Source organism: Toxotes jaculatrix, chromosome 14 (genome assembly GCF_017976425.1).
Source record: "Toxotes jaculatrix isolate fToxJac2 chromosome 14, fToxJac2.pri, whole genome shotgun sequence".
Taxonomy (NCBI): domain Eukaryota; kingdom Metazoa; phylum Chordata; class Actinopteri; family Toxotidae; genus Toxotes; species Toxotes jaculatrix.
In genome coordinates this window covers 15,270,590-15,387,664 of record NC_054407.1, presented here as the reverse complement: position 1 = coordinate 15,387,664, position 117,075 = coordinate 15,270,590, and the positions used below count along the sequence as shown (strand labels likewise).

General features: G+C 39.2%; 4 protein-coding genes across 7 annotated transcripts; 2 read left to right on the top strand and 2 right to left on the bottom strand.

Annotated features, from left to right (window-relative positions):
* Nucleotides 1-26,903: 26,903 nt before the first annotated feature.
* mep1bb (meprin A subunit beta b) lies at nucleotides 26,904-33,166 on the top strand. Its single transcript, XM_041055459.1, has 14 exons — nucleotides 26,904-26,978; nucleotides 27,088-27,106; nucleotides 27,196-27,246; nucleotides 27,350-27,393; nucleotides 27,512-27,590; nucleotides 28,489-28,606; nucleotides 28,760-28,938; nucleotides 29,550-29,768; nucleotides 30,036-30,188; nucleotides 30,849-31,064; nucleotides 31,164-31,631; nucleotides 31,756-31,935; nucleotides 32,325-32,469; nucleotides 32,944-33,166. Exons 1-14 carry the CDS (start codon nucleotides 26,904-26,906, stop codon nucleotides 33,164-33,166), a joined length of 2,169 nt encoding a protein of 722 aa, XP_040911393.1.
* A 337-nt stretch (nucleotides 33,167-33,503) lies between these two features.
* Nucleotides 33,504-75,408, bottom strand: phlpp1 (PH domain and leucine rich repeat protein phosphatase 1). Its single transcript, XM_041055455.1, has 17 exons — nucleotides 73,497-75,408; nucleotides 49,379-49,575; nucleotides 48,278-48,403; nucleotides 47,275-47,423; nucleotides 43,883-44,029; nucleotides 42,182-42,409; nucleotides 40,670-40,872; nucleotides 40,214-40,274; nucleotides 39,424-39,519; nucleotides 38,601-38,756; nucleotides 38,048-38,248; nucleotides 37,721-37,883; nucleotides 37,494-37,624; nucleotides 37,134-37,247; nucleotides 36,541-36,735; nucleotides 36,185-36,413; nucleotides 33,504-36,090 (listed from the first exon to the last, which is right to left on the bottom strand). Exons 1-17 carry the CDS (start codon nucleotides 75,127-75,129, stop codon nucleotides 34,768-34,770), a joined length of 5,352 nt encoding a protein of 1,783 aa, XP_040911389.1. The 5' UTR covers nucleotides 75,130-75,408; the 3' UTR covers nucleotides 33,504-34,767.
* A 2,217-nt stretch (nucleotides 75,409-77,625) lies between these two features.
* LOC121193638 (phosphatase and actin regulator 1-like) lies at nucleotides 77,626-102,053 on the bottom strand. Of its 2 annotated transcripts, none has more exons than XM_041056039.1 (12): nucleotides 101,549-102,053; nucleotides 98,714-98,878; nucleotides 92,325-92,405; nucleotides 90,363-90,566; nucleotides 89,487-89,832; nucleotides 88,175-88,374; nucleotides 87,067-87,223; nucleotides 84,366-84,421; nucleotides 83,143-83,204; nucleotides 81,683-81,823; nucleotides 80,260-80,336; nucleotides 77,626-80,073 (listed from the first exon to the last, which is right to left on the bottom strand). In XM_041056039.1, the coding sequence occupies exons 1-12, from the start codon at nucleotides 101,826-101,828 to the stop codon at nucleotides 80,058-80,060; spliced, it is 1,785 nt and encodes a 594-aa protein (XP_040911973.1). In that variant the 5' UTR covers nucleotides 101,829-102,053; the 3' UTR covers nucleotides 77,626-80,057. The 2 variants fall into 2 exon arrangements, with proteins under 2 accessions (XP_040911973.1, XP_040911974.1); XM_041056040.1 differs by having other exon boundaries at nucleotides 90,462-90,566.
* A 5,310-nt stretch (nucleotides 102,054-107,363) lies between these two features.
* LOC121193636 (zinc finger protein 665-like) lies at nucleotides 107,364-112,523 on the top strand. Of its 3 annotated transcripts, none has more exons than XM_041056036.1 (7): nucleotides 107,364-107,492; nucleotides 107,731-107,930; nucleotides 108,859-108,960; nucleotides 109,055-109,150; nucleotides 109,306-109,416; nucleotides 109,864-109,987; nucleotides 110,085-112,523. In XM_041056036.1, the coding sequence occupies exons 1-7, from the start codon at nucleotides 107,468-107,470 to the stop codon at nucleotides 112,340-112,342; spliced, it is 2,916 nt and encodes a 971-aa protein (XP_040911970.1). In that variant the 5' UTR covers nucleotides 107,364-107,467; the 3' UTR covers nucleotides 112,343-112,523. The 3 variants fall into 3 exon arrangements, with proteins under 3 accessions (XP_040911970.1, XP_040911969.1, XP_040911972.1); XM_041056035.1 differs by having other exon boundaries at nucleotides 107,366-107,492; nucleotides 107,710-107,930; XM_041056038.1 differs by having other exon boundaries at nucleotides 107,378-107,492; nucleotides 107,778-107,930.
* The last annotated feature ends 4,552 nt before the right edge of the window (nucleotides 112,524-117,075 follow it).

Here is a 117,075-nt window from a genome sequence, read left to right as displayed (position 1 = left end):
CATGTTTTCAGTAACCTGAATTCTAGATTTTTAGAGCCAAACCTTAATATGTACGTAGACTTTGTAACTGGTCCATTCTCCCCTTTGCCACTTTATGTTGTTGTATGTGTGTATTTGTGTGTGCGTGCTTCTGTGTCTCTCCTCTACTTTCTCACTCTCTCAGTTCAACGTTCTGATTGTCTGTCCACACTCTTGTCCTGGTAACGCGAGATAGACAAACTCTCCCTTACACAGATTTGTCTTGAGATCTTTTTGTAGTACAAGATTTTACTCAGCGTTTTCTTTATTTGTAGGATGTGTCTGTATGGCTCTACAAAGGTTACTCTTGGTGAGTCTTTTTTTTTATACCTCGGTATATTACATTACTTTTACTTTAGATTTTCACCCATGTGCATGCTCATTTGTGTTTGGTCTGAGAGTTTAAATAACCACCAACAACAATGTCTCTGTAAATTAATTTTTCTACTAATCAGAAAATTTGAAATGAGCAAAGGGCACAAATTATGTCTAAGAAAGGACTGTGTACCAATATAAAGGAAATGAGTGGAAATGTGAAGTGGATGTGTTTGCCTGTGGGACTCCAATTGTCCAGTTACATTGATTAAGCACCTGAGGAAAATGACGAAATAAAAACTCTCCAACACCGTAGATCTACCCAAGAAAGAACAGTCACAGCCCACAGCACTGTATGAGGCTTCTTAAGAACGGTTGCGCCGCCCTGTGCTTTGTCTTAGTTGTAATTTTGAGTAATTAAACTGACTGGCTCCGTGCGTAAAGACGCAAAAGTCATCCAGACACGCTTTGTTACGCACGCTTAAGTAGCTCCAAGAAAACGCTATAGTATGTGCTGCTCCTGGTTGAATGCTTGAGAGCTTTAGTATAATGCACGTAACACTACTGACTAATCTAAAGAAGGAAAAATGATCAATTGTAGCTTATACTGTAGATGCAAAGAGTTCGCCACATATGTCAAGTCGTGCCTTTGACACAATTTATGTGTAAATTGCTTAAAGACCTTTTAATGAAAGAAAAATACCTTACCTCAGCGAGTATGTCTTGAACTACCCAAATCCGCGTCTGCTAGTTTTTCTTGATCCAATTAAGGTCCCAGTAAGTTTCCAAAATTACCTTTCAACTTTCCCCCCCTTCACTGTTTCTGCCGCCAAATGAAGACCCAGAGATGTTCACTCCTCTCTCCGCAGCGGTCAGAGGGGATACACGGCATCTATCACACTGACCGGACACCACTGTACGTCAGCGTAGACAGAGAAGCAGGAGGCTTCACTATAACGAGCTGGAGCTTCACATCCCGCAAACTGTAAGCTGCTCTGATCAATTAATGACGTCAGGTACAAATGAATTCACACACACACACACGTACTCAGGTATTTGCAGATTTATTGTTACTTTGAACATTTATTTTCCTTGTTGTTATTGATCTTGAAGTGCACACGTTAGTGACAGTAAGCTATTAGTACACACGCCCCTCCAACCCCACCCCATTCACAAATATTCCAAATGCTTTGCCTTGCTGTTCACAACTGACACAATACAAACTCTGTTTAATGACCATTCCATTTGAATCATAATTTAGGAACTACTGTACATTTTTATGTCTCTAGCTAGAGCATCATGCACCTAATGGATGAAGAGAGAGTAGTTACATTTAAATAAGTATTTCTGAAAAATCAAAACATGAAAAACAAATTGATGGTATCATGATGGCGGATCCATTAATTTAGATTATCCATTATTGCCATTATTGTCTGCTTCTGGCAGATAATAATGGCAATAATGAACACAGCTTCACATTTCTAAGGATTCCTGTATTCATGTGTTTAAAATGTACTTTGTACATGTATGTCTCTGCACTTTGGTACATTGGGTTTGAAATGGAACTTTAACCCCAGTTAAAAGCCTGACTGAGTTGTTGGAGGGTGTACGCATCTGTATTTGTCACATCAAGTGTAGCCTTCATCCCCTTTATATACACAGTCCCTCAATTTTCAAAAAAATTCAGGGGCACAGTATAAGGGCTACTGTTCATCCAACACACAGCAAACTTTCTCAAATCAAAGCAGAAAATCAGCACCTTAACCTTCAGTCAGTGTTTCTTTACAGTGTATTGGAGCACAGAGCTACAAAATGCCCAAAAATCTACACTGTAAACAAGTGAAATTTTCAAATTCAAGTCTCCATTTTTATGGGTTTTTGTCATTTTCTGCACATCCCTCTATAATTCAGCGTGTGACTGCTATAATGTTCAGTCTTTGGAGACCTTGCAATCTTTACTGGAATTTAAATTGAAATTCTTTGAGTTTGTGATATTTTGTTCCACATGCGAGTTTGTAATAATGAACTTGTCAAAGGGTCCCTGGAGCTGAAGCAATTAAATCTGAATCTTTATTGTTTCAGAGGTGTGGCTCTTTATGGGATGACTGTCAGTTTCTTCCTTGTAAACATTCCTTTCAGCAGCACGAGTTTACTCATTGTGTCAGCAGTGATGTGCTGCTTTTAATTACAATTCGCCATTGTGAATCTCCCACATAAACATAAATTAAATCAGTCACAGGGGGTCAAAGGCGCATATGGTGGCACTTGAAAATTAATTTCGAATTTGTCTCAGAAAATGCAGAAAGGGAAACAATCCAGTCTGTCACACCTTGAAAGCAGGGATGAATTATCTTCAAAAGAGTTACACACAGTGAAAATACTGCCGTGCATGCCACTTGATCTCCTTTTTTTTTTTTTTTTTTTTTTTAACATGTGTGAATTCACACACACACTCGAACCAACACACAGAGACTGGAACAGATTGAGCCAAAGCTTGAGATGAAAGCAGCATTCAAGGTGTAATGATTTGTCAAAGAATTAATTATGATGGCCACAGAAGGTAGAAAGAAATGAATGTCCGCGATAAAATAAAACACAGCAGAGACATCAAAGTGGTCTGGTAGGAATACAGAATAAGCATTTAACACAATCTTTGCCTCGCGAGGAAATGCTGCAGCTGCCTGTAGATAGTCATTACTAGAGAGGATTGGGTAGAATATTAATTATGCTTTTTCTGAAAACATTTTTTTTCTTAGTAACAGTGTTTATGCACATGCAGTAGCTGTTTTATTTGTGTAATATAGGATATTTTCACTAGAAATTAATGGTAACTGACCACAGTATTATAGTTTAGATGTTTGTGCCACTGGATACTGTATGTTTGCATTTTGCCTGCATGGTGATCAGTTAACGCACCAGTGCATTTAAGCCAAATTCAAGATAGCAATCTCACCACTAGGTTCGTTTAGTAGATCTTCATCAGCAGAATTCAGCTGAATTTGGATACAGTCCCTCTTGCCTCTACATCATAAGGTCCCTTACCCCCCCCCCCCCCCCTCCAAAACAATATCTATATCTTTAGCAAGGCCCAGGGAAATGTGTTAAAACCAACTATTCCTCCAATGTAAATGACCATATAGGTTGCTTGTCCCTGCCCTTTGATACGACCCACAGGAGCATATCAGCAGTAGGCATAACGGACCTTTGTCGTCATGGTAACAGTTTGGTTGGGTTTAGGAAAAATTCATGATTTCGGTTAAAATAAGTAGTCCCTCAAGGTCAGATGACCTTCGTCATCATGGTCACAATAATAGTTGTGGAATGGTCATAGATAAAAGAAATAGTGTTGATAATCAGTATCAGATTAACAGGAAACAAACAGCAGTATCCTATGTGAAAGTGTTTCTAACACAGACTTTGTTGTTCCACATGCTACGCCACCTGACTTCCTCCTTTGTTCCCCAAGCAATAAGAGGAAACCAAATCATATCTATAACAGAACAGCAGAAACAACTCTGAGCATTAATAGCAACTGTCCTGCAGGTCGTCAACACCTTGCATGAATTGCTTTAGCAGCCATCACTGTTTCACAGTTCAGGTTCATGGAGCCAATGAGCCTCAGACTGTGAAGCTGTGGGACACTGATGGTCATTGACAGGCAGGTAAAATTTACTTTATTACATGGATGTGAAATTACTGTATTCATCTCACGATCCACGTTCTGAACCACGTTACTGTCAGTCTTTGAATTTGTTGTTTCTTTATGGCTGTTTTTTGTTCTGAGGTCTCACACAAAAAAAGAGGTGAGTAAAAGATAAACATCAAATTTAAAAAATGCTATCAAAGTCCACACTCCCTGAAATTGTGAGTATACATGAACATATTATTGGTCAAAAAGACACAAATTGTGCTTGATGTTAAGTTTGTTTTACTGACTGTTTTGTCTGTGCAGCTGTGAAATATTTATGTCTGAATATCAAAGACGATTCATTGTGAATGAACTTGGCCATCATCCCATTAGTGATGGCCAAAATCAAGCATTTATTCATGCACCCATCAGTTGTTGAGTCAGGGTTGTGGCAGTAGTCCCATCGTGTAGATCTACTCTCTCATGGGGTGACCTTCACAGACCTTAGAAGAACTCCCTGGACTGTGGGCATGGCCTGGATGCTGGTGGTGATGGAGAGGAGGAGGGTGGAAAAACCAATAAAGGACTGGTAAGAAATACATAATGGGAAAAGAGCACATACACTGTTTCTACAGAACAATTCTCATAGATCAGTTTACTTTAGTCATTTTAAAGTTAATATCTCTGCAACATTGCTGGAACATCCACTGAATGAAGCACTTTTATGTGATGACGTGATGAGGTGTTGAATTTAGTGACATTAAAGAGTTATTCCCACACATTACAAGTTTCCACAAACAGTAACCTGAGTGCTCAAACGTCTTATCCTTGATACTGCATGCTATGTGAGTTTTAATCTACATGTAAATTAGAAAATATGAATGTGGGAGAAACGTACAGATACATGCATCCTCTGATCATGAGATCAATGAAAAGAGTGAGCCTATTATTAATGTGCTGGTATGGAGGAAGGTTTGAAGCCTTGCTGTGCCGATACCACTGTCAGCAGGGCTGATCTGCTAGATAACAGCTGGTATTACTAAACATGAATTTGTGGCCTGTAAATACTGCTGATATTCACTATGTTTTTTCAAAAATTAAAACTAGTGTGTGTGTGTGTGTGTGCGTGTGTGCGTGTGTGCGTGCGCGCGGAGAACAGAGGCAAAAAGACTAGAAAAATTCTGTTCAATTTCTGCTTTATTTGGTAGCATGAAAACATGGAAAAGAACATGCTTTGTGTATTGCTTGCATGTGGTTTTGTTCAAATAAAAGCAATTGTGTGTGTGTGTCTGTGGCTTATTTCTTAATTTACCTGGCCCGTCCTTCTTGTTTTCTTTTGACAGTTTGATGACTGACTGAGCGGCTGAGCCAATCACATTTCAGTAGAAACAGGGATCATCTCAAATTGGGAGGGGCCGTTGGTATCCCCCCTTAATATGCAAAATATTAGTTTCACCCAGTCCAGCGGTGCGGAATCATCCCAGTCTAACGTTAGGTTCATAGAGTGTATAAAACATTTTGAGGTCTTACAAAAATATGACTTTTTTTGGCATTTTTTGACACCTTACGATAGTATGTTGTTTTTTATGACATTTTGAGGTCAAAAAAATTTTTGACTTTTTTTGGCCGATTTTGACGCCTTACTATACTATGACGTTTTTTATGACATTTTGAGGTCAAAATTTTTTGACATTTTTTGGCCGATTTTGACGCCTTACTATACTATGACGTTTTTTATGACATTTTGAGGTCAAAAAAAATTTGGACTTTTTTTGGCATTTTTTGACGCCTTACTATACTATGACGTTTTTTATGAAATTTTGAGGTCTTAAAAAAATATGACTTTTTTTGGCCGATTTTGACGCCTTACTATACTATGACGTTTTTTATGACATTTTGAGGTCAAAAAAAATTTTGACATTTTTTGACGCCTTACTATACTATGACGTTTTTTATGTCATTTTGAGGTCAAAAAAAATTTGGACTTTTTTTGGCCGATTTTGACGCCTTACTATAGTATGACTTTTTTTTATGACATTTTGAGGTCAAAAAAAATGTGGACTTTTTTTGGCCGATTTTGACGCCTTACTATACTATGACGTTTTTTATGACATTTTGAGGTCAAAAAATTTTTTGACATTTTTTGGCCGATTTTGACGCCTTACTATACTATGACGTTTTTTATGACATTTTGAGGTCTAAAAAAATGTTGACATTTTTTGACGCCTTACTAGAGTATGACGTTTTTTATGACATTTTGAGGTCAAAAAAAATTTTGACTTTTTTTGGCCGATTTTGACGCCTTACTATACTATGACGTTTTTTATGACATTTTGAGGTCAAAAAAATTTTTGACTTTTTTTGGTCGAAAAACACGCCTTACTATACTATGACGTTTTTTATGACATTTTGAGGTCAAAAAAATTTTTGACGTTTTTGGACGATTTTGACGCCTTACTATAGTATGACGTTTTTTATGACATTTTGAGGTCTAAAAAAATTTTGACTTTTTTTGGCCGATTTTGACGCCTTACTATACTATGACGTTTTTTATGACATTTTGAGGTCAAAAAAATTTTTAACTTTTTTTGGCATTTTTTGACGTCTTACTATACTATAACGTTTTTTATGACATTTTGAGGTAAAAAAAAATTTTGACATTTTTTGACGCCTTACTAGAGTATGACGTTTTTTATGACATTTTGAGGTCAAAAAATTTTTGACATTTTTTGACGCCTTACTAGAGTATGACGTTTTTTATGACATTTTGAGGTCAAAAAAAATTTTGACTTTTTTTGGCCAATTTTGACGCCTTACTATACTATGACGTTTTTTATGACATTTTGATGTCAAAAATTTTTTTGACTTTTTTGGCATTTTTTGACGCCTTACTATACTATGACGTTTTTTATGACATTTTGAGGTCAAAAAAAATTTGGACTTTTTTTGGCCGATTTTGATGCCATGCTATACTATGACGTTTTTTATGACATTTTGAGGTCAAAAAGATTTTTGACTTTTTTTGGCATTTTTTGACGCCTTACTATAGTATGACGTTTTTTATGACATTTTGAGGTCAAAAAAAATTTTGACATTTTTTGACGCCTTACTATACTATGACGTTTTTTATGTCATTTTGAGGTCAAAAAAAATTTGGACTTTTTTTGGCCGATTTTGACGCCTTACTATACTATGACGTTTTTTATGACATTTTGAGGTCAAAAAAAATGTGGACTTTTTTTGGTCGAAAAACACGCCTTACTATACTATGACGTTTTTTATGACATTTTGAGGTCAAAAAATTTTTGACGTTTTTGGACGATTTTGACGCCTTACTATAGTATGACGTTTTTTATGACATTTTGAGGTCTAAAAAAATTTTGACTTTTTTTGGCCGATTTTGACGCCTTACTATACTATGACGTTTTTTATGACATTTTGAGGTCAAAAAAATTTTTAACTTTTTTTGGCATTTTTTGACGTCTTACTATACTATAACGTTTTTTATGACATTTTGAGGTAAAAAAAAATTTTGACATTTTTTGACGCCTTACTAGAGTATGACGTTTTTTATGACATTTTGAGGTCAAAAAATTTTTGACATTTTTTGACGCCTTACTAGAGTATGACGTTTTTTATGACATTTTGAGGTCAAAAAAAATTTTGACTTTTTTTGGCCAATTTTGACGCCTTACTATACTATGACGTTTTTTATGACATTTTGATGTCAAAAATTTTTTTGACTTTTTTGGCATTTTTTGACGCCTTACTATACTATGACGTTTTTTATGACATTTTGAGGTCAAAAAAAATTTGGACTTTTTTTGGCCGATTTTGATGCCATGCTATACTATGACGTTTTTTATGACATTTTGAGGTCAAAAAGATTTTTGACTTTTTTTGGCATTTTTTGACGCCTTACTATAGTATGACGTTTTTTATGACATTTTGAGGTCAAAAAAATTTTTGACTTTTTTTGGCATTTTTTGACGCCATACTATACTATGACGTTTTTTATGACATTTTGAGGTCAAAAAAAATTTGGACTTTTTTTGGCCGATTTTGACGCCTTACTATACTATGACGTTTTTTATGACATTTTGAGGTCAAAAAAAATTTTGACTTTTTTTGGCCGATTTTGACGCCTTACTATACTATGACGTTTTTTATGACATTTTGAGGTCAAAAAAAATTTGGACTTTTTTTGGCCGATTTTGACGCCTTACTATACTATGACGTTTTTTATGACATTTTGAGGTCAAAAAATTTTTTGACTTTTTTTGGCATTTTTTGACGCCTTACTATACTATGACGTTTTTTATGACATTTTGAGGTCAAAAAAAATTTGGACTTTTTTTGGCCGATTTTGACACCTTACTATACTATGACGTTTTTTATGACATTTTGAGGACAAAAAATTTTTGACATTTTTTGGCCGATTTTGACGCCATACTATACTATGACGTTTTTTATGACATTTTGAGGTCAAAAAAATTTTTTGACTTTTTTTGGCCGATTTTGACGCCTTACTATACTATGACGTTTTTTATGACATTTTGAGGTCAAAAATTTTTTTGACTTTTTTGGCATTTTTTGACGCCATACTATACTATGACGTTTTTTATGACATTTTGAGGTAAAAAAAAATTTGGACTTTTTTTGGCCGATTTTGACGCCTTACTATACTATGACGTTTTTTATGACATTTTGAGGTCAAAAAAATTTTTGACTTTTTTTGGCATTTTTTGACGCCTTACTATACTATGACGTTTTTTATGACATTTTGAGGTCAAAAAAAATTTGGACTTTTTTTGGCCGATTTTGACACCTTACTATACTATGACGTTTTTTATGACATTTTGAGGACAAAAATTTTTTGACATTTTTTGGCCGATTTTGACGCCATACTATACTATGACGTTTTTTATGACATTTTGAGGTAAAAAAAAATTTTGACATTTTTTGGCATTTTTTGACGCCTTACTATACTATGACGTTTTTTATGACATTTTGAGGTCAAAAAAATTTTTTACTTTTTTTGGCCGATTTTGACGCCTTACTATACTATGACGTTTTTTATGACATTTTGAGGTCAAAAAATTTTTTGACATTTTTTGGCCGATTTTGACGCCTTAGTATACTATGACGTTTTTTATGACATTTTGAGGTCAAAAAATTTTTTAACTTTTTTTGGCCGATTTTGACGCCTTACTATCGTATGACGTTTTTTATGACATTTTGAGGTCAAAAAACTGTTTGACTTTTTTTGGTCGAAAAACACGCCTTACTATACTATGACGTTTTTTATGACATTTTGAGGTCAAAAAAAATTTTGACTTTTTTTGGCCGATTTTGACGCCTTACTATCGTATGACGTTTTTTATGACATTTCGAGGTCAAAAAAAATTTTGACATTTTTTGGCCGATTTTGACGCCTTACTATACTATGACGTTTTTTATGACAATTTGCGGTCAAAATTTTTTTTGACTTTTTTGGCATTTTTTGACGCCTTACTATACTATGACGTTTTTTATGACATTTTGAGGTCAAAAAATTTTTTGACTTTTTTTGGCATTTTTTGACGCCTTACTATACCATGACGTTTTTTATGACATTTTGAGGTCAAAAAAAATTTTGACTTTTTTTGGCATTTTTTTGATGCCTTACTATACTATGACGTTTTTTATGACATTTTGATGTCAAAAATTTTTTTGACTTTTTTGGCATTTTTTGACGCCTTACTATACTATGACGTTTTTTATGACATTTTGAGGTCAAAAAAATTTTTGATATTTTTTGGCATTTTTTGACGCCTTACTCTATGACGTTTTTTATGACATTTTGAGGTAAAAAATTTTTTTGACATTTTTTGACGCCTTACTAGAGTATGACGTTTTTTATGACATTTTGAGGTCAAAAAAATTTTTGACTTTTTTTGGCCGATTTTGACGCCTTACTATACTATGACGTTTTTTATGACAATTTGCGGTCAAAATTTTTTTTGACTTTTTTGGCATTTTTTGACGCCTTCCTATACTATGACGTTTTTTATGACATTTTGAGGTCAAAAAATTTTTTGACTTTTTTTGGCATTTTTTGACGCCTTACTATACCATGACGTTTTTTATGACATTTTGAGGTCAAAAAAAATTTTGACTTTTTTTGGCATTTTTTTGATGCCTTACTATACTATGACGTTTTTTATGACATTTTGATGTCAAAAAATTTTTTGACTTTTTTGGCATTTTTTGACGCCTTACTATACTATGACGTTTTTTATGACATTTTGAGGTCAAAAAAATTTTTGATATTTTTTGGCATTTTTTGACGCCTTACTCTATGACGTTTTTTATGACATTTTGAGGTAAAAAAATTTTTTGACATTTTTTGACGCCTTACTAGAGTATGACGTTTTTTATGACATTTTGAGGTCAAAAAAATTTTTGACTTTTTTTGGCCGATTTTGACGCCTTACTATACTATGACGTTTTTTATGACATTTTGAGGTCAAAAAAAATTTGGACTTTTTTTGGCCGATTTTGACGCCTTACTATACTATGACGTTTTTTATGACATTTTGAGGCCAAAAAAAATTTTGACATTTTTTGGCCGATTTTGACGCCATACTATACTATGACGTTTTTTATGACATTTTGAGGTCAAAAATTTTTTTGACATTTTTTGGCCGATTTTGACGCCTTACTATACTATGACGTTTTTTATGACATTTTGAGGTCAAAAATTTTTTTGACTTTTTTGGCATTTTTTGACGCCTTACTATACTATGACGTTTTTTATGACATTTTGAGGTCAAAAAAAATTTTGACGTTTTTTGGCATTTTTTGACGCCTTACTATACTATGACGTTTTTTATGACATTTTGAGGTCAAAAAATTTTTTGACTTTTTTTGGCATTTTTTGACGCCTTACTATACTATGACGTTTTTTATGACATTTTGAGGTCAAAAAAATGTTTGACTTTTTTTGGTCGAAAAACACGCCATACTATACTATGACGTTTTTTATGACATTTTGAGGTCAAAAAAAATTTTGACATTTTTTGGCATTTTTTGACGCCTTACTATACTATGATGTTTTTTATGACATTTTGAGGTCAAAAACATTTTTGACATTTTTTGGCCGATTTTGACGCCATACTATACTATGACGTTTTTTATGACATTTTGAGGTCAAAAAAATTTTTGACTTTTTTTGGCATTTTTTTGACGCCTTACTGTACTATGACGTTTTTTATGACATTTTGAGGTCAAAAAATTTTTTGACTTTTTTTGGCATTTTTTGACGCCTTACTATACTATGACGTTTTTTATGACATTTTGAGGTCAAAAAAATTTTTGATATTTTTTGGCATTTTTTGACGCCTTACTCTATGACGTTTTTTATGACATTTTGAGGTAAAAAAAATTTTTGACATTTTTTGACGCCTTACTAGAGTATGACGTTTTTTATGACATTTTGAGGTCAAAAAATTTTTTGACTTTTTTTGGCCGATTTTGACGCCTTACTATACTATGACGTTTTTTATGACATTTTGAGGTCAAAAAAAATTTTGACTTTTTTTGGCATTTTTTGACGCCTTACTATAGTATGACGTTTTTTATGACATTTCGAGGTCAAAAAAATTTTGAACTTTTTTTGGCATTTTTTGACGTCTTACTATACTATGACGTTTTTTATGACATTTTGAGGTAAAAAAAAATTTTGACATTTTTTGACGCCTTACTAGAGTATGACGTTTTTTATGACATTTTGAGGTCAAAAAATTTTTGACATTTTTTGACGCCTTACTAGAGTATGACGTTTTTTATGACATTTTGAGGTCAAAAAAAATTTTGACATTTTTTGGCATTTTTTGACGCCTTACTATACTATGACGTTTTTTATGACATTTTGAGGTCAAAAAAATTTTTAACTTTTTTTGGCCGATTTTGACGCCTTACTATACTATGACGTTTTTTATGACATTTTGAGGTCAAAAAATTTTTTGACTTTTTTTGGTCGAAAAACACGCCTTACTATACTATGACGTTTTTTATGACATTTTGAGGTCAAAAAAAATTTTGACTTTTTTTGGCCGATTTTGACGCCTTACTATACTATGACGTTTTTTATGACATTTTGAGGCCAAAAAAATTTTTGACTTTTTTTGGCATTTTTTGACGCCTTACTATAGTATGACGTTTTTTATGACATTTTGAGGTCAAAAAAAATTTTGACATTTTTTGGCATTTTTTGACGCCTTACTATACTATGATGTTTTTTATGACATTTTGAGGTCAAAAATATTTTTGACATTTTTTGGCATTTTTTGACGCCATACTATACTATGACGTTTTTTATGACATTTTGAGGTCAAAAAAAATTTGGACTTTTTTTGGCCGATTTTGACGCCATACTATACTAAGACGTTTTTTATGACATTTTGAGGTCAAAAAATTTTTTAACTTTTTTTGGCCGATTTTGACGCCTTACTATACTATGACGTTTTTTATGACATTTTGAGGTCAAAAAATTTTTTGACTTTTTTTGGTCGAAAAACACGCCTTACTATACTATGACGTTTTTTATGGCATTTTGAGGTCAAAAAATTTTTTGACTTTTTTTGGCATTTTTTGACGCCTTACTATACTATGACGTTTTTTATGACATTTTGAGGTCAAAAAAAATTTTGACATTTTTTGGCATTTTTTGACGCCTTACTATACTATGATGTTTTTTATGACATTTTGAGGTCAAAAACATTTTTGACATTTTTTGGCCGATTTTGACGCCATACTATACTATGACGTTTTTTATGACATTTTGAGGTCAAAAAATTTTTTGACATTTTTTGGCCGATTTTGACGCCTTAGTATACTATGACGTTTTTTATGACATTTTGAGGTCAAAAAAATTTTTAACTTTTTTTGGCCGATTTTGACGCCTTACTATACTATGACGTTTTTTATGACATTTTGAGGTCAAAAAATTTTTTGACTTTTTTTGGTCGAAAAACACGCCTTACTATACTATGACGTTTTTTATGACATTTTGAGGTCAAAAAATTTTTTGACTTTTTTTGGCCGATTTTGACGCCTTACTATACTATGACGTTTTTTATGACATTTTGAGGTCAAAAAAATTTTTGACTTTTTTTGGCATTTTTTGACGCCTTACTATACTATGACGTTTTTTATGACATTTTGAGGTCAAAAAAAAATTTGGACTTTTTTTGGCATTTTTTTGACGCCTTACTATACTATGACGTTTTTTATGACATTTTGATGTCAAAAAATTTTTTGACTTTTTTGGCATTTTTTGACGCCTTACTATACTATGACGTTTTTTATGACATTTTGAGGTCAAAAAATTTTTTGATATTTTTTGGCATTTTTTGACGCCTTACTCTATGACGTTTTTTATGACATTTTGAGGTAAAAAAATTTTTTGACATTTTTTGACGCCTTACTAGAGTATGACGTTTTTTATGACATTTTGAGGTCAAAAAAATTTTTGACTTTTTTTGGCCGATTTTGACGCCTTACTATACTATGACGTTTTTTATGACATTTTGAGGTCAAAAAAAATTTTGACATTTTTTTTGGCATTTTTTGACGCCTTACTATACTATGACGTTTTTTATGACATTTTGAGGTCAAAAAAAATTTGGACTTTTTTTGGCCGATTTTGACGCCTTACTATACTATGACGTTTTTTTATGACATTTTGAGGCCAAAAAAAATTTTGACATTTTTTGGCCGATTTTGACGCCATACTATACTATGACGTTTTTTATGACATTTTGAGGTCAAAAATTTTTTTGACATTTTTTGGCCGATTTTGACGCCTTACTATACTATGACGTTTTTTATGACATTTTGAGGTCAAAAATTTTTTTGACTTTTTTGGCATTTTTTGACGCCTTACTATACTATGACGTTTTTTATGACATTTTGAGGTCAAAAAAAATTTTGACGTTTTTTGGCATTTTTTGACGCCTTACTATACTATGACGTTTTTTATGACATTTTGAGGTCAAAAAATTTTTTGACTTTTTTTGGCATTTTTTGACGCCTTACTATACTATGACGTTTTTTATGACATTTTGAGGTCAAAAAAATGTTTGACTTTTTTTGGTCGAAAAACACGCCATACTATACTATGACGTTTTTTATGACATTTTGAGGTCAAAAAAAATTTTGACATTTTTTGGCATTTTTTGACGCCTTACTATACTATGATGTTTTTTATGACATTTTGAGGTCAAAAACATTTTTGACATTTTTTGGCCGATTTTGACGCCATACTATACTATGACGTTTTTTATGACATTTTGAGGTCAAAAAAATTTTTGACTTTTTTTGGCATTTTTTTGACGCCTTACTGTACTATGACGTTTTTTATGACATTTTGAGGTCAAAAAATTTTTTGACTTTTTTTGGCATTTTTTGACGCCTTACTATACTATGACGTTTTTTATGACATTTTGAGGTCAAAAAAATTTTTGATATTTTTTGGCATTTTTTGACGCCTTACTCTATGACGTTTTTTATGACATTTTGAGGTAAAAAAAATTTTTGACATTTTTTGACGCCTTACTAGAGTATGACGTTTTTTATGACATTTTGAGGTCAAAAAAATTTTTGACTTTTTTTGGCCGATTTTGACGCCTTACTATACTATGACGTTTTTTATGACATTTTGAGGTCAAAAAAAATTTTGACTTTTTTTGGCATTTTTTGACGCCTTACTATAGTATGACGTTTTTTATGACATTTCGAGGTCAAAAAAATTTTGAACTTTTTTTGGCATTTTTTGACGTCTTACTATACTATGACGTTTTTTATGACATTTTGAGGTAAAAAAAAATTTTGACATTTTTTGACGCCTTACTAGAGTATGACGTTTTTTATGACATTTTGAGGTCAAAAAATTTTTGACATTTTTTGACGCCTTACTAGAGTATGACGTTTTTTATGACATTTTGAGGTCAAAAAAAATTTTGACATTTTTTGGCATTTTTTGACGCCTTACTATACTATGACGTTTTTTATGACATTTTGAGGTCAAAAAAATTTTTAACTTTTTTTGGCCGATTTTGACGCCTTACTATACTATGACGTTTTTTATGACATTTTGAGGTCAAAAAATTTTTTGACTTTTTTTGGTCGAAAAACACGCCTTACTATACTATGACGTTTTTTATGACATTTTGAGGTCAAAAAAAATTTTGACTTTTTTTGGCCGATTTTGACGCCTTACTATACTATGACGTTTTTTATGACATTTTGAGGCCAAAAAAATTTTTGACTTTTTTTGGCATTTTTTGACGCCTTACTATAGTATGACGTTTTTTATGACATTTTGAGGTCAAAAAAAATTTTGACATTTTTTGGCATTTTTTGACGCCTTACTATACTATGATGTTTTTTATGACATTTTGAGGTCAAAAATATTTTTGACATTTTTTGGCATTTTTTGACGCCATACTATACTATGACGTTTTTTATGACATTTTGAGGTCAAAAAAAATTTGGACTTTTTTTGGCCGATTTTGACGCCATACTATACTAAGACGTTTTTTATGACATTTTGAGGTCAAAAAATTTTTTAACTTTTTTTGGCCGATTTTGACGCCTTACTATACTATGACGTTTTTTATGACATTTTGAGGTCAAAAAATTTTTTGACTTTTTTTGGTCGAAAAACACGCCTTACTATACTATGACGTTTTTTATGGCATTTTGAGGTCAAAAAATTTTTTGACTTTTTTTGGCATTTTTTGACGCCTTACTATACTATGACGTTTTTTATGACATTTTGAGGTCAAAAAAAATTTTGACATTTTTTGGCATTTTTTGACGCCTTACTATACTATGATGTTTTTTATGACATTTTGAGGTCAAAAACATTTTTGACATTTTTTGGCCGATTTTGACGCCATACTATACTATGACGTTTTTTATGACATTTTGAGGTCAAAAAATTTTTTGACATTTTTTGGCCGATTTTGACGCCTTAGTATACTATGACGTTTTTTATGACATTTTGAGGTCAAAAAAATTTTTAACTTTTTTTGGCCGATTTTGACGCCTTACTATACTATGACGTTTTTTATGACATTTTGAGGTCAAAAAATTTTTTGACTTTTTTTGGTCGAAAAACACGCCTTACTATACTATGACGTTTTTTATGACATTTTGAGGTCAAAAAAATTTTTGACTTTTTTTGGCCGATTTTGACGCCTTACTATACTATGACGTTTTTTATGACATTTTGAGGTCAAAAAAATTTTTGACTTTTTTTGGCATTTTTTGACGCCTTACTATACTATGACGTTTTTTATGACATTTTGAGGTCAAAAAAAAATTTGGACTTTTTTTGGCATTTTTTTGACGCCTTACTATACTATGACGTTTTTTATGACATTTTGAGGTCAAAAAATTTTTTGACTTTTTTTGGCATTTTTTGACGCCTTACTATACTATGACGTTTTTTATGACATTTTGAGGTCAAAAAAAATTTTGATATTTTTTGGCATTTTTTGACGCCTTACTCTATGACGTTTTTTATGACATTTTGAGGTCAAAAAAAATTTTGACATTTTTTGGCCGATTTTGACGCCTTACTATACTATGACGTTTTTTATGACATTTTGAGGCCAAAAAAATTTTTGACATTTTTTGGCCGATTTTGACGCCATACTATACTATGACGTTTTTTATGACATTTTGAGGTCAAAAATTTTTTTGACTTTTTTTGGTCGAAAAACACGCCTTACTATACTATGACGTTTTTTATGACATTTTGAGGTCAAAAAAAATTTTGACTTTTTTTGGCATTTTTTGATGCCATACTATACTATGACGTTTTTTATGACATTTTGAGGTCAAAAAAAATTTGGACTTTTTTTGGCCGATTTTGACGCCATACTATACTAAGACGTTTTTTATGACATTTTGAGGTCAAAAAAAATTTTGACTTTTTTTGGCATTTTTTGACACCTAACTATAGTATGACGTTTTTTATGACATTTTGAGGTCAAAAAAAATTTTGACTTTTTTTGGCATTTTTTGACGCCTTACTATACTATGACATTTTTTATGACATTTTGAGGTCAAAAAAATTTTTGACATTTTTTGGCCGATTTTGACGCCTTACTATACTATGACGTTTTTCATGACAATTTGCGGTCAAAAATTTTTTTGACTTTTTTTGGTCGAAAAACACGCCTTACTATACTATGACGTTTTTTATGACATTTTGAGGTCAAAAAAAATTTTGACTTTTTTTGGCATTTTTTGACGCCTTACTATACTATGACGTTTTTTATGACATTTTGAATTCAAAAAATTTTTTGACTTTTTTTGGCATTTTTTGACGCCATACTATACTATGACGTTTTTTATGACATTTTGAGGTCAAAAAAAATTTGGACTTTTTTTGGCCGATTTTGACGCCTTACTATACTATGACGTTTTTTATGACATTTTGAGGTCAAAAAAATTTTTGACTTTTTTTGGCATTTTTTGACGCCTTACTATACTATGACGTTTTTTATGACATTTTGAGGTCAAAAAAAATTTTGACGTTTTTTGGCATTTTTTGACGCCTTACTATAGTATGACGTTTTTTATGACATTTTGAGGTCAAAAAAAATTTGGACATTTTTTGGCATATTTTGACGCCTTACTATACTATGACGTTTTTTATGACATTTTGAGGCCAAAAAATTTTTTGACTTTTTTTGGTCGAAAAACACGCCTTACTATACTATGACGTTTTTTATGGCATTTTGAGGTCAAAAAAATTTTTGACTTTTTTTGGCATTTTTTGACGCCTTACTATAGTATGACGTTTTTTATGACATTTTGAGGTCAAAAAAAATTTTGACATTTTTTGGCATTTTTTGACGCCTTACTATACTATGATGTTTTTTATGACATTTTGAGGTCATAAATATTTTTGACATTTTTTGGCATTTTTTGACGCCATACTATACTATGACGTTTTTTATGACATTTTGAGGTCAAAAAAAATTTGGACTTTTTTTGGCCGATTTTGACGCCATACTATACTAAGATGTTTTTTATGACATTTTGAGGTCAAAAAATTTTTTAACTTTTTTTGGCCGATTTTGACGCCTTACTATACTATGACGTTTTTTATGACATTTTGAGGTCAAAAAATTTTTTGACTTTTTTTGGTCGAAAAACACACCTTACTATACTATGACGTTTTTTATGGCATTTTGAGGTCAAAAAATTTTTTGACTTTTTTTGGCATTTTTTGACGCCTTACTATACTATGACGTTTTTTATGACATTTTGAGGTCAAAAAAAATTTTGACATTTTTTGGCATTTTTTGACGCCTTACTATACTATGATGTTTTTTATGACATTTTGAGGTCAAAAACATTTTTGACATTTTTTGGCCGATTTTGACGCCTTACTATACTATGACGTTTTTTATGACATTTTGAGGCCAAAAAAATTTTTGACATTTTTTGGCCGATTTTGACGCCATACTATACTATGACGTTTTTTATGACATTTTGAGGTCAAAAAATTTTTTGACTTTTTTTGGTCGAAAAACACGCCTTACTATACTATGACGTTTTTTATGACATTTTGAGGTCAAAAAAAATTTTGACTTTTTTTGGCATTTTTTGACGCCATACTATACTATGACGTTTTTTATGACATTTTGAGGTCAAAAAAAATTTGGACTTTTTTTGGCCGATTTTGACGCCATACTATACTAAGACGTTTTTTATGACATTTTGAGGTCAAAAAAAATTTTGACTTTTTTTGGCATTTTTTGACACCTAACTATAGTATGACGTTTTTTATGACATTTTGAGGTCAAAAAAATTTTTGACTTTTTTTGGCATTTTTTGACGCCTTACTATACTATGACATTTTTTATGACATTTTGAGGTCAAAAAAATTTTTGACATTTTTTGGCCGATTTTGACGCCTTACTATACTATGACGTTTTTCATGACAATTTGCGGTCAAAAATTTTTTTGACTTTTTTTGGTCGAAAAACACGCCTTACTATACTATGACGTTTTTTATGACATTTTGAGGTCAAAAAAAATTTTGACTTTTTTGGCATTTTTTGACGCCTTACTATACTATGACGTTTTTTATGACATTTTGAATTCAAAAAATTTTTTGACTTTTTTTGGCATTTTTTGACGCCATACTATACTATGACGTTTTTTATGACATTTTGAGGCCAAAAAAATTTTTGACATTTTTTGGCCGATTTTGACGCCATACTATACTATGACGTTTTTTATGACATTTTGAGGTCAAAAAAAATTTTGACTTTTTTTGGCATTTTTTGACGCCATACTATACTATGACGTTTTTTATGACATTTTGAGATAAAAAAAAATTTGGACTTTTTTTGGCCGATTTTGACGCCATACTATACTAAGACGTTTTTTATGACATTTTGAGGTCAAAAAAATTTTTGACTTTTTTTGGCATTTTTTGACACCTAACTATAGTATGACGTTTTTTATGACATTTTGAGGTCAAAAAAAATTTGGACTTTTTTTGGCATTTTTTGACGCCTTACTATACTATGACGTTTTTTATGACATTTTGAGGTCAAAAAAATTTTTGACATTTTTTGGCCGATTTTGACGCCTTACTATACTATGACGTTTTTCATGACAATTTGCGGTCAAAAAATTTTTTGACTTTTTTGGCATTTTTTGACGCCTTACTATACTATGACGTTTTTTATGACATTTTGAGGTAAAAAAATTTTTTGACTTTTTTTGGCATTTTTTGACGCCTTACTATACTATGACGTTTTTTATGACATTTTGAGGTCAAAAAATTTTTTAACTTTTTTTGGCCGATTTTGACGCCTTACTATACTATGACGTTTTTTATGACATTTTGAGGTCAAAAAATTTTTTGACTTTTTTTGGTCGAAAAACACGCCTTACTATACTATGACGTTTTTTATGACATTTTGAGGTAAAAAAAAATTTGGACTTTTTTTGGCATTTTTTGACGCCTTACTATACTATGACGTTTTTTATGACATTTTGAGGTCAAAAAAAATTTGGACTTTTTTTGGCCGATTTTGACGCCATACTATACTAAGACGTTTTTTATGACATTTTGAGGTCAAAAAATTTTTTAACTTTTTTTGGCCGATTTTGACGCCTTACTATACTATGACGTTTTTTATGACATTTTGAGGTCAAAAAATTTTTTGACTTTTTTTGGTCGAAAAACACGCCTTACTATACTATGACGTTTTTTATGGCATTTTGAGGTCAAAAAATTTTTTGACTTTTTTTGGCATTTTTTGACGCCTTACTATACTATGACGTTTTTTATGACATTTTGAGGTCAAAAAAAATTTTGACATTTTTTGGCATTTTTTGACGCCTTACTATACTATGATGTTTTTTATGACATTTTGAGGTCAAAAACATTTTTGACATTTTTTGGCCGATTTTGACGCCATACTATACTATGACGTTTTTTATGACATTTTGAGGTCAAAAAATTTTTTGACATTTTTTGGCCGATTTTGACGCCTTAGTATACTATGACGTTTTTTATGACATTTTGAGGTCAAAAAAATTTTTAACTTTTTTTGGCCGATTTTGACGCCTTACTATACTATGACGTTTTTTATGACATTTTGAGGTCAAAAAATTTTTTGACTTTTTTTGGTCGAAAAACACGCCTTACTATACTATGACGTTTTTTATGACATTTTGAGGTCAAAAAAATTTTTGACTTTTTTTGGCCGATTTTGACGCCTTACTATACTATGACGTTTTTTATGACATTTTGAGGTCAAAAAAATTTTTGACTTTTTTTGGCATTTTTTGACGCCTTACTATACTATGACGTTTTTTATGACATTTTGAGGTCAAAAAAAAATTTGGACTTTTTTTGGCATTTTTTTGACGCCTTACTATACTATGACGTTTTTTATGACATTTTGAGGTCAAAAAATTTTTTGACTTTTTTTGGCATTTTTTGACGCCTTACTATACTATGACGTTTTTTATGACATTTTGAGGTCAAAAAAAATTTTGATATTTTTTGGCATTTTTTGACGCCTTACTCTATGACGTTTTTTATGACATTTTGAGGTCAAAAAAAATTTTGACATTTTTTGGCCGATTTTGACGCCTTACTATACTATGACGTTTTTTATGACATTTTGAGGCCAAAAAAATTTTTGACATTTTTTGGCCGATTTTGACGCCATACTATACTATGACGTTTTTTATGACATTTTGAGGTCAAAAATTTTTTTGACTTTTTTTGGTCGAAAAACACGCCTTACTATACTATGACGTTTTTTATGACATTTTGAGGTCAAAAAAAATTTTGACTTTTTTTGGCATTTTTTGATGCCATACTATACTATGACGTTTTTTATGACATTTTGAGGTCAAAAAAAATTTGGACTTTTTTTGGCCGATTTTGACGCCATACTATACTAAGACGTTTTTTATGACATTTTGAGGTCAAAAAAAATTTTGACTTTTTTTGGCATTTTTTGACACCTAACTATAGTATGACGTTTTTTATGACATTTTGAGGTCAAAAAAAATTTTGACTTTTTTTGGCATTTTTTGACGCCTTACTATACTATGACATTTTTTATGACATTTTGAGGTCAAAAAAATTTTTGACATTTTTTGGCCGATTTTGACGCCTTACTATACTATGACGTTTTTCATGACAATTTGCGGTCAAAAATTTTTTTGACTTTTTTTGGTCGAAAAACACGCCTTACTATACTATGACGTTTTTTATGACATTTTGAGGTCAAAAAAAATTTTGACTTTTTTTGGCATTTTTTGACGCCTTACTATACTATGACGTTTTTTATGACATTTTGAATTCAAAAAATTTTTTGACTTTTTTTGGCATTTTTTGACGCCATACTATACTATGACGTTTTTTATGACATTTTGAGGTCAAAAAAAATTTGGACTTTTTTTGGCCGATTTTGACGCCTTACTATACTATGACGTTTTTTATGACATTTTGAGGTCAAAAAAATTTTTGACTTTTTTTGGCATTTTTTGACGCCTTACTATACTATGACGTTTTTTATGACATTTTGAGGTCAAAAAAAATTTTGACGTTTTTTGGCATTTTTTGACGCCTTACTATAGTATGACGTTTTTTATGACATTTTGAGGTCAAAAAAAATTTGGACATTTTTTGGCATATTTTGACGCCTTACTATACTATGACGTTTTTTATGACATTTTGAGGCCAAAAAATTTTTTGACTTTTTTTGGTCGAAAAACACGCCTTACTATACTATGACGTTTTTTATGGCATTTTGAGGTCAAAAAAATTTTTGACTTTTTTTGGCATTTTTTGACGCCTTACTATAGTATGACGTTTTTTATGACATTTTGAGGTCAAAAAAAATTTTGACATTTTTTGGCATTTTTTGACGCCTTACTATACTATGATGTTTTTTATGACATTTTGAGGTCATAAATATTTTTGACATTTTTTGGCATTTTTTGACGCCATACTATACTATGACGTTTTTTATGACATTTTGAGGTCAAAAAAAATTTGGACTTTTTTTGGCCGATTTTGACGCCATACTATACTAAGATGTTTTTTATGACATTTTGAGGTCAAAAAATTTTTTAACTTTTTTTGGCCGATTTTGACGCCTTACTATACTATGACGTTTTTTATGACATTTTGAGGTCAAAAAATTTTTTGACTTTTTTTGGTCGAAAAACACACCTTACTATACTATGACGTTTTTTATGGCATTTTGAGGTCAAAAAATTTTTTGACTTTTTTTGGCATTTTTTGACGCCTTACTATACTATGACGTTTTTTATGACATTTTGAGGTCAAAAAAAATTTTGACATTTTTTGGCATTTTTTGACGCCTTACTATACTATGATGTTTTTTATGACATTTTGAGGTCAAAAACATTTTTGACATTTTTTGGCCGATTTTGACGCCTTACTATACTATGACGTTTTTTATGACATTTTGAGGCCAAAAAAATTTTTGACATTTTTTGGCCGATTTTGACGCCATACTATACTATGACGTTTTTTATGACATTTTGAGGTCAAAAAATTTTTTGACTTTTTTTGGTCGAAAAACACGCCTTACTATACTATGACGTTTTTTATGACATTTTGAGGTCAAAAAAAATTTTGACTTTTTTTGGCATTTTTTGACGCCATACTATACTATGACGTTTTTTATGACATTTTGAGGTCAAAAAAAATTTGGACTTTTTTTGGCCGATTTTGACGCCATACTATACTAAGACGTTTTTTATGACATTTTGAGGTCAAAAAAAATTTTGACTTTTTTTGGCATTTTTTGACACCTAACTATAGTATGACGTTTTTTATGACATTTTGAGGTCAAAAAAATTTTTGACTTTTTTTGGCATTTTTTGACGCCTTACTATACTATGACATTTTTTATGACATTTTGAGGTCAAAAAAATTTTTGACATTTTTTGGCCGATTTTGACGCCTTACTATACTATGACGTTTTTCATGACAATTTGCGGTCAAAAATTTTTTTGACTTTTTTTGGTCGAAAAACACGCCTTACTATACTATGACGTTTTTTATGACATTTTGAGGTCAAAAAAAATTTTGACTTTTTTGGCATTTTTTGACGCCTTACTATACTATGACGTTTTTTATGACATTTTGAATTCAAAAAATTTTTTGACTTTTTTTGGCATTTTTTGACGCCATACTATACTATGACGTTTTTTATGACATTTTGAGGCCAAAAAAATTTTTGACATTTTTTGGCCGATTTTGACGCCATACTATACTATGACGTTTTTTATGACATTTTGAGGTCAAAAAAAATTTTGACTTTTTTTGGCATTTTTTGACGCCATACTATACTATGACGTTTTTTATGACATTTTGAGATAAAAAAAAATTTGGACTTTTTTTGGCCGATTTTGACGCCATACTATACTAAGACGTTTTTTATGACATTTTGAGGTCAAAAAAATTTTTGACTTTTTTTGGCATTTTTTGACACCTAACTATAGTATGACGTTTTTTATGACATTTTGAGGTCAAAAAAAATTTGGACTTTTTTTGGCATTTTTTGACGCCTTACTATACTATGACGTTTTTTATGACATTTTGAGGTCAAAAAAATTTTTGACATTTTTTGGCCGATTTTGACGCCTTACTATACTATGACGTTTTTCATGACAATTTGCGGTCAAAAAATTTTTTGACTTTTTTGGCATTTTTTGACGCCTTACTATACTATGACGTTTTTTATGACATTTTGAGGTAAAAAAATTTTTTGACTTTTTTTGGCATTTTTTGACGCCTTACTATACTATGACGTTTTTTATGACATTTTGAGGTCAAAAAATTTTTTAACTTTTTTTGGCCGATTTTGACGCCTTACTATACTATGACGTTTTTTATGACATTTTGAGGTCAAAAAATTTTTTGACTTTTTTTGGTCGAAAAACACGCCTTACTATACTATGACGTTTTTTATGACATTTTGAGGTAAAAAAAAATTTGGACTTTTTTTGGCATTTTTTGACGCCTTACTATACTATGACGTTTTTTATGACATTTTGAGGTCAAAAAATTTTTTGACTTTTTTTGGCATTTTTTGACGCCATACTATACTATGACGTTTTTTATGACATTTTGAGGTCAAAAAAAATTTGGACTTTTTTTGGCCGATTTTGACGCCTTACTATACTATGACGTTTTTTATGACATTTTGAGGTCAAAAAAAATTTGGACTTTTTTTGGCATTTTTTGACGCCTTACTATACTATGACGTTTTTTATGACATTTTGAGGTCAAAAAAAATTTTGACTTTTTTTGGCATTTTTTGACGCCTTACTATACTATGACGTTTTTTATGACATTTTGAGGTCAAAAAAATTTTTGACTTTTTTGGCCGATTTTGACGTCTTACTATTGTATGACGTTTTTTATGACATTTTGAGGTCTTCAAAAAATATGACTTTTTTTGGCCGATTTTGACGCCTTACTATACTATGACGTTTTTTATGACATTTTGAGGTCTAAAAAAATTTTGACATTTTTTGACGCCGTACTATAGTTTGACGTTTTTTATGACATTTTGAGTTCTTACAAAAATATGACTTTTTTTTGGCATTTTTTGACGCCTTACGTCCGTTTGATGTTTTTTATGACGTCATACTATAGTAAGGTCATACTTTTCCACCCCTTTAAGGTAAAGCTGTTTCAGCACCTAAAGTAGGTAAGTTGTGAGGCTAGTATGTGTACTGTAAAATATAACTAGTTGTTTCAACTGAAAAAAAAATATCAGTGAGAGGAGAGCCTTAAAATGAAAAAATAAAAATAAAAGTCTAAAAATACAGTACTTTCATCATGGTCAGCAATGTGTTTATTGCTAGAGACCTAGTTTCCATGATGTCTGTTTTCCTGAAACTACCAGTCTGTGCAGTTTTAACTAACAATGCATGCTGGGAAGTCTGCTATTATGCTAATTTTGGTTCTTTAAAAAACTTTATTTGAGTTAAGCAGTCGTTGATTCCTTCCCCTCACCATTTCAGGTCAACAGACTTCATGTCAGAGCAACACGTGTTTGTAAGTTCTGAAGAGGTTCTTGAACTAGGAACTACAACTTTTTGGTGAATTGACTTGAAATTATAAATCCAATATATTTATGTTAAGCTAATCAGAAATTATAAGTTGGTTCCCCAAAATTCCTGCAAGATGTTTTACAGTGCATGGACTGGCTGCTTAAGTCGCCACACTTTCCCATGCTATGTATCATGACTCATCTCATCTGTAAGTATGATTTTCCACTGCTTATCCCAGCCCTACAGTATACATTCTTTAATATAAAATCTCATAGTTGCTTTTAAGTCACAGGAAAAATATGGCCAGATCCTGAACTGCATCAGTTCAGCTCCATTAGTCCCATCTATTCCATGAACCCATCTTTTAAGTAGTATAAAGCAGGCACCGGGAAATATCAATAAGTAATCACCAAAGCCTAAAATATGACAGCACCAAAGCACCCAAAGTCTGTATGAATGTGACAGCTGTGTTTGATTGTTTCCTCCGCTGCGTCCTAGTTCCACCATAATCAAGGGAACAATAAATTGAGGCCTTATAGATTCATTCATTCATTTATTCATGGTCAGAGACAAACATTCAGTGATTAATTGAAAAACAACTGGACAACTGAGGCTCATTGGTCTGATAGTCAAGTGCTGCAAAAGAATTGTATGCTTATTTGAGTATCAGTTAGGGATTAGTGTGACACAGTAATGCTACATTCTTACCAGAAATTGCACTTTCAAATATATAAGTTGTAGCTATAGAAAGAAAGAAAGAAAGATGCCAACAGGTGGCACAGGTGTACTTGACCTGTTGGTGGGCAAAACGAGGTATACATTTGTGGCTCTTACTTTCCTATAGGTGACAGCTCCCTCATGTGGAGAAGCTGCAGCCAGCTCTTGTCATTGAAGTACAAACCAGTTCCATAGTAGAAAATGGTTGATAAAAAAACCCCAAACCTTTACGTTAAACTTTGGAGGTAGTAGAACTGGTTGTTGCAGGACATCACTACCTCTAAATGCATTTGTCTTATTCTAGCAGGCCATTAAGCTGCATGACTGTTACGCTGCCCCCCCTCGGTTCACTGTTTCACTGCACCTAATCTGTAAATGTGTAAAGATTTGTTAGGAGATAGTGGAGTAGATTGAAGGTGTTGTGCAACTAAGACCCTTTACAGCTCTGTCAATTATCGACCTGTGATCACATGGGTGTTATTCGATTCCCTGCAAGGAACTTCTCTTTAATTTCTGTGACTGACATTTAGCCATTCTTTCTAAGTGTCTGTCACTTACTGTCCCACACAAAGGGACATTTTAGGACATGGCAGGAGGAAAACCTACAGGTGTACTTGTTCTTCACATTGCTTGCCTCCTTTGTGGCACTACCCTTTGTTTGGTGAGAAATTGGTTTAGTCTGTTAAGTTACTGTCGTGTGATAACTAGAAACTTGATTTTAATATTCTTGCAAATCAATAACATTTCTATTTCAATTCTCTTTTGTTTAGCCTGCAGCAAAAGTATTAGGTAAGTGATGTTTTGCAACAAACTCAAAAAAAGTTTAAGTTTCTTCAACTTTATTATTGTCAACTTTTCTACCACTTCTGCTTTCACAGACTATGATGTGGACGGTGGACGGGACCTTGACATTTTTGACATCAATGAAGGTATGCAAACAGGAGGAACAAAAGATACTTCAATCCCTCATGTCTCCAGATTATTATTCAGTAACCACTGTAAAGCAGCTTTCTTTGTGCATGGTCTTCACAGAGGCAGGGCTGAATCTTGTAGAGGGGGACATTGTGCTTGATGAGGTACGTTAATTAAGCTGTTCTTCATTTTCCACTGCACAACTGAATTTTGTAAAGACAGTTTAACCTTGATTCATTAAGTGGTTCCTAACTCTGTGACTGCTTATACTGACCGCTACAGAGGCAAACTCGAAATTCCATAATAGGGGATGAGTACAGGTGGCCAAAAATGATCCCTTACTACATGGAAGACGACTTAGGTAAGAGTCCCTGCTGGAACAAAAAAAGCAAGCTCCTAAATGCTGTTTAAGGAATATTTCTGTATGTACAGTGTAGTTTTAGAGGAATGTGCATTGATTTCTACAATATTTTCACATACAGTGATTCTGTGATACGAGACTGCAATCCTTCTGTAAGAAGTGCAGAGCTACATTTACCTCCTTAAAGTTGTAAACAAACAAAACTGAATTTTCACACAAAGGATTTCCTTCTTTCACTCATAATTACTATTATTATTGTTTTAATAATTTAATGAAAGCAATTGTTTTGTCTGGGGTCCTTAAAACCTCAGGCCCTCTTCAATAGCTCAGACAATCTAAATCTAAAAATATTCGTTATTGCATAGTCTATGAGATATAAAATATAAAATATTTCCTTTTTTGGTGTTAAAGCAGTGCTTCATTTCCATATAACGTCACATATTAAAGTTCGTTTTTTCCACTTGCGTGATTTTCTACACATTGAGCTCTAATGATGTCAGGAGAAAAGAAAAGCAATATTTAAAATGACAGACGGGTTATTTTGCTATTATTATTTTTTCTATACACATAAAACAGTGGGGCCTGTAGGACCCCAAACAATGAAGGAGCAAAAATCGATGCCAGCAAAACATTGTTTTATCAATCTAGCAACACCTCAAAAACAATCTCAGAGTTGCTATTGTCTTGAGCCGCTTCAGAGCATGTCCGTACATGTACTGTACGTTTGATGTTTGCACATTTACGACTGAGGCAGCGAGTGAGACATGACAGCCTTATGAGAGATGTAATCTTGAACTTTGACAGGCTTAAGTAATTTAGCAGAGTCCTTTTATGAATTTACACATGATTACATTTAACCTTAAGTGGGAATTTGTAATACATTTTTTTTTTACTGCAGAGATCAATGCAAAAGGTGTGATTCTGAAAGCTTTTGAGCAGTACCGGCTCAAGACCTGCATTGACTTCAAGCCTTGGAGTGGAGAAGAAAACTACATTTCCATTTTTAAAGGGGGCGGGTAAGACACAAAGAACTTTTATTTGTTTATGGTGTGTTTACCTGGATTAATACATTATATGTTCTCTATTTTATCATTACAACAAAAGTCCTTCAGATAAGACATTACAGATTTTGTGATGTTCATAAAGTAATTTTTTCCTTTCTCCAAAAGCTGTTTCTCCTCTGTGGGAAACCGTCGAGTTGGGAAGCAGAGATTGTCCATAGGGACAAACTGTGACCGCATCGCCACCATTGAACATGAGTTCCTTCATGCTCTGGGTTTCTGGCATGAGCAGTCCAGGGCAGACCGTGATGATTATGTCAAAATCATGTGGGACCGCATCTCAGAGGGTACTGATACTCCTCACAACTAAATCACAATCAGTTTGAACTCTGCCCAATCGTGCTCCCATATACCATTCTTGATTTCTGTTTGTCTGTGTATGATTATAATTTTGTCAGACTGAGGAGAGTAGAGCAAGTTTCATACATTACATTTATACAAACATAAAATTTACATTCTAATGAAACAGAAAAATCATCAAGAGGTTTCTCATGTAGAAACTTCAAGGAGAGCATTTCATACAGCATTTGATTTATTGCTTGTGTGATAAGCATGTGCATGTGTTGTTTTCCTGGCTGCATAATTTTAAAAAGATAAGCAAAAGTCGTTATCATCACATCAGGAAATATCACACTATGTATCTTAGTTGCATTGACCTCTGATCATCAGATTGTTAATCAATCAAATCCACTATAGTCTGCCATTAAAATACAGAGTACTTTGATTTGTCAGCAATTTTTTGTTAAGGCTTTAAACACGTCAGCTATTGATAAGCAACTTTTATGAGAGATCCTAATAAAATGTTTTGAAATCCACCCCTACATTTGGAGGATGGAATAAGACACAGTGACAATGAATTAATCTGCACTGACACCTTTATTTATGATTGATCTTCAAGGTAGAGAACACAACTTTAACACCTACAATGACACCACCTCCAGCTCACTGGGCGTACCGTATGACTACGGCTCCATGATGCACTACAGTAAAAACGCCTTTCGCAACGGCACTGAGCCCACCATCGTCACCAAGATCCCTGCTTTCAGTGATGTCATAGGCCAGCGTATGGAGTTCAGTGACAGTGACCTGCTCAAGCTGCACCGGCTCTATAACTGCAGTGAGTGACAGCTACCACCTGAGCTGTGTTGTATTGTCTTTAATCGAAGTGTGGTATCAGCTTGAACTACCACTGTTAATTCCATTTAAAAAAAAATTCTGATCAATAGTGTCGATGTTAGCTGTCAATAAGATGGCTTAACTCACAAATGTTTACCACATGGAAATATATGACTAAGCAAAAAAGTCCCCTTACTGTGTAACTGACTGGTTTATAGCAGTTCAAAGTCTTTCACCTGTCTATGTGTGATAATGAAATGTTCTCTAGCCCAGGGATCCACCTTCCTGGACTCATGTGACTTTGAACGTGAGAACATCTGTGGAATGGTCCAGGGACAAGGGGACATAGCAGACTGGGTCAGGGTTGCCAATGCTCCTGGTGGACCTGACATTGACTATTCCAACATGGGCAAATGCACTGGTGAGAATTACCTTGGAGGGATATGCATGACATGTGATGCAGATACATGTCTCTGCATTCAAGGATAAGTTCACATCTTATTCAATTCCACCTTAAAACAACACTCACATGCCTGTACATACGTGGAAAACTTTTCACTCACATCGCTGAAATCATTCCTTTCACCTCATACATTGAATGAAAATAATCCCTTTCCAATGCAAAAAAACTGTACGTGAGTGGGGACTAAATCCACAGTCCCAAAGTGCAATGGAACGAGGCTTCAGCAGTCTGTGTTAGTTAGCCAAATCAAGCTGGTTATATTCAAAAGTCATGGTCTGTCTAGTATATTTTGTTGAATATACTCTTATTATCCCACCACCATAGCTCAGCAGGAAAACACTGCCCAGCAGAACACAAAGAGGGAATTTCACAATAAAATACCACATTTTGGAAGATACCCACTTGATTTGTCTGACTTAGATGGATGAAAAGCTGTTTCTATATACTTTGAGGCATGTTAGGACTGTTTTACGATAGACTTGAAAAAATGTGAACCTATTTTTTTAATCACTGCAAAAATGATAGACTGGCCTGTAAAATCTTCCATTGTGAACTGTGCAAAGTAAAAATAATGCTTAGGTTTTGACATGTTTAATGAATCGACATATTGATCTTTAGGTTCTGGATATTTCATGCACTTCAGCACTGGCACAGCCAACACTGGGGATACAGCTCTGCTTGAAAGTAGGCTCCTTTACCCCACAAGAGGTTACCAATGTCTGCAGTTCTTCTACTACAACAGCGCCGGCCCCAGCGACACACTGAAGATCTATGTCCGAGAGTATGACGAAGCTAACCCCAATGGAAAACTGCGGTTTATAAAGACCATAGATGGTGATCATTAGTAATCTTATTACTGCTAAAAATCCGCTGTTAGAATGTCGATGGTAGAGTGTTCATTAAATTCTGTTATTCCCTCATGTGCTATAACAGGGTCCCCTCAGGAGCTGTGGCAGCTGCACCACGTGAGTCTAGACGTCAAAACAAAATTCCGCGTAGTCTTTCAAGGGACCAAGGAGGGCTCTGGGCCCTCGACAGGAGGACTGTCACTGGATGACATCAACCTTTCCGAGACCACCTGCCCAGAGTTTATATGGCGTGTGAAGAACTTCAGTCATGTTATGGAAAACACCCCAACAAACACAGCTATCTTCAGCCCCCCATTCACCTCCAAAGAGGGTTACACTTTCCAAATGGAGCTGTACCCCAGTGGAAAGGAAGGCTATCCTGGAGAATTGTCAGCCTATGCTCATCTGGTGGCCCGTGAGGGGGACCCCGAGCAGAAATGGCCCTGCCCCTGGAAGCAGATAACCATGATGCTGATGGACCAGCACCCACACATCCAAAAGCGCATGTCTAACCAGCGCAGTGTAACCACTGACCCCAACATGAAAGCAACAGGTGCAGCTACTTTCAGTGTCAAAAAGATTCAATTTAATTTTTCTTTAAGTAAAAACAAATCATCAAAATACATTTTTTACTGTAATACTGTATTTCATCTCATTTTCAACATCTTTTTATACAGACTCTGACAATTTTTTCTGGGATGACCCTCGCAAGGTGGGATTTGAAGTCACAGACGCAGATGGGTCCAAGTATTTCCGAGGGCCAGGCGCCGGAACTGCGGTGTATCTCACTCACCTCAGAGCCAAGAGCAGGGATTTTATCAAGGGAGGAGACGCCATTTTTCTCCTCACAATGGAGGGTAAAAGCACCACAAACTTGGAAAGTGAAATGATCAGAACATATGAAGCCTGTCACTGTGTCCAAACATATGAAAGATATAAGGGAAGAAGCTAAACACTTATGGCATAATAATAAACCTAATATATATAATGTAATAATGTGGTTTTACCACATCATGTCTTATCATATATTATATCAATTAATTTTCCATTAGTATTCTTCATATGCATGTCTCCCACTCCTGCAAATAACACTTGTGTATCAGCGATGCATTATTACATCCATAATTCATATACCCACTTGTCAGAAAAACACTAGTCAGTCATGCGATCCAGTCACTGCCTGTTCATTTCATGTTCATCAGTGCTCCTCTACTTGGATGCAATTAACCGCTCTGTCCCTCTTCAGATGTGTCTCATCTAACAGTGAATCAGCCTCTGCCTTCCACAACAGTAAAGCCTGTCACCTCTTCACCCTCATCTGACATCTGCTTCAGTGTGCAGTGTCTGAATGATGGAGTCTGTGTGGTGGATGAAGGGAAAGCTGAGTGCAGGTGAGCAGCGCTTTTTGACTGCTAAACAGCTAATGGAACAATCTGCAGGCCTCAAAGGGTCCTCTCTCTTCCCTTTTTTTTTAAAGTAAAAATTGAGCAATACAAATTTTCATTATTATTAATGGAATAGTTCAAACCTCCTGGTTCTAGCTTCATATTATCCATCTTACTCTTACTCTATCTTCTATTCCTTCTGGTATAAAATATTTGAAAAAAGGTAGTTTTCCCAGTGGGTATTTCAAATATTTGATGCTGATATCTCAGATCCACACTTCATCCTGATGAATCCTTATAACAGCTAGAAAATCATTTCCATATTCAGTCATATTCCCTCTCATCTTGTCCTACAAGGATAAGTTCTTCTTATATTTACCTTCCATCAATCTCCTTCTATACTTGCTCTGTATGAGTGCTGGGAATACCTGCAAGTCTGATTTTCTCTCGTCCTCGTTATTTTTTCCCCCCGCTCTCCAGGTGTGTGGTGGGTGATGACTGGTGGTACTACGGCAACAACTGTCAGTACAGGGGCTCCGTCATGGATAAAACCACCCTTGCACTCGCTTCTTCTCTGTCTGTACTGGGAGTCATGCTGGTGATTACGGTAGTCAGTGTCATCTGTGTGAAGAAGAGGTATAAGAAACGCAGTAATGACAACAGTGTTACTATGGCAAACATGAGTGTCACAGACAAACTGTAGAGGGAGACCCTGAACTTTAAAATGATAACTTTGTGAGCAGAAGAAAACAGCAACACAGAAGAAGACTTTAAGTAAAATAAATCAATATTTTTCAGCTGAATGTTTATGCTTAAAATTTTGTACAGCAGGCTTTGTTAAATTTGTAGAGTTAACTCTAGTGCTAAAAGGTAAGCCATTATATGAGATTGCCCCCCTCTGGTCAATCAATGTATAAACACTACAACAATGTCAGAATATTATTGTGTTAAATAAATTATTTTAAAACTAAGTTTTAAATGAATGTGTTAACAACACATCTTAACTAATTATTAAAAACAAGTCCCAGACAGGATGACTTATATTCACAAATTTAAAATTTATTATACCAAAGACAGGAACATTTGTGTTGTCTCTTTTCCATGTGGATATATTTGTTTGTATTACTGAACTTGACACAGTCATGCCGGTGATAACAGTTACTGTAGGAGGGAGGTGAGGTGGGACTAATATTACCTGTGGGAGTCCATGTATGTATGCGTGTGTGTGTTTATCTGTGTGTGTGCGTGCATGCAAAGATCTGTCTATTAGTGTTCATTAGATACAGTGATGTTATATTGCATGGAATGTTGGGCTTTCAGACCTGCAATTGCACATACAAATTTGTGTGGGTGTGTGTATGTGTGTGTGACATATCTGTGGGTCTACATTGTAAGAAAAAAGGGGGGGATACCTCCATAACAGCAAACTCTTGGTGAACCACACATCCTCCCCACCATTAAAACTTTCACCGACATACAGGTACACAGTTCCTTTAAAAGCATCAGTATACAACATTTCTCTTATTTACAATAATTGGAAAAAAAAAATCACCATTTCTCTCAGAGAAGATTAGTAAAAGTGACTGAGTCACCATAAAGAGTATGCAACTCCTAGGAGTTAGTATTTCAAATTTCTACAAAAAATTTCTATGCCATTTTACAGGCCAAGAGCCATGATTTACTGATGAAATACAGTATTTTAATTGCCCTATCTACAACAGTTAAGTGTGGTATTACTAGTGTACCATTCAACATAGTTCACTGATAATAAAAAGATTATGTGTCTCTGTTTTTAAAAAGTTCTTTCAGCAACTTCTCTGCTTTCACATTAAAAGATATGGTAAGTTCTTACAAAACAAACAAACAAACCATGGAATTGTTACCAATATTAACAAGTGTGGTGGCGAGCTAATGCTATTGTAAAGAGACTAGTGTTGATTACATACTCAGCTGGTTGTCTAATGTAAAAAAACAACGTTCCACAGTCTGTGAGAAGGGCACGACCATGGACACCAGAAGTTGTGTCCACAGACTTTTCAAGAGGGTTGAGTATCATTAAAGGGCTCATTTGCTTGTTTTATTCTATGAGTTGCTTGGTGGTAAAAACAGGTGGAGGAGTTACAGTGCATGGTTCTCCAAGGAATGAGGCTGTGTAGAGCTGGAAGGCTTTCATGTGCATTTTACAGCCTCAACTCTTTTTTTTTTGACTGTATTTGGGGAAAATCAGAGCGGTTAGGTCAATGTAAGGTTCTGTGCATGCTGCCACTGGGAGGGAGATGAGGCTGTAGTTGGCGATGTTGCTGTTCAGAGAGGGGTGTCGTAGTAGTCTGTGGGCTGATCAGTCCCTGGCGGCTTTTGCTGTTTCTGCTGATGCTGCTTCATGATTTCCTTCACCTCCTCCTCCAGCTCAGGGGGGATGATGAACTGGTCATCTGGGTCTGGCTGGGCTGGAGCTGTGAAGTATCCCCCGGATTTTTTAGAGGGGGCGTCAGCAGCCACCTCAATAAGGTTGTGACTCTTTTCCTGGCGTGCCACTGACCCATTAATCCTCCTCTTGCCAGCTGACTTTCCTCCATCCGCACCTCCTGCTCCGACCCCCTGCCACGACTCGTCCCTCTCCAGCCCGTTCTCAGCCTCACCGAGGCTCATGTCGACACCTTCCTCTAGGGGCTCTGGGGTGCATGGTGGTGGAGGAGGTGGGGGGAGTGTCAGCAGGGTGCGCTCCTGACTGGCAGATGAGGGTAATGATGTTTGGGGTGATGAAGAGGAGGAGGAGGACTCTGCTTTGAGGCAGTGGACATCTGCCTCTACTTCAACACGGCTCCCATTAGAGAAGACACCAGCAATGGGCTCCTCATCCTCGCTGTCCAGGCCGTTGTCGGACAGGGCGCTGGAGAAAGTGGCACTAGACAGCTGCCTCTGGAAGGAACCTGTTAAGCAGGCAGGATGGAGGGCGCAGCAGCTGCGGGCAGAGGGCAGCTCTGATCCTGGGAACAGGTACTGACAGGGTTGGGTGGTTGTGTGGGCCTGCTGGTGCTGTAAGGACAGCGAGTGGGCCTGATTGTGCAGGTGGAGGTGAGGATGGTGGGGCTGATCGTGCAGCAGCACCAAGGAGCTCTGTGGTGGCTCATCAGAGGAGGCTGTGGAGCCCACCTCACTGCTCATCTCGCTGGTACTGATCTCACTGCTGATTTCACTGCAGGAAGAAGGGGGCACAGGGAGGGAGCCATCTGAGGGCCGCTCCTTGATGGCAGAGGATGATGGGGGATAGGGGCCCAAGCCGGGGCTGGGTGGAGGCTGGGGAGGCTCAGAACAGCAGCAGGAGCAGCAGTCCTCACTCACACTGAGCTGGACCACAACAGCGCTGAGGCTGTCAGTGCAACCGTATCCTTGCGCGAGCGTGCACAGCTTCTTAGCAGCTGCCAGGCCATCTGGGACGTTTCGAACAGCCTCCACAGCCTCGGTTGGAGACACAGCATCCCACAAGCCCCGGCTTCCCAGAATGAAGAACTCATCCTGGGGGGTGAGAGTGACTGTCTGCACGTAGGGACAAGGGATGACGGATGGGTAGAGGAAGGAGTAGCCCATGATTCGTGTAGAGTCAGTCACGCCATTCACTTTGTTGTCCTGTGGAAAAAAGTGTAAACATCAACATAGTGTTTGCATTAATACACTCCACATTGATTTCCACTGGGATATGGTTTGCTTCACGGATCTTTACCTCTGTGATGATAGCCCTGTGCTGTCGGATCCTAAGGTATTCCTCCTCCAGCCCTACATTGTGAAGCAGGGACAGCGACAATGGCTTTCCATCGCGGCACAGGATGGCCTGGCACTTTCCCACGTTGGCAGCTGTGAGTGTGAAGCAGCCACCAGGGTCAGTGGGGTCATGGCGAATGTGACACAGAGCTGCCGAGCCACCCAGTTTCTGACCTGCAGTCCCAAGTTTCCTGCAGGGGCAGAAGAAAAAGGATATGGGAGGAGGGGTTTAATTGTGCAGATTGTAGGTTTTGTTTTATAAAGTAGAAATCTGCCACATACAGTAGATGTACAATAAAAAAAAAGCCTGTCACATACCTTTGCATGACGAGGAATGTGTTGGCCATGTAGTCCTCTTCGCTCTTGGTCTTGTGTAGTTCTTCAGCCAACACATCGTTCATTGTGCATTGCAAAAGGTAGGGTACTTCCACATTCCTGTCCCCATCAAACACGCCGTACAGTGCTTCACGACTCCCACAGAAACTGTTTACCGAAAGGGCCGCTACGCACAGTCTGACAAGAAAACGACACACAAAAGAGGACCATGACGTCATTCGGTTGAGTCATGTGCTCTGTTAGGAAACAATGAGGGCTTCAAAGACATAACTCCTCCGTTCACATATTGAACATACTACTCCACACACTAATGACCTTGTATATGGAAATGTGGAATCAATATGTACAATTGCTCGACACTGAAGAGTTGAACTGGCAGTTTAGCCCATGCAGATTTGTTCTGTCATGTGAGTATACATGATTCATGTTTTCAATAAGCACCACTTCAATATTCCCTTCATTTGAGTCATCTGGCTTAAACAGTGCTCATTCTCAAGAGGCTTGGATTAGCGAGGCTTTGCTGGACGAGTGTGATGGCGGCTTGTTTTTTTCATCATTGTCTGATCTGAACTCACTTGTTCTTGACGCCCGAGGCCTCTGTGTAACCATGACTCCACACAGCAGGCCCACCAGATGCCTCGTTCGACGAGAAGGTTGGAGGCGGATCAATACGGAAGCAGCGAATATTGCTGGAAAACAACAAAACATGAAAGAGATCACACACACAGTATCACGGTGAAAGACACATAAACCACTGAGAGGATTCCAGACTATTTCTGAAAGACACAGACTATACACTGAATGTATAAGAAAATATTAAACATGGAAAATTTTAAAAAATACAGGATGAAGTTACACAAAATCTTAGTTGTAGTGGCACCAACAGATCTATAGAAGACCCGTATAAAACACAAAGCAGAGAAACGATGACATACTTGAGCTGCTCGAGGGTCTTGTGGTCCAGGTTGAGACGAGGGTTTCCAGTCAGGTCCAGCTCCTGAAGCTTGGGAGGCAGATTCTCTGGAAGAGTGATCTCGCTCAGCTCATTACAGCTCAGATCTACACACTTGACAAAAGAGGACAAGATGTCAGTACTCACCCATACATGCATATGCAGTACACGCTTAGGGGCTCACACAGAGTGTTACTGCTACTGGCTTACTTTCATCTCCATCAGCTGCATGACCTCAGGAAAGACCTCGATAGCGTTGGAGTGAGCGATGAGTGTGTGCATTCGCCGACAGTTCATGATAGTGGTGGGCACAGTCTTCAGCATGTTTCCGCTCAGGTCCACCTCCTCCAGCTCCTCCAACTTGGCCATTTTACTGAAGGACAAGACAAAACAAAGGGTAAGCTGAAGTGTGTAAAATAGTAGAAGCAGCCTGTGGATGCTCACATGACTCCCTCAGTCATGTGACCTTTCGCTTAAACGAGTGGATAGAAAGAGGAGGTAAGGGTCAGACTGGAGTGTACATTTTGTCTTCTTTACCTGGCTGGGAAGGTCTGTAGATGGTTGTAGGCCATGTGCAGAACTCGTAGGTGTGAATGGCCTGTCAGCATGGGTACACACTTGTCAGTCAACCGGTTATTGGTGAGGTAGAGTTCCTGCAGGATGCTGTGACTCTCCTCTGATAGGCTGGAAGGTGGCAGGTGCTCCAGCTTGTTGGCTGATGCATTTACGCATCGTAAGCTGAACACAGAAATTGAATTACAGGCTCATTTTTGTTTTCTTTCAGACAGGGACATGAAAAATGGAGGTGAGTCACTTTAATTACAAACTTTTGCATGAGTTCCTACTTGTGTGACACCCATTAAAACACTCCCTTCTCTCATCCTTCAAGTGGCTGGTTGTTTTTATATTTCCCTGGCTGTCATCCTTGCCCTTGAGTATCTTGCCTGCCCTTGATTAAAACTTCTATCCATAACTTCTGTCCTTCATCTTTGCATGCCTGCATTTTGCCCTGCGCTTAATCTTCTTTTCAGGTGTCGGGTGCATTATCTGATGAGAACACATATTACTTCCAGCTGATGATTAATGCTACCTGTCAGATTTGAGGAACAGGTTGCAGGGGAGCTCCACCAGTTGATTGTGCTGTACATCCAAAACCTCCAGCAGAGGGCGCTCCACTCTCTCAGGCAGCTTCTGCAACTGGTTATGTCCTGAGCTCAGCTTCCTCAGACTGTTGCTGCATAACAACCTGCAGCATGAAGAATTTACAGATGGTTGGGTCAGAACTAGAGCATCAAAAATAAATATATATGCTCTTTTGAACCTACAGTTGTATGTTATAGATGGATGGAATGATGGGTTGATAGATAGATTGATAGATCAATAGATAGACTGATAGATGACATGACATGGAGGGTGAACAGGTGGCACATTATGCATACACACAACTGGCTTGTGTGAACTGTAATGGAAGTAGGCTGAGACAGTCGTGGAAACGAGGATAGTGCAGCAGGAGGATGGGGGCGAGGATGAGGATGTGAAAACAGAAAATAGCAGCGCCTCTAGTGGAGCCTGCAGCTGAAATTCATCATTCTGACACTTATTGGGTAAAAAATAAATCTGCAGACACTGAGGGGACCAGAGGATGAGAGAGATGGAGAAAGAGGGAAAAAAAATATGAAAAGACAGAGACAAAGAGAAAAGGAAGAAGTGAGCTGCGTCTGAGCCGACCTTCTGAAAGGCTATATAAAGAGGAAGAGAATCGAGGAAGGCTGTGGAGGTTACAGGCTATCTGTGTGATTTATGAGGCTCTATGGGGGATAGATGACTGGCCGGCAAAGGACAGTGAGAATAATGCTGCGCTGTACTCCATTTACAGGCTTTACGGACACTTTCACTGAGAGAAAGAGACTCACCGCGCCGGGAGCTCAGTGATGAGGTTGTGGCTCACGTCCAGAACTTCCAGTTTCTTTGCTTCACACAGCCAGTCTGGCAAGGACTCCATATGGTTCCTACAGGAGGAGAAGGTGTGATGATGATAAATTATGTGCGGTTTGTAAAGTGAGACACCTAACAAAGAATATAATATAATGGTATACTGCATGTATTTGAATTCCCAACAGTCCTATTCTAGAAAAGACAAGGCAGCAACTTCAGGTGGATGTAAATTGGCTTTTTTTTAATTCATTTTTTGTAATATTATAGAGTCATTTCAGTCATCAGGTAACTGAAGTCTCAGATGTGCTGTGTTTCAGACAAAAACAGCAAATAATAATCACACCTCTCAACAGATTATCTGAAGTGTGACATTCTCTCAGGGCCAAAGTGGCAAAAGGAATCAAAAATAAAATTATAGTACAGCACACGTTCCTTTTTTATAAACCCTAATGAAGCTAAGCACAGAAGCCTGTCTCTCACTTAACAATCAAAGCTCATGTCAAAGGTCAGGGAGGATACAGTTAAACAATGACAGCCCTCTTCAGTTCACACTGCACTACACTTCCACAGATCCTTTTACTGTGTGTTTAAGTCATGCAGTTACAAGCTCTTTTTTAGCAAATTTTCTGATTTACACTAAACAACTACTGCTCTTATTCCCTTGTAGGATGTACTGTAGATAAGCTGCAGTTTCAAAATAGGTTTTTCCCATTAGTACTGCATTCCTTTTTTTGTACGCATTTGTGTACTTTTGGGTTTCTTCCTCACCTCGAGATATCCATGTAACTGAGATTGGATGGCACAGGACTGACATCCAGTTGTCGTAACTCTGTAGGGAGAAATCCAAACACATTAACCTACAGCAAGGACAGACGTGGTCTATTACAAAAGCAGGTAGATGGAAAATGGAGGGGAGAGTTTAGCGGAGGGGAGCCTGACAAGTTAGGGAGGGATGACAGAGAGACACAATGAGACTGCAGCAAAAAAAGAAAATGGGTGCATGTAGAGAAAGGAGCATGGAGTGAAAGAGTTATAAGGGAAAAGAAAGGCGTGACATCTGCAAGGTGAGACATATCTTACAGATTCAGAGAAGAGAGATTCATATGAGTGATTTATGTTTAGAAATAGGTAAGATGTTGATGATGTGAGAGGGAAGGGGATCTGTCTTTTCTCTACACATGATTGCCCTTGCAGAGAACACGGAGTCCTGCGTGCCAAACCCACCGTTGTTGGAGGCGTAGATGCCTTTGAGCAAGCAACCTTTGGCCTTGAGGCTGGCGATGCGGTTCCTCTCGCAGTGAAGAACCTCCAGTCTGGGGAAGACCGAGGCGTCCAGGTCTGTCAGTCTGTTATCCCTCACATCCAGCTGGGTCACGTGCCTCAGCAGGTCAGGTTCATCTGGCACCACACTGGAGATTTTATTCAACCTGACAGAGGGAGCATGGAGGAGGCAAAGGTTCAACTCCAATTGGATCAGGATGAACTGCAAAGGCTGTGGCCTTTCTTATAAGGCAGGGAACATGCCTCGGGTGATGGCTGATATACTGTCCAGCTGCTTGAGTTCTGTTTAACTTTCAGTGGCTCTGACAATACCATTTATGGCAAAAACTGATTAGACATAAAATACATAAATATATTATTCAGCTCCATAAACAAATACCAGGATTTGGTTCAGGAGATTCCGATTAAAGCAACAGCAATCTGTAACTAGGAAAAATCCAGTTGTGAAATGAAAACAGAGTTTGGAAAAAAACTGCAGAATTGCAATGAAAATAATATGCCTTTATGTCTTTATCAATGCTGTTATTGTGTAAGGAAGCAGGAAGAAATTATATTTCACTATACTGAGGTAGGTTTTAGAATCTTGGATCACTGGATCATTTCACAATTTCATGGTATTTTGTCTGCTTATTTTTTTTTGGTTTTAAAACATCTTGTTTATTTAATATTATACACTTAATGTATTCTTCCTCCTTACTTATTAAAAACAAAAAAATGCTCACTGACTAGATTAAGGCTGAAACTTGCAGTTGATTATTGTAATTTTTTGATTAATCTGTCTTTTTTTCAGTTAACTTATTAGAAATTTACTCTAAAGATTTCCCAAATTCCAAGACAGCTTCTCTGTCTGGAAAACAGAACAAAACCCAAAGATTTAAAATGACATGAAACAGAGAAAAGCAGCAAATCCTCACAGCTGAGAAGCTTAAAACAGCAATTGTTTAGCACTTTCTTTAGCACCATGGTTAAGAAAGTCCTGTTTTTTTTAAGGAACAAGTTTCAAAATAAGACCACAACCTTATCAGAGATACCAACTGATCTTTACCCAAACAAGTGAAGAATGCTAGAAAACGTATTTACTGACCCTGTTTAAGCAAAGTCAGAAGAAGTGAAGTATTAACTGGAAAATACTGCAAGTCACTACAGCTCTGTACTTTTCCGAACAATGGGAAGACACCTGCTGGAGCCACTACAGGCAAATGATTTCTTGATTCCGTGCTGTCTGGCTGTCTGATCGTGTTTTGGCTTCCTCTTTATGTTTTTGTTTCTATCATTAGTGGGATAACACGTGTCACTGAGTGCAGTGCTTGTTAAATGCATGACTGGGGATTTAAACTGGTGTTTGTTCTTGACAAAGTCGTCAAAGATCACTTATTAAATCCCTATTACAATCTCACGATCAAGATGTTTTTTTTTTTTTTTAATATTTGCAATAATTTGTGTTTACTGCTGTACCTTAAATCGATGTGTTTGACTCGGAGCAGTCTGAAATTCTGCAGGGTGAGTGTTTCTAGGTTGTTGCCAGCCATGCACAGCTTCTCCATGGAGGCCAAACGCTCCAGCACCTGGGGCACGTGGTTGAACTGATTGAAGGAAAGGCCTAAGTAACTCAGTCTCTGGAGGGAACCCAGCTCATTGGGCAGCTCATCTAGACTGTTGCCATCCAACAGGAATGTCTGCAAACTGAGAGAGGAACATGAGATTAGACGATTGACCTCATTGACAAAAAAAGGTGATAGGCAAAGATATTTCTTTATTTGCACAGATAGTGTAGCTCAGGATCAATGACTCTGTACCAACTAGGACTTGTTAAAAAAATTATTTGAAACCACTACACTTAACATCCAGCAGATGGCAGTAGTATCATAAATGCCCCACTGGTCACTTCAGGAATTCACAGGCATACCAGATCATTCCAGCAGATTAACTTTTCATCTAGCCTTGTTTCAACCCACATACCCATGTATTTATTTTCAAATGAAGTTTCAGTTTGAAGTGCATTTCCTATCCAAGCTGTCAGTACTGACAAATCCAAATTACAGAACAATGCAGTATCATATATTGTTGTAAGAGCGGCAAATTGGACAGACATAACAACACATGAATTATTAAGTTTAAGGCCCTTATTTCATTAAAATTTTAAATATTTTTGCATTTTGCTGATAGTCCTTTGTAGAGTGAGTAATGGGGCTTTTCCAGAGGCAAGTAGGCTGATACTGGAGCTCAACCAAAACTTAAAATGTTCTGAGTGTTCCCATGGGGGAAAAAAATGGTATTCAGCCAGCAAAATCAGCTTTCTTCCGTTCCTCTTGAAAATGTTGGCCCAGAACTAAGAATTCTGCAATTTTTGGAGGGAAGAATAACACTCTCTCCAAGTAAATCTAATATCATTTCTCAGCCACTAGAACCAAATTGAAGCTCCAGTGGTTCATCAAAGAGACATCAGTGTTTTAATGGCAATAGAGACTGCAATGAAATGCAAGAGGCTTGCAAAGAAAAGCTAAGAAAAAAAGGATTACAGATTAGCCATGTAACAAGCTGAAGAAACTTTTAAAATGACAACAGAGAATATTAAAAAACTGACCAGAGCTTTTATTTTCTTGTGTCTAACAGAAAATAAACAGACCAGGGACAGGCCATGACTCAGGCAAAATGCCACTGGAAAGCACCACAGATGATCTGAGCAAGTTGTGTTGTTGTTTGCTCACATGCTGAAACTAGCAAAGTACACCATGGTGGTTGTTATAATGCCACGTGCCTGTTGCTAGGTAACACTTGGCTGCGTAAACTTTTTACACTCAAACCAGCAAAACTGCAGTTGACCTGCGGTGAAAAGATTCACTGGTTCCCCAGCCCTGAAATGGCATGAGTGCACGCACTGGTCTCATGTCAGCAGAAAAACCCCTGCCACAAACGTGAAGGAGCTGGGTAATCACCAACATCAAAGTCTGCCAGTAGCAGGGGGAGGTAAGGTGAACACCAAAAATGAAATCAGTGATTCAGTAATCAACAAATGAAGAGCAGCTATAGTGCATTTAGGATGGAAACTACAATATGTCTGCACTTAACTTAGATCTTACAACAGAAATACTGTTGGTTTCTTGTCATAGTTCACATCAGCAAATTCTGTATCAACACATTCCTGCAGTTACTTACTTGGTCATAGCTCCCACAGAGCTGGGGACAGAGGCCAGATAGTTACAGCTGAGGTTGACCTCCGTCAGGGTGGGGATGTCACAGATGGCCAGGGGAAACTGACCAAGATGGTTGTTGGACAGGTTGAGGCTCCGCAGACGAGAAAACCTGCAACAAGACAGAAAATAATTAATGACAACTCAGAGAGAGCTGGGAGAAGAGAAGAGAAGAGCATATGAGCGAGTGATTGGAAATGTAGTTGTATCTTGTCAACATGAATATTGCAAGAGAGTAGAAGATGTTCATAAATATATTAATGAATATATTCATGGGTAATGTAGCAAAGTATAGCTTACACTGAATTTGTTTACGTGAAAAACACACAGTCAGGTTCAACACACCCATAAACAAAGCCTTCCTTAATACTAGAACTAAACCTCCACATATGATTGTTGAGCAAACAAACACGACACTGACGCCTGTGTTGTTCATTCAAACACTGATGACCAGTGATATTTGGCGTAGTGTCCTATGGGAGAACAGTGACCTTCAGAGGGGTTATCCCCTCGGGGGGGGGGGGGGGGGGGGGGGGTGAAGGGAACAAGACAGAGCAAGGGGGAAAGGACTCTGTCTTTATTTATACACCTTCACACATACACACATGTAACCTGCTATCACCTATCAAGTGCACAGATAGAGCAGCTACGGCAAGTCAGAGATTGGCAGCACGCCATATTAGTACCGCAGGCTGGAGCAGCTGCTTAAACTAGCACCACTGACTTTCCTCCCCATGTACACACACACACACAGGTTACACACACACGCACACAGTATATCATGGTGATGGAGAAAAAGGCAACCGAGACGTCAGGGCTATTGATTAGGTTGGCCAAGTATTTCCAGCTGAGGCAGGCAGTAGGTGGGGTTGTGTGGGAAAATGTCATTCCACCATTAAATCAACCTCTGCAATCTGCTGAGTAATGCTCATACCCCTCCTCAGACTCTCTCCTTGTCTGTGTCATGCACTATCATTCTGTCCTATCATGCTATCCTCTTTTCTCCTTACTCCTTTCCTTCTATAATCACAATTACAACTAATAATTTTTAACAAAGAGAATTATCCCCAGATATGCAATTGCCGCATATCCTTGTGAAGCCTTTTAGCTTCTTTTAGCGCTCTGTTTTGGTTTTCCTCCACACAAATTCGATCTACAGCCACTTTTTTTCTTTCAACAAAGAAGTTCTGATAAACCAGCTGTGTGCTACCTGCCAAGCACCAAAGAGCAGACAGACAAAGTTAGCAACTAGTTAGCTAAACCCGGCTGGACCAAAATATTTTTCTCAAAAGTTGCTGCAGACCAACACAGAGCTGAAAGGAGTGAATACTGGACTTGCGTTTGTCAGGTGGACAGAAACACATCACAAAATGACTGGTAATTCTTCTGTGTTGTAAATTGTCTGCTGAATGTATAATAGGTGACTACTTGCTGACACTTTCACTATATCAGCTTCATAAGGTGATATCAATATCGGTTTAGTTTCATCTGCTGCTCAAGGAGGCCCCCCAAAAAATCACTTAATGCAAGTTTAATCCTTTCACTTGGCCTTAAATACCCCCTTTCATCTCAATTTTTGTCTTTCAGCCACTACGCTGACCTCCCTCTCCCTTTCCCTCTCCCTTCATTTCCATGACTTATGCCCTTCGTAACTCGCTGAACCATCATACATATGTAAATAAAAAGGCCAAAGATTCAATCATATGCATGGAACATCAGCCATTACCCTCAGTGAGTGGTGACCTCTGTCTCAGAGTGAGACGCATGATGGGAAGGTAGTCCCATGCCTGAGGAAAGAGCCAGTATCCCAGACAACCGATTATGCATATCTGATTGGCAGTTCACCCACCAGTTAGTATTTGGCCAGAGAGAGAAGACAGGGGAGAGGCATGTGGCAGGTTTGCACATTCCATTGCTCTTGGAAAAATACAAAGCACTATGACTCCATGTTAGATGTCAGGGAAGGCCAGTGTTTATACTGAAACAAAAACAGACTCTCACACAACTGTCCACACCAAAACACACCACCCACCTTCATAGAGGCTACACACAGAGTATTATTGTTCTTGACTCTAGCTTTTCTGACTTCATTCTCTCAGGGGCAAAGTGGTAACTCAAGTAACTCTGCTACATGTTTCTATATGTCAAAACTCCTCTATTTTCAGCTAACTATTTATCTCTTTCTCATTACTGACCTCTTTTTCTCTCATGCTGGGTCAAATGCGGATGAGCCTACTTAGGGTTTGGCAAAGCTAAATGGATGTTATCTCGCATGACCAGCAGGGGAGCTGTGCATCACTTGCTCATATTTTAAAAACTAGTTATTTCCCTCGCATCATCTTCTTTATAACACCAGTCATTATCCAGAGGATTAAAAAAAAAAAAATTATGATGATCGAGTATAATAAAATCCTGACCTACTACTCATTCATAATTCTCTATCAGGAAGGCACACAAGCATGCAGGAAAAAAAACATGTAGAGCCACACACATACACACACATTCCTCTGCTTGCAGCCATCTTAACAAGAAAAAATGCCATACTGTATCAAGACACTGCATGCACTGACCCCAAATCTGTAGCCTAAAGCCACTTTTCTGTTGCATACAAGCAAGCAACTCTCTCTCCCTCACACACACACACGAACACTGGATAATGCAAACACATTCTAAGGCATCAGATTCACACAATTTATTCAGTTAAATGGTAAAAAATCTTTTGGTAGTAATCTTCAGAAAGAGATGCTCTGAAAGTCGTGCATGTGCATGCATGGATGCTGATTCATGCGTGTGCACACACACGAACACACATACACATACGTCTTGGATGTGGGCTTTAATCTGGGTCCATGTTAAGCATGCAGCAGATGGTGCCCACAGAGAGAGAGTGAGGGAGGCCAGGGACATTAAAAGCTTCCCTGCAGATGCATCTACCCTTCTGGGCTCTGGGCTCGTTTGGCCTGGCTTGGTACTGCACAACCCTGGCTAGCCTCTTTGGCTCCTGTATGCCAATGGCCCCAGTCCTAGCCTGCTCAGATTGATGGCTTGCAAATTGCAGGCAAAAGCTAATGCTGTCCAAACCAGCCAGCCATGACCTGCTGTGTCCAGTGAAGCCTCACTGTGCCTCGTCTCTCCCCTACTCGTACAACAACCCAGCTCATCTCCTATTGTGGCCAAATCATGGGCTTTGCTAAACCTTCTCAAGTCTCATCTTGCCCAAACCAGCCCATTCAAACAATCCAGCACTGTGTCCTTGACCTGTAACGCCTCCTCAAATCCCTCCTTTCTTTGTTCATCTTCCACTTCTTACAGTTTAGCCTCAGGTGTGTTTACTGTAGGTTTACGATGGCACTGTACCTCTGCAGCTGCTGCAGCCGCTGGTCTGCAGGCAGGAAGTTGTGTTTGAGGTTGAGGTGGGTGAGGTCGTGGCTGTAGAAGAGGTTGGGAGGAAGCTGCTCCAGGCTGCAGCAGGACAGATCTACCGAGTTGATTCTCTGGGACACCATCTAGTTTGAGGAGGGAGGGAAAGAGAGAAGAGTGGAGAGGTGACAGAGAGAAAAAGAAACATTGAGTTTAACAGGATTATCTCTTCCACACAAGACTTTACTGGTTCACTGTGTGTGTGTGTGTGTGTGTGTGTGTAGCCTGCTGCAAATGTCATTCAACAACCAATCTTCTTAGGATTAGAGAGTCAGAAGAAGTCGAGGGAAAGTCCAACAGGTTAGTGACCTAACATCGTACATTACATCATCGTGTAATCTAGTTAACTGCAGGTGCACAGAGCAGTTAACCCGTGATCATTTGTTAGTCAAATTTACAGCAGCACAGAAGCTGAGATCTTAAATGAAATGACAGCATAAACGTCCCACTCGTCTTAAAGGAGAAATTCTACAGTCTGTGAACTTGATCCTTTCAGAGCTCGAGTTAGCCAGAGGCTCAGCAGTTGTCACTGGGGCACGTGCTGCTTCTATCCAGGCTCCTATTCTGAGTGGCCCTCTGGGTGCTGGTGACATGCATGTCCCTGTTAATATTTAGAAAAGAGGTTTCCTGGCTATGGCCTACTTGAGTTCAAATGAGAGAAAGGAGATAGAGAGAGACATGAGATGTGTGAGTCCACCCAGAGACACATGGATTATATACTAGAGAGTGGACAGCAGTGAAATATGTGCAGTTTTCAATCCACTCAGCTCATCCGGGGAGTGGGACTGCAGTGGGTGTAGTGCTATATTTTCACACTTCAACTTGCAGTCACGCATGTTCTGACATACAATGCAGCTGACCCATAAGTAGCGCTGGGGAGCATATGCTCATGTTCTCCTTTTCTTTCTCTATCACTCAAGCGCATGCACACACCCAGTACCTTGGCAGCGTGTCTGTGCCAGCGCAGGTGCTCCGTGAAGCTGTCAAAGCTGACGTAGTAGGTTTGACTCTGAGGCCCTGCCGAGCTGAAGGCCAAACAGTGATTGTGCTTCTTCACCTCCTCCACCTGCAGCATGACACACACACAAGAGTGACATGAGAGTTTGAAATACTGACATCTCTGACCCGCCTCTGAATATAAACGATAACCTCATGCCTTTAGAGTCAGCCAAAAGGGGGAAAGGAAGCGGAGAAGAAAAGCTGACACATGGACGTCTCAGTAGATTAGTTCCTATTTGAAACGGCTTCTGCTGAAGGAAATAAGTTCATGCTTAATGGCTGTGGGGTAAATAAATTCAGTCAACCAGAAGCACACATGAAACTATATAAGGCACGCATGATCATATAATGAACACATGTGCGTGACTTGAGTGAGAATAAACGTGAAATTGCTTTTTAGACACGCAGTAACACATATTCAATCACATGGACTCTGTGAATGAATGGCTGACTGGTTATGGTGCCTGAATAGAATAATGGCACACATACACAAACACCACCACATACAGGCACATGCAGAGGCACTGTGGGGATGAATGGTTGACTAGAGGTCATGTGTTGTGTGAGAAATATTTAAAAAGTGGGTGTGGTGGTGTTTGGAGTGTCTTTTGTGTCAGGTAGACGAGTAGAAAGGGCTTTTCAGGAGAACCCTTAGAGCTTAATCACAGGCCTTATAGATACAGAGATCCATAAAATAATAAGCAGATAAAGGTCATTACGCTCAAGATTATAGCATATCTTGAATGTCCAGATCAGAAACTGACAAAAATATCCGTGCAGGAAATGCTGTAAACAGGATGGAAAACTAAAGCACAAACAGTTATTGAAGGTGAAATGTTGTCAAGGACAAAATTCACTGCGCAGGGAAACATTTGCAGAGGGTAATACAAGTGACTTTGTCAGGTCACTCCCTGGTGATATGACATTATGAGTTTATGATCCGAAGCATAAATTACATAACATCTCCATAAAAGACCAAGATGAAGAAAAAAAAAATTATGCGATGCCAGTTGTGCCCTGTTGCGGTGTGACTTTTACGTACTTTTCCTCCAATGAGAGGCAGGATATGCATCTTCCCTGTCTGGCTCTCCTTTACAGAGGAGACGATGAGGCAGGTGCCGCAGAGGATGACCTGCCGTCTGGTCCAGCGGTTGACTGGTAGCTGAAGCTTCCCTTTCCTAACGTTGTATGTCCCTGACAGCTGGACTCGCTCTGAGCTCTCGATGCTTTGGGGTTTTCCTGAAACAGAAAATGAAGAAGAATGAACATGAACCAGTGAATAAAATAGTCATATGCCAATTCAATTTTCAGGACAGATACACAATGCTACTTAAAAACATACAAAGTCAGAACCAAAACAACAACTGAGCTGAGGATTGTGTTGTTATTGAAAGTTGACTGAAAGTTTTTACAATTCATCCTGAGGAGAATATGAATATCTGTACCAAATTTCATGACAATCCATCCAATAGTTGTTAAGCCATTTCTCTTAAAAAAATATACAAAAACCAACTTCAGAGAAAGTGGGGGAGAATCATTCATTCCAGTCATTAGGATAATTCATTGCGGAACCATTAATGTTAAATTTGTTGAGACATTTCACTGAATAAAATAAACTTTTGACCTGCTAATGGCACTAAATGCACAAAAATGATTAGACTAGAGAAATTTTGTTCTGGGCTGCTGCTAAGCGTGACTAAAAACTGAGCTACATAGCTAGCTAGTACATAATGCCACAAAATGGGAAATGCATCATGGTTAACAGGAGAGCTATCGCCACAATACTCTCACAATGCTGGGTTAGCATAAGATCTAAATACATTCAGCACAACTGTCAGCCTTGCATGTCCTACTTTGCACATGGAATTGAATAGTCCAGATTTGCATTCAGTGGAGCTCTGCATTAATTGAGTCTCAAATTCAATAGCAGGTGCATCACTTCTAAATTATGCTCTTACAATTTCTGAGCTGCCTTTATTCAGTTTTACCCATCTGTCTACCTCTCCTCCATGCCCTGTTCTCTTGCTTCACCGCCAGCCTGCCAAACCTGACAGTCAGGCTGCTTATCAGGCGTTCTGTCAGCCAGGCTGTCTTATCTTTCTGTCTAAACATCCACCTGCTTTCTGTCTACCTCCACCTCCGCAAAAACCTCCCCGGGCTGGCATGCACTGTCCCCCCACCCCCCGTCATTTCTCTTCTATCTGTGTGGCTGCCTGGCTTTCGGTTTTTCCATTCTATCTATAGTGTTGTGTTTTTTTTTTTTTTTGCTCGCAGCATGTTTAACCTCGCTGTTTTTCCATTCGGCCAGAAGATTCATGGCTTGGTTTACGAAGTTTTCCTTTCCATGCGACAGATGGCCTTAGAAAATGTCTCTTGTACTGTGGCCTGCTGTAAACTAGCTGCATCCTTCTTACACTGCCTATTTCACACGTATTTCACTTTACTACAAACACACAGAGTGAAGCTGGCTGGGGGGGTGGACGCGAGTTAAACAGAGGAAGAAGGAGTCAGTGGGGTAAGCAAGTGCGAACTTGCACACGCTCTCTTGGCTTTAAATAATTCAGGTCTTTTACATGCCAACTGTACGCCTAACGCAGTGAAGTACTGTACTGCAAACCGCTCCGATCCCACACACTCAGCAGAGTTTAATAACATTCTGACCAGAGGTCTGCTTATCTGCGCTGATGTGGCTAAATCTGAGGTCATGACAATGCATACATATTTTATAATAATGATTTTTACCAACATGTACACAACTGAATTCACCTTTCGAGAGGCAGAATTTTCTACAAACTTTGGCAAATATATATTTTTTTAAATCAGCACAGTCACAGAGCTCTGACCTTTCCTCTGTGCTACAAGCTAATCTTGTGTTCACAGCACAATCAATAGCCTAGTTTGCAAAAGGATATTTGCTTTGACTAAATGCTGAGTGTGTAACATAGCACACTATTGTTAATGTTGATTAGGAGCTATGTTTGACTACAAGGGTGAGCTGTCTTGGTATGCTTGAACAGCAGAGACTATCATACACAACCAATGGGCATGCAGCCTCCGAACAACTGTAGAAAGCATAATGATGCAGCCTGTGCAGCAATTCATGCTGTCAGCATTCTTCTTACTTATGTAGTTTTCTGAAAAAAAGTGTGAGTTTGATGCCACAGTTTTCCCGCACACGTCGTTAAATGTTTAAGACCCTCCCAACAGCATGCAAAACATTACATGATGCTGCAATCTAGCTTTAAAATTTCGTGGTAAACTCCAGATATTACATTGGATATTTTGTTTAATAACACTGGGGAAAAGAAAACACCTCAATTTTTGTATAAACTGCTTTAACACAAGTGGGCGGTTCTGGAGATAAAGGTGTGTGCCTTCCTATTTACACACCTGCCATGCAATGCCAGCTTAAATATGGTCCCGTAATAACAAATGCACGTCACATTGTGCACAAAGCCATGAAGCCATCTATAAAATAGATATATAAAATAGATAGATGTTCTCTGGCACTCAGCCTTGACTTCACAGCAGTAATCAAAGCCTGGCAATCATTATCTAGAGATAAATATGGATAAATACATGTTAATGAGGTATCAGGATATAACAGACATCAGTAATATTTAAATTTTTTTGTTATTGCACTGTATTTACATGTTAATGTGTAAAATTCTGCCAAAATCCCATTTTGGATTATATTGTTAACAAATACAACTAAATATCTGAATAAAGAGATCTTGTAACATCTCCAAATTGGAGACATCAGAAAATATTACTAGACGTCATCTCCATAAAAAAAGCAAATCTGTAAAACTGTCAACCTTTGGGACTGAAAATTAGAAGTCACTGGAAGCTGCTGGCTGTTTTATTGTGTCTTACTTGAACTGCCTCCAAAAACCCCAAACTGTCCCCTCTCTGTTCTGCTTCCCCTTCTCTTCCCTATTGATCTCCACACTCATTTAACTGCACTTCTGAAACAAGTGGAGTGTGCAGGAAGTGAATAAAACCGCAGGTTTTATCTCTCTTTAAAAGGGTCATCATTACCATCCACTCCACAGGAAATGCGATTAAATAACTGGGCATTTGTATTATTGTGAGTATATGTACACAGTGGTACAGATGCTGACTGGGAACCAAAATGCCACATAGTTCTGTGGTAGATAGTTTTGGGAAGGAGGGAGAGTGGAGGAAATGGCTTAAAGAAAGAGCCTGTTATTTTTGTTAACAGCCTGGGTCTTATTTTCATAGTTTTGACCATCATTCCTATGGATTATAATGACATTTCACGCAGCAACTTTATCACTGGTGTAAGATTACATGTCAGCTGGTTGAGACAAGATACCATGTGGCAATCGTAGCACCTAGTTGTACACACAAATAGTTTTACAGTGCAGCGGACAAATATATCAGGTGTCCTCATTCGTCTTCACTTCCAAAGAAGTGGTCAAGATAATTGAGTTAAACTGGGGACTGGGGACTGAAAGAATAAACATGTGGAAGGGAATGATAAGGACCAGTAGATAAGGAGGCAAACTGAAAGTATGAGTATAAGGAAACATTAACCAGCATATACCTAAAAATAACTTAAATATATACATATACATAAAATATTGACTTGTTAATATGTAATAATAATAATAATAATGTTTCCTTGGTTTAAGTTCATGAACTGCTACTAATATTGCTTTAGAGCTAAATAAAAGAAGGGAAAAAATGAATGCAGAATGATAGGTACACTTAAATCTTAAATTCCAAATCCCTACCACCAAAATTTAATCAAGTAATCCTTAGGCATTGGAGCCGTCTGTCCACTAAATTATAGCTTGCTAACAGACAGGCAAACCAACTGGGATGGCTGAACAGACTGGTCACCCCCTTCCAACTTCACTGGCTGGCAGAGGTAATCAGCAGGAGCATATTTTCATGACTGAGCTCAGGAAGGGGGTATGTGTTGCATTAGACAAATTATTCACAAGCTTTTAGCCTCAATATGTCACATGGGCATATTCTTACTATTTTTAGGCCTTTTGTTGGAACGCAACTCCCACACAAGCATATGCACAAACACGCACACTACTCCTCTTCCTACTCTTCCCCTTGCTGACATCCACACACACACGCACGCAGAAACACAGTGACAGTGATTAACCATCTCCATATGTGCATCCATCTAATTGTCGCCCCTGAATGTTGATGGACCAGAAACAGCAAGAGATTTTTCAGGGGGAGAACAATACAGACAGCTTGAGTGGGCCGCTTTTGTTATAAGAGAAGTTTGAAAGCTGCTCCCGCAAGGATGTCGCAGTTTACAACCATTCTCACATGGATGTGGGATGGCTGGATGGATGGAGGCGAATGCTTCACTGCGACCATGGGAATACACAGAAGGAGGAAGCAGGGAGATGGGTGGGACTCCCACGTGAGCATCCTGTTTACAGGGGTGGACCAGAGACATGCAGGGTCTCTTGGTAACCTTACAGTAGGGGAAGGAAGTAGTAAGAGACAGTTGCTGTATTCCAAATGTATAAACCACTGGCCACCTACACTAGAAATATTTCGAGCAACGATGAGGTTAGTCATGGTGGTCATCCCATAATCTATGGGCGATGCATAAGATGTGAATTTAAAAATAATAGACAGGTCCTGCAAGGTGGGTGTGTTCATGTGCAGAAGTCTTAGTCTATTCCTAGACCTACTGCATGTAGGAGCACGAGTACTACTGTTCGTGTGTGTTGGTTACTGGAGAGGGCTTCCTTCCTTTTTCCTCAGGCTCAGGAAAAGACAGTTTCCCCTCCACACTGGGCTCCGATACCCCCGTCTGTGCACCCCTATTGCTCAAACACACACGCATACACACACACACAAACTTCTACAGGACCAATAAGCAAGCGCTCTACATTACCAATCGCACCGTCAATGCTGAAAACTAGTCTCACAATTTACTCTCACAAGACTTTGATGAACTTGTGTGGCACCTCTGTTAGCCTGGGAAATTATCTGAATTCATGCTACTATGCGCCTTGTTTCCTACGGATCTGATCTGTGATCCGTTGCATCGACAAGGTGGGAAACTTTCGAAATGCTAAAATGATATAATGACACACCCAAGAGACAATTTCAGTGTCCTCTTATAACAATACATGGGAGTGCTTTCCTGTAATAGTGAGGAACTTGCACTATGCATTTTCAGTTCAATTTAGGACTGCCTGTGAAACACACATTATTGTATTATTCAAGAGTGAGCATGCAGATGTGTAACAGCTGCTACTGACAGTGAGCATCCAGCGCTCTCTGAATATTAATATGTATATATGGGTGTATTTTTCCAAAGACAGCCGTGAAGGAAACAACTTCTGGTTGCATAATGAAATATTCTGAGCTAATCTTTCCACTATCAGCCTTCAAAGCTGCTTCCCAGATGCCCTGCTGCCCCATCATTGTTAGTCATCAGCACCCAAGGCTGACCTCTCTCCATCCATCTCCCATTTTACAGATTAACGTTTCATTCCTCTGGATCTTCTCAGTAATAACCAGGATGCATCCCCGGTTAATCATCCTGCCCAGCTAAATGCAACCTGACATCAGCACACCTTCACTACAGGACTGGGCATGCCGTACCGTAGGGCATCGATGACCCACATAAGTCACAGTGGAGTGTGAGCATGCGTAGGAGCGCACTTGCTTATTCTATAGGCGGTGACAGATGTGATGTACCGGATGGCAAGACTCTAGGACCTATAAACGCTTTTAAGCCTATATCGGGTTCTTATAGCTCCACTATTTCATTTTTCAGTGTGATATTTTAAATTTATCCCAACTCTTATTAAAGATCAAACTACAAAGAAAGCATCTCTTTGGTGGAGAAGCGACATAGAAACAGACGTAAGACAGAGTGAGGCCAGCTGTTACTCTGTGACACAAATAGCGGCACTGTCCTTCTGTTACAAAACACATACACAACACACATGCGCACACACAATGTCAACATGCATCTACTTAAAGGTGTGTGTTCACAGGCAATGGAAGGATGTGCCTCCCACATCTGATCAGATATGCCTCTTTGCCTAAATCGCTGCACTCCTTTATTTGTTTCTCCATCTCTCCTCCCTGTATTTCTCATCTCGGTGGATGACTTGAGGTGATTACTCTGATCCAAAGTGACAGGCCGTGTTAAGCCAACTGTTTGCTCGGGCAGCAGCTGACGAGCCTTGCTGGAAGGTGGCGTCGCGAAGGCCATCGCAGGTGACAGGCCGCTCGCCGCACTCACCTAAGCGTTCCACATTTTTCCTCACATTACTCTTTACCTCTCTGCGCCTTTCACAGCGATGCACATTCTGAAGTGTGAACGTTCAACGGTGGAGGAATCCTTAATTAGTAGCTTCTTATTGCCACAAACATCATCTATAAAAGTTCCCACATGTTCTCACATAAATATATAGAGGTATCAGGGGCTGTCTCCCCCTCTGGGACTGAGGAGGTGGTGATGTGTGAAATGTGTCAAGCTGTCCTTTGTGTAAAAGTGATAAGAAGATGAGGTACGTGTTTGCATGGGAAATAAGTGAGATGCTCATGCATTATCTCTGTGTGACACTGCGTTTGCACATGGGCCTACATGTGTCTGCGTGTTCTTACTTTGAACTGTGTTCATCATAAATACACTCGGTTGCCACGCCGTCTTCACATTTTAAAAATATTAAGTTTAAGTTTAAGTTTAAGTTTAAGTTTTAACATTTTGACTGCAAAGCAGGCTACGTTAAACAACATGATCAGCAGTCAAAATATCAAACAAGGACTTTGATATATGAGACGGTTTACCATGACACTCTGTACAGACATCTATGGTCTCCAGATGATGAAGCCTAATGGCATCTCCTGTAGCACCACAATGAGTTTCACATTTTTGGTTTTAAAATGTCAGAAGAATTTCCTTCTCATGATGAACTATAAAAATTTTAAGTTTTATAGTGTATATATATATATATATATATATATATATATATATATATATATATATATATATATATATATAGTTCTAACAAAATAACCTAATTGCACTGAGTCTGTAATAACTACAGTATATTTATGCAAAGTCAACTCAAAAGCGCATTCAACAGTGAAATCATGATAAACATCTGTAAACTCTGCAGTGTTTGGACAGCGCCACAAGCAGTTGATTAGCTAGATGAGTATTTATTTAATCATCCATGTTGCAGCTCACTTTCATTATCTCTTTAATTAATAAAACAATTAAACATGATTAGATTGTTATGCATTTTAGATGAATTAAGCCACATCTGTGAATGTTTACAATTAAAAAAAATAGGAAAGTAGACAGTTACAGTACAGAATAGCAACTGTCTGGAAAATACTAGAACAATATCCACCAATAATTCATAAGCTGACAGGCTGTCTGTGTGTGTGTGCACTTTTTTTTTTCTTGTTCTCAAGAGAGTGCTGAGGAGTGCCTCCAGTCCCTCTAGTAAAAGCTGAGTGACACTCTGCCTCATGCTCCTGTTTATTGTCAGACACTGAACATCCTTCAGCTTAAATAGCTCAGCTGGCTGAGGTGCACTGCTCTCAGCTGGTGATGTAGCATTAAGGAGCAGGGCTCTTTGGCCCTGGGAGGCTCCGGGAAAATATGTTGCCATGGCCCTGGTGACCACGAGACGTCCCTCCATTCCCGGAGAGAGGGCGACGTGGATAATTAATAGTTTGATGGATGCCCTTAAATTCTGATTGCTCATCTGTCTTAAACATGTCACCAGGAAGGACACAATCACACAGAAACACACACGCAGACACTATACAAAACCTCCTCTTTCAGTCCACATCCTGAAACACATCCTGAATCCAAATGAGGTCACAGCCTGCAATATCTTCCCCATCAAACCATTATTACCCTTTGCCCCTGGGGAGAAGGGAACTAAACAGCCCTCTGCTATTAAAGGCATTGTACAAAGCCAGTTATCAGGTCAGTGTTATTACCATCCACTGCCTGTAGGGGCAGTGTGGGGATGCATAATGGCACAGGGATGACCTGAAGGAGGATTTGTAGTGTGCTCTGTAATGCTGAATTATCTCTCTCTCATTTTTTTTTTTCTTGAATTTGACCTGATTGGACACTCAGTTGCTCTTCTGCATTTTTAATTCCTATCATGACTTAAAGCACGGCAGCAGACACTCAGTCCACTTCAGATCTTCACAGGCCATCTTAACCTGATGCAAATCTGTCTATGGGCAGAAGCAGAAACAGATGCAAATGATGTGTAAATATGCAATGAAAAGTCTGACCAGCCTGACAGCTGGAATGAGGAGCTACAATGGCCCCATAAGAAGTTAGTAAATCACGTTTTGCAGCTATGAATTTTTAAATAAATGACTTATGAGCCCTTAAGTGAAGGAAATAACAGCATTTTCATCAGCAGTAGCACCGTCCTTCACGCTACCCACTGCACTGTGAACATGCTTCATCATGTCATTCAAATCAATATGCGCCTAAAAATAGAAACTGATGCACCGGACAGAGAGGAGAATTGTGTTTTGGGTGCTTCGAATTGTAGGTGTTCTCATCAGTGTGTGAAAAAATTTTCCCGAGTGATTCCCTCAGTTGGTGGAATGGTCGGATGCTGACGTACATAGATGTGTGCTCCCCCTCTCCTCTCCCTCTCTTCCCAGCTCCACTCCTGCTGCTGTTATGTAATGAGTGTGTGTTACGAAACCTTACATTGGAAAACACGAGCCCACTGATCAGCTAGCTCAGAGTACACAGACACACACATAAAAGCTCTGGGGATTGTTTTCACCCCCTTGTTTGTGTGTAAGCGAATGCAAATATTGTCACCGTGGTGATTTGCTCATGCGTACAATATGTGTGAGTGTGTGTGTGTGTGTGGGAGCGTTTGCTATAAATTAATTGAACACAATGTGAGTACGACTGTGAGGCTATGAAAGTGTGCAGAGCTCCCAAATGAATTATTTAGTATGTTTCTGAGTGAGTGTGTATATAATAATAATAAATGTAATAATAAATAAATAAAAGCACAGGGGGAAAAAAATAATGAGGGTCCATAGTTGCATGTTGCAGTACAAGTGTGAATACTGGGTGTTAGGCTGGTCTATAGAAAGAAAGAGGGGAACCGAAATGAAGAGAGATCGACATATAGGGTTGAACGGTAAAAGAAAACAATATGAGGCCAAGCAGAGGTGATTGAAATAGAGAAGGCAGATATAGACAGATAAATAAACTTATAAACAGACAGAAAAGAAATTAGCCACAGGCATATCCTGTCACCTCAGGCAGAAAGACTCACGAGAGGAAAGTGCTACAAGGCTATCTGAGCTAATCTCAGTCGGCTGTAAACCTCAGCATTATGAGTGGCACAAAACGGACAAAACACAGACACCGCATTCTCTTGGGATGACAAAATTTGAAATTGTACAACTGCTTAAAATCATGGATGGAAATTAACAGATAAATACAGTTTGGATCTTATTGTTGTAGCCTTGGCCATCACTTTTATCGGTTATGATAAGGCATGTAAATTGTGCGCATGCAAAACTACAGCAAGAGCAAAAAGCCAAAGATGAACCAAAAAGTCAGACTGTGAATGATAATGGATGAATACAATACACGAAAGAACCGTTTAGGTATTTATTTTACTTTTTGCCTTTGTTGATCTTCCAAGTAAGCCTGTGGGTTTTGCTTAAAGTTATGACACTTAAAACTGTCTTTACATTAAACCCAATGTAATGTCATTTATGGCTGGTATATAACCTGCTACAGCCATTAAACATATTTGCTCTCATTAGGTACCTCTCTGTATAATATCTGGCATTGTCACTGGCAGAGTCTGCAATTCCCACATTGGATTCCAGTGGTGTGCACCTGCACAAGGGGATTCACGGGAAACAATGCAACCTGATACTAGACTAAATTTAGGAGACAAGAGCTGGTGCATGTGCACACTGCAAGTAATCTGCGTGCATGCTCATGTGTCACATAATGACATCATCTGGAAGAGCAGAACCAGCCGTTCCCAGTCATTTTAAAGAGGAAACACATTTATGACGGTACAAGTATGACTACAATGATTTATGAAGAAACACAAGCTGTGTGAGCTGCTTGTGTTGCTGTGTTGTATTTCTGACAGTGTAGCTGCTAAAAGTGTTTCCTACCCCCAGTGATCAATAAACGTGTCATTTCGATATGAGCTCCAGAACTTGAGTTTATTACGACGTCCTTAGCATTACCTCCTGCAAACTGCTGCTGCCAAATCACCCACAACTGAAATCCGAAGCATAATAACTTTAAAACCTGAATGATCATCACACTGCTTGTGATTCTTGTTTTTTACTAATCTCAGAAATGAACTGAGTGACATAATTGATAGAAATTTTGGCCAAAACTGTAAAAAATCTGTTGTGAATGACCAGAATTACCCTTTAAAAAAAAGAAAGCGCGCATACATACGTCCTGTACTGGCAAATTCCTTTAAACAAAAGCAAAACCATTTCTTCATCGGCAGAGATGATAAAGATGAGAACAGCAAGGTCTGTTTACTGACAATGCGGAACCAAGCGAGCTTTCTGACATGAACTTACATCACCTAGTGTCACGCTAATTTAATGCTTATCATTTGTTTTCTTTTTTAAGTTAACAACTCGGAAAAGACTTTGATGATCTCAGTCAGCTACGGTGAGTGCAATATCTTGCAAGCAAAAGGTCAGATGTATTCTCCGTCAAACCCACCAAGTGTTTATGTAATGCTGTTCCATGTAGACTGACTTAAAATGCATGATAAACTTGCTCACTGGTGTGGAAGAGGATGACTATTCTATGTTGGGAAATAATGAATAACCAACAGGTCATGAATGCGTGAGAAACAAACGGGCGGCTGCACTTCCACACAAAATAAAGCAAGCCTGCACACGTGTGTGAACTGAGTTACTGTTGTGTGATAGTAAGTTGGCAGGAGAGCCATGGTGCTGGGTTATATAATGTGTCTCTGTCTTGCTTGCTCACACACACACACACACACACACGCAGGTTATAACCGGACAGGTTCTAGCTATGTGTGTGTGCATATTTTAATGTTTCAGAGGGAAAGGAAGCTCTCAGCTGAACTGAAATGTCTTAGTTTTTCCTACTTATCTTCCTCTATTACCGACTCTCTAACTCTTGATTCCTTTACCCATTTCCTCTGTTCAGATTTCAAGTCTGAGTGGTTTTATACATCCATCCTTGCATCGTTTCTGGCCCAGCTTTCTCATGTCCTCACCTCTCTTTGTTTCCTTCTCACAAAACCCCAGCCCTCTTTCAAAATATGTCAGTACAGGGTCCATCCCATTTAAATGTCCTGAGGTAGCACACTGAGGCTCGGGGGTAGCTGCTCTGTAGCTGATAATTCTATCTGACCTCTCCCAAAGAGGAAGAGAAACAAAAAGAGAACAAACAAAGAGGGCCAGATAATGTACTACATTAATATTAGTGTCTTGTTCTGCCCTCCTCTGCATTCACAGCTTCCTCTGCGGCCCCTGACTGGCACACCCATCCCCTAGCCCCACCCACCGCCCTCCACATGCCAGCGGTCCTTGCAGTGTGTCCTCAGCACAGCCTGTGCCATCACGCTCAAGGATACAGCGTTGACAGCTATGGGTCACTGCAGTCCAGGCACAGGGTGGCACACACTCATGAATGATGCAGCACTCCCCTTCAAACTTACAGCTCTCTCACTAACACATGAGGACACATAATCAGGTTTGCACACAGGCATTGCATGCACAATGACACAAAGGCAAGTTGCAGCATATTGTAAAGATGCAATTAAAGAAAATTCCAGAAGCCAACAAACACTGTATGACAATATTCAAATAGATTGTAGAGGAGATTTTAAGCAGGGTATGAACTGAGGCTTACATCCCCACAATGAGCTCCATTATGCTGTATGTAACATAAAGCTTCACCGATGTAACATGACATACAGACTTCACAGCATATGGGGCACAGATGAAAAACATGGGCTACTAATGATCTACACATATTTTTAATGGGTCACCGCAACTCCACTTTAGTGCTGAAACAATAAGTCAATTAATCAATTTACAGATAAACAGAAAATAAGTCTGATTTTCATTTGTGTTATTAATTAAAGCGGTAGTACAACGATTTAGTATTGTACCACCCTAAAGTTGGGGCACTTGAGGGAGAAAGAACAATCGAAATCAGTGCAGCAGAGGCCTGAGTTTTAGTTCCTTGTATGGCTCAAGTTCCAAAAATGCTGGATCCTATGTTTCCCATTATGCAACCTGATAGTGTTAGACTTCCCCTGCCTGATAAAAAGCCATATCTATCAAAGTCCACGCCCTCGGTTTGTAAAGATTACTTGTCACATGCCAATACAACATGTGCACTCACAGCTGTTAGTGTGGGTTAAAAAGGTTAGTGTGCAATAATGCAGACTTTCTGTTATAAAAGAGTAATATAAAAGCCAAAGCCAAAACAACCCTGATGGCATCGCTTATTATTTATTTCAGATGATGGAAAGCTCTGTCCAGAGACACAGAAGAACTTCTATAGCTATTTTCACTGTGAGAACTAGTAGAACTACTGACAAGTAAACTAACCTTGGTATGTAAAATTGGTGAAGTGGCCATTTAAAGAAAAATACCAAACATTTGTTGAATCTAGCTTCTCATATGGGAGGAATTACAATCAATTCATCTACAGTGCAAAAAAAGTGAGTTATCCACAATAAGGAAAAGATGATCAGATTATCCTGCTGTACACATTTTTAAGATTAACCCGAATCCTGCAAGAGGTTTCTCACACCAACACACACACACACACTATCTCGTGGTTCAGGACACCAGTTGCTCATCAGCAGCGTCACTGTGTCACTTCAGCCTCCGCACTCTGTCACTCAGGAGTTGCTAATGGTCTGTGTACAGCAGCAGCCTGTCTCTGCAGCACTCTATAGAGCCTTGATAAAGTGCAGCACCTTATAGTGTATGGGGTGGCTTAAAGAGAGTGAGGAGTGAGGTGTTGTCATCTTAAGCACCAGTACAATAACCCCCCCCCCCCCCCCCCCCCCTCCCAGACACAGAGGTTTAGGTTTACCCACCTGGCATTCAAACCCCCCTGGGAAGAGCATCCAGGGAGGGTGAAATGTGAGAGCCAGGGATGAAGGGGAGCAGCGATAAAGGAGCAGGCTGACAACACCTCCCTCTGATACGGAGGCTACAGAAGCGAGATGAGAGCACTAATTGGTAAGCAAGTGCAGGTTTGATGTCGCTCAAAAGGTTAGAGTTGATTGTGGTGGAGTGCGCATTGGATCCGCACGCATATGTTTGTGTGTGTGTCTGTGTAATGTGTATGTCAGTGATTAATTAGCTTGCAGGGACTCCCGCCTGTTTGTCGCTCTGGGTTTCCCTGTTCATTTGTACCACTGCATTAATAATGCCTGTCGCTGACAGAAATGAAGTGAGGACATTTTACATTCAGAGCCTGACATTGTCAGCTCCTCGCTCTCTCCCTCTCTCGTGGCTCTTTTCACAAGATCATAGTCATGGTCAATATTGCCTTGAGCCAAAAGTGTCTCCTTCTCAATATCAACATCATAAATCCTCTTTTAGAAAAAAAGAAAGCAACAACTATGCTACGAATTACCCTCTATATTTCTGTGTCCTCCAGTGATTCTCATCTTGTTTAATTTCAGTATATCGCTAATTCAGTTAAAAGGTTTAATCTTATTTGTGACCCTCAAAACTAAGCAATAATGTTTTTTAATGGAGATATTGCAACAATTCCACTATCCCAGGCTAAAGGCAAGCCTGGATGCCCATTAAAGGGAGAAAATTTAAAAGGTCACAAAAGAGCAAAACTGCAACAGATAATCAGGTAGACTGTTTGTGTGTCAGCACTGGGTGAGATGTGAATTCTATGACATTTGCAAATTTTTTCCATAGCATATACCATCTCCTTCCTAATGTATGAACTGTGCAAAATGTGCATTATCTTCCTTTTTTGCAACCCTGAGAACCAAGAAGAAAGAAAAGGATTCATACTGCATCACAAAGCTAAAATGATAATAAGTAATAAGTACAATTATGAAAGAATAAGTACAATTACAATTGCAGGAGCATCAGAATTGCAATAACAGCATTTAACTGCTGAACTACCACTAATGTACTCACATACTTTATGTTATGAAGAGGGTTGTGTGTGTGTGTGTGTCCATGGCAGTCAGTCAATCATGACATCTAATTCATTATTATGAGGGCATAACAAGTGAGCAGAAGCAGCAGGGTCACATGTCTTAGATAAATCTTATCTCTCTTTCTTACTGTGGTGGAATTTCTTAGGTGCTTTCGATACACATTCATTTCCAATTATGTTACCTGCATGACTGGCATTATTAAAATTTGGACACACAACCTACCGAGTAAGCATACATTTTTGTGTTGTATAAAAAAAAAAAAAAACTAAAACAATGTATGTTTTGAAAATATGACCTGGCAGATGTGATTTTTACCTACTGTGTGTGCACTGAGCATGTGCTACCAATCAACAAGTAGAACAGATTCCTGAGTACAGAGAAGCAGATTTAAGTAGGCGGCAGCAACATTTTCATACATGCAGCACTGAGCAAGAGACTGGGTGAATACCAGAGCAGTGTACTGTACTGTAATATCATGAGGTGTGTGTGTGTGTGTGTGTGTGTGTGTGTGTGTGTGTGTGTGTGTGTGTGTGTGTGTGTGTGTGTGTGTGTGATCAGTGGGACGAACGTTGTGCTGGGCGGACCGAAAATTGTAGCCTCCTTGAGGCTCCTGTCTGAACTTGTTTTGTTCATATACGAGGCTATGAAAGTGAAGTATTTGTGCCGTTTGATATCACACTTTCTAACTCATTAAACTCACACTTTCTCTAAAGTCTAAGTCTAATCAGCTATCCCAACTAAAAAGAAACTTAATCTCTTTGAATAACAGAGAACAACAGTTCTGTCACAATGAATGCTGTTGGCTGCAGCTCGCCAACAAATCTGGTGTCACAGCCGTCATAATGCATTATGCATGATGCCAGGAAACTGTCTTTAAATGAGCAGTGTGTGGTGACGGTGATTGGAATTATTAGCTGGTAATCCACAACGAAAGACAGTCAAATGACTTTCAGTTCCAAGTTTTCCCTGAGGGTGGACCACAGACACACAGATAATCGTTTGTTATTGTTTGCACTTAACCTCTAACGCCATTCATTATCAGAAGCTATGAAGGACTCCGATAGCTTAGCTAAATCTGGCAGCGAGCCACTGGGATGTTGCAGGCATCCAAGTTGTTAGGAGATTTTATATTAAAAGCCGCCATGTTGTGGTATTCCTTTGATAGTGAAAAAGGAGCAGAGTAATAAGGACAAGGGAAGAAGACAAGCAATAATAAAAGATAAACAGTGACTGTTATTATCTCTGGTCCAGCTATTCTCCCTTTCCATCAAGTATTAAAACTGCATCTGATGGTCAGCAGTAGCCATGGGGTAACAGAGAAGGAAGCTGTCCATGAAGACAGCAGCTACAGAGTCAGTTGTTCTTTAATCTCACAGAAGGACAGCCCACAAAGTAATCAGACCCCAGATCTGTGGTTAAAGCTACAATCAGTCCAGTTCAGTGCTGAGAGAAAGGAGGGAGAGACAGAGAGGAAGGCTTTCACACAAGAACAGTTGAAGGGGGGTGAGAGAGAGCAAGAATTAAAGGGCTGCTCTCTCCTGATGATGCGCAGGGACGGGACGAGTGAATGAATGAGATTGTGATGTTGTTGCACATTCCCCTGGCCCCACGTGCTCACTTTTCTCTTTCTTCTCCTTCTCCCCCCTCCCCCTTTTCCTTTTCTTTTGTTTTGTTTAAAATTTAACAAGGTCTGGAACAGTGGAGGGCTGAAGCGGGCATCCGGGGTGTTTTGGCTCAGCTTCATGTCACATGCAGGGGCCATGTGAACACAGTGGCACTGAGAGAGTGGGAGGAGGGTAAAGGGGTGCTAGGGCAGTGAAAGAGAGAAAGAGAGAGAGAGAGAGAGAGAGAGGGAGAGAGAGGGGGAGAGAAATAGTGAGAAAAAAAAGAATTAAAGAGGGGAAGTCTTTAACCAGAGGGACTGAGAAACAGCGTGAGCTAGAAAAGAACTAGGTGGTAGCCGAATGAGTGTTCATAAAACAACTGTATTCATGAGAAAGACACCACAAACGAAACAGGAACAAGAAATAAAATAAGACTGGCCCGCAAAACACAAGCATGTGCAAGAGAAAACAGAATTTTAAAAAATGCAAAGAAGGAGGGTGTAGGGAGGGAAAGTGAGAATAACTTCCTGGTGCAGCAGGTGACAGCTCCACTTTTTTTTCCATGGCCTGGGTGATTATCAAACCGCACAGCAAGCGACAAGCAAATTGCCATGTTAATGATTGAGACCGGCTGCACATGCAGTGATGTCTACACAGTCTCGTTTTGCTGAGAACCGGACTTTCAGCTTCACAGATCTCAGACGCACTGCACCTACATGCACTGACTTATCTGTTTATGGAGCACACCTCTGTAACTGAATGCAATCCAATTTAATAGTCTTGCAATAAATAGATGTTATAAAAAGATGTTTCGCTTTTGATATATATGTGTTCAGGTTTTGGGAAGGCTGGATATTAATCTGTAATAATAATCATTTTGTAATAATATAAATTTCTTAAAGGGTCATTCCTCTTCATTGTTGCTTTTGACATTTTAAACCTGTAAAAAATTATTTTTTGGGGGGCTAGGAACACAACACTGACATATTATTTATGTATTATATTAGTACACAGTTGCCTATTTACACATATAGCAGATTTCAGGCAATATTAACATTAATTAAGTCAATTAAGAGTCATGTCTCTGGTCACCTGATGAATGCTAGTTCTGGTTTTGGTCTCCACCTCCTCCTGAGGGAAAGATATGTACCTTTAGCTGTTAAATGCTCTAATGTGTTCATAAGCTAGTCACTAATTTTGTCTCTCTGCTGTTGAGTGCTGGGCAGGCAGTGTACAGGGGGGCTTTTAGAGCTTATTTCCAGAATGCCTCCGCCAGCTGTAAACAATGCTATTAGGAATCAAAGTTACAGTAATATTAAAGCTGAAAACCAAAATAATAAGCTCAATGAAACTGAAATGCAGTGTGAAAATGAGGAAAACTGAGGTGGGTAATAATTCTAAAAAAAAAAAAAACTACACATAATTTTTACTTATAATTAAATATTTTTATATTGTGTTATTATTATAAGGTTATATTATAAAGTTATATTGCTACTTACTAAGAAAGGGATTTATTGCAGGTCTTCTGTCCTGCATTAGACTGTACAGGTGTAGCATTTAAACAGGTGACTCAGAGTGAGATAATGCTGAAAAGGTAATAAATGTTTGGAACTGCAGCATCTACAATGATGTGCTGTGGATATACCTCCAGGATCAAAGTGTGGGTCGTCTACATTAACCACAGTGTTGTGCAGTATACAACTATGCAAAGTTATTCCTGTACATCTGTGGCTTTGCTTTCAAAGCCTTTCTCGTAAAAGAAACACTCACCAATGAGGAAGTATTGTTCTTGTGCTTCAGCATTTTTTGAGAGAGATGAACTTTAAACTAGGTCATTTCATATCAACAACTTTGACCCCCTGTAATAGATCAGATTCCGTAGAAACAAGCTCAGTCCCACCCAAACATACCTTATCTAGCGGTGTCCAAATGACACAAGCAAAGGATGGTTTGGCAAAGGTCTGAATTCCATTCACACAGTATTATTTGCAAAACAACCCATCTATTTAGCTTTCTGTTTCTGCGAGGCAGGAAGGTGTCTCTGTGAAAACAACATCTCAAACAGCTGCCCCCAAAACCTAACCTAACCTGATCCTATCCACTTGCAATGTGAGTAAAAGAAAATGAAATCCTAAGAAATTGAAATTTTAAACACAAAGTGAAATAGCCTCTCTGGAGACTCAGGCTTTGTAAAACAAATCAGTGTAAGCACCACTGGAGCGTTGGTATTTAAAAACCTCCCATCCAGGAATTGACACAGTTCTGTCCTGTACACTAGCAGGCAAGCAGCCTGTGTGCTCCCTAATCGGAATTTTTGGGCCTCTTTAATGCTGAGAGTTGCAGATGTTGTCTGGTATTAGGCTGTGCTGCTGCTGATCAAAGCTGTGGAAAGTGAGCCCCTGCTGGCCTGCCTCTAATCCCCCCCCACCCCCCACCCCCATGCATGTGGTCAGGGCAAGGACTGGTGCTCAGCTCGGGGACAGTCGGCCTCCTCCGTGACCCCGCTGAAAGGGGAACCATGCTTCCCTGCCTTTACTCATGAACTCCATCTACTCCAAACCTTGGAGGTGTCTGGGGAGGATTCAACGAGGGCAGTTTGACAGACAGCTGAGAGGCTGGGCTGCTCCCACGGGGCAGGAAAAGCCGCTGCCCTTCCCGAACACCCCTCTTCCCTATTCTGTATCTCAGAATGTGCCGGCAGGCAGACAGGAGTGACATATCAGCATGACACTGTTCAGCCTAGATTTAGCTGCTGACCACAAAGCAATGAGAATTTCAATTGCATACCCTTCTGTTTCTTTTTTACTTATTTTCACAGGGGACATGAACTAAACACAGCTGTACAACAAAGCAAGCACACGCACATACAGAGAGGACAGGGAAAAAGAGCACTTTTAAATGCACTAGACCTGCAGAAATAATGACCTGAACTGCTCCGTTTTTGCCTCTTATTAATATTTTGTAAAGACAATTAAGAGGGTGATCGGTAATTCTTGGTACGAAAAGCAATAATCTAGGGAGGGATAAAGAAATACGGGGAGATAAATGGAAACTGTCAGATGGTGTGAGGGAGGAGGAGATGCGAGGAAAGATAGCGAGAGGAGAGGGAGGGGGATCGATCATGAGAGAAATTGAGAGAGGGAGGACGATTCGGCGCGAGAGGAGAGAAGAGGAGGGTGGGAGGATGTCAGCCAAGAAGGCAATCTATATTAGACACAAAACAGTTCCCTTGGCTTCAACTGCTACAAGCTGACACCACCATCCCATCTATGTCTGCCTCAGTAGACACATGTGTGGATCCTCAGAGACACACACACACACCCAGCTCAACGCTGAGGAAGGATGGCCACATTTCATTTAAGACCACTACTACACGTGGAGCTCGCACGTGAAAATACATGAAATACATAAATCTATTCACCGATTGCTCGCTTTTATCTTGGGCACACACATACGCTAGCGAACGCAAAAAAAAAAAAACCTAAGCGCACACTGACACATACGTATTGGATTTGAGCTCTGGAACGTGTGAAATCTGATTACACAATTACATAATGACTCAGCAATGGGCCATTTAGAAAGACCATTAGCTATCAGGCGAGGACATGGATGTGAGAAAGGATGAGGCAGCCTAGTGCCTCACTTCGGCAAAGATCTCCCGCATGTGTTCGAATTCATGGAGATGCTGTAGTTGTGGTAAACTAAGCCATGTTCCGTAGATTAAAATGAAACTGACACTTGGAATATTGTGATTCTTAAATCTCTGGTGACCAGTAAAAGACAATTTGAATACCAAAATTCATTCAAACGAATCCACTGGCAGGGATCCTCATATTGTTACCAGGATAACCAGTGACCGTTCATAAAAACAAAAACCAAAACGATGACCAAAAAAAAAAAAAAAAAATCGCACAGACTGTTCTCCTTCTGCCTTTGAAAAATGTTTTCATAGAGATGCAAGAGTGAGTGTGGGAGCAATCTGGCATGCTGACTGTACAAAGACAGCGACGTGGCACAGACAAGACAGAGTGAACGGTTCTCTGCTTAAATAGCTGCCACAGAGCCTGCTGGAGAAAGCTGGGAGCTTCATTAAGCCTTTAAACCCTGCAGAGTCCTTTAAGTCATCACGTCACCAGCCGCTGCCTCCTCAGAGAGGGTCTGAGGTAAGAGTGGAAAGATACAGCTTTGACTTGAGATTCCTCAAAGCTTTTAGAGTAATTGAACTATCACTCTCTTCTTAAAATGTTAACATCTTGTGTCTACATGGAATATAGATGATTATATCAGTAGACGTCAAGCTGCTTCTGTTACTTGTGCAATGTTCAGATTTTTTTTTTCCTCGGTTGCAAGTTGAGTGCTTTTATTTTATTTCTTCTAATACGGATTAAAATCCTTTATCATAAAAAAAGCCTCAAAAACAGCTTCAAATTGAGCACAGATTTTGATTTCTATGATGTCAATTGGCAAATACTGATATTGTGTTTATTTTATAGTCCAAATGTGTGCATGTATACATCTGTTACACGTGACCACAAATTAAGAGAGAGAAGCGAGCAGCTCTTGTGGAAAACAAGACAGAATCTATTGAAAAAAATAAGCAACAAGTGAAAAAGTGAGAATAAATACAGGAAGCACAATCTAAGAGGATATTTTGTTCTTCCAAGTTTCAGTATGAGCACATTGTTTTGGTTCTTAAAAAGATGATAATCTGTCATTTAAAGGTGCTTTAAAGTTAAACCAGGTCTAGCTACGACCAGAGTTGCAGAAGGACCACAAAGCGATAAAAAACGTTAATAATTATTTCAATTTTGTAAAAAAGCACCTCAATACCAATAAGGAAATAAGCATGAAATTACCATTTGTTTTGAGAACCCATGCAGAGAAAACATTGTTCTAGAAACATGTAATAAAAAAGGCTAGACTACATTTTTTTTTTTTTTAAGAGAGAATTAATTCCCATTACTAATCCAGATAACAACACAGGGTGAAACTGTAACAAAGCAAAGCCATAAAAACTTGTAAGCATGTCCATATTAGAACTTTGTTGTGTAAAATTATGCTCAACATTTCGCTACACATCTCTGCTTTTATTAGTTCTGCATGAACAATTCTTCCAGCCAAGTTCACCTTGCTGGCTTATACTGAAAACAACATGGGAATTACCTGAAAATTGGACACAGCATGCTGAAACTGTTATTGACCCTGACTTTGTTTCACAGAGGCTTGAGCTATAAACCTGTGTGAACCTGAAAGGAATTAATGGCTTGATAGTTTCTAGGCCAGTATTCGCCAGTGGTCATTAATTTCACTCATAAAGCAGGCCAAATCTGAACACCACTTTAGATTTACAAGAAACTACTTTCAAAAAGCAAACATTTCAACTTTAATATCGTAAGTAGAGAGCTCACAGATAGCAGTGGGTATGCTGAAGTGCATGGATGAGAGTGTTTGCAAAGCTGAGTAGGCTAATGAATCTAAATAATTTACTGTGCTGCGTTGGTTTGGTTAAGAACTCCGGGTCCTGCGCCTCTAGGGAAACCCTGTGCCAGTGTGTGTTAGGGTTCAGTATGCCATTTCCTTTTCTTGCAAGTCTACACACACACACACACACACACACACACACACACACACACACACACACACACACACACACACACACACACACACACACCTACCTCTGGGTAAGGGAACAGAGCCATCTAAGCAGGGGGCAGCTTCATTACGTGCAGGGCTCGAGGATCTCCTGTCCTCCGAGCAGAAGCACTGTTAGTGTACGACACTGACCTGCACTCTATACGTTTACTTGAATGGGCAATTAAAATCAAGGCTGGGACCTGGGGTAAGTTAGAAAAACTCAAAAAACTCAGCTCTCTTGTGGAACTGCACTTTAATTTAGAGCTCTGGCATTTTGGGCTTGTCAGCAACAGAATGTGCATGTATTGATTATATGAGTCTGTGTATGTTTTTGACTTTTTTTCCCTTGTACTCAAAACTCCAATAAAGCTGGCTAGGCATTACAAGAGGCTCCTGTGTGGGCAGCTCTGAAAGGATCACTCGTCAGCCTGCCAAAGAGGACAGCGGCTCTTTGATCTAGACGGCCTTCTGTACATGTGTATGTGTGTGTGTGTGTATCTCTAGCAGGGCAAAGTGAGTTCTCTCATCTGGCCACCGCAGAGCCTGTGTACTCAAAGCGTGACCTGACCCCTTCAAAGTCAAACTGGACTCTGCATTGTCCAAGGGATGTGGCAAGATGCACCATGGCAACTCCTCGCCCATCTTTCTCCCACTTCCCTAATCACACTGAGTGCTGAGTACCTCATCTGTCGCTCTTATTTAAGATACAGTACAGTTTATTGGCAGCTTGTGTACTTAATATCTAGGCTGCTGTTAAAAGAACACAGTGCTCTCACTGAGAAACTGAGCAATAAAACAGAGCTCAGATACTGGACTTCCTGTATCAAAGGCCACTCTGCATGCACAGGCATGCAGACAAAAAGGCCTTTAGTGTGACTGAGGCCTACAGTTGTGGCAGCTGCGCCTGAGTGTCAGCCAGCAAGTCAGCTGAGGCTGGCCCTATCTCCACTATCTGGGCAGGACAACCATTCAAAGTCAGCTCAACATGTGTCAGAACGGCATCCCCTCGCACGCCCCGTCCGCCCAGCCCCCTCACTCCACTTCCTCCTCAGCAGACGTGCCTGACATTCTAGAGGAGCCAGCGTACATTCCTCACATGCTTCACTTGTGTAAGGAAACGGCAGCAGAACAGGCCAGACATGTCACAACGGCGTTAGCTTCACTTTCCCCTTACAGTGCATGTGTGTGCTCTTCAGTGTCCTTCTCCATGTAGCTGAATGATTGAATGACTGAATTAGGTCTTTTGTGCAGACTGCAGCCTGCGTGCTGAGTGGTGTTACTGGCCATGGGGAGGGGGGTAGAGCTGGAGAGAGAGAACTCAGGTGACCACAGTTAAGCTGTTTCACATGGGATCTGAAGGCTTCGCCCTCTGAGGGGCATCAGGGCTTCTTTTGCCCGCCTTTAGCCACTGCTGCTGCTGCTACTGCTGGTTGAACTCAGCTGACTGCACCGACTCATGTAGGATTCACTTGTTTTTTCCTTAAGTGCACATCTGTCCACATGAGCTCCAGTCTGCGTACTCATACAGCCTGTCATATGATGCTATCTAAATGAAATCCTCCTTCTAGCAGTACCTCAAGCAACCCAGTATTTCAAGAGCACAGTAGCTTATGAGACGCATGTGACTGTGAACGTGAACAGAAGCACATGTGGTCATTTCGTATTGAGTGACCTCTAGTTCAACAGCCTCTCGGGACAGGAAGCTGCAGAGCGTTAGTGCCTCTGTTAGTGTCTCTTTTCCATACTTCAGACCCAACAAACAGTTTCTCATCAACTGTCCTCACCAGACAGTCAGCTTCACCGCCTCCCCTATTTCTCTTTCCTCAGCAGCGACAGCACCAGCAGAAGTGGTGGAGGTGTGGTGAAGAAAAGGGCTTCCTGAGCTTTGGAGGAGCACGTTAACCCAGCTTGGCAGGCAGTTAGTTAGTGTGACAGAAGCCGCGCTGGATGCCAATAGGACAGGCACTGTGCAGCATCTCAATGACCAGAATTCACTGAGTCCACAGAGAGGGTTTATGGTCCTCCCAACCATACCGCTCCCACCCCTACTCTCCATCCAACCACAAAGGCATTCAGCCTTTTCATTTGGATGATAATGGGGCAAAAGCCGGAAAGGGCCCCATGTCTGAGCACCATAAGTTGTAGCGATGGCTTTGTAGCGATGTCATGCGTGTCCATGGGAGCACAGTGTGCTGCTACAGTCCAACAAAGACAGTCAAGGCCGGAAGAAACAAACAAAACAAAAAAAAAAACAAAACCAAAAAAAAAAAGACCTGGAAATTTAAAGGAATCCCCTGAGGCAAGGTAGATCTGGCAAACCAGAAGCCTTTGAACCATGAACTCACTCTCTCAGTGAAAGCATCACTGGAAAGCACAGACTTTTCTGCTGCTGCATTTATCAGTCTCGTGCTGCACTCACCTTCCCTGACAGCCTTCACAAAAAATGTGTGGAAATAATATCAGGAACCAAAAGGGGAGTGAATTGTTGCTTTGCTCTATTAGTACAATGTCATAATATCCACCTGCATGAATGCACCTGTCTCATTCTGTGATACATGGGCTGACAACCGGATGCAGACTCTACAACACTATGGATCTGCAGTCCACATTGTGGAGTGTGCAAAAAAAGATGGCCTCAGCGAGTGCCAGAAAGAGCAGAAAACTGACAGTGAAAGAATGTGATTGTATCTGAATGCATCATTTCACTTACCTGCATAGAAACGTAACAAGGAGCCAATTTCTGTGTTAAGCCCTTCCTCTTGAACTCTCCATGGGTCCTTAAATCCAAGCTTAAAGAGAAAGTCATTCTGGATCTGGAGAGGCCTCTCATCTGGGCTAAGCCTCCTGACAGCTTCACCATGCAGCTGCACATACAGTGTGGGGCTGGAATCACAGGAATCTCCATTGTGGTCTTCTTCCAGCCCTGATTTTGCAACACCTTGGCCACAGTCTGGATGTTGGATGTCAGGTGTATTACCTGTAGAACAGGCTCTTGACAATGAGCCGGCACTACTGCTGGGTGGCAGGCTGCCCAGACTGTGCAGGTTGAGTCTGCTATCTGGCCCCATATTGTTTGTCATGTCATTTAAATGTCCCATGCTGCACTGCTTGTAGTTGGCAGAGACAGCAGTGATGCCATTGGTGTGATGCTGAGATATGGGGTCTATGTTCGTGCTGGACGCAGGGCAGTCGAGCTCCAGTTCGTCCGAGGAGCTGCCATACATATCGTTGCCCTCCGTGGCACTATCAAACGTAGGGCTGAGGATGGATGCCTCTGTGCCCAGGATCATGTCATCACTGAGGGAGTCCCTGTGTTCGCTGAGCCGGGCCCCGGAGCTCAGGTCATCAAATGCACTGCTCTCCACATCTGAGCCAGAATTTAATCCATAGCTATCCACACCGTTCCTGTGTTCTGAGTCATCGTCATTGGGGGTATCCATGTTAGAGTTAGAATTTAAATCTGATAGTGAACAGGTTATATTGTCTTGTGACTCTGATTCAGGGGTGAAAAGTTTTCCATCAAGGTCCTGTTGCTTTTGCCTCTCATCTGCATTCTCCATGAGCAGCAGTCTCAACCTGTCGCTTGGATGGTCCCTTAATTCTGTGGAATCCAGGGGATTCAGGTGGTTGCATTTTATACTTGAGTCTTCATTCACCTTGCATGGGTTATCATTATATTCATACTTCACATTGCAGTTGCCATTTTGGTCAGTCTTGGGGCTATCTTTACAAAAAATGCGCATAACGGAGCTCGACTTACTGCAGAGTTTACTCAGACGGAGCGCCACCTCGCCGGCTGTGGTGTCCATAGTGCAAAGGACCGGCCTGGGATATGAGGGCGTCAGTCTGTCGTGGACATGTATGGAGCCCCGGTGGAGATCTGCTCTCACCCACTCGCGATCTGCGGGCTGCAGCTGCATGTTCTGTCGGTGCTTCAGCAGAGTCTTCCTATCCAGACTCCGGGTATGTAAAGACGCAGAGGACAGGGCCGAGTTCATCTTGGCGCCGCAGGCGGCGGTGACAGCTGAGGTGGCGGTGGCTGCAGCTGCGGCGGAGAGGTTCCTCTTCAAGCGCCTCCGTCTCAACAGGAGAGAGCTAGAGTTGCTGGATGAGCCCCGGCCATTAGACGCCACACTTCGATTTGACGCACTAGATCCCGCTGTAGAGGAGGAATTAGAGAGGCTATTCCCGTTCTTTGCCTCTACGCGGGAGGGTGCCAAATGTCCACCGCCATCATCCGCTGGAGTCCCCCGGGCGACAGACAGTCCGCTGGGCTTCTTCATTAACTTGGTCGCGCCTGCATCCGACGCGCCATCCTCAGCGAGAGCCTGCACACTTTCCATCTCTGCCAATGAAAAGTCCCCCACTCTAAATAAATAACGGTGCGCACTTCGTTACACCTACAACCTCTACATTTAAAAGCCTGAATACGTGCCCACCGTGCTAAATGTCCGCCAACTGGGCGGTGTTGCTGACTTATTCCACTAGTAGTCATTCACTTCTTGCCTTCCTTTCCCTGTCGGAGTCTCCTCCGGTGCTCCGAAAGAAAAAAAACATTTTACCGATTAAATTCGCTGGGAAGAGGCAGGGCGTGCAGGGACAGATCAGGGCGGAGACGTGACTGTGCGTCCCATTTGGTCCAAAATACAGTGCTAGAATATGAAATGAACGTCGGCCGACCTCCTACGCAAATCCCGACTGATATATATTCATGAGGAGGACACAAGATGGGGTCGCTAACAACAACGCAGTGGATTGTGGGAACTGTATTGTGCTAGCGAGAGTCATGCTCCGTCGCTGCTAATAGAAAGAAGCGACGTCACAACTACATTTCCCGTGAAGCCTTTCGTCGGTTTCAGTCAAGTGAGGCGGTGAACAGATGAGAGGAGTAAACATAGCTCGTATAAAATGTTTGGGGTGCCGCTTGAGAAGTACGTCCTCTTATCTGCTGTGGTGTTGTCTCCGCTGGCTGGCTGTGAGCTAACAGTGCAGAAAACTATCTTGTTGTTCAAAATAAGCTGCGCACTCAGCCAAAACTTATCAGCTGTCAACTGTTGAATATGCGAACTTTCAACTGTCACTTCTTTCGCATTCGCAATTAGCCGCAGACAGCGCAGCTATTATCAAGTAATGAGGCCCTTCAAATAACGCTGTGTGGTAAAGTTAAGCTCCCCTGTGGGTCCAATTATTTTTGGACTACTGGTGACGAGGCAAATAACTTCAGCACCATCTCATCAGGACGCCATTTCACAAGGCTATAGTGGTGGTACAGACCGGCTCAGCGTATGGGTTCCTATTCTCGCGTATTTCTCGCCATCTAGTGGAGAAAAACCGCAACGGTTCCGCACCCCCCGCCCCCTGCGGAGGGACACAGCGACCCCGAGCCAGAGGAAGGCCGCTGTGGTTTCACAGTGTTTCCAGGTCACTCTTTTTTTTTTCCTTAAATGAGGTGAAGGCAAAGGGGATATTCTATTATTATACTTGAAAAACCAGTTTCGCTGTCAAATGCATGTCAAATGGTTTCTTACCATTTACTTTTAAGTTCAAGTGCAGAATATCTTCATTTATTGTGGTGCGAAAGTGTTGACATCAAAAGTATTTATCTTTGGAATCATCATGTTTGACCTAAATGTAAAACCAAAGGTTTTAGCAGATCGATGTTTTACAGATTTAACTAAAGCTAGAAACAAAATAAATATTGCGTCCCTGATACTGTCAATGATTGTTCATATCACTAATGTCTACATCTAGATATAATGCTGTTTGTCCTTTAAAACTCACCAAAAAGGTATGTTAATATCAAATACAGTCAAATTTATATGGGGCCCCTTGTGGTCCTGGACCTTTTTTTGAGTTTATGTAATGTTGAATATAGTGTTATAGTAGTCTGCACTTGACTGTTATTTAAAACAATGAACTTTGTTATCCAGTTTTAAACCCATATCAACCTCAGCTTTTGCACATGAATTTGGCAGAAGTTTAGCAAGGTGGCAAGGTGACATTTATAATGGCCAATAAATGTATACATTTTTGTATGATCTTTTGCTCTATGATGCACTCAGTAACTTATTTTGTGCTATACACAAACAAATGGAAGTAATTGGAACCAGTACATTATGTTCTTTATTGCATTCTTTTGAGTGTCAAGTGCTTTCACATCCCTTGTATCATGTGAGATCCATGTTTTTTGATTAATTAATGTTTAGTTTTTTGTTTTTTTTGTTTTTTACAAAAGATGACTATACTTGAGTTGGGAATGTTAAGTAGGTCTAAACTACTTTTTATATTAGAGCTGGCACAGACAACATCCTGCTCAGTGGGCTAAGTTTAATTATACAAGGTCTATTTTCTGGTGTTGCATTAAAATTTTTATGAGTTATGTTTTTAATTTCTAAATGGTCAGATTTTTATTGTGTCGCTTGCAGTCAGTGCCATGTCTTTCTCGGTCAAAAATACAACAACTGTGTTTCCGAGGCCCAACCTCTTACAGAATGTGTTAAGTATTCATAAGAGGAGTATTCATAAGACCCTTACGCTCCAAGCCTGAATATAGATGAATGAAGAGGTGTAAATACTGTATGAGGAGCTCTAGTGCAAAGTAGCAAGCATAATGCATGTATAGTATAATGTTACTACATATTAGACTACATTTAAGGATTTTAGATTAAAATGCAGGGACGATGACTTGTTCAAAAGTGTTTTAGCATGAAGAACAAAAAGTGTAGCTACTATAGGAATGTGTGGCTGTTCCTAAAAGTATTTGTAATTTATCTGGGATTTTCTTTAAAACATCCAAAGAGATAATGCTTACAAAACAAATGCATTCAGAGATGGAATTTAATTGGCATGATGTATCCTTTACACGGTGTTCTGTATTTCAAAAATGAAAAAAAAAAAAACTTTTAAATTCATCCATTTGTTCCACCAACATTTAAAAGGAAATAGATTATTGCTGAATTCATGTTCCTTGATTCCAGCAAAATGGAAAACCTCATGCTCAGCCCAGTGGCTCAGGTTGTTTTTTAGAGCTGAAAATGAGAACTGGAGTGTATTTGTATAAATTCATTCCTATTATGCTCTATCATACTGAACCTATGGATGGAGAAATTCAAATAATGGCATGGTGATGCTGGAATCATACAGAAGCTGGTTCTAAGACAAAAAAATACCTTATATTTCAAAGTCTCTGAGAGTAGATGACCCAATTAAATTTTGATTTTAAAAAAGGGGCAATGTGACCTAAGACTAACTTGTGCACTGATTCGGAAGAGAACTGCTCAAAACTGTAACGGAACCCCTATTATTTCACATATAAACCATAAAGTGCAAAACAATTTTCTATGTTCTCAGATCCCAGCTTTTATTGGGTCATCTATCCATCACTGGATGAGAGCTTGAAATTAAGGGAGAACACATTTTCCTTTGCAGACAGATGCATCATAGTAGGTGGCCAATAGTCTTCCACCCCTCCTACCTTTCTTCATCTGACAAAGAAGAATTTCATATTGCAACTTTAAAAGTAATACAGTAAAAAATAATAAAAATATTCTGTGTACATAAAGATAATGAGCATTAGAATACTGGTGTAGGATCAGTGATCAGGTAACGAGACCATTAAAGTGAAGAGACAAACTGGTCACAGATCAGAAATCCAACAATATTTTACACACTTGGGCCCTGACCTTGAAACAGTGACCGTTGTAAAGCCAAACTCTCAACAGTGCAAAGAATTTTCGCAATAAAAATTTAAAAATCCTGACTCATTGAATCCACTAAAATCAGTACTCATGTTTTTTTGACTAGAGAATGCATCATGTACAGTGACAGATTTGAGAATTGGATCAAATATTCTCCAAATGTGTCTGTGAGCTGTCCAAGAGGCAGGTTTTTTTTCTTTTTTCTTTTTTTTCTGAGGTGGATCAGTCAAGAAAAATGCAGAAAAAGTCCTCCTGAATGAAGCTTTCCTAAAGTATAAAAGAAAATTAAAACCCTGAAGTGAGGCGTAGTGTATAAGCACAGTAAAAAAAAAAAGGTGAGGGTACACCTGCAGTTTAACCTTTTCTCTACAAACAGCAGATATTGCTTGGTCAAAACTTATAATGACTTGAGTATAAAAGTAAAGTGTATAATACTATGCACATTATGAGCAAAGATCATTAAACACACTGCTGCAAAAAAAAAAAAAAAGTAAGCGATAATAATGTGGTGAGCCTAGCTCTTGTCATCAAAAGTCATCAATCCAAAGAGCTGGAACTTGTGAAAACATACATAAATGAAGTGCCTCTATCAAAAACAATTAAAAATCGACAAAATAATATAAAACAGATAATTGTTGCACATACTGGGACCAGAATATATCTGCCAGCTGCAATTTTTTACATTAAATTTATAAGATTTTGACATGAATGAAACTTGGTAAAGCATGATTCTTCTTTAAATGTAACTTTCCTTCCTTTGTATAAACAAAATGTACACTTGGAGAGAGTGCAGGCGACGCCCAAACTCCCAAATTCACAGTTAGCAATTAGATGTCAACATTGTCGGTACAGCGAGAATTGCACGAGGGAAGAATAGAAGTCAGGACTACATAGTAATGACACAGAGGAGACTCCAGGGGGTGCTATATTCTAGGAAAAGCAGAAGAAAAAAAAATATTGCACATGATTCTAATGTTGGACCCCTCCCTCCCTCCTGTGTGTCTTTCTACGCAGTTTCCAAAGTCCCAGCAGGTGCAGTAAAGATGGATCTCCTGCTGATGTAGGGAGCTCAGAACAATCAACCCTGCATCCTCGCACAGAGCTGTCCAATAAGAGCTAGAGGAGTTTGGAGTGATGGCATAATAAAGAAGAGGGATAAAAACATGTCCACTGAGACAAGTCCACTGGTGTTATTGATGAACCAAAGGTATAGTTGCCCTCAGGAGATGCCGCAAGTGTCAGTCAATTGCAAACAAAAACTCTCCCGCTGTCCAAATCGCCGCAGAACTGAGCACCTGCCTAAGAGCTCAGCAGAGAGGTTTAAGAGACAGTCGAGCAAATTCCACAGAGGGGCAATGTGAATCAACTGGAGTCATTATGTGCTACTACAGTGGATAGAGTAGTGGGCGTCTGCATCTTGTGGTGTAGTACCGACTCAGTTGTGTGGGTCTTGAAAAGGCATTTCAGAAGACATGGCCTTATTGTAGAAACGGGCACCATTTTACTGTCCAGCACTTAAGGTTCTCAGTGGAGGAGAGTGCCGGTCCGGCACTGCTCGAGACAGTGGTGGTCTACTATGGTCTGTGAAACCTAAAAATACAAATATAAAAAGGAGTGTTTTCAAACATTTCATCACATTTCATCACTTCAGCTGCAAACCCAGTGCATGTAGTGCAGCCAGTAACTACAGAACATGAATAGCTCCAGCTGTACATGAGGTGTTTTTATATTTCAGCAAGTACGGTTACATGCAGAAAAATGGATTCTGCGCATTACCTGGTTAAATGGCGACTTGACTCGTGCACTTCCATCTCATTGCTCTTGAAATCATTGAGTTCCTTCCTTATAGCTGCCTGCAGAGCACAAATAAGAAGGAAGATTTAGGAAAGCTACAAAGGCTTAGTACACAAACTGCAGCCTCTAAGCACTAACTCTACCTCCTTTTAGCATGCTTCATGCATCATTTACATTTATCTCAAGGCCATGAATGATTCTGCTGAATTTTATTCTCACATCACAAGAGCCTTCACTTTCCTCCTCTTCAGACATCTGAAGAGCCTGAACAATAATATACAATCTGTTGCTGGTCTGCTTGGACACTTAGCTTATGTTTTTAACCATCCTTGGTCTGAGGACAGACCAAGAGCTCAAGCAACATATACATTTTCAGCGTGGAAAACAAATTTCGAACCATGGAAAACAATGGAATTAATGTTAGCAGTGCTAAATGACTGTCTCAGTAGGGGACGCTGTGGTGTACTCCGCATGTAGGCCTCCCCTCATCCTTAACAATGTTTTTGTTAAAAAAAAATCTATTTTCCGGGAAGGTTTCTGAGCACAAAAAAAAGCTATTTCCCCACATTTGGGACAATGCCTGGTGAATCATGGCCTCTAAGTGGCAGCACTGCAGCAGTGGAGGGCTGAGTGTCTTGCCCAAGGGCAGGATAACTGTAAAGAGATTCTCAAAGTGAGAATGAGTCAAAGTTCCAAGAAATAAAATGGGGTGTTGGGCATTTTCAAAAACCTTACATCCCCTCTAAAATGTCATGTGTGACTTCAACCCAGCCGGCTGATGTCATTGCTTTTGCTGTTCAGCATGACTCAAGGGGACGTCTCCAGTCTTGGGAAGGATGCCAGGATGACAGGAGAACAAACAATATTTAAATCTATGCTGGTTGGTAGAAACAGGAAAAAAAAAAATTGTCAGCAGATCAGCGTTGCGGCTGAGGGGTCCTGAGGCACTGCTTGTCCGATTACTCTTATGTAAGGGGAGTTGTTGCATAATCAAAACGCTGGATCCCCGTGATTTTCACATGAATGGTCCTCAGGTGTGACCTGGCGTGTTCAGGGCTGCACATCAACAAAGCAAAGACGGCAGAATATACGCTTTGCAAAAACCAAGAACTCATTAAAATTCAGAAGCATGGACCGCTGGGCAGCGAGCAGCAGGACTGCTCCAGGGTGTTTACTCACAAAGGGGAACAAAACAGCTGAGGTGGAACTTGCCGTAACAAGAGAGGAGGAACACGTCCTTCTACCATTACTCTCCCGAGTTAAGGGTTGCGTCATATAAGGCACAGTGAGGGTGATGGGGAGCATAACTGTGTTTGAAGAAATGTGAAAGCAGGCAAGGAGGGTTCTTGAGAATATTAAAAGATTATCTCAGTCTAACTATAAGACTGGTGGAAGTGATACTGGCCTTGTCAGCTGCTGTGAGTCGGGTCCAGGGTTTATCTGCCCGCCTGTCGTAGTCCTGGGCATCTGACACCTCCACGTAGTCACTGAATCTGATGAGAATTTTGGCCTGTCTCAGCTCCTCTACAGTGGGCCTCTGGCTCAGCTGAAAGGAAAGAGTTGGACAACAGATAATTGGGTGAAGTGTTCCTAACCACTGTGATGGTTAGTACCTTTTCATATTTTGCACAGATTCAAGTCCTTATAGAAACAAACAAAAAGGACTTGCAATCCAGTATTTCTTATGGAGCCACATTAGAGAGGAGCTCAAAATCACATTCAGGACATTTACTGAATCACTGCATCAAATTACAGTTTCAGTTCCTGCAGACCCTCTTCAGTGTGCAAGGTCTTTATTGAGCTCACAAAGAATAAACTATTAAGTATATCACTGGAGCACCTCTCTTTCACAGCTGAATTCACAGGTAAGTGTCACAGTGTACAGCTGAAGGCACATGCTTAGATACCACTCATGATCCTCGTGAAAAGAATCAACATTATAAAAATCCCTGTATCTGATAATAAAACATTCAGTCATTACAACAATCTTAAAATGGGTCACTAAATCTATTCTACAAGATTCTCCATCAAAAACCAACTCAACACACCAACTGGCAATTTGAAATATGTATATCTGTCATTAAATAGAAATCAACATCTCCAACCAAAGGACAAACAAATAAAAGCATATCGATATTAGAGCGAGACTGATCAATTGGCAAGGTTGATATTTACTTATTGCAAATATCAGTATAAGCCTATGATGACAAAAAATGTCAAAGGTATGTCTGAGGTAATTTAGAAAGAGAAATCCCATAAAATAGTTTATTTTTCAGCAGTAAAATATTCTGCTCTGTACATTTCCCGATCAAAAAATGTAAAGGTTTATATATAGGAGCCTTTAAAAATATTTATTTGGTTATGTGGTTATGTCTAAAAATGAATATCAGATAAAATAATATTATGTGATGTCTAAAAATTGGGTTATCTATGAGGCTTCACTCTATATTTAGGTACAACTAGACAGATTGGTTACACGTTTTAAACATTGTATATGATTAGGCATGTGATGTATATAATAAATTCCTTCAACAGCTGTGAGATTTTTGTTTTGAACACGTCTGCAGGTGAGCAGAAAGTGTTATTCTGTAATTGAAAGTGATGGGAACATGCTCAACACCTCCCTATGGGGCCACAGGATCTGGCAGCCAACATGCTGAAGGGCCAAGGGCAACAAGGACATCCATTTCTCATGGGGGAGACCTGAGAACTGCAATATACCAGGCCTGTAACAGACTGGATTTCTCTGCTCACAGCAGATGAGTCACTGTCACAGTGTTTGTTTATCCTGGCCAACAATTCACCCCCTCCGAGTGCTTTAAGACCGGGTGCGGGTTTGCACCTTCGGAGTTATTTTGGACTCACCTTCCGCGTTAGCCTTCGTTTGATCTCCCTCTTCTCCTCCATTTCCTCTTGTTCATTGCGAGCTGCAGAGAATGAAAGGATTAGTGTTAATATGGCGAGTACAGGCATATGCAAACAGCAGACTGTTTATGAAATGTTTAGAAATTACTGAAAGGGGAACAAACACACTATTTGCATAATATGGCTCATTAGATTCACACTAAACAGAATAAGTTTCTCAAAGCTTAAAATAGTTCCCATGATCGGCCATTTAATACCATTAGGAATGGGGTATCAGGGGAGAATGATTGCTTTGTTCCTTTCAACTTCTCCCAGGGCTTTTTGGTCCATGTTTATGATGAACTGATTAAGCCATTTAAGTACAATTTTTTTTTTTTTTAAAGAGGAAGAGATGTTTATCACATTAAGTTCTTTCGTTACATCTCCTTACAATTCATCCATGTATTGTACTGTATATTCCAAGTCAATTACAAGGACAAAAAAACCGTCAGCTCAGAGGAGCAAGTTAAAAGGAAAGACAAGAGTAAACAAGAACCATACTGGGACACTGCTTATGTTTGCAAAAGCTTCAGCAGTCAAACTGCATTTGTGCCTGTGTGTGAACACATACTGTATAGTTCTACTCACAGTTTTGGATTCCGGTGCCCCTCTAGAAAATAAAGCCCACATTTGTTTAACCTTGGTGCTGCATGTTTTTTGAGCGATGGCGAGGACATGACATGACTTGTCACTCATGGATTCTTAGACTTTATGTTTTGCCCCTGCACTCTGCCAATCATGCAGGAGCCTCTGGGAGAGCAGGAAAATCAGTCTTTGATGTGAAAGCAGCCACAAAGTCCCAGGCAAGAGAACTGCTCCTCTCTGATACTGCATGTGTTTGAGCTACGAAACCATTCTCTCTGGACATGACTCCTCAGGGAGCGCTGCTGCCTGCCTGTCTCACATGAAAAGGCAGACCAAGGAGGAATGAAGGGAGAGATGTATGTCACTAGCTTTTGCATAACTAGGCCTCTCGAATCACCAGGCTGCACTATATGGAACCGGCATGCACAAAAGGTTGCTACAAATATGGACTCAAGCTCTGCTAGAATGCATTTAATGAAGCGTCACACAGTTAGAAAGAGCATTTTAGTATTTCGACATTTTTCTTAAACTGTTCACACTTGTGAATTTATTTCAGCAGCTTAGAGATAATGCTAAATATGCAATTTTAACAAACTCACGTTTGAGGATGTTCCTCTGTTCCAGCTCCTCTGCTGTGGGCCTCTGACTCAAGCGCCTGGTGAGACACATGCATCAATGGTCAGCACATAATCACAGGCAAGAGGTCAACAAGGCATCATTGAATCAATACGGGGGGGTAAGCTTCTAATGTAAATCAACCTAGTTTACAATAACCATATAATCATTAACACACAGTGACACAGATCTGAGAAAGCTGCTCAGTTTACAACTGAAAACCCTGGTCTAAACCTACATTAACTCAGTGTTTATTTATGAGCAATACTGTTCCATATTCCACAGTTTAAAGGTTTGCAAATTATTTAAGTTCTTGTCTCATAACATGTGCACTTCCCCAAACTTGAGTCAGCCATGATCACCAGTCCCTCTCCTCCAAGTGAATGACTGCATGATAATACACTAGCGCAATGCAGGAAGAAGGCCAGCAAAAGCCAGAGATTCTCAGCTCTCATATGGTGCTGAATAAGGTTAATGTGATTATGACACCTTCAAATGCCAGCTGAAAGGTTTCAACACTTGCACATCGGTTAAAATAAACTGCACACATTTACACAGACAAAGACGCACAGAGAAGGACAGACACTGTCCCTGTCACATTTTTCTTTTATGCAGCATCTAAGGAGCTACATTTTGTACAGATTATCTCCAATTTCCTCACTTTGTAGGGGGCTAAAATGACTAAGATATCCAAAGGCAATCTCTGAAAGGTCTTGCTTTCAACTGGGGACTCTTATTATAGCACTGTGTCAGGACCCTGCGGCAGTGGACCTAACTGTAGACACTGGATCAATGATTGTCTCCATCTTGTTAGATCTGACAGCCATCTGGAGCGCTCAGACCTGTAAGCTGCTGTATTCAGAGTTAGGCCTGTGTTCAGCCTGGCTTGTCTAATCACATCTTGTGTCATTTCTTCTCCCTCTAGAGGGTTATCTCTCCGGGAAAAGTCGAGACACTGACTATCTGCATGGTCTGAGCATTGTATCAGTATCACATCAGCAAAAACACAGCCGTTGTAAGTAAACATGTACGGGCTAGTTAAAGACATCGATTTGGATGCCCTCAAACAATTTCTGTCATTGCCAGGTTTATTTTAGACGGTGATAGCCTTGTTAAGTGTTTGTTTCCCTATTCTGTAATGTGAAGACTAGAAGATTGAATATAATGAGATTATGTATATGAAGGGCAATTTATTTAATGTTGCACTAATCAATATTTTTTATATTAGCAATGGATAAATTGACTACAGTGCTTTTACTTTTGTACAGAGCCTGGCTAGCAGTTTCCCCCCTGTTCCTAGTCTTTTTCCAATCGTCCTTGTAGCATCACATTAAAGCAGACATGAGAGCTGTATCTTCTCATTGAACCCTCTGCAAGACAGTGAATAAGCGTACTGTATTTCTCAAAATGTCAAATTATTCCCTTCAGAGACATAAACATAATACATGAAATCACTTTAAAGCCAGCAAAAATCACAGACAATAAGCCAAAGACACACGGCAACGTTCTCAAGGCTAAAAGCTAAAACTCTTAGAGATAAGGGGTCTCTGGGGTTTTCCCAATGAATCAGGTCAATAAAGGAAAGTTGAGGTCAGAGTGCCCTAGAAATTAATTATCATAATCAGTTTTGATCGGCCTGGCACAAGCAACAATATTGCAGAACATGATGCTGTTGGCAAAAAAAAGCATGAAGTTAGGAATTGTGCATTGGATGACACCGTGTAAAGGACATTGTAATAGAGTTTTTTTGGGAACATGACAACTAAGCAGGCAGGCCTTCTGGGAACATGCTCTGTGTTCCAATCACAGTGGGGAGTAGTGACTTGTTTGCCAATGTCTCTAGATAATACGCAATCCCTCCCTTGCAACCATATTTCCCACATTTCATATCTTATACTATTCAGGCTTTCATTTCCACCTATTCGCTTGGTGGTCTTTTCTCCTCTCAACACATTCCCTACATTTGGACAGACAAGAACAGTGAAATCAAATGAGGCCTGTGATCTGCTGGGGGAAAACATTATGTTGTTTGATCTGTTCAATTACTATAATTCACATCTATGATCCCAACATATGTATACAAATTCCTCTGATGTGACAGTGTGTCTGTGTGTGTGTAAACTGCTGGTATGAAGTGGCTTGCGTGGTGCTGCTGCTGTGTGGAGGAGTCGGGTGGAGATGGTTTGGCACATGCATCACCGTGGTGATTCAGTGAGCGAGGGAGGAAGTCAGGCAGGAGGAAGAAAGAGGAGAGAGAGTGAGAGCGCGCTAGAGAGAAGACAAGAGAAGGAAAAAAGAGAGGAGGGAGGGGGTGATGCATCGCTGAAATTAGGTCAGCTCCATTTTCAGAGCCTCATTCTAACAAGATAAAGTGTTTATCCTTATCAGATGTTGAGAAGAAAAAACTGAAAGGATATAAAAGTGTTTCAATAGGAAAAAGGCTCACATTTGCATCAGCTTTACACTGCGTCACATTTCTATCAGCCAGGATATTGGGCCACCATCAGCCCAAAATAAGACAAAATGCTCCTATTGGCTGAAAAGAGTCAGAACTGTGTCCCACCAGCTGATGTTGAGCTGGCTACAAGTGATGTCAGCCAGGTTTACTGAAAATATTTGGCCCATAAATTGTGCATGTCTGTAAATGTATTCGAGTTTAAAAATGCATGTGTTTATGTGTCTCACCTTGTGAGTTTGGTGCCTATCTGCTGCCTAGACTCCAGTCTCTCCTCATCTGTCTGCATGGGCAGGATGTTCTTCTCCTCCAGCTCTCTTTTGGATGGACGGTTACTCAGCTTGATGGCCAGAGAGTCTTTTCTCAGCACCTTCTGAGCCAGGGTACCTAAACATGCACACCAGGGTCAAGCATGAGATGAGATGAAGCACCGATCTGGTACCTAATTTAATAAAATGTTCTTCATCTGTCTATCCACTGCATTTCAAAATAGCAAACAGTTCTTATAACTGACAGAAATAGGTTGAAATACAGAACGAGGCACTACAATGACTATGGCGTAAACTACGATGGTTTTTGACTTGGACCTCTGACTTTTTGCACACAACATCAAATGTATACTTGTGTATGGATTTGGAAAAAGTGAGCCTCTAAATCAAGTTTACTGTACCTTTAAGTATTACTCATCTTTCCAGTGCCCTTTAAGGTCATGATGTGGCAGATTGAGTGATTGTATCACACATGACCAATCACAACCTTTAAAAACTCTGACATGCACCCATGAAAATCCAGGACACACGGTGTCAAAGACACAAACTGCTCTGCACAGTTCAGCAGTTTTGCTGAGAGGCGGTAAGTAGAAGTGTTTCCATGGGTGAAAGCATGATGCTGGATGAACTTCTGTGAACTTAATTTTGGCCCTGTTTTGAAGGTCAAACTACATCTGAGCTCCAGGAGCCTTCAGGTGAAGCTAGCAGTGCTGTTGATCATGACTAGTCAAGCAAATGTGTCATAGTATCTGTACACATGAGCTATTTTCACCAAAAAAATAAACAAAGACGGTTCTCCTGCCAAGACCTTCACCTTTATCTCTGACTTAGAACAAATATAAGAGACTATGGGGAAAAATCAAAACAAAACAACTTTCCAAGATGAAACAAATCCTTTAGTTTGACAATCCTGACCACTTTGTCTAACAAAATAATCTCTGAAAATAACTGCACTTCGCCTGATTTTTTTAGACATTAAAAGACAAATTTTAGGTCTCTTTTGATTCATGAAAAGATCTCAGATAAAACCAAGGAAATCAATTTTCTCCTCCTCCTCAGGGCTGCTCACTTGTAAATATGGAGTCGTCATCTTCGTCGTCGTCCTCGTCATCGTCCACATCGTCGTCCTCGTCCTTGTACATGCTGGGCAGATCTTCATAGTCTGATTCGTTGGGCATGTTCTCCTTATCATCCTCATAGTCTATAATCACAGACGGCACTTCTCTTCTGTCCAGAGGCACACACTGACCAACGCCATGGAGCGCAGAGCTAGAGGAGTGACAGGGAGATGTGTTTGTTGGTTCTGAACCAAATCTGAGTATTAATGTATTGAGTCACACTTATGGCCATACCATTCGGCCTTGCTAAGAGGATAAGTTTGTCCACCCCCTGACAGTGAAGGCAAAAACCCCGTTTACAAACCTCATATTTGAAGTCTTTTTACAGTCAGCAAACATTGTTTATGACATGGTATTTCTTAAACCTTCTTAATCCAGAAAAAGGAAGCGATTTAAAACAATAAAGGGGCTTCTGGTACATAGTCTAGGTAGATATGAATACACACAGCAATTCTGTGCAGTCCTACGCAATGCCATGCAATCCTTTGAACTACTCAGAGAAAAAAAGTAACTCATTATACAACTTGTATAATTCAAAACAAGATGACGGGAATAAACTTCACTTTCAGGAGCTGTTTCCATGCAAGTGTTAACCGGTGATATATTTGAGAGATTGATTAATCACAGTAGAGGTGGAGCTTCTTATGATGAGCCACTGTTATGTAACCAATCAAGCTTTCAGACTAATTGTGAGCAATGTCAGGACCATTACTTCCTTATCCCTGCCCAAATGGCTTTGGTGAAAAAGAGATCTAATGTAAGAGGTTACATAATGTCCAATCCGCTATCCTGTCCCTTTTCTCCAAACACGAAGAAGCGCAGCTCTTGTAAAGAGCAGCTGGTCATGTTATGTCAGGCCAACTGCTGGAGGGACGCCTACTCCATGAGCCTGTGCCCACACATACACACATTTACTTCAAAATTAGGCCATGCTGCCCTGTGAGGCAGTGTGCTGATTTAAACCTGTACACCAGTGCTACATGGCAGGACATGACCTCAATAACACCAGGACAGATTTGAAAGCAGTGGACAAGTCGCCACAAAAATAAAAGCTAATAAACAGGATGATCTATGCTAGTTAAAATGAACTTTTTTCAGGAATATTTCTTTATAAAGCAAACATGTTGTCAATCGTATGGCAAGTCAGTATATAGTCAATATATAGTCCTCAAAGTTTAGTCCAGCCAATATATCATGTGTGATGTACACATCCACTTGAGGACAATATAACATATAATGACCTGAGTGCTGATGGCTACCAACCTTTCAAACCTCTGCATGGAGAGCGCCAGGGTTTTGTTGAGCTCCTCGATGATGCGGCTGGGTGCGTGCAAGCTGCCGTACTGGAGCTGGAGTGGGTGACCGTGGCTCTGGTGAAGACTGGACAGACCGGCGAGCTGAGAGGGCAGTAGGGTGCCGTGGTGTGACGGCATGCCCTGGGGAGGGGCACACTTTTGGGAGAGAGCGCTCAGGGGGTTGGGGGACGGAGAAGGGGAGGTGGCGGAGTCCAAGCCCCCTGGAGGCACACAGATCATCACTTTCTTAGGAGGCAGAGGTGGAGAGTGCTTTCCGCCAGGCATACAGGGCAACTTCATTGGCTGGCAAGAATCTAAAGAGGAAAAAAAAATCATGTATAACAGGGCAGAAAGTGGGATTACTGAATATTTCTACTCGATATACCGCATCCACTACACTCTGCTGGTGCAGACAGATAAACAGAGCTCATGGACGATCAGACATGGCTCAGACGTCAGTGCAGAGTGGTGGGAATTAGGCCAGCGTAATGCCACTTCCCTGTACTGACAGATTGACAATGACAGAGAGAGCCCAGCTGACCTAACCACAGGGGAATTTAATGAGACTACTATAATCTTGTGCACGTGTGCTAACACAGGTAGGCTTTAAAGCAAAAGCAGTCATGGCTTAGCTGTCAAAACAAGTACTCTAATATGAGCATTTTAGTTATATTGACAGCTTGGGGTAGTGGAATAAATCCAAGTTTATATGAATATATAATATTTATAATAGGGTACAATAAATACTGTACAGTACTCTGGAAAAACATCAGAATAAAACACCATAGTCTGAAGAGATTAGTGTGATGTAACCCGCTACTGAGCATTAACTAAGACAGCTGACCTGTGCTATGGTTTGGGATCCTAGAGAAAGGCTTTGGAGGGAGAGCAGGAGGCTGTTTGTGGTACAGCGGCGGTTTGGCGGGGGTATCCTGAAGGTCACCTGGGTAGGTGACAGATTTCTTGGTAGGCAGAACCATAGATGATTTAACAGAGGGCTCCTGAGCGCAGACTCCACCATCCATCGAGGATCGGAATTCAACGGTCGCTAAAACAACAAACAATATGCCAAGCGTCCAAAATGTGTTCAACTGCACAAGAAAGACTGTTCAAGCAAAGTTTAAAATGAACTTAGGATATTGAGTTTTGAGACAATAGGGAGGAAAGACGATTCAGAGAGCTAAGGCTGTTTAACAACCCAAGAGCCTTTTATCAGCACACCCCAGACCAAGAAATGGTGTCAGGCAAGCAGTTTGACAGACATTTTGCTTTTTAAATCTTTTACAGCGCTGAGCCGTTTGATGGTTTTTGCATGATCACATTTTAAGGCTGACAGTGCAATTCACAGTGCTGCTCACATATTCTGACAAACAATGCATTTTTATTTTGAGTGCTCCCCCATTCCCACATTTCATCTTCACCCAACAGTCTTTTAACCACAAAACCACAAGAATGCTTACTCATGTAAGATTTGGAAAGCAGGAGTCTCTAGACTTTTTAATATTCAGAAAGTCTTACAATGATTGTTCTTTCTGTTATTAACCTCAGATATTTATATCAAGTCATAAATTGTTACTGTAATAAGGTCTACAATCAATTAGCCTTAAAAGACTATTATTTTGAAATATGAGGAGAGATCCAGTGTATATCTTTAAGTTCAGTCATTTTGTTGGCTAACTCTCCACCGTTTAATTCGGAATGAGACTAGAGACAGGGTTTGGCTAGCGTGCCCCACATTAAAACCAGGCACACAGAGTGCCTGTAAAAGGTGGAGACCAGTTAAAGCCGATTACTATCCACTATCCATAATATATATATATATATATATATATATATATATATATATATATATATATACACACACACACACACACACACACACAAGATCTACAAGATCTATTTCTATTTTCCTTTCTATTTTGAGGAAAAGAACAAGTCTTGAATGTATTTATCAAGGTGATGTATTTCTCATAACGTAATACATTCCAGAGACATAGTAATTATTTGCTTTGAATGCATAAAAATAACCACTGCTGATCTATCAAGCTGTGCACAAAAGATTTTTTTGAATATGGAAAGTAGGTTGTCACTGGGCAGGAGAATTGAGCACACCTGGCCTCATTAATGTGCATTCTGAGAAGTGGCACAGTTATTGTGCGGAAATTGGAGAGGCGGCCAACCAGTTTATCAGTTTTGATCAATAAACTGTGCAGCATCTGCACCCTTAAGATACACACAGTTCTTTAAGCCCAAAAGAAGTGTTTGCATTCTGTGATATAATTCTGCAATTTTATTTGTATTTACTTTAAGTCAGTTTGAAAGAGATTTGTCTTAGCTCTGACTTCAAAGAGTGTTTTTACTTTTGATCGCTGTCCAAAAAGCTTTGAGATTTGTTAAACAATAAAATGAGAAAAAGGACATATATTTTCCCATTTGCTTTCTTCACACCAAGAGTCAATGAACTTTCTCAGCTTTAGTAACTTTGTTGTTGATGTCCTGAGGCGTGGAGCACCCTGCCGTCAGACTCAAACATACTCTTAAGCTTTGAATATGAGATGTCTCAGGCACGTCAAGTCAAGATCAAAGAGTTTATAAAATGCTGCAAAATTTCTATAATGAAAGATGATATCTCTAAATTCCCCGTGCCAAATTTTGAGGAGTGCACTTCAGAGACTACTGATTAATGAGGAGATGAAGACCTTCTAATTTAGTGCACCATGTCTACTTTTCTTGCAGTTTCAACTTACAACCGAGACGGTCTCCAGCCTAGTTAAAATTAGACTGTAAATGTAAAACGTCAGCTCACCTTTTTCAAAGATCTCCTTCAGTACTCCTCTCTTGATCAACTCATCTCTGCTCTGTCGCACTGACATCTTCCTCTCCAACGCTGAGGAATAAAGGAGAAAAAAAAGGTTGAAATAATTTTCAGATTGTAAGTGGTTCTTAAAATATCACATTGTTGTTTCTTTGGTCAAACCGTTCACTAAATCAGAGAAATGCATACAATCTCCAATGCATTCCTAAAATCTGTGTCAGATCTCTGGCAGGTAGCATACTGTAGGTCCACAGGCAAAATATTTTCTCGAGATGCTCTGGTAACTTTCAAGGGGCCTTTAAAAACATATAAGCTCATTGATAAAACTAAATCAAATGTGTTCTTTACTGATTTATCCAATCATCACTGTATCTACAGTATATTGTTGTTCTTGCTCATGTGTGCATATGTGCAGTGTTATATCTTTTAGGTGTTTTATGTGTCTTTAGTTTCATCTTTTCTGAGACAAATCCCAGCAGCCCCTTTCTTGAAAGAGCAGCGATATTAAATCTTAGATTTGGCCATAAAGATAGCAGTCTCTCAAACTTTGACTCCTCTTCCAATCAGTTCAATCTAAAACATGGGGTCTTGATTAACAAGAGGTAAAGGATAAAAGAAATATTTCAGCAACACTTCTCATAGTGATGCATTATGCACAAGATGGCATGTCCCACAGCTACAGCTTGCTTCTATTTTTAGGCTTCAAAAGCTGAGGCACTTAGCATCTATCAGTAGGCTGAACGAAAGCGGTTAAAAATCACGTTAGTAATTTCAAAATCTACCCCTGCATAGAAACCAATTAAGAATGTGAAATGAGGATGAGCTACAACACTTGAGCACACTGTGCTGGAATGTCCCTGCAGGCCTCTGTAGCTCCTGCTTGGGAGAGACAGAGAGAGAGAGAGATCACAGATTGTGCCATGTGTGCTTTACATATGACCCAGGAGTCCTCTCCCAGCTCTATCAGAGGGCGATGTGTTCAATGCTAATACATCCTCAGTGTGGATTCATGAAAATACTGACAGCTTGACCTCTCTTTTCCTTGCCCTTGGTCACAACACAGTTGATTTAAAACCAGCTTCGAAGATCCTCAAAATTAAAACACAAATGAGAGTCATACAAATGTCAGACGGACAGGCCTCCAGGGTTGAAATTTGGATACTTTGTGCTTCAGTGTTCCAAAATACCACAGCAGAGTAAGTTATCATCAAACAGTATGCTCCATTATGAGTTCCTCCAGGATACCAGATGTTCAGTATCACTCCATACTTCAAAAGTTTTTATTTTCTTGTTTTTTTGTTTTTTTTTTTAACAAGAGAAGCTTGTTTGAAATCAGCTCCAAGCCAGGAATTACTTAAGCAGCAAGACTTTTTTTTTTTTGGAAAACCACATTACCAAAATATCACCAATATGTCGCACAAAGAATTATCTCCATGGGAGTCCTAGGAAGTGGTAAACTGAATATAGAGCGAAGTGATAGTATACGGCACCATTTGTAGATGCTACTTGGGATGCAAGTGATGGCTGCTCCATTAAAAAGTGATTTTGTCCCAGAGGCAGAAAATTTAACATTAGGTCAAGTATATCAAGGGGATAGTAAATAGACTTATCAAAGATTTGACTCAGAACCAACGTAGAGAATTTTTTCTGACCGAGAACGAAAGCAGCCAGTTTGCTAGATCGTTTCCCTAAAGCACCACAGGCATTAAGAGTAAGTCAGGCACCACACGTTTCACACCCCTGTACCTGTGCATTCTCAAACTTCATCACAAATTATAACAGTTCAGAATATGGAGGGTTTTCTATTAATAATGTCTGAGCAGCACCTGGATAATGAGAAAGGTAAACCCTGAAGTACTATGAAAAATTTATCAAAATTAGAAATCTTTGCACCTTGGCAGTCGATTTTTTTCCATCACCCTCTTTTACCGAGAAGCACAACTGCTCTTTCGACATCTCGTGTGAATATCTGAAAATTTGAAAAATAATAATCTTTTTTGTGATGTACATCGTTCAAACACAAAAATACATTCCACAACACAGGTTAATTTTTTTAGTTTAAATTCCCATCCCTAACAGATACAGATTATGAATGATTATTTTGTCATTAAATCTAAAGCCGTCAGTGACACCAAAAAAATCTTTCATGAACTCAACATCCCTGCCACGGGCTATTTTCTCTAAAATCTAATTATTTGTCAGTCTTTCAGTTCAGAGACACAATGTTACTCAAAATGACAAATGTCTCTGTAAAACATCAGCACCAACTCTCTGCCAAAGTGGGGAAACCCAGGGCCACAGGTCGACGTTAGACTGGCAGTGCTGTGATATGTTCACGGATTATACTGCTGCTTTCATCCAAAATGAAAAGTAATTACTCAAAGCTTTATGACATAACTGCTATGCCACGGGATGTGCACAGTTATGCAATACCATTAACTCAGAGGCCTAAACGAGAACATGTCTTCAGATTTGACAGATAATGTGTGCTCATAAAACAAAAGGACAAGGAATTGGCAAAACCTATGTGGACACAGCAGTTGGTGCACTAGCCAAGCATCAAGTCAGGAGTTAAAATACTGGTTGGTCTTAAAAAGAAACAACACTTTGTTTAATATTTAATGAATACATTAACAGTGTGCAAGAAATGGTATTTCATGTTGATTTCATCAGGAGGGTTCAATGAGGGCCATACAGAAAAAAAAAAAACGGTTAGGTGCGGATAAAAAAGCTGCTCAGTTCAAATATTTATTTTTGATCCCAGGACTGATTGACTCAGTCATTAGAATAGTAAATCATCAGCAGCAATAAGGTCTGTTAATTGTGTTTATGTACTAAAAATGTGTAGCTGAAGTACACTGTAACACCAAAAAAAACTTTATTCTAGGCCCATCAGTGCCAAAAAACATCAGAGTATGAAAATATGTTTAGATGCTGTCCTCTAAACCACCTTGAATATCCACCAAGTCCTATTTTGGACAGTCTGTGTTCAGTCCACCATGGCCAAAGTGGTGACATGGTCCAACACTCCAGCCACTCAATCTGTACCAAGATAAGAAGATTAGAGTTCTTAGGGAGTATCAGCTGAGAGCATATTAAATGAAACTGGCATATCTAAGGATAGCCTGTATTGATCTGAGAACACTACACTTAGTTTTTTAGAGAAAATATATTCCACTGTGAAGTGACCCAGATAGTCAGAACACATCCTACCAACCCTGAGGCTCAGTATCTCAAAGTGAAGGCTTTTACCGAGGCAATTCTCTCAGCCCGAGCCTCACAAAAACTGCATTAAAATGTTCATGGAGTCTTTCATCAATGAGAAGCTCAAGTGCTTAAGGCTCACACATCAGAAGCTTGAATGTGCCTAAACAAGACATTGACACATACTGTGGATACAGCAGGTTTGTAATGTGACATTTGCCTTCCTACTTTATACAATATATAATCAATGGACAGGTCAGAAATCTGTGATTTTCATTAAAATTATGCAAATAAAAAGCAAGAACCGTGCATTTAGACAATTGCTGTTCACAGTGAAATCCACTAACTGAATTCGGAAAAAAACGAAGATAACATCAGGCTACCACATGCATGGTCTTTTGATGAATCTGTGCCTAGTGAGATCTCCTCCTAATACAAGTGTGCTGTGATAATGCACTGAGCATGATAAGGCAGCACGATAAGACATCCAGCTGTCAGGCCCTCCCTCCTTCTTTCCTTCCTTCCTTCCTTCCTGAGGTGAAGAGTACAGTCCCCCAGAGCTGGCCTTCATCTGCTTAATATCACAACACATTCATAATCCTCTACTGTGCTCGTGTCCAATTATCTGCGACAACATCTGTATGCCCAGTGGCTGGTCTGCTCCCCACCGACACAGGAAAAATAATCAACAGTAAGGCACCACAGCCAACTGCAGAGAGAAGAGGATAGTACACTGGGGCTTCAAGTCCAAGATCAGAGAAGTGCAGCAGAAATCACCCCTGTACACTTACCATCAACTTTGTCTTTAATGAGATTAATGTAAATTTCTACTGCACAGCACAATTTTTCTGTTTCCCGTTCAAGCAACAGGTGGAGAAATGGCCACACTTCATGGAGATTTCAACGGGAGCTTTGCCTGACCAAGTATTGGTCATAATATGTGGCAGCAGTTTTATCATACCTTTTAAAGTGAGGTCATCCCATGTCAGGCTTTAAAGATAGTCATGAATTGGCTGCCATGTTAGCTTCAACTAATTAAGTGAGGGCAAAAGCACGATGGCATGTGCAATGTTTCATTTAAAAAAAACAAAAAAAAAACATCAATAGTAGTGCTACAGGTCAACCAAAGTCAATACCATTTCCAAGAAGAGCTAAGCTGAATTTTCTTCCCCTAAACGCAGCTTTCATCAGAACAAAAAGGTAGCTGCAAGAGTACTGAAAGTATGTAAATAAGTACACCGTGCTACCTTTTTCTTGGAACAGGTCTAGCCGTACAAACATTTAGGCCACAGAACTTTTTTTTCTCCATATGTTCCACAGATTTTTTTATTTTGTGCTCATGCGTGCCTTCTCAAATCAAATTTCCACTACACTTTGTCATTATAGATTCATACATACCACTGGAGTCACAGTTACTGCTGTTCAAACCACACATACAGAAAAGATTACCTGATACTGCCAACTTGATAATGTATTTTTTTTTCCACTGAAAACAGCTCCCTGTTGCAGCTGTAAAGAAATCTGATGAGGCATGAAACCAAAACAATGAGCTCAAAGATGCTAAATAGCTCAAAAGCGCTGAAGGGAACTGCAGAGTTTGGTAATGATTCTGTGAGGGTTCATCACTATGAGCAAATCATTTCACATCACACATACTGTACATAGTCATTTGAGCAACTGTTTATGTAAAAATATTGATAGTACAGCTTTAAATCTCCATAAAGGTGATGTTGGCTTAGCAGTCAAAATTCAAAATCCCAGAGCCACTTCCTGTCATTTGAATTTCCTGCACTGGCTCATGCTTCTGTGACTTGCAGGCCACATTTCACTTATCTAGGACTTTAAAACTTGGGTTCACACTTCACGCTGAAATGGATGTGACAGTGTGCGCACAACTGTGGAGGCGACACTGCGGCTGAAGCGCCTGCCCAAGCATTGGAGCACATCACCCACAATTTTAAACAACACAGTAATTCCACTTACAATCTGCTCCGGTGAGATATACTGATAGGTCACAATCCACCATCATGCTGCTATCAAAAAGGATTGAATGGAACAATAGTAGCAAAAGATTTCTTTGTTGACAGCAGCATCATGAATACAAAACAAGTGCATAACAAAAGCGATGAAGAGAGCTTTTTCACTCAGCTCCACTGTGCATTAACACCATTGTAACAAAAAAAAGCCTTTTGTTGCTCAGCACTTGACTATTGTCCTTCACCACAACAGGGTAGATGCTGTTATCATTGGACATACGTGAATGTACCAATTAGCACACAACACCTCCAAGACTGTTTCATCAAGTACATACACTCTATTAAAATACAGTAAAACATCAAAAAGTCAAGCATCTATAGCTCAGAAATATTTTGTCAGCACTTTTGTGTATTACTAAAAATACCACTTAGTCCAGGGAGACTGCAGAGGAGGCATGGGGGCCATGTTGGGGAAGAAATATAAACTGGAGCCAAACAGTACTATGTGAACAGTTGAAGCCTAGCTGAAAGGTAATATCCTCCAAAAAGTCAGATGCATGTTTTGTGCCTGTGGTAAGTGATGGACATGACAAGGCATAACATTAATCCCTGTATTTGCATAAGAGACTGACAAAATCGGCAGTAAGAGAGAAGTCACTGCAAACATGATCAAATCAGAGAGAGACTGATTCATTCAGCAAATTCACACCAGGAAAATGATAATTTAATAATATTACTAAATGAGAACATCCTGTCCTGTTCAGACCGGATTCACGTCTCTGTGCAATTGCTCATCCTCTACAAAACCAAGAACTCTGCATTCAGACAAGATGCAGGCTGACAAAGTCCCTCCTCCCGTCCACCAGGCTGACAGCAGAATTCAAGTTGTATCAGCCAAGGAAAATAAATACAGCCACATCTGAGGAGAGCATGTCCTTCATTCGCCCCTGACAACACTGGGCTGCAGGATCAAAGGAACTCTAAAGAGACCTTAAAACATGAAACTCCAACACTGCACTTTTGCTGAATCAATTTGCTGCATTTCCAATCACCCTGGAGACTAAAATTTAATACATTTTTCTCTTGACCAAAGCATATACACTGACTTTATTCCATAACAACACAGGGTATATACTTGTTTGTTATGCATGTGTTTTTTTTGTGTGTGTTCACATTAATATAAAAAAAGATGTCACGTACCAGCAGAGGTCTGCTTGAACTTCTCACTCTTCTTCTTCCTCCATTTCCAGGGCTTCAGGAGACGTCCCAGAGTGGCAAACTTGCTCCGACGACGGATGGGTGGAGTGTGGGTGCCAGAGACCAAGGACTCAGAACGCATGGCAGCCAGTCTTTCTACTTCCTCAGCTGTAAGGTAAAATAAAAAAGAAAAGAAAAAAAAACAGTCTAGTTTAGGTGGGGATGCAGAGGAGGTGATATTCTGGTAATCATGCAGGAGAGCTAGAAGTGAGTGAAGCAGACACTTTTGCTTACAAAGATCCAAGCAGAAAGAATCTGTGCCAAGTGGCCTCCTGAATTCCCTAGTAACTGGATGAGGTTGGGAGAGGATAAACAAACCTGCATTTGAGATAGCATTATGCAGCGTGGCATTAGCTTGCCAAAGCACACTAAACAGACTGATAAACACCTCATTAAGGGGGGAATCTTTCTACTCTTCATCAAATATTCACAAGGCCCAGTCTTTTAGACTTTTGCATTCCATCAGACACCAAAAGCAAAATAATGTGCTAAGCATTTTGTTCTAAGAAACTATTACATAAAAAAGCGAATACATGCTATGTTTGACAGATGCAGCAGTTTGAGGCTACAAACAGCCAGTGCACAAACAAACTCTGGCAAAAGGCATCCATGTGATCAGAAAACCAAATCTAAAAGTGTCACCTCCAGGCAGATGATCATAAAAAGGTATTCAAACAGGAATCTCTGACTCAGACTCACCAGCCTTACAAAAAAAACTGTGTGAACAATACTTGCAGCAAACAATCAGATGCTTTTAGACATAGAGCTCTACGTGTCTGTTACTCTTTAGGCAGCCATTGGTTTTTTACATGCATTTCCAAGGTATGTAAATCAAGTTGCCTGAGATGAGTAATCCATCATGTCTGCTCTTATCATAGAAATGTAAATGTGCAGACTTTCAAATCAGTCTGCAAACATAACATAGCAGCAATAATAGCCTTGCATAGCCAGACATAAAAATTTCTGGCCTTGTGTGGCTAATGTTAACCTAACTTTAACAACAAGAACTAACAACTTAATGGATTAACTTACTTAAGCAGCTCTTAAGTCTTTCCTAATTGAATGGAAACCAATGGCTTCCTATGTAAAGAGGCCAAAGATGTGGTCCCTCAAGTGTGAACATAACACACTACAGAAAAGAAACTTTAAAACAAAGCAACAGAAACACAGAGAGCAGTCTGAGTAACAGCTCCATGGTGCTCCAGTATGTATGAAGATAGCCCTAGCACAGCGTGTTGTGTCTGTTGTCAGTGTCACCACACTGGATCAGATCATGCTTGACGTGCTGTCAGGGAATGCGCTGGTTGGTTGTTTTTAGATAATTACATCACATTCATGATGTTTGCCAACAGAGATATATCACATTGCAGGCCAGTCACCTCCCCAGGGCCACGGTGCAGCATGATAAATAATGTGACAGTAATGCAGTGGAAATCAGTGCCATGGACCATTACTTGAATGCCCTGGTGCCTCAGAGCCAACCATTTTAGCATTCCTGCCACCACACCATTCTATAAATAGCTCTAGAGTCAATGCTAATTGAGTCCGGTAGAGATTCAAATTAGTTCATTAGAGGTCCGAAAGATAGATAAAGACAGCAAGACGAGGAACCAAATCTAGGATGAAAGACATCCAACAAAGCAACAACGGCTCTATACACTGCGTGATAGAGAGAATGATGACACATTTTACTTATGTCAATAAAAGAAAGGCTTACAAACTGAACAGCTTATCAGAACATCAAACACTTCTTTGCAGGCTACAAATCCTCTACACATCACTGAAATATGTATTATATTGACAAAAGAGGCATGCTTTCGAAAGTAGTACAATCAAAGAGATTTCTGGAGCATGCTGTGAAGATGAACCCACTGTATGTTCTCTATCCAAAGAAAGGGGTGTCTGTCTGTATTGGTTCAACCCCCTGATGATTCCCAAATACTGTGTATAATATAACCCAATCCTAGCAGGAAACACCAAACCAGCATATATATATATATAGTTTGAGCGCATGATGATGTAATTCATTACAATCTTGATAAAATCGTGGCAGAGCTCAATCTGCAAAGTAAAGGGAAAAAGAAGAAAATCCTCTTCCAAGAATCCAAAACTGAGTGATTAGAATGTGGTGGTGTTTTCAAGGCAAGTGGCAAGCGGTCATCATGACAACAGGCACACACTGTAGTGTTTCTATACCATCTTCATGGTGCTGCATATAACCTACATTCTCCACTATTGTAATACAAGCAACTGATTTGACTGGTCTTAATTAAAAACACTTGTTTGCACACCAAGATGGCTGAGTGATGATGTAATGACACTGAACTAGAAATGGCTTTGTGCAAACAGCCTGCACAGTTTCATGCTTTTTTTTTTTAATGGCATCTATAGGTTAAGCAGTGTAAACCTAAAACATCCCACAAATGAAGTATAATTCAACAGCAGTTCAAGTCTGAGCCCAACCCTGTGAGAAGTTCTGATCCAGTCAGAAGCAGTTTCCACAACAGCAACAATGAATCACTCTCGTTTATGTGGTCTCAGTACTACAGTCGTTGACGTCGACCTCCTTCAAATTGGAACCACGGAACATTATCACGCAAGCAGACAGATCAAGTAGACGCAAAGCACATTCAATGGTGGAGCGCCTGATCTGGTGGTCAAACGCGCATAGGAGCCCAAAAGCGTGGCCATCGCTGGATGATGAGTTCATCCTGGATGGCAGTACCACAGGGCTACTATGGGCGAAACCGTACAAGGCTTGAGCTCGAGCCTACTCACCGTCCTGCGTGTCGTTCCCGCGGCTGCAATTGCTGCAAATGTGCTTTATCTCTTTCCCGATGTGACAGTGGATCGTAAAGGGCATGTTGTTGTTGTGGTGCGGATACTGGCCGTGCCCCTTCTTGTTGCTGAGAGACATGATTTTGACCAGGCTGAACGCCTTTTTCTTAGGTTTCTCCACCGCCACGGGCGTGTTTTCTCGGCACCCCGTGGCAAACCAAGTACCGTGCATGATGGTGGGCGCAGGATCCACCGTCGGGTAATTGGCCGTCTTGAACATTGGGGACGCGGAAAACGGAGCTGTGCTTCAGTGCTGCGCGGTGTTAAGACGGTGTGGATTTAAAGAAAAGGGCCATCAATTGAGTCCTACCTGACCTACAGCAGCCGCTTCCATTGACCCCAAACCAGTCGCTTCCCTCGACCCCAAACCAGTCGCTTCCCTCCTGCTGTATTCCCACACCTTTACCTGAGATCCCAATATATGCGGGCTACTCGGTTGCGCAATGCCAGAGTCAATGCTGCTGAGAAACAGCCCTGCTGCCAGATCCAAGTGAGCTAATAATAAAATAGAGGGTGAGTAGTGAATGGCAGTGAGTACCTCTCCCTCCCTGAGCTGTAGACTGCAGTCGGTTGTAACTAATCCACGATTAGTGGAGCTGAGCAGTGAGTGCCTGTGATTGGCTGAGCGGTGCGCTCTTCTAATAGGCCAGCGTGGACGGAGGAAAAGTTGCTCATCTGATCATGATTTCAATTTTTTTTTTTCTTTTTAGCAAGTTGCATTATATGGCAGTCCCTCCCAATTCTTAAAAACAGCTGCAACAACGGCAACTAAGCAGTACTACTGCAGCCACCGCCGGGTGATGCATTTCAACATAAAGCACGTTGTATTGTTTGCACAAAACGGTGTGTTATGATTGGTGTAATCAACATATTCGTTATTTATTAAGATGAATAATTAATAAATAAATGTTATTTAATCTAAATACTGGGAAAAGTGCTTGTGAATTAAGTCTTTGATTCTAAAACCATTAAGTAAAATGGATAGAAGGAACAGAGCAGGAAGAATGAAAAGAAATAAGGCAAAGGCCCTAGATAGACAATCCATCATAAAATGGAATGTGGCATTTAAGGGTGAAATCAAGACAATTTGGCAAGTGCATAAGAGGAAGAAAATACTGATGATACTGTTACTGATTTGGTTAAACTGATTTCTTTACACAGGTCATCCCACTTCAATGGCCAATTGTGGTCTAGGCTTGTGTCACTACAGAAAATAAGGGAGCTGGAAAAAAACAGGAGCCCCATGAAACCACAGAGCCTATGTGGATCAAAAAAAAAAAAAAAAACACCAGATGAAATGAGATAGTCTACTCTAGTAAAAGCCACACTTACACAGATTTAGTAGCTTTCTCTTTTACCTGCTGTTCAGTTTACTGAACATTTATGGGACTATTTAAACTCTAATACCAGAGTGTATAAAAAAGTTTATCCTGAATTGATGAAAAATTTGTTTAAAATAAGCAGTTTGGAGATCTAAAGCTAATGAACACTACTACACACAACAACTCTGCTAAGTCACATGCAAGTGTAACTCAGTCGATTCAACTTTATCCACAGATGATACCACTGAATAGCAAATTAAGGGTATGTCATCAACATGTATCCACGCGCTCACTGATTACAAAGACTAAAGAATAGAAAAGGACATGTAGAAAATCAGGACAACAAAGTTGATTGCAAAAATTACAACATCTATCCAATTTAGGCATAATAACAGACAAGAGCTCAGAGAATTAAAATCAAAGAAAAGAGACGCAGCAATGGGACCTTAATCAGTGATCAGAAAGCTCAATACTTCAAATGAGAGAGCTCAGCCTAAAGTAATAGAGAAGCATTAAATATTCTGTCTTTACATCCCAAATTCCAAACAGGCACTCCGTTGATCCCTAAAGTTACTGTGCACATTTTGGGGTAATTGATAACATTAATGACCAGTTAATGAGGCGTTAATCGCTAGAGAAGATAACTGACCCCACGGCATTTCCAATCACGTTTCCTACAGAGCGCTGAATGGTCGTGGGGCTGGGGGTGAGTATCTTTGATGTTCCTTCAATGAGCTGCGGCTTATTCCAGTGACATCAAAGCCCTCTCTGAAATGTGGGACAGAGGCACTTGATTTACTCCCACCACGGTGCAATGCAGTAGTTACCCTCAGCTGGCTCTTTTTTTTTTGATGCGAAGTTTCACTCTCTTGCACGGATGTGCGTTGAAGTTTTGGAAACTGGTATTAAAGTACAATTTTTTATGTGCTTGCAACAGGAGAGAGTCAGAGGTTAACGTATAAAGGAACAAAGGTCTTTGCCATGTATGAGGTAGATAACTCCACAGCAATGTGAGACTGGGTATATGTGTGTGTGTGTGTGTGTGTGTGTTTGAGAGAAAGAGGGATAGGGAGAGTGCAAAGAGACTCTAAACATTCAAGAAATGTGTGCTGCTGTCTCACCACTTCTACAAACAAGGGCAGTGACACCCTTTCAGTCACTGTGTTTACTGCTGTCCATTCCCATTATTCTGCCCATTAGACCTCGAATTATCTTAAAATGTGCTTAAATCAAAAGTGCTCTGTGCCAAGGCTCGACACTTGAATCGTTCTCAAGACTACATACGCCACAGTTCAGCCTAAGTTTCCTGTTAGATAATTCCTATTAGATAATTCTTACAAGAATCATATGATTAAAGCTACAAGACAGGTTGTTTGTTGGTTGCATGTGGCTGTGTGGTTATATAACTGTTGTCTTATGCAGTGCTGATCAGTGCTCCATGAGGGTTAATTCATTAGGAGAGGATGAATAAATATAATGAGATATAATTAATAATAAGAATAAAAATAAGAGTAAATTCAGATTTAATCAGCTGACCAGAGTTGATGTCCTTTGTGAAAGAGAAACCTACACCCTTCAACAATGTAGGGGATGAGTGTTTGATACTCAAAAATGTTTAAAAATGTGTAAACTTATATTTTTGTCCGCTATTCTGTTTTCCATATTTTGCCTTCTGCTGTCCATATTCAGGGATCCCTCCATTCTACTTCAGTGTGCCTTGTTAGATAACTGGGTCTGATTCAGGAACTGCTGTGAACACTGAGCAATATTGGGTTATATAAAATATTAACTTAATAATGTTTTCACTGCTGACCTCTTTGGATTTATAGAGAGATGTCAAACTTTGTTCAACAGAACCCACTAACCAAACTATTTCTTTTTCTTTAGCTAGAATATCTTCTAATTCTGCACTTTCTGACAATATACAAATTCTGTATCAGCTTGATTCAACTCTTCATTGAAGCTATATCATATTTAAACTGAGTTAAATGTTCAAACCCAAGACTCAGTGTTTTCATGGATGCACTACTCTATCAAATGGAAATGTTCTCAGTGTTTCATTTGTCATTTCATATTCATCTTCCTCAAATTCAGTCTGACATGGTATTTCTGGAGGTGTTGGCATCTCCATTTAAAACTGAAATGTTTTGTGGGTTTAAAAAGTTGCATGATTTTGTGATGACTTATCTGCCCATGGGTCAGTCAGGTTTCAGGGGTTAAACGTATTAGTTAAGTAATGGTAAAAACAAGCATCAATTCAGTTAAGGTCCAACTTAGAGTGAGTAGCTTTCACCCCTCTCCTGACCACAGACATCATTCCAGTGCAGTACAGGAGTATTGTCAGCCTGCCTCAAGGGTCCTACCTGATTCTCCCTGCCTTAGAAGAAATTCATTTGACTGCATTTCAATGGAGAGTTTGTGTGCTGTGTGGTGGCTTGTGTTTTTTGTGGTCTGCGTCAGAGACGTTTCCACAGAATTTTTGTGTGAAACACTGAATAATTCAGCATAAAATCCTGGGATCAGTGCTGGTCTTCAAAATATAAGAATACTTCCCTGTGGTTAACAACATACCTGACACTTGTCACACAACTGTCACAATAAACTTAAACTGCCAGAGTCACCTCATCCAAAGCTGCTTGGAAGTATCTGCCAATCCTCTGTGACTCACATCTGATGGACATGCTCTCACACACTGTTATTGCCAGGAAGCATCAATAAATGTTTATATGTACCACTAGAAATGAGGGGGAAAGAATGTATTCTAATGCACTTATTAAAACAGATTTGAAATAAATTGTAAAATGGGTGACAGTTTCCTTGAAAGACTGTCAAAAATGCATTTTTTAAAATATTTTTGATTCTGGTTAAAACTGGTTTCCATGGATGTGGTGCAGGTTTTAGGCTAAACAATCTTACAACTTCCGTCTGAGCAGCCTGTCACTACAAATCTGCTGTTCCCGTTCTCCCTGTATCTCTCTGTCTCTTCCCATCTGTCATTCTCTCTCTGCAATATTATCTGTCTTGTAGTTACACACACACACACACACACACACACACACACACACACACACACACACACACACACACACACACATCGAGCACTCAAGCCCCCCTAAAATGGGCATAACGTCGTCCATGATTAATAATATGTTAAAAATGCAGTGCTTTGACTTTTCCATTTTTCTTATTTGCAGAAATCGGGAAATGCGAGAGATAGTTATGCAATTACTGAATAATCTGTAAGAAGAATGATTCCTCACCAGTTTTCTTATGTAGTTCTTGGCTCCACCTTCAGCATTAAGCTCAGTCTTCCTCCTGACAGGCAGCAGAGTAATGTGGTATGATTATGTAAAGTCTACAGACTGTAGCACTTAAGAAGTGGGAAAGTGATGTATTCATTTTGAAAGGAAGGAGACAGAGTGAGAGAGAGACAGACAAATGTCAAAGAAAAGTGATAGGGAAAAATGCACCCACTTGTTTTAATAAAACAGTTGTGCACAATGACAACTTTCCTTCATGACATTAATAGTCACTGTGATTCTGCACAGCCACCCGAAGCCAACAGAAATGTTCATATAGTTCTGTCACAGACTGTCAGGGATTGTGGTAAGATGCTTGAGACTACACTTCCAGAAAGCTGTAAACAGATGACTGCTTGCTTTTCATCTCTGTTATAATTCACTCCTGCGTGTCTTTTCCTCTTCTCCTCTCATGTGTCTTGCCCAGTCTCAATATGTTTTCTGTACTGCTGAATAAACTGACAAGTTTATATATAAAGTTAAGGCATATTAACACAATATATCAAGTGCTAACCTGATATGTTTTCATATACATTAGAGGATATCTTGTATTGTTTGGTAAGATAAGAATCTTATAATATATAACCACAATTAAGCTAAACTTCACAAAAGACTGCATGAAATAATTTGGATTTGGTACAAAAAAATGTCATTACAAATTTCCAACTAAACATTTACCAAATTGTAATGAAATAATATTGCTATATTATATATAACATTTTTACATTATATGCAGCTATCACATTTTGTGCTGCATTTACATTATAAGCTGCTATAAAAGAACTAAAAAGAACCCTAAATGTTTTGACTGTTGCAGTGGAGGACAATTCACTGCAGAGCTGCAGTTTCTCCCATGTAATATTTGTTACAATGACACCATCTAGTGTACTAACTTGGTAAACTGGATATGGATGACTTAGCACGCTGACAAATGATAAACAGTCATAAAACTGAATGTGCAATATTAACAGTGCTTTGTGCGCTCTCTAAATGCCGGGAGTATCATCCTGATAAGTGTATGTTATTTGAAAAATAATAATAATAATAAATAAATAATGCTGAAATGACCCTCTTCCTTTGCACGTTTGTACGTAACGACGTAATGCGTACATTTCCCAAAGAGAAGTCGGATGTGTTGGACGTGGCTTCCATGTTCCACCGTCAGCCTTTCTCGTGTGGCTGCGATGTTAGCAAACAGCCACCGCCATAGCTAAAGTTATGATGTCTATAACTTCATAATGAGCAAGATATTAATGGACCATGGTGAGTGTATAACACTCAGCTATACGTTACCCCCCATTCAGTCCGCTTTTGCCCTAACGGTTGATAAAACGTAGCCTTTGCAAGCAATGTTTATGGCAACTTAACGGCTAATGTTAACGGAAATGCTGCGAAATATTGTACCACCGCAATAAACGTGTCTTTAATTTCCATTCTAGCGGCAATAACATTGTTGTTTCTTTACAGTAACTCTTTACAGTTTCGACATTTGTTTCCCCAGGTTCACTTCCCCTCTCCTCTCTCCGTCTTATCGTCCCTCCTGTGCAGCTTGTGTCTGCAGCTCTGTGGGAGATAGTGAAGCAGGGTGCTGTGATGTACTATGGTCTGCTGGAGGAGTTCATTACCTCAGTGTTGGAAACAGTCCCTGATCTGCTCACTTACACAGAGAGAGTCCAACTAGTTATAGGCCTACGTGCAAGGGTAAGAAAAGACCTGCTAGATATGTTGCAGTATTTAGTGCACTTCCACTTTACTCCACCTCACATGCTGTACACTATTGTTAATCTGCAGAATAAGATTTCTTGTTATTAGAATATTTTATTTTTGAACTTTTTTTTAAACAATAAAAACACAAACAATAAAAACTGACAAAACACATAAAAGGGCAAAAGCCATTGTTCTGTCAAAGAAACCAAATACTAAATAAGGCATACCATTACTTTTTACATTTTGCTGATAATACTTCCACCACTTCTTGTCTAATAGTTTGATATGTCAAAACTAAATAGCCCCAATGATATAGACTTGTATATAAATCTATGGAGAAATTCCCTTTTCCTCAGTCCCCTCCAAGACAACTGATTTCAAGTTCATCTTCAAAATTGCAGCTCTGGATCTGGTAGAGACAGTACATTTCTGGCCAAACTTGATATAGTGCATGTTCTTGTCATGGAGTTCTTCTGTATGTGTGCAGTGTCAGAATGCATTAGTCAGTGGAAAGCATGAACAGTAACACTGCAGGTTAGTTTATGCAGTCTGAGGGAAAACAAATGACAGATGCATTCATTAGATTAAGTCAAATGGGTGTATTCTACATTATGACATCTGCATTATTCAACACAAAACCGAGTAACTTAACTTATTGTGCTTACACTCCAGTTGACTGTAAAGGCAGTCAAATTTGCTTAAATTAAACCAAATTCCCAGGTGAGGACAGTGTAAACATCTAACCCTTGACCTCATCATGCACAGGGTTGTGATCTGCACATATATCCATTTCTCATATATTGTACTATTAATGATCATTTTCAGCCTATGGCCTGTGCTTCTCAGGGCCACGCCTCCTCCTGAGACTTTGTTGAAAAAATAAAGCCTCTACTGTGTTGTTTATCTCTTGATATACCAACAGGTGGTGCTAGAGTGTTGCCGCAGTGATGATTCTGCCAGCCCACAGGCCATCCAACTTCATCTGAGCAGAATAAACACCTACATGGCACAACAGGATAAAGAGGTGGGTGCTCTCGTTAAATCTCCACCACTCTTTGTTTCATTTGAATTTACTTATGTGTTTATGTGAAGTTTTTTCGTTCTTTTTTTTTTTTAAGACTTCCAGCACTGAAGTAAAATCATCAGTGACAAACTTCCTGAAGCTTGTTCACACACTAGTGGGTGATCAATGCCAGAGGGATATCTTTTATCAGGTGAGTTGGCTGGATGTTAGTGGATGCTGTAAGTTTAAAAAGTAAATTGCTCAGTTGTTACATGCAATTTGACTCAGTTTTTGCATAATGGGTAATGGCATCAAATGCTAGTATTTTTTGGAAATGTAATTAATACTTTTGTCTCTATTCTTTAGAAAATCTTCCCAACAGTGTTTGGCCCCAAATATGACTCAGCCCTGGAGGCTCTGATGAGAAAATTTCTCTTCAATCTTCAGCAGCTGCTGCCTGTTCCAAACCTTGAACAAGTGGGTACCTGACATACAATAATCCCGGGACAAATACAGTGGAACAAATATTATAGATAACAACTATTGTTGGAGGTTTTTTTTTTTTTGTAAACAGAAGTTATGTTTACATTCAGCATTTCTTACCAAAACACATTTCACTGTATATATTCCTGGGGTCTAACACACTTGTCGAATGCATATAAGCATATAACATATAACATTTGCATTACTGATTATTATAAGCCCTGTATTGTTCACATCCATGTTTATGATGTTGTTGTTCTGCTAAATATAGAAAAGCAATAAGTGATGTAAACGTACTAAAGGCAGATTTAGGGACAGTCATGCAATAACAAGGAAATTAATAATAACACCTGAAATGCACGGGTACAGTTTTCATTGATATTTAACATAATCTATTATTTTGTTTATCTGTTATGTTTATCTGTTTTGTTTCTTTCCTAGACTTCACTTTGGCTCAGTCTCTCCCCTTCTGTCTTGAAAGAGTGTGTAGACTTCATGAATCAACCTGAGCCCCTGAATACACTTATTCAGCACCACAAACATCATGGGCATGAAGCTGCACAAGGTAGTTCTTTGAGGGACTTTCACTCAAATCCCACTTGTCTTCTGTGTAATCTATTAATTAACATTTCCTGTTTTGTTTGTTATGGTTTTTTTCCTAGCTCTGTCTTCCTCTGGTGATGACTGCATCCTTTCCAGCCTCTCCTATTATCTGCCAAAGGTCAATAATGATGAAGGAGGCAAAGTTGTCAAATCTGGATCCTTGTGTATGAGTGAGGAGGACTGGCACAGAGACAACTCACTTGGGATTGAGACTAAAAAAGATCAAGAAGAAAACTTTGAGGAGATTAACCCAGAAGTGACAAGGAATGTGGAAAGAAATGGACAGCAGCATGCTGAAGATCTGACTGAAGACCAAGGAGCCTCTGTTGAAGTAATACTTGAACCTTTTGATGAGATCGAGTCCAATGATGATGGCAACATGAACAAAAAATGGTTTCACCATTTAAAAACTCACAATAGGACATCCTCAAAAACTTTCAAGTGTCTTGTTTGTGGTCAGGGCTTTAGTTCCATCAGCAAACTAAAAAGGCACAGGATCACTCAGAGTGGTTGTTTGATGAACAGGCTGGGTCGGTCAGATTCTGCCAGCCGAAGTAGATTTTTTGAAAAGATTAATTTGCATCCTAAACCTAAGATTAATGCCCGTAGAAGTGAGAATGAGCTTCCGTTAACAGCACGTGACCCATCAAATTTGAGTAGTCTTCCAAACTTTGAGGAGTCTAATGACGACTGCAGTCTTGTTTGTCGTGCTTGCGGAAAGGTTTTCACTTACCCAAAAAATTTTGACAAACACCAGAGGATTTGTGTGGTCAGTAGTAAACAACAGTCTCCTACAAGCTTGGCACATCAGTCCAAATCAGACCCTGTTGATAAGGCCAAATTGGCTTTGCTGGGTGAAACTGAATCTGATCCACCTCAGGAATCAGTGTCTTCTGACTCGTGTAAAAGAAGCAGCCGTGTCAAAAAATGCTCCACATGTGGAAAAATATTTACTCGTTCTGTTGACTTGACAGGACACATGAGATGCCACATTGAACCGAGTCCTTATCTTTGTTCTTATTGTGGTAAAGAATTTGACAACTACGAAGACTGCGAGACACACAAGGATGGTAAATGTGGGGTTTCAAACCAACACCCACAAGCAAAGAATGAGTTCTCACAGGAGAATTCTTCAAGCACTGCAAAGAAAATGAATCAGGAGAGCACTCCAGTTTCAATCACAGATGTACCTGCTGGCACGCAGGCAAAGCAGGCTTGTAAATCGCCTCTGACATGTCAGGACTGCGGCCAGGGTTTTTCTTATTACAAGAGTTTTGAGAAGCACCAGAGTAAATGTTCTAAAAGAAGTCCTCGAAGGAAAAAGCGAGCAAACGCTAACCATTTTGTTATCAGTGCATGTGATTTCCAGTTGGTTGACAATGAGAGATGTGCCAAGACAAGTTCTGAAACAAAGGAAAGTAAAACTGAAAAACCTCAGAACTCTACAGACCGTGCAGACGACTCCCCCTGTGCGACTAAGTCTTGCACCATCAGGTGCACCATGTGTGAGAAGAACTTTTCAGAAATTGTCCTCTTGAAACGACATTATTCCAAGTCGCATAAGATCAGAGGCTCATACCCTTGTCCATTGTGTAAGAGAACTTTTGTGAGGCTGTGTGAATTGGTTCGACATCAGCAGAACAAAAAACTGTACCAGTGCGCTGCCTGCAAGAAATGCTACACAAAGCCGGGACTGCTGAATGATCATGAAAAAGTTCATACTGCAAGTGTAACGCCACGCATTTGTGAAACATGTGGGAAAAGCTTCAAATCTCTCGCGTATCTGATTCTGCACCAGAGCAAGCATAGAGAACGACAGCCTAGTGTTTGTTCCTACTGTGGCAAACAGTTCAGTACAAAAGACTGCCTGAGAGCGCACATGGTGAGGCACACAGGCGGCTACCCATGCCCAGTGTGCGGAAAGAAATTCTATCAAAAAACATACCTTAAATGGCATCTGTATAAACACACGGGGCAAGAGCCGTACCTCTGTGACACATGCGGGAAAGGCTGGCCGAGTGCCGCTCAGCTCAAGCTTCACATGATTCAACATACGGAGGAGAGGCCGTTCAAGTGCGAAGACTGTGGTGTGTGTTACAAGAGGGGATCGCATTTGATGGCTCACCGCAGAGACAAGCACATTAGGTTGCGGCCCTTTGTGTGTGAGGTTTGCAGCAAGGCCTTCAGATTAAACAATGAGCTGAAAAAACACATGATGATTCATACAGGGGAACGGCCATTCGCGTGTCCAAAGTGTGGCAAAACATTTACAAGAAAAACCCGGCTTAGGGAGCACAGAGAGAAGACGTGTCTGTAACTTCATGCTCTTTGCTGGACCTGTACTTTATTAAAACTGTTCATACATACATATCTCAATGCCGTACATGTACGATGACTTTTATAATGAAGCTACAGATTTGTAAATAAACCACAACACTTTGTCTGATATTGTGAATGAGTTTCATTCTCCCAGAATAAAAATGGCCTTGCTGAACATACTGGATCAAAGCAGAGTCTTTTCTGAAATATCCTGACTTGGGTGACTTGGGAGTTCGGATGAATCAAAGGTCAAACAGACACTCATTGGGCTATATAATGATGAATCATCTGTTGGGACATGCTTAAATAAACCAGGCACCAGAACAAGAAAGAAAATGAGTGCTTTTCTTTTTAAACTTTGAACAGGGCTTTGATCATGAGCCAAAATGATTAGTCAACAGAAAAAAATAACAGGCAACTATTTTGAGAAATGATTAATCAGTGTACTTTTTCAAGAAAAAAAAGGATGCACACTATGTCAAATGTAAGGATTTGCTTCTCTTCATTCTTTAGATCTTCATAAAATGAATATCAATGTAAAAAGTCCTGCAAGTAGAAATAGAGATACTGATTGCAAAGTGCAGAATGACCCTTTTTAGAGCGCTATGTTCCTACCTTGTGTGTGTGTGTGTGTATATATATAGTCAATAATCTATGTGATATATACAGGTATATATCACATAGATTATTGACCATTTATTCCATAAAACACCAGAAAGTTGTGAACAACTGTCATCAAAATCTTCCTAAAACTGTAGATGACATCTTAATATGGCTTGTCTTGTCAATTTAAATATCATTTTTGCTTGACAAATAAGTGGTTGATCAATGATTAAATTCTGATTATTTTTCTAATCGATTATCAACGAATCGATTGTCGAAAACATAATTTCAGCACCAACCTGTGTATAAGCATTTAACCTTGTGCAGTGGCCTGCAGCTGCAGAAAGAGCAGAGCACCACCAGAGAGCAGCGGTGCTCCACAGACTGCCTCAATTTCATCAGCCAGTCTGACTGTATTTTATGCACTGTATAGGTAAGTTGATTAATTCTTAATTTTGCAGACCACCTCCCATGAAATTAAGACAGGCAACAGATTTCTATGAAAGCATGTACAGCTGTCAAAGATTAAAATGACTTTCGGACACCAAAACATTTTGGTATTAAAACTTGTTACGTATGACTAATCTTCTTTACATTTGAGAGGATACATCTACAATTATATGTCATAAATGCAAAATCTTTCATCATGTCTTAATCATTAGGCCTATTTTGTCCCTGTCCCTTTTTATTTGGTCTCTGCAGAGCACAGAGAAACCCTCACTTTGGGATTTTCCATTTTATCTGTTTTTCCACTTTGTCTGCTAATTAAGAAACAGCGTTGCAGGCAAGGTGATAGAGGGTGACAGATGGCAGCTTTTTTGGGGGGAAGTGAACATCTCTGTAATAACCACTCAGCAAGGATGCAAGGACATTTGTGTTAGACTTCCTGTTTAAAGAAAGGTGCAATAAGTGAAGGGGCGAACATGGTATACTAGGGCTGTGGACAAAATGTGCTCTAAAAATGCTATTTTGAGGTAATAAGGTTTGGTTATATGTTCACAAAATCAAACTATTTGACAGCAAGCAAATGGATGTCGAAAAAGAAGAAATCCCACAAAATGAAAGCAATCTCCAGTAAGCTCTGCAACACTTAATGGTAACCCTTGTGCAATACGCCACTCCTCTGGGATGTTCTGTCTGCAGAGACACTCTGATTTTCCTGTGACTGAAACGTCCATCTGTCCTGCTTGCTTTTGATGAACACCACAGTGTGGAGTGGACTATCAACTAAAGAGCTTAGGTCTCCTCTGGCCTCTTCTGGTTCTGCTGAAGTTAAGACGTATATCTCCTGGTCTCAGGCACAGGTAGCTCAGCGTTATATAACATGTCACATCAAAGGTTTTTCCTAGTTACTGATGAGCTATGACTGCTGTCAGAATTGCAGGTGCCACTACGGAATAATTCCCTGTAGACCGTGATCCGTGCAGTATGAGTCATTTTAAATCTATAACGCCTTCTGGAATTGATTCAGCCATGGCTCCTGATGCGACTGCATTCACTCATTGACCCCAACCACCAGAAACCAGACCAGACCTCATTTATCCTCTTCCTGCTTTTTAGAAAGACTCATAAAAGCAACTTTCCATGACAAAGTAAAACATTTGATGAAGAGATGATTTTTTTTTTTTCAGTTTTAAATCCCAAATGTGCAGAGTTTTGATGTGATTATGGGATTTTATGGATTATTTGGATTACTGTTTTTGTTTGTGAACAATGAGACAATCCCTTTGGAAATTTATGCAGTCTATGCATTGCGTCTATTCATTTATTCTCAGCATGGCAGGTAGCAGCATGCTACCTGCCATTCATAGCCATTTTTAACATTTTCAAACATGGCCGTCTGCTTTTAAAAGCACAATTCAGAATATCTTACCTACACCGCAAAACAACCACAATATATATAATGTAGCTTGGCTGTACCCTCTAGTGATGTATATTTACAGACTTTACCACTAGAGGTTTCATACTTTATTTAATATATCTTTAAGTAGACACTGGTAATGTTTTAATTTTTTTTTCCACTTTCTGACAAAGTTTTCTTTCATTATAATTTTAAATTTACAACATGCAAAGTTAACCTTATGTCACTGCAGTTATTACATGAGGTGATTACAAAATCAATTCTTCACTCGATCTCTAAGATGTGCTTGAGAAAGAATAGGGGCATAAAGTCTCCTTGGTTCAATCACTTAGTTTCACGAAATGATTCTGCTTCTTCAGATCCCAGCCGTTTATCCCGTAGGCTATTAGTCTGTCTTTACTCAGGCTTACATAACTGTCTGAAAAGTGCAGGCATAATTTATCATAATATTCTGCGAAGAGCTCACACAGAACATCTCTATTTCATTTGAAGAACTTCACTCTAAAATTTTCATATGAGTTTGTGCTACGACGTAATCTCCACTCTTTATTGACTGATAGCAAAATGAAAAGGGAGACATTTGGTATGACAACACAGTAATACTGAACTATGACTGACATTTTTGTGTTCTATAAATACCAAAAGGTAATGTTTTTCAAAATAGAAGTAGCATTTGAGAATCCCTCGGAGCCTGAGGATCAACAAACACAGATTTTTTTTTTCTACCCCACTAAAATGCTAAAAATCTTGACCATGTTTAGAAGTGTAAAAGCCAAAATATGTCCTGACTTTGATCATTAGAAATAGGGTACAATTTTGAAGTACTGCTGAGTGGTGCAATGCAGCTTTGATTGAACTGAATCCCAGGTTTGCAGCAGTGTTGAAGAGATTCTGAGTCTGTAAAGTCTCTTACTCAGCAGAAATGCCCTAAAAAGCTGGTGCACTACGGGAGCTGCGCTGGTGAAGCAACAAATGCCATTCAACATATCCACTTAATGGATGCCCCCCAACTGCGAGACATTATCTGCTGAGAATATACATGTTAATTCTTATTGTAGATATCAGGAATATCCCCACCCATCCTTTAGGCAACAGACTGAATACTGCCTATGTTGTTTCATTTCCTTGTACCCAACAGAATACATTTCATGTTGCTTTTAATTCAGTAAAACCAGCATTAGAGAGTAACAGTGATTCAGGCGGAGCTCCCTCCTCCAGCATAATTGGTCCTTGGCAAAGCTGCCTTTCAGATTGCAGTGGTATCTTTACCCCTTTCTGCCCAAATGTGCTGCCACACTTACTATAAATATGACCCATAAGCACATCATCATGCAGCTTTCCACGGCTTGGGAGGCTTTTGAAAAAGGCGTTATTTCTCTGCTGGCGTGTGGCAAGCACATCACAGCCAGGAGCCTTTCCCACACTTCCAAGTGTGGCATAGAGAGAGAGAGAGTTGAAAAGAAAACAGATAGAGAGAGAGATTCTGGGAAGATGCAGCTCCCTGCAGACTCTCACTGAAGACACCTGCCTATCTTTTTCTTTAAACCATCTTGCTACTGAGGGTGGCAGGTGTTCCGGCCAGGTGACACCAATGGTTGATTGAATTTTTATGCAGCAGGAGCATCCAGTAATAGAGTCCTGGATATAGCATTGCTATTTCTGCTCTGATTTTCCTACTCATGTTTTATTCAGACCTGGGATGCTTCAGCACAAGAAGGCCTGTGTGCAACCATGTGGGGAAGATGGATGCTGATGCTTGTTTTTTTGAGATGCAGGGCTGTTAGTTCATCATGCGATGGCCTGCAATGTCAGCCATGTGCATGTGTTTGGCAGGTGGGGGGTGGGATCTATAAGAGAGACATAGATTGGGACTGATAGAGACAGAGAGGTGATACAAATCTCTTGCCACTAATTATCACCACTTTGTTAAACACTTTTACTAATAGCCTCTAGTGTTGCCACAAACAGCTAAAAACATTACAAATGCAAGAGACTCTGTGCTGGCTTGAGCCCAACTAGTTAATCTGAAATTCCCTTTCCCTTTGAAGCAAGGACTGACAAGTTCAGACTGGTGATTACAAATTCTTCTTGTTCTTGACCTTGCAGTCACCTTTAGCTGTCTTTTGAATTCCAACAGAAACTGGATAACCTGAATAGACTTCATTCAGTGAGAGTGAATGTGCAAACCATTTAAATTATCAGCAGAACAGTGAAACACAACACAAAAAAAGATCTGCATACAAGTCCTGTTGGAGAGGCTGCATCCC

Coding starts and splice junctions, on each gene's coding strand:
- mep1bb (XM_041055459.1), top strand. CDS start 26,904: ATGGCAGGAGGAAAACCTACAGGTGTACTTGTTCTTCACATTGCTTGC. Junction 28,607..28,759: donor TCCATTTTTAAAGGGGGCGG/GTAAGACACAAA, acceptor TTTCTCCAAAAG/CTGTTTCTCCTCTGTGGGAA. Junction 31,632..31,755: donor CCCCAACATGAAAGCAACAG/GTGCAGCTACTT, acceptor CTTTTTATACAG/ACTCTGACAATTTTTTCTGG.
- phlpp1 (XM_041055455.1), bottom strand. CDS start 75,129: ATGGAAAGTGTGCAGGCTCTCGCTGAGGATGGCGCGTCGGATGCAGGC. Junction 39,520..40,213: donor AGTTACATGGATATCTCGAG/GTGAGGAAGAAA, acceptor CTCCTCCTGTAG/GAACCATATGGAGTCCTTGC. Junction 36,736..37,133: donor GCCTCGGGCGTCAAGAACAA/GTGAGTTCAGAT, acceptor TTTTCTTGTCAG/ACTGTGCGTAGCGGCCCTTT.
- LOC121193638 (XM_041056039.1), bottom strand. CDS start 101,828: ATGTTCAAGACGGCCAATTACCCGACGGTGGATCCTGCGCCCACCATC. Junction 89,833..90,362: donor GATCCCAAACCATAGCACAG/GTCAGCTGTCTT, acceptor TTTCCTCTTTAG/ATTCTTGCCAGCCAATGAAG. Junction 88,375..89,486: donor TCCATGCAGAGGTTTGAAAG/GTTGGTAGCCAT, acceptor TCACTCCTCTAG/CTCTGCGCTCCATGGCGTTG.
- LOC121193636 (XM_041056035.1), top strand. CDS start 107,468: ATGAGCAAGATATTAATGGACCATG. Junction 108,961..109,054: donor TGGCACAACAGGATAAAGAG/GTGGGTGCTCTC, acceptor TTTTTTTTTAAG/ACTTCCAGCACTGAAGTAAA. Junction 109,988..110,084: donor TGGGCATGAAGCTGCACAAG/GTAGTTCTTTGA, acceptor TTTTTTTCCTAG/CTCTGTCTTCCTCTGGTGAT.